Source organism: Antechinus flavipes, chromosome 3, assembly GCF_016432865.1.
Source record: "Antechinus flavipes isolate AdamAnt ecotype Samford, QLD, Australia chromosome 3, AdamAnt_v2, whole genome shotgun sequence".
NCBI classification, from domain to species: Eukaryota; Metazoa; Chordata; class Mammalia; order Dasyuromorphia; family Dasyuridae; genus Antechinus; species Antechinus flavipes.
This window is the reverse complement of record NC_067400.1, coordinates 376,531,628-376,675,806: the sequence shown is the minus strand read 5'-3', so window position 1 is coordinate 376,675,806 and position 144,179 is coordinate 376,531,628.

Sequence of the window (144,179 nt, the reverse complement as noted above, 5' to 3'; positions counted from 1 at the left end):
GGGCAATGCTGCTCTGCCCTGGGGAAGAAGCCTGAAGGCAACCCACTTCCCTTTGAAAGAAAGGGGATTGGTGCTTTATATTAATCAGGGACCAATTATTTATGATCTATGCTCTATACCTCCCCCCCCCAAAAAAAGGGATTTAATTGATTTCAGGATAATATAACCTGACCTTTTAAAAGCCATTCCCTCCACTTCCCCCCTTACCCCCGCCCCCTTCATCTTGCCCAACTTGTTTCACTCTCACCACATATGGTTTTGATAAGTCTTTTTGAAGAGGACCCGGCCAGCTTTCCACATACCCACACACCCTGAATTGCACCAAACATGCTGATGTGGGATGGGAGGGGACTTTTGAAATACACAAGACCAATCACGACATTTGCAGCAAATCCAAAAACAACCCTGAGAAGGACACTTTCACATCCAAATTTCAATGCTGTGTCGTGTCTCAAAGTTTCCCTTTTGGCTAAGTACTGGAAGTACTCCTGATGGCTAGGAGTGTTTCACACTGCCCTAATGTCTTCCCTCTATTAAATGTCCTCATTGTACTTCTGTAGGGCATACCGACCTTCTGTCCTTGAGAGGACTTCTCCGAGGCTTTAACATACACCAAAAGCAAGATTCTTTCTTTTTGGTACCATACCAAACCAAACATCAACCAACCAACAACAACAACAACAAAACCCTTACTGGGACCATCCATTAGTCCGCAGAAGACAGAATCACAAAGCCCTAATTCCAAGTATCAGTAAATGTAACAGCCATAGCTATGCCTTTATGGATAAAGTACAAATTATCAGAAGTCAAACTATAAATATGCTTTTTTGTTTGTTTGTTTAATGATTTCAGGAGGTTCTCCTTCCCACCCTTTCTCATCAATAACATTTATTAAGTACCTGTTACATGCCAGGAATTATGCTAAGTGCTGGGGATTTAAAAAAAGGACAAAAAATAACTCTTGCTCTCAAGGCACTCATTGCTCTAGTGGTGCTGGTGATTTATTATTATTTATTTTCATTGTGATGAGGGCCGTTCCAAGGAGCATGCACAGAGTCGCCCTTCCTGGTTTCAGCTGACCACATATGTTGGTTCAGCACATGGGCATGTGGAGGAGATGATGAAGTCCCAGGCTACTTCCAGCCATATTGTGGCTCAATATTGAAGGTTGTGGGCACTTTGAAATTACAAAGCAATATCTTATTGGCTGCTGAGCTGGTGACTCAGTTGACCTTTAGAAAGAAGAGATAGCTTCTAGCATTGTCTAGACTCTTTGTGAATGCACCACCTCTCCTGCTTGAAACATGAATTTAATTAGGTGAACTTTCCCCTTTACTGCCTCTTCTGTTTTGTTTCCTTTTCTGAGTAGGTGACAAAACATTGACCTAGAAGTGGACATGTCTAAACTGGGAGATGACTTTCTGAATTCCAGGAACCTTGGAGTCTTGGGTCTAATGAAGGACAGTGACTGGTGGCAAGGGAAGCATTTGTGTCAAAGAAGACAGGATTAACCTAAAACAGGCCTGATTAACCTGACAGATACTGGGAATTTTGGGACAGTGCAGAGTTAAGGTGAAATATAAAATATCTACCTATCAATCTCACAAACTCCTTTACACACCGATGAAATTTAAGTATCAGATTCCTTGGAGATTATAATGGTCGTTGTAAGTTAAGATGCTGAATCTTGCTTTACATTCTTCTTCAAATGTCTATTTGTGAGTCTTTTGTATTTTAACATTTCTTTTATGCATAGAAAATAAACACCTATCCTGTAGCTGATTTATATTGCATAATGTCCACTTTTTTACTTTCTCCTAGCTCTCTTTGGGGAGACAAACAGGAGCCAATGACCTATGCCTTAAACAACTTTCCCTCTGTAGTCAGGGTGGAGTTCTTACTAAACAAACCAGAGTATGAGAAAAGGAGTATATGACCTTCAGTGGGAGTCAAGATTCCCTCAGAACTGAAACCAGACTGGACCAAGACCATGGGTCTGGAACAAGGAGATATCAGGGAAAGGGAATGGGTGCAGTATTCCAAGTCCCTGGGGTCATTAATAGTTCTTTAATATTTGATTCTCCCTCTCTTCTCTCCTTTTCTTCTTCTCTTGTTCTCTCTTTCCCTCTATCCCTCTTCTTCTCTCCCTCCTTCCTTCCTTTCTTGCCCCCCCTCTCTGCCACTGTCTGTCTATCTTTTTCTCTCTTTCTCTGTCTCTCTCTGTTTTACTGTCTGTCTCTGTCTTTCTGTCTCCAATCTTGAACACTTCCTTATCCTACTGCCAGGGAGAGAGGGCTGCATAATTTATTTAAATTATTTTATAATTCTTGTTAGGTAGGAGAAGTTGATCCTGGAAGACAGTGGTTGAAATTTAAATCCATTTAAGTGAATAGGATACCTTTACAAACAAGACTTTCATCCCAGCAGTGCCCTTGAAATGCACCCTGGCAGGACCTCATTCTTTTGGAGGTGCCCCACCTCTGCCCCTCCAATTCTGCCCGTGGCACAGGGAGCAGTGGGAAGATTTCTGAACTGGCTAGTCTGGGTAACAGTAGGCTGCAATTCTCAACCTTTTTGGAGTTGCAAACACCCTGACATTTGATTTCCATGACACCCTCCCACTCCTCTTAAAAGTGCTGGGTGGCACTTTTAAAATTAAAGTGAATTAACACTAAGTTTGTTTTCAGAATTTGGGGCATCGTAAAATTGGGGCTGGAGCTCACTGCTCTAAGGAGTGTGTGAAGGTGGGAAGGGGAAGAGCTAATGAAGTGTATGACCAGTCAGGCAGTCTAACATGTAGTGTTACACTTTTCATTGTCTCTTTTTCATTCCCCAAACCTGGTTTTTGAGACATCCCCCACGGCTATACTTTCTGTGGCAGCTTGGCCTCCTAAGGGCTCTGGGGCTGTCGGGTTGAGCACAGCTGTTGAAAGCTGAATATTTAGAAGGAATGGAGGCAATATGGAAATAGCTGCTGGAAAAGGTTGTCATTCTGCATTCATGCTAGGCATGGGTGGACAAATGAAATGCAGAGAGGCCTGAGGCCTTAGCTATGGATGTCAATGGGACTTGTTGGGGGTTATCTTTATCGGGAGTGCAGAACAAATCCAAAATCAGCTCCTTGAGAAACTTCATACTGTTCAATGGAAAGTGGGATTAATGAATTGATTCCTAAAGATCATTGGAGATGTAACCAATCCTTGACAACATCCTTGGAATGTGATGAGATTTTCTAGTAAGGACAATGATAGTTTAATTGAATCTATATAAATGATAATGGTGATTCATTGAACTTACTTCATTGTAATACAAACCAAAAGTATATTTATTATAGCTGGAGTGTCATAGGATTTGTTCTCTCCTTTCTACTCCCCGGAAGGTGCTAAATTCACCTTCTTTGGGTATTTGTGTCACCCATTGAGTAGGGCAAAGTAAGAAAGGGTAAACTAACTCTGTAGACTCTCTGTTTTCAATCTAATAAATGTTATTACTTGATAGATACTTCCTCCCTTTTCTCCTTCCTTTCTTCATTTCCCCCTCCCTCTCCCTGTCTCTTCTCTTCTCTTCTTCTCTCTCTCTCTCCTCTCTCTCTCTCTCTCTCTCTCTCTCTCTCTCTCTCTCTCTCTTCTCTCTCTCTCTCTCTCTCTCTCTCTCCTACTGAATCTAGTTAAATAAAACATTGAGCTTATGTTGACTTTTTTTCCCTGATGTTAATTTTTTTCCCCAACTCTTTGGATCTGCATAGAAGCTTAATGAAGAGAGAGTTAAATAAACCAATACTTTTGGAAAAGAAGCTAGAGAGGCAGTGGAGTACAATGAATAAGCAAAAGACTGAGCTAGAAAACCTGTTTTTTAGTCACAGACTTGCCACTGACTGACTTGCTCTATGACTTTGGGCAAGTAATTGAACTTCTTAGGGCTAACCTTTCTCTGAAGATAATAATGACAAATCTGCTTACTGACAGAGCTATGAGTGGTAATGGAAATGAAAGTTCATTGTAAGGCACAAAGGGCTACAGAAATAAAATAAATGGAATGGTAATAGGAAATGAATTCTCAAGTCTTTGATCCCAGGATCACAAGATATGGGATTTGGAGTCAGAGAAATTGGGCTTGAAACCCAGCTCTGACATTTTATTGAATGACCTCAAGTAAATTCCTTAACCTTTCTACACCTGAGTTTTTCATCTGCAAAATGAGAAGGTTGGACTTCTATGGTCCCTTCTATCTTTAAATACATAATCTATGATTTCATCAGTTTGGGAAAGATACAATTCACTTGCAACCCATAGTCATAATGAGTTTCCTGCAGGTACTAAGAGATTCAGTGATTTGCTTATAGTTACATGGCCAGTTCCTGTTAGGAGTTGAACTTAAGATTTACTGATCCATAACCAGCAACTGTGGGTGCTATATAAAAGAAAGAAATAAAATAAAATATTAACATTCAAATAAAAGTAATTTCCTTATTCCTGGTCATCAATGGGCTAGCAAACCAATATAAGTACATAAATGAACTGGATTTTCTCCTGCTTTTGCTTGGGGTTGCTAACTCCACCCTAATGGGTAGAGAAATAGGAGAAAAATTCTCTTTGTTCTTCTTATGGGATCTTATGTACTCAAAATCTCTTGAGAGACTGTGTGAAAAGAGCCCAGTTGAGCTGGTTTGCTGTGCAGGTGACATAACTGTTCTATGTGTGGGTTCACTGACTCCTTCCTGACGCTCCTGTGGTGGGTGGCTGAGGCCTGGTGTGAGCCGGAGGGAAATCTGGAGTAGCCATGGGAATAGCATTGCTTCCTAGTCACAGACTTCTTTGCTACCCCCACCCAACTCACACACATGGTCTGCCTGGCAGAACTCCCGGGGGTGACCAGATGAGGCTGCTATTTTTACATAGCTTTGTTCTGATATTTTATTAGTTTCTGTGAGTTTTTTTTTTATGGTTTAATTAATGACACATTTGACTCTATTTGCTTCTTGAAGCCTGTTCAAGTGAAAGAGACATGTGAAGAATAACATATCCACATCCAAGGTATGATCACAGAATAAATAATAAAACTTATATTTTTAAACAAACATGCTGGGACTTAAATTAATGCTCATTTTTTCAAGGCTGTTGTTCCCTTAGGAAGTCATACAGTTATTCTATTGAAGTTGCCATTGTTCAAGACATTTTTCAACCTATTCTTTTGGGATTACCTTTAGAAGTAATGGAGTGGTCTTTTAATATCATTAGTGGTCTCTATCCTTTGCAGGTAGCTTTGATTTTTTGAAGTGGCACAAGATCAGTCAGAGCTAAATCTGGTGAATAAATTGAATAATGAATAATAATAAAAACTAGCATTTATGAGGTACTTTAGGCTTGGCAAAGCAATTTACTTGGATTATCTCATTTCATTCTTATAATAGCCCTGTGAGATAGATACTGTTATTTATCCCTATTTTACAGATAAGAAAACCGAGACTGAGAGGTTAATTGACTTGCCCACGGTCACACAGCTAGTTAGGGTCTGTGGTATAATTTGAGTTAGCATCTTCTTGATTTTAGGTCTGGAAGCTTATCTATCTAGTGGCTTGGGTAATAATAAGATTTTTGATCAAAAGTAATTTTCTACTGAAAGGACTCTAAGAACCAGAAGAATATAACCAAAAGAGATGCCAAATACAAGACAACAATGTAACTCTTTTGTTGTATAGGATTTAAGATTTGTGTAGGAAATGTCACAAAAATGTTAAGAACTCCTGAGCTAGAACCACGTCAAAATAGAATTGGTTGCTTCAGGAGATAGTGGGATCCTTTTGCTCAAGGATCTTCAAGCAAATTATAGATGGTTTTTGAAGGATATATTATGGAATGGATTCTTGTTCAGGAATGAGTTTGACTAAGAAGTCATCGTGGTCCCTTCCAGCTGTTACTCTGTGGTTCTTTTCTAATGAGATGTTTTATATCATTCAAAAACTCTTGATCTTCACATGACTTCATTCTCTTAAGTTCTTTTTTAACATGTCAGATGCCTTGCTGGAAGATTTAATAACTCTATATGAAATCTGATATTAATTCTTTGATGTAAATATCAATCATTTTTTATACCAACATGCAGGGCTATGAGTTGAAACATGTCCCACTATGATCAATCTTCATTTGCTTTCAGAAACAACAGAAGAAAACTGGTATTGTGACTTTATAGTCATGCTTGTAGAAGCATGAGCTTGTATACATTTAGAATCATAAAATATTAGGACTTAAAAAGGATTTTACGGCATTGAGTCCAATCCTTTCATTTTTTCAAATGAGGAAATTTAGGTTCAGAAATATCTGTGATTTGACCAAGGTCATATAGCTGATGAAGGTAGATTTAGAATTCATGGATCCTGACTCCTAATTAAGTGCTTTTCCCATGATATCATTCCACAATATGATGAAGACCATTTTAATTCCATGTCCTTAAAACCATCCAGATCCATTCCATGTGTAGCAGCACTTCACCAATTTCCCAGTGATGATGTCTTTAATCATTGTGAACACAGGGAGTATAAGCAAGTACCTTAGGGACAAGCAGAAGGAGTACCAGATTGGAAATCAGAACTGTATTCTAATTCTTGATTCTTGTCACTAACTGAATAAGACTTAGCAAGTAATTTGATTTGTGTTCCATGTCTCAGGACTCCTACCATGGGAATGGGCTTTCTATATTCACATTGAGATGTTTTACTGGACTGACTTCAGAGTGGCGAGGTGTTGAGTCTTCTCCATCTTTCCATCTATGTCTTGGTCTTTCTTCCTTTCTCCCTTCTTCCTTCTCTCTCCATCTCTCTCCCTTTTCCTTTTCCCTCTCTCTGTATCTCCCATGTTCTTTGTTACTCTGTCTTTTTTTCTGTGTTTTGTCTCTTTCCCCCTTCTTTCTGACTGTGTCTCTCTTGTGCTTTCTTACTATCATTTTCTAATTCTTGATCCCTTCCTCTGGCTTGTTATGCTCTAATCACAGAGTAGAATTCTGGGGAAATCTCTAAAATAAATTTGGGGTATGGCTCATGTCTAGGGGCTTTCCAAAATCCAGACAACAGTCACTTCTGGAAAAGTTATTTAAGAAGAATACTACTCCTAGAAACTATTCGTTTTCTCCTTCACCAACAAAAATGTTTAATACACAAAAGCCTACTAAGTACAAAATTAGCAAATATAAAAACATAAAATAAGAATTCATCACATTCATATTCTTCTTTAAGTAAAGACAACTTTAGAGGATGGAGGAACAGCTACTCCACTTTCATATTCACCTCAGATCTCTCTCAAGGTCTGGATCTCTGGCTGCCCAGCCAAAACTTTGGTTTTCTTTGGCTGATTTTGCTCTAGGCTGAGTTGGTAGTGAAATATGCTCCACAAGTTATACTATCACAGAAACCACCTCTTGCTGGGCAGTGGGTGAAGCAGAGAGAGAAAAAGAGAGAGAGAGAGAGAGAGAGAGCGAGCGAGCGCGCCAGAACCCTGGAACTCTTAAGCCTTGGGGCTCATAACAATGTTGGATAAGCCCATTTCTCCAGATTGTTGAACTCTGCTGTAGAACTATATGCACAAGAAGAAATCCAAAGGCAGAAGAGTATGAATAGGTTTACCGACTTGTCTTAAGTAACAATATATATCTGCTGCCAAATTCTTTTAGCTGCTATTGTTGTTGGGCAGAGGTGAAAGAAAAAGGAAGGTAAAGAGCTGAATGTGTCACAAAAAAGACAAAATTATTTCTCCTTACCTCCTTTCATATGTCACAAAATGGCTGGATTTTTCTGGACCCACAACAGCTAATTTTGATGTAACGCCATCCCCAACTCCCTGGCCCTTACGGCTAAGTGACACAGTAGATAGAACCTGGAATCAGGAATAACTGAGTTCCAATTTGACCTCAGATACTTAATAGCTATATACTGGAAAAATCACTTTACATCTGTTTGTCTCAGTTTTCTCAACTATAAAATAGGAATAAAAATAGTATCTACCTCTCGGGGTTGTTGTGAGGATCAAATGAAAGAGTAATTATAATGTACTTAACAAAGTGCCTAACACAAAGTAAATACTATATAAATGTTAGCTATTATCATTATTATTATTATATTCACCTCCACAAAAGGTAAGTCACTCTAGTAGGTGAGGGAATTTCCTTAGTATATATTCAATAATATTTATTAAATTTCTTATAATAAGCTTTTTTTTGCTCATAAAGCTATCTTTGCACCTTCAGTTTCCTCTTCTGTGAAATAGGAAGAAATAATAATAGTTATCCCTATCAAATTGTGAAGAAGAGAGAGAGAGAGAAAGTATTCGATTTGGAATAATACATAATATTTTGTCTGAGCAAATGAGCTTTGATAAAATAAAGCAAATTCTAACTCTAGATATTTAGTACAAGGTTAGTATTAACCACACTCTTCATTTTAACTGAAATTCTCATCTTTTGGAACCATGTTTTATTTCATGATACTTCTTATTTTTATTTTAATTTTGTTTTAGGCCTGGCAATTTGGAGCCTATGGTGAAAAAACATTACAAAATTTTTAAAATCTTGCTAATTTTTGTATAATAATAGTTAATGATTAGTGGCAAAGGTACCAACTTTGTACCTTGATATTATTTATTATATTTTGCCCCAATTACCTTTTTAGAATATAAGCATTAAAATGTTATCATATTTGCTGCTTTAATAAAGAGTTCTGTTTTGATGCTCAAAAACCAAAACCCAAAACAATATGAATTTGAAAATTCAAGTTTTTGAACAACACTAATTAAATGATTCTTTTTGTCCTTTAACTCATAGATCAAATGAAGATATGTTCACTGCTGATAATTGCCTAATTTCAGATAATGTGCCTAAGACAAAATAATTGCTTAAAGGCTTGACTTAAAATCTGAACTGTATAGATAAGTGACAGCAACTATTCAGGTCTATACCCTAAAAAGGTTGAAAAGATGTTTGAATTTTGTATTTACTACACAAATTTGATTATGGATACATTCAATTTCAGCAGCAGTCCCTTTAAAGTGGTTATTGAATAGTTATAAACTTTAACAACTTTATGTAATCTTTTAAAAAAAACTTGTAATTTTTACATAATAACAACTTAATTTATATAGTAGCATTAAATGATGATTTCATATAATATACAATAACCAAAATATCTTTATATAATTAATGAATATAGTCTTTTAAAAATATTTGATCTGGGTTGCCTAATAAAGTACAAATTATCAGATAGTATGCAAAAATAAATCTGTTCCACAAACTGGACTCCACCTGTTATTTTCAGTAATTCCCATACCACCTTAGAGACCTAAATCCTCGATGTGCTGAATCAACACCATTCTCTGTCCAACCTGCCCTTTGCTTGTGTTCTTTCTAGAGCATCTCAGCTGTTGCTGAGCTAGTGAAGCCCAGGGCACTATTCTTACAGTGATGTCTCCAAAAGACATTCACATCAAACTAGTTCTTGGTCCTTTGGGAAAATAAAATGATGTCAGTTTTCTCTTGAGTCTTGTTAATGACCTCTACAAGGAAACTGAGTATTAGAGACAAGAAACTGCTCTTATGTTGATATCTTCCCCTCAGGATTTAACTGGTCTGCTATTCTAGGAGGTATCTTTCTTCATATTGGTGTGAAAACAGGAAAAGTTTTTTTTTATTTTCTTTTGGAAAAATTCCATACCACAGTGTCCAGTGCCATTATTCATTTCTTTTAATACCCATGGCATTCAAGATGATATTTCACTGTTACTCTGTTTTTGAACCATACTGAATGACTCTCTAACCCTTTTTCTTATCCTATTTTCTCTCATCCAAATGCCTTTATTCCATGCTTAGAATGTATTTCTACTATCATTTTCAACACCATATCACCACCATCATCACTATCATCATCAAAAATTTATTAAATGCATATTATATGTCAGACACTGTGTTAAGCTCTGGGGATACAAGAAAAAAAAAAAAAAGGAGGCAAAAACATTGTCCCTCCCTTCAAGGACTTCACATTGTAATGGGGAATACTAAGTACAAGCAACTGTGCCCATGCAAAATATATTAAGGATAAATGGGAGGCTATCATGGAGGAAAAGATCCAGAGTTGGGGGCCAGTGGGGATGGGGAGAGGCCTCTTTATTCAAGGGAACCAGATTCTCTATACCCCCTTTTTTCCACTATTCCTCCCTACCCAGGTACTAGAGAATCTTTAAATTCCTTAGTAGGATAATAAAGGATTAAAATGCAGATCAGTCCTTTTCTGTTCCCCATCCAAAAAAGCGTATACAAGATTATTTATTCATGAGAATGAAAGAATCTTTTAAATATTTTAAACACAAATTAAAATTTTAAAAATGCATGAAAAGAGATTACAGTGTTTAAGCTAACCTTAACTTACATTTAGTCACAGGTATAAACCTGCTTTTGAGAATAAATTGTACCATTATATTTCTTTAAGACTATACAACCTAATGAAATGATTAATATGAATCTAGTGTTTTGTATATGTATTCAAGTTTCTGGTTTCGTCTCTCTGTTTGGCCTTAGTCCATTGCTTCTTTTTCCCTAGAAGTTATGCCAGCTCAGAAGTTTAAGAACTTGATAGAATGATGATCAGCATTGGTCCTGTACAGAGATAAAAATAGGAGATTTACATAGCATGATTTAGGGGGCTCTGAAAGGTTCTTTTGTCCATTGTTGGACTCTACTGATCATTACAATCATGGTGCTATTTGTAATTTTATCAGATCTATATTTATTCAATTATTCATTCATGAACTTTTGCTGAATGGTTACCTGGTGAGTTGACAGAGTTTCCTTGATAAGCTTAGAGGGTCCTATGGCTAGGCGCCTGACAGCTCCATAAGATATTGTCTTTGAATAAAATACTTATTTTAGCAAAATCCTCAGCAGCATGTAACAGCATGGCATTTTCATATGGATCTCTATTTGGGTTAAGGCACTGGAGATTTTTCTTATGATGTACATGCTATATAGTAGCATTAACACACATTGCCAACCCAAACTATCTATCATCTATCTTCTCTCTTTCTTTATACATACATACATATATACATACAAATATAAACATATATATGTACACACATATATTCACACATGAAAGATCTCTGATTCTGGAGTTCTGATCTCATTGAGACTCAAGTTCTTCCTCTGTAAGTTGGGTTTCCTTGCATTGCCTCGCTCAAGTGTTTTTTGAGAGGAAAACACTTGGTAAATCTTAAAATGAAATATAATTTTAAAAATCATTCTTATAATCACTTTCTTTGCTGAGGATATGAAGATGACTCAGATCTTTCTTTTAAAAAGGTTGTAACCTAATGGAAATGAAAGGTAGGTAAAGGCTGGCATATAAACTATGCTATGAACTAGAGTGAGCTAAATGCAAGGCACAGGTCTAGGGAATGTGCTGAGACATTTTTAGAGGAAGATATCACTTTCACCTTGCAGGACCAGATAGGAGGTGATGGTAGGCCTTAATAGGGAGACTGCTATTGAATTGGAACTTAAAGGAAAGGAAGGGTATCAATAAATGGAAATAATGAAAGGGGAAAGGGGAATATGTAACAACGATATATGGATGGGAGAGAATAAGACAAGAAAATCAGTTTGGATGGAAAATATATCATTGAGATATCTATCATATTAGATAAGTGGTATTAAAAAGGAAGGACAGAAAGGATAGCAGAATAGATTAAAAGAAAAGATTAGAAAAGGAGTCACCAAAGGGGAATGAAGTAATCTAGGATGATAGTTGCTGAGTTTTTTATGTATTTTCTATTACAAACTATACAAAATGATAAGGAGTTAATATCTTTTAATTATGAATAATATAATTTATAATTGTTAATTTGTTTTTCTGAAAATCATGCTTATATCCTTTTCATGTTTCTATACTATGATCCCTATAGACTATAAGGTCCTTGAAGGTATTAAAATGCATCTTTTATTTCCCTCAGTGGGCACTCATCATTATTGATGATGGCTGGACTTCCTGCTGGTCTGCCTGCCATTTTGGTGAGGGAAAGCATTTGTATAATTATCCCTATAGCATTGATGATGGGGTCCTAAATTACATTTTTGGTTCCTGAAAAAATCTACAGATTGTTAGGAAAGGAATTTTCTAAAGTACAACAAATAACAATTCTAGCAATTTGTGTAATCCAGAATACCTTTTTAAATACTTTTTATTTCCTAAATGATTTCATTAATTCACCCAGATTTCTTGAGCAACAAAGAGAAGCAAAGCACTGTCAGCTAAAAAGGTTAAGATTCCACAAAATGTTGAATCTGCATATAATACCATATCAGTCAAACTCACTTAAGGGAGTAATGGATAGAATTTTGGACCTGTATTTAGAAAAGTCTGAATTTGAATCCTGTTTCAGTCACTTACACAATCCTCTTTGAGAATGGATATGTGATTCTGTTCAAGTGACCTGACTTCTTTCAACCTCTTTTTCATCATCTGGATGATGGGACAATAACAGCACTTTACGAGGCTGCGAAGATCAAATAGAATGATTTATGATAAATGATAAATTGCTTTGTAAATGTGAAAGCATTGCATAAATGTTAGGTAGTCTCATTATTATTAGTTATATAACTTAAATTTGGTCTATATGAGTTAATGAGAAATGATAGTAAAGGACAAGTTAGAATTTATGACCTACCGCTGGATAGTATTTCTCTTTCCTTGAGTATGAATTCTAATGATACAACTTTTGTAGGATTACTTCTGACTTCTCCACCATGTCCTAGGAATCTCAAAATTGGCAAAATCTCATCATCCTGAAAGATCTATTCTGTTAGTCTTGGTATTTCCTGTCATCACCCTCTGTTCCCCCTGATTGGAGGGTGGAGCCATGAACTTTAAAACTTCCATTAAAGGAGGGAGTTCACTCATGAGCCTCCTAATTTCTCATCTAGCTGTCCAACTCTGGACAGCTCTGATTTCTCCAACATGACTTTGCAAAAAACAAACAAACAAAAAAAAAACCCCAAACTCCCCAAAAACTTTGCATCCCTCACTTTTCCCACTTTTTTGTGTATTGTTTTCCCTCATTAAGGTGTAGGTTTTTTGGGGCTAGGCAGTCTCTTTTTTCCTATTTTGTATCCTCAGAATTTATCATGATGTCTGATACATAGTAGGCATTTAATAAATGTTTATTTTCCATTGAATTTTGAATGTTGAATGTTGAAGGAAGATCCTTATCTGATTAGTATTACATTTTGTTAATTTTTGTTTCTTAGACTGCCTTTGCCAAAGAATTCAACTAGTGGCCAACCTATTGATGATGAATCTTTCTATTTACCTAAGCATTGTTCCCAGAGAGCAGATTTGATCTATTTTCAGGACCATATCCAGTAGCCTTTCTATTATATAGTAGAACTTGCCAAAGCTTATTTTCTGTTTGCATAGTCTCTGAGAATCCAGTCTCATTTCCAAACCATAGTGAGACATTGAGAGTGGCACTTGTAGGGATATAGTAGTTGCTAAAGAATTGAAAATGAAAATCATCCAGAGGGCAATAGAAAAGCCCATGATGAGTATGAGCAGGTTTTAACAAAGAAACCATGAGAAATTTTGAAGAACAAGAGTAAATGATAAAGAAAATGTATGATAGTAATTGTTATATACTGTTACCTTGAAACAGGATCTAATAAAAGCATTAAATGAGTAGCACCAGATAACTAGAAAATATACATTTATATGGACAATTGTGAACTTAGAAGGGGAAGCACAGTTGAAAGTTTTATTGTAAATTCCTTAAAAGTAAGGATTATTTCATTTTTTGTCTTTTGCATTGAAGTTACTTTGGTTTTTATTATTGCTGTTGTCATTATTACTTTTTTTATATCCCATGTGGACCAATGGGGAAATCAGAAATAGTAGTGAAGGGCAAAATGGACTCAAAACAAGAATAACTTCTTTGAGCTAATTCTCTATAGTATTTCTCTTTCCATAAGTGGAAATGTTCCTTATATAGACTTTATAGATGTGAATAACAGAAAGGGACTTAATATATTACCTGGCACATTGTACATACTTAATAAATGTTTACAGATTGAGGATTTTAAAAAAGCAAAGGATGGAAGTGATATTATTGTGGGAGTATTTTGCTGTCTGCCCATTCAGGTAGAGGATTCAGGATTTCCTAATAAAGATTACAAAACTGGCAGAGAAACTGTGTTATAGAGGTGAGGAACTTCAATCATATGGACATATGAAAGAATATTTGAAAAATTTGTAGATGTTATTACTAGCAATTACATCATCTAGAAGTTTAATGGTACCACAAGGGAAATTTCTACATTCAACATGTATAGTCACTGTTAAGAATGAATTATTTGGGGAAATGGAAGTGATAGGAAACTTGGGAGAAAAATGACTTTTTTTATCTTAGAGTTCAAGGTAACAAAGAAAAGATAGTCAACTGTATAAACTAGATTTTAGGAAAAATGGAATTAAAAAATCTCACAAGAAAGGAAAGTATAAGTCCATAACTAGAATATCTAAAAAGAATACTGTGTCAAGGGATTTATAGTTATCAAAATTGAAATTCTGACAACAGAATTTCTAACAATTCAATAATGACAATAGTCATAAATTAGATGAATGAGGAAGCTGTCTGAAGAAAGTAGAGTGGCTGCAAAGGTTTTATGGTCTCAGGTATTAAAAGGATAGTCACAAAAGATGAAAGAAGGGACACATAACTAAAGCTGAATTTTTTTTAAAAAAAAGAGAGCAGCAGTAAACTAAAAGAACATTCTCAGGGGACCTAAAAGTCCAGAATGGATTTGGGATAGGAAACATGTTGAGAACAATGCAAAGGGTTTCTGTTTAGAGAAAGAACAACAATTAAGGGATGGGCCTTTTGCTTGAAGCAGATGTTGTGTTAACAGGTGACAGAGAGAAAATAGAGCTTTCAATTCCTATTTTGCCCTCATCTCTTGGATCAAGGACAGTGATCATCTTAGAGTAGAACAAACACGATGAAAAGGCCATTGAAGTTCAAGGTGGGTGAGGTGATAAATAGTAAGAAAGCACAGTAGCTGTTTAAAATGAGTTCACTCTCTAAGCTTATACAAGTCACATCCTAGCCTAGCAAAAGAAACCAAAAGACATGATCATAAAACTGCTGTCTTTGAAAATTAGGAAGTTGCTAGAATATTAAGAATGGGGAAATATACTGACTGCTAAACATGGAAAAATAATCTCTAGAAACATAATTAATAGCAATACTTAGCAAAATTTTAGAAGAGATGATCAAAGAGAATGTGTACATTTAGATAAAAAAGTTTTAAATATTAGAAATCAATGTGGATTCATTAATAAGTAATCATTTCAAACAAAGAAAATTTATTTTTTCAATAGGATTGCTAGGCCTTTATATCAGAGAGATACAATATGAACCAGTTGTATCTGGATTGCTACAAAGTATTTGACAAGTGGGACACCAGATACATCATTTGACTGCTCTGTCTTCATCTTTAAAACAATGATGCTATATTATATAATCTTTAAGCTACATTTGAGCTGTAAAATTAGATTGCTTTCTATGAATTTGTGAAGTATTTCCTTGAGCTATTTCCACGACTTGCAAAAGAACTCAGAGGGGAGTACATATTCCAGAATTTTAGTAGTAATTCTCTGGGACTCTATTCCTAATACTATGACTGATGAGCCCCCATAAGTGTGCTTCCCTTTAACAAGTACCCAGTAGACATAAAGAATTTAAAGCACTAGCATTTCCTAAAATAGCACAGTAAAAACAGTAGTTACAAAACATTCTTCCATAAATCTGGTGTGTATTCCCTCATAAATATACCCATTGTCTATAAGAAAAGTAAGCACAAACTTTTAGTTAGTACACTAACAATGAGATTCAGAGTTAGGAAACTTATTTGGTGAAACAACTCATTCTTCTTTCTATAAGCCTTTTTGATATTTCCATTTCTTGTGATATTCTTACAATGCTTTCTGATTTTTTGTCTAGCATAGATGCTAGATGGTTTTTTTTTTTAAATTTAAATAAGGCCAGGTTGCTTTTCATAAAATATGGTATTTCTATTGGGTGAGCAATTTTGATAGACTTTCAGGGCTTTTTCTACTTCTTCAGGCTCAGATGTAGTCATAATCTGAGAGTATTGTGTTCTTTTAGAAGGAGCAGAAAACTTTAACCTAGAACTTAAACTCTTAATTTTTTTGTCCCAGACTCTTTTGGCAGTCTGTTAAAACTATGGATTCCTGAGAACAATGTTTATAAATATATAAAGGAATATATGATATGCAATATTTCAATTAGAAGATTGTCAAAATAAAGATGTGATTGTTTTCTTTTGCAGGTTCATTTAATTTCCTAAATAAAGAACCCCTTGTCTAGGACTATCAGAAATCTCTGCTCTCCCTACTTCTTTCTTTTCCCTTCTCTTTCACTATCTTCTCTTTTTAGTGTATGAACTCTTTGTTTATATTGAATTGTTTGTTTATAATCTCTGTATATTACAGGAGCTGTCTTGTTTACTTATATTTATATCTTCTTCATTTAATATATTGCCTGGTATGCAGTAAGAGTTTAATTAATGCTCTATCACTATGCCTAATGAAGAGCTTTCTCCACCAGTGCAGGTCAACATCTAATCTGACATCTATAGTTTATAAATACCTGGTACTGTGTGACTTGTTAGCATCCCATTGAAAGTAGGACTGGAATGTAGGGATTGCCATTGGAAAGGTAAGGGGAGAGGGTAAAGAGAGGACTCTTGGAGGGGCTGAGGAATGGGAATTGAAAAGTTTTCCTGACTCTTATACCAACTGCCTGTTATATCAAAAGATATTCTTAGTAAAATGGGGTTGGCAATTTGAAAACATTTGGGCCATTTCAGATGAGAAGCACCATAAGTAAGAAAGAAATTTTATTATCTAAATCCTTTATGTGACAGATGATGAAATGAAATTGTTTTATAAGGGCCCATTTGGCAATCTTTCATTGTTAATTTGTTTAAAGGAGCTTAAATTCTGATGGAAAAGCTACTGGTGTTAAGAGTTATCTGAGAAGCAGGAACACTGAAATTTGTTACCATTGTAGCCTGACTCCATGCAGGCAATCATGAAGAAAGCATCTCTTCCCTCTTGCCCTGACCTACAGAAATCTCTAAGCGTGAGAGTTAATTGAGTATCTGTACTGTTCAGTCTCCTAAACAGACACTGCCAACTGTGCCTAATTGAAGTGAATAATGTTCTCTGAGGAGAACCTATACAATTTTTCTCTTTGGAGTCTTTTACTGTACCGTTATCTTTGGCAAATGTTTTCATATCTGAATTGTCAAACTGAAAAGAAGTGCTGTTAAGGTGTCATTTACAGCCAAAGAATACAGAGCACAAGTAGACCCTTGGGGCTTGATGGAAACCATCATAGCTTGGAACATTTGTGCTATCCGGATTGTTATTGCACAGCCCAATTCTTGGGTAGGGAGAATATTTGATATTAGTGGATTATGTCTTCTCCTTTGAGAGGGTGTGTGCCCTCAGGGATATACATATCTGCCTCTGTCAGAGTTGGAAAATTTAGGACACCCAGAGACACAGTCAGATGGACAGTAAGTATATGGTACCCCAGATAGGAAAGGCCTATGTTGAGAAGTAAAAAATTGTATTTCTGTCTAAGCTTAGCCACTCGGGACACAATAATTTTCCTTTAGGGGGCTCCCACTTCTTCATCTGTAAAAAGAGATGTTTGGAATGTAAAAAGATGTTCCTTACCACCCTATCCCCACATAGACCCTATCCCCCAATGCTCTTACATTCTATTTTTATGGCTTATGTAGGTATAGACCCTTGAAATCTGGTTTATTAAAAATAAAATTCTTTGAAAGTCTATCATATGGAAGAGAAATTAAACTGAATAAAGACCAATAGGTTGAAATAGAAAAAAGGGCACATTCAGCTGTTATCCTAGGAAAAAAGAAAAACAACAATTAAAACAAAACAAAACAAAACAACAACCTGTTTCCTAACAGAGTTGTCCAGAAGTAGTGGGTTCTTCCTCACTGGAGTGGGGAGAGGGGTTAAATTCTCTTCAAACAGAGAGCAGATGACTATCACACACACACACACACACACACACACACACACATATATTGTAATGGGAAATTCTTTTCGGGGATCTGGGTTGGGACGGATGGCCTTTGAAATATCTTCCACCTCCGAAATTCTGTACTTTTTATTTCTTAATCATCAATCATGGTGATTATGGCCAGGATTTGTCTAGGTTTGATTTCTGCACTGGGAAGGACATAGGGCTTATTTTCTAACATTACAGTACTCACTTTAATCAGCGAGGCAGCCAGTTTGCTCAATGTTTAGTGCTGGGCTTGACGTTAGCAAGTCCTCAGTTTAAATTTGGCCTCAGAAACTTACTAGCTGTATAACTCTGAGCAAGTCATCTCTAACTCATTTTCCTTATGTGCAAAATGAAGATCATAACAGCACCAACTTCTAAGAGTTGCTGTGAAGTTTAGTAGCATATATACTCAGTACTAGAGTAAATCATTTAACATTTTTTAGCATATCATGCACCATTTTAAGTTTAAAAACTATAGGATCTGTATTGATTAATAAGTTTTTTCAAGGACCAAATATTGGTACTGGTCACTTCATAATGCTAGGAAGAATGTGTTTAATAAACTTTATGTTGCTAAAGACATGGGTATCATTATTGTTATTAATTATTATTATTAACTTTAAGACCTATTTTTCTTAAAGGCTCTGAGAAAGAAAAGATAGTATTAAGGGCTTGCTATATTTATGCTAATTATTTAGTCATTTTAATCATCTATTGCATCTTTTCACTTCCTACCTGTCTACAGTACTGCTCCTTCAGCAGCTTCTTTTTGGGTGTTGTCTTTCCCTATTAGATTGTAAGCTCTTTGAAGGCAGGAGTCTGCCTGGAGCATAGTACGTGACATAGCGAGACACAGGAAATGGGTAGAGAACTAGGTCCCAAGTTAGGAGGACTTGAGTTCAAATATGACCTCAGACACTTAATTGGTAGAATAACCCTAGTCACAACTCTGTTGACCTCAGTTTTGTCATTTGCAAAATGAGCTCCAGTATGTTTGCCAAGAAACCCCCAAATGGGGTCACAAAAAGTTGGACATAATAGAGCAAGGATAACAATAACAATAATATTTTTTGATTATGGACTATTTAAAAAGATATTTTATTACAATCTTAATCAACTACTTGTTCCTATATTATAACCCTATCATATGGCTACAGAATATATATATGTATATATATGTATGTGTATATACATATACATATATATTAAAAAACTTAAAGATTTAATTGAGATAGAAAAAAGTAATAATAATTGCACATTTCTATTTAAAATCTTTAAATATATTTATTCCTATTTTAGTTTCATAAGAACTCTTTGAAGTAGGTCCTATGGGTATTATCGTTTTCCCTTTACAAATGAGACCATATTTTTCTATTTATCTATCTAGCATTATCTAGCTATATGATATACTTTCTGCCTATATTATATACTTTATATAATATACTTTCTATATGTAGAAAGTAATAACAAAACCAATAATGGACATTTCTATTTTAGATTATATTTATTATATCTAATTATTTTTATATAGAAATATAGCTATACAATGCTACCTATGTTATAAATGGCTGATTTGTGTATATATATTACATGTACATAACTAGTATTTATATAGTGCTTTAAGGTTTGCAAATCACTTTACAAATATTATTTCATTTAATCAACACAGCAGCCTTTTGAGGTAGTTAGTTTCTATAATTACTCCTTTTAAAAGCTGAGCAACTGAGCAAGGCAGAGATTAAGTCATTTGTCCAGTACCCACAGCTAGTAAATCTTTTAAGGTAGAATTTGAACTCAGTCCTTTCTGAGTCCAACTCCAACATTCTATTGATTGCACTATTGGATAACTGATGTATGAAAAGTGGTACAGAGTAAACAGTCGATTCCCTATGGCCTAATCAATTGAAGGGGAGGGATGCTTTCTTAAAGAAATGGATGCACTTTGTGACTTATAAAGTACCTTCATGACAATTGCCTTGTTTGTGGGATACAAATTTATCAATATTATTGCTTGCTTTTAACAGAAGTCACCTAACCAGGATTCAAACACAGTTTTCTTGAGTAGCCAGCCCAGCCCTCTTTCCACTACACCACACTAACTCTATAGTAGGCTTTGAATCCTATGTGGTAAGCATCCTTTTTTGCTTTATGCTTAGTAAGATCCCATGAGATGAAATTGGAGGGAAACAAAAGAGGTCTTAACTCTAGGGAAAGGTTCTTGAGAGCTATTTATTCAATCTGTTGTTCCTTTCCCCAATCTCCCCAACTTGTACCTAAGCATAGTTTGAGCCTAACAGCTCACTTTTCCCCTTTCAATCCTTCTCTAATGACCAAGGCCTATTCATTTTCTCCATTCATTTTAAGTCCTAGTTTCATTTGCTTTTTTATGCTTCTAATCATCTATCCTATTATTATTATTTTTAACAAGAGAAGGGATATTTCTAAAAATTAAGACCCAGATCTAAATTCCCTTTTCTTTGATTCTTTTTGTATTTTTACACTACATTTTTGAGTTGTCCTTTTTTCCCCTCCCCTGAATCTAGTTTAGGAAATTTTGATAGAATATGTTTCTTAATCCTAACCTCCTCCCTCCTCCAGTTATTGCTTACCTGATTCTGTTTAAGTCCTTAACAGCATGTAAAAATCCTTTGTGAGAGATATCTGGAGTCAAAAGGAGCTCAAGCCCTCAGCCTACAGGCCATCAGCCTAGAGCTTCTTTCATCAATATGCCATTCCTAGGCGTGAAATGGGCTATTTAAGATTTTAAGAGCCAAATGTAAATGTGCTTAATGAGCCTCCAGGGAATTGTGGCAGGGCTGGGGAAAAAGGCTTTTAGCAGCAGATGCAGACAAAAGTATTGGATTACACTCTCCTGGGTCTCCCGAAAAGTCCCAGACAAAGAAAATGGAGATGGTGGCCCCTGACCAGGGAGGAGTCAAAGACCTAAAGCTTGACTGAGCAAGTAGAAGCTTTCTCCTTCTTTTCCTGTGCTGAGAATTCAGCCACACATGTTAAAGGGTACAAGGAATATTGCTGATTGGAAACTCTTTGTTCACCCTGTATATTTCAGAAAGGAGTTTTAGGAGAAAACAATAGAGGAAAGAGCTCGGTGGTAGTTTTAAGGTTCTTAGAATTTGTTTGTGTGCCATAGTCTGAAAGATTTGAATTCAAATCTGTCCTCAGACATTTCTGATCTGTAAGATCCTGGCAAATCACTCAATTCCTGTTTGTCTCAGTTTCCTCATTTGTAAAACAGGAGATGCTAATAGCACCTACCTCCCAGAGTTGTGATGAAAACTAAATGAGATAATAATTATAAATCATTTACCACAATGCCTGACACAAAATAACTGCTCTACAAATGTTAACTGTTAACATGTATAACATATATTGGATTGCTTGCCATCTAGGAGAGGGGATGGGAAAATCTGAAACACAAGGCTATGCAAAGGTCAATGTTGAAAAATTATCTGTACATATGTTTTGAACATAAAAAGCTTAAAAAACCCCCAAGTGTTAATTGTGATTTTTTTTTCTTCTCTCTTTGTTTCTATCTCTGTCTCTCTGTCTTTGTCTCTCTTTGTCTCTTTCTTCTTGCTGTCTCTCTCATCTATTTAACAATACTTTAAACTATCAAGATTCAAAGTCTGTGGGAAATCTCCTTTTGGCTCTGTCAAAAACAACATTCTTTGAATCTTTCCTAGTTAATGTAAAGGCTGCCTCAGACACCTCAGGGCATCAGAAAGCATTTGAACATCCAGATTTGCTATGCCATAGCTTCAGGGTTGAGTCTGGGAGATTTCCTGCTATTGACAACTGCTTTATACACAGGGGCTGGGTCATCCCTCTTTTCTATCGTGTGGAAAGTGGCATGTTTCTGAATTTTAACAAAGCTGATATTTGATCCTGTAACAGAAGTGAAAAATGACCACCCCTCCCTCCCTTAATAGCTTGAGGCAAATCAACAACTCTGGGCATCCCAATAACAGCTTAATTCCTGCATCAGGCAAGTTTCTGGTCCATATTGGAGAAGAAATTCCTGGGGAATCCTTCTACTATTTGTGGTCAATAAATTAAAATGTCCCCTTAACACTTTTGGCAAGAAGTCTCTTGAAGGACTCAGAGCAGTGGGAATGCAGCTTACTCTCATTTCCTTGTAGAGTCTTTTTACATCATGAAAGTTATTTGATATTTCCTACCCCACAGAGAAAATTGGTTCTCTAGGGAAAGTATTGGTCTAGCAGTCAGAAAACCTAGCTTCTACCAGCTGTATAATCTTGATTTAATCACTTACTTTCTTGATATTTTCCCATCTGTAAAATGGAGAAAATGGTTTTTTAGCATATCTACTTTATCTAAATGTTGTAAGAGTAAAAACTAGATAAGGCCTCAAACTAGCATTTCTAAGTACATATATTATAAAAATGTAATCTATCATTTCACATAGTAACTAAAATTTGAAATGTGGGAATGTTTTAGTTTTGGAGAAGGATTACAATGGAATGAGTAAGCCCATTGAGTATAGGATTGTCTCTCATTTTCGTTTTTTGTGTCACATGGCCAACTAAGTTCTAAGATTAGTTCTAAATGTTTATTGTATTCTTGTTCAGTGTATTTAAAGTTGTTAAGTATTCAGCAGGAGTAAGCAGGAGAAATAGTGCTGGGATAAATAGTAAAATTGTAATGCTCGAGAAACTGAGGCAGGATAGAGATTAGAGAGTTTTTAATATTTTATTTGAGAGGGAAAGATTGTGCTAGGGGCATGTTGCCTCCAGGGCTGATGTCTCAAGTACCAGCAGGGAATATGAGGGTCCCATGAAATACATATACACGTAGCTCCAAAGCTACAGGGATAGACTGAAGCAGGAGCGGAGTCAGAGTACTGAGAGCAAAACGGACCATCAATCCAGTTCTGATGGTGGGGGAAGCACTAGACATTTTGATAAGTTGAGATCAAGAAGAACAATGACAGAATGGGGAGAGGCACTGGACATTCTGATAAGTAGGGAAGTTCTGGGGTCATGATGTCTAAGATAGAAGGTCTTTCTCTTTATCTGGATTAAAAATTTACAGTTTATAATCTTAACATAGCCAGCCCTAAATTATATCAGTTCTAATGATTAGGAGGGAGGGATGTTACAACTAGGGAGACTGGGGCAGAACAATTCAAGGAACTGAGGCAAACTCAGGCAGGACAGTTTAGGGAAATAGAGACAGGACAATAAAAGGGAGCTGTGGCACAACACTATTTTGGTCAATTTCTTCCCTTTGACATCTTCTTGCCCCTGTCACCAGATACTAAATTATATCATTTAGTGATTATTTTCTTTCTGTCTCACTGACTTTCCCCACAAGAATCCCATATTCTAGATCTTACCTTTGCCTTCAAAGTTAAAAGTCCTTTTAAGGACCCAGTTACTCCTATGGCCAACATGGGAAGCTAATTATCATTAAGATAACTAATTGTTTGAAAAGCATTGGCACCTTAATAGTTCTTACCTTATCTTACCCTAACTATTTCTAGTACTTTAAATCCAAAGGAGTAACTGAGTATGAATTTCAAGGTAGTGCCATTATGGGAAGACATTTTGGGCTGTGAATCCAACAAAAACAGATTAAGACAATGTTTTTCTTCAAAATAGTCTAATTATCAAGAGAGTGATGGGAAAAATCAAGGGAGACAGATAAAAATTATATCAAAATTATAGCAGAAAAAGAATTGAGGCATGAAGATAGCTGCCAAGCTTGAGGGTCAGCCATCATTGTAATGATAACATTTAAATACAAATAACAGATAAAGCTACAGAAGCAAGAACTTGAATAGATGGGTCATCATTGGCAGGGCAAGCACTTTACTGGGGGCCATATTGTGAACAATGAGGAATGGGGGGGGAGGAGATCAATGCAAGGAAGAAAAGACCCAAAGAAATCTATTTTATGTAGTTTATAGAAAAAAAGGCTGAGAGGGACCTAATACTATTTTCAAGTGATAAAAGGGTGATTATATGGGGAATAACTGTTCCCCATATACATAACTAAGAACAAAATGAGAGGATGTAAATTTTAAATGTAGCAAGACGTAATGAGAAATAAGCAAAAACTGCTGACCGAAAAATCCTATGTTCTCATGTTCTCAAAGAAAATTGTAATCTCTACTTTGCAGGGTTCTTTAAAGGATAGATAGGATGAATGACCATCTACCTGTCTCTAACCATGTCTAATCTAACTCCTCTTTTTAACTTTCAATGTCCTCCATGATCTGGCTCCACACAACCTATCCTAAGTATTACTTGCTTACACTGGTCCTCAGGATATACCCTTGATTGTAGTCAGAGTAATCTTTTCAAGGTCCCACCAAAAGATCATGCTTATTGCAATCTTTGCTCATGTGGTTCTACTTTCCTGGAATACCATCTTCTCTGCTTTCTATCTATATAAATAAATCCCGCATATCCTAAGTCTAGTTTATCTCTGGTCTTCCATAACCGGGGCTCTAACTACAATCAGTCTTCATTTATATCCCTCTTCTCTGCACTCCTATTGCCCACACAGTCTATATCACACAATTTTGAAATTAATTAGGTATAGTGTTCCCTATTGAGAGTTCTTAGAATAATTATTATATATCCCATTCACATGGTGATTCAAATCTGCCTTATATTGTAATTTATAGTTTCATGAATTAATACAAAAAATTTATTAAACACTTGCTGAATGCAAAATATTGTCCTAAGTGCTAAGGATAGTAATGGAAAAGTGATACAGTCTTGTGTTTGAGGAGTTTATACATACAGGAGGATTGAATCGTAAGAGAGGTAGAAAGGATCAAGAGTTCTTAGGGGGACAATGGCAAATTTTTCACAGCCAACCCTGGGAGTCTAGAGTATATAGATCTTATATTATCAACTAGATAAGTGAGTGGCAAATAACAATGCAAGGACCAAATCTAGCCCACTGTCTGTTCTTATACAATGAGCTTGGAATAATTCTTATATACAACAATAAATTAAAAAGCATCTTAATCTCATGGACGGTACAAAAACAGGCAGAAGCTGGATTGTAGGTTACCAACCCTTTAACAAGATTAGAAACTCTTTGAGGGTGGACAATGTGAATGTATCTCTTACATTGTTTATTATATCACCATACACACAATAGGAAATCTATAAACATTTATTGAGTGACTTCATGGTTGTATTCCTGTGAAACGTGGACGCATACCAGCTTCATGCCAGGAAACTGAATTGCTTCTATTTGAATTGTCTTAGGAAGATTCTGAAGATCACCTGGCAGGAGAAGGTACCAGACACTGAAGGCCTTTCTTGAACTAAACTGCCAAGCAATCCAACTCTGCTGCAGAGAGCCTAACTCTGTTGGGCTGGACATGTGGTTCAAATGCCGGATGTATACTTGCCTAAAAGACTATTTCATGGAGAACTCACACAGTATAAGCACTCACAAGGTAGTCAGAAAAAAAGCAAGACAGGGACATTCTCAAGATCTCTTAACAAAGAACTTTAAAATTGATTGTGTGATATGGGAAACACTATTATGAGACTGCCCAACCCCCATCAGTGAAAGTGCTGTGCCCTATGAGCAAAACTGAATTGGATTAGCGCAGAAGAAACATGAAATGCACAAAGTGAGAGAATCTACCCCAAATGTTCATAGGGATTATCTGTGTCCAACCTGTGGCAGATCATTCTGAGCTCCTGTTCTTCTGATCAGTCACAGCTGGACAGACTAACCTGGTTCTAACAGTGATGTCATTTTGGTTCTCTTTGAGAATGAAGAATAACAATAAACCAAGAATAACAATCAACGAACCATTGACTGGCTGATACTTCTTTGCATAATTATTTAAATTTGTATATATGTGTATATATATGCACTTTATGGTAAATTCTTTGAAAATGGAGGATGTGATCTTATAATTTTCCTATCTAAATAGTGCCTACTCTAGTGCTGAGCACATCATAGGTGTTCAGGACAAGCTTGCAGATTGGCTGGAGCTTTCACATTTCTGTAGGCAGAAGGCTAAACTAAGATACTTCCTAAAGTGCTTTCCAGGTCCAATTATGTTTTCTTCATTTTAGATCTCTATATTTGAATTTTAATAGGATATGCTATCTTAAAATGAAATTTTCCTGCTACTTCCAGGAATTAATACCTCTTGAGTGGGCTTTGAGATAGATCTTTTGGATTGTAGGCCAAATGAGGAGAGGAACTGTATCTTAACTCATGTACCTAGTATGTTCCTTTGGTACCTAGTATTCCTATGCATGCAGTAGGTCAAAAATAATTCATCTGTATTTGTTGAATTGTTTTGATTTTGTAGCTTACCTTATTTTACAAAATGATGGGTAAAGCTATAGTGAGTCTCCTATTCAGATTAATAACCTGGAATGTCTCCATAATGTGTATATTACATCCACAAAAATAGTGACAGAAACTGGTACAAGCATTTTTGTTTCCTTAAAGCCCCAAAGGTTTTTGTTGTATATTACTTCTTGTCCTTATTAAATTTAAGACATCTTTTTGCATCATTGATGCTTTATGTCTTGCTGGCATAATTTTCAAATCAATCAGCTCCGCCTCTTTGCTTAATGAAGAGCAAAATTAAATAAATGCAGAAGAGGAGGTCAAAGTTTCCATGTCATGCTAGAATTTGAGGACAAAAGCTTTGAAAGTAAAAATATCTAGTGGAGCAAAATTTCAAGACACAAGTACTGTGTATTTTGTATTTTATTTTGTATTTTACGTAATTGTATTTTATGTTGGAATATTTGGTTTACCTACCATTTGTTATTTTCCTTACTTTCACCAGTTTTCTGGTAGTTTAATTGACTTTTATTCCTTAGTTTCAAATTTTTTAGATACTTAGAGACATCTGGTGAGTGAGTGTAAGTTTCTATCAAAATGGTTTGCTAGGAATTATAGATAAGTGCTCTCTTCAAATTTTATTTTTTTTCCTGGGGGCTTTTGTTATATTATTAAAAAAGTAAAATGTAAAAAAAAAAATTAATAAATGTTTAAGAGGTCACTAGTACTCATATTTAGAAGAAAATGGGGGCAAACTATCTTTCTTTTGTCAGCTTCATTGTGTATGGTTATATCATCAATAGTAGATATGTGTTGACTAGTATCCAACACACATTGCCTTTTTACTTCATATGTTTTCCTTGTTTTCACCTAAGTAGCTGCACTCATTTTATATTGGATAAAATTTTTTCTTGCAAAGTAAAAGCAAATTATGCTGAATTTGGAATTTCGAACCTGAGGGGAAAACATCTGAACACTGGGTGTTCATCTTTCTAACAAGCTTAGCAGATGGATGGGAAATGATGTTTGCTGTTTATTTCCTCAACATATCAATATGTGAGGATGTGGTGCAAAATATGGTTTTCCTGCAAATGAGCAAGCCCATGCCAAAACTGCACAATCAACATCATTTTAATTTTTTTACTCCAAAGAATATTTGAGTTTGAAGAACTAGTATTTATTCTACATCTACCTGATCCAACTTTGTTCATCCAAGTCTTGACCCCATTATCTTTAGGCAGAAAAGACATTACCATATTGGCCATTAGTTCTTTCACTTCAAGAATTATTGAAGGGGTGTTTGAATCTAAAAACACAGGGGATTGTAAAGTTGTAGGAGTTCATATATTTTGATGACAAAGTTGATCATTCAGGTCATTGGGAGATACAAGACCAAAAGATCAATTTTTTTTCCAAGCCATTTAACTGAATATTATAATGATCACCGACCTTTATTTTTCAGCTACAAAATGAGGCAACAAGTGCTTTGCTTAGTGATCTGTGTCTATGACTAGAGATTCTTTTTATGATTAATCATAGTGATGATATAACGATTCCCACTGGAACATCAACATCACAAGAGTGTCAGAGCAAAGTGGCAAACCAGGCAGTAAGAATCTTGAAAACTAATCACTTGTTTTGGAGAGTGGAAAAAAAAAAGACTTCTCTGGATTCCAAAAAATGTAGATAATGCTATGGAGTCTTCCAGGTTGATTGTAGATTTTCCAGATATAAAAGATCTGAGATTCTGTCAAGGTGATGACTCCTGATGTAGAAATTCCCTCTACTGACTCAAATAACAACCCATCTGATGAGATAAAGTCTATAGAGATTAGATAAGGTTTATAGAGATTAAATAACTTGTTCACTATTCTAGAAAAATGTCAAGCTGAGATTTAAATCCAAGATTCTTGACTACAAAATTGACACTCTACCCACAAATCCATATTGCCACTACTGACTTTCCATACATCCTAAAAATAAGAAAAGGTCCTTCCAGTAAGTTTAGGTTGTATGACATGTACATGTCATATGTTATATATATATGTGGTATATACCCAGGGTCCTGCTGGGCATTGTGGGCTCCAGATCTCTCCTCCAATAAATAAGAAGCTACACAGGTTTTCAAATCAAGTATATGGTTTTTCATGGAAAAACAGCAGCATATAATTCCACTGGAGTTGATTTCACTTTTGTTGTTCACTTTCTGCTCCCCCAATTTCCTGCAATTGAGCTTTCATTCCCATTTCATCATTGAAATGATTCTCTTTCAAATCTTTCTGGTTAAATCCAATTTGCTTTTTCTTCTCTTCTTGATCTATGCAGAACTATATATTGTAGATTATTGTTCAGTTGGTCAGTGTTCACTTCTTAATGATCTTGTGGATTGTAGCATGACAATGATGGCCATATGGCAAAGATATTGGAGTAATTTGCCATTTCTTAATTCAGTGGATTAAGGTAAACAGAGATTAAGTGACTTGCCCTTGTCACCAAGCTAATGTTTAAAACTGGATTTGAATTTAGGTGTTCCTGACTCTATACTCAGCACTAATGTACTGTACCCTAGCTGTCTCATATTGTAGATTAGTGCAGCTCAAAATTTTTCTACTCTGTGTTTTTCTAAATACCATGTATTTTTGTGGATATTCTACGATGGATTTAATTATTTCCCTTAATTCTATACCCCTCCTCTCAGTGTCCATTCCTTTCATCATTATTCTACATAGCCTTTTCTTCCTGAGTGTATCCTAGAGCTCAATCCAAGGCATCCTTCATCTAGCCATGTGAAAGGATAACTTTTTTTTTTTTGAGATAATATAATAATTTGTATCTAAATGTTACTTTATGGTTTTCAAAATGCTTTCTTCATAACAACTCTGTGAGGAATACTTATGTTATTATAATTTGAAGATGAAGAAACTGAAGAATAAAAAGGAATTATCATTGGCTTATCCATGGGTCATCCAGCTAGTAATTGTTGGAGTGAGACTAGAATCCATCATCTAAATCCTGGCTTTGCCAGTTACTGCCTCTATGACATTGAGTGGATTATTCAGTCTCTCTGGACATTGAGGGGGTGCTGTGTGTGTATGTGTGTGTGTGTTCACATATACAGATAAATATTTGTTGTCCTTTGTTCTTGAAGAGATCAAATGATATCACTATCCAGGGGTCAAGGTATAGTGTATCTGACTGTGGCTTCTCAGAACAATGTTGCCTCCTGTGAATTTTCTGTACAGTCTTTTAGACAAATTCTTGTTTTCTTCTTGTTCCAAAAATCTTAGTGTTGTTTTAAGCTATTTAAACATATAACTGAACTAAGACTTTTGGGACATGTATAAAACAAAGAAATTCGAATGGATTACTTTTAAGATCTCTTCTCTTGCTAATTCTATGTTCCTTTGATCCTATGACTGCTTTTGCAGGGTTCCTTCCATTCTACCATGCTGCCTTTAATTCTGGGAGGTCATGACCTGTGATATAATTGGCAAAGGGAATTGCTGGTGAATAAGCTTCCTCTGCCATATCAGCCCCCTAACTCTTCAATTTATGGTGTAAGAGAATTGCAAGGTTAAGTATTCTAGTCAGAGATACATAATCAATAAGTAGCAAAAGGGTAAACTTGAACTTGAGTCTTCCAAACTCAAAGTTACCTTTCATATTTGATAACAACAAATCAAAAAGGTTCATCCTAACTTTCCCTTACAACTAACTATACCTGTTCCTAGATTTCTGATTTTCACAGATAGGATACTATTATGCATTTGTGTAATGTTTTTAATGTTTCAAAGGATCATTCATTAGGGTATGGAGGCAGTTTAGTGGATAATTCATGGGCCTAAATCCAGGAAGATCTGAGAACCAGGAAGAATTTCACATTTATGATCTCACTTTTCCCTTGTTGCCAAATAACCTAAGAGTAAAGATTCTCCTTGTCTCCAAGATTTACTGCCTTTGAATTATTTTAAGCAATTCTTTTCTTCATTTCCTATATTCCATCCTCCATCTCTGAATTCTGTTCTATTGACCCTTTCTCTGCAATATATCTCAAATCACTCTATCATAAATGGCTGCCATCACTGTATTTTTCAGTCCCTTTCTTTTCAGTCTTCCAGCTATCTAGATTCAACCATTTCATTCTTGGATTACTTAATAATCAATCTGCTGCCTTCCTCATATCTAACTTAGGTTACTTCATTTCACTCTAAACATAACTGACTGGAATATTTTTATTTAAATATTTAATTATTTATTCACAATAGCTGAAAGATCTTCCCAAACTTAATATGTGAAGGTCTTGAAACAATAGTCATACAAGCCAGCACTGGGCCATACTTTTAAATCTTTGCAGTTTTTAGGCTGTGTGAGGACTTACTTGCTTTCTGTTGGCAAAACCTTCAAAAGACAGGATCATTTCTTTGCCATAATGAGGCTTTGGAATAGGACATTAGTGAAATCTACTCAGGAGAGAAATCTTGTACACAATGAATTATAATGCAAATAATGCACTGGTAAGGAACAAAGTGCTGTTCGAAATCCAAGAAAAGAAAAAAAAAATCTATCTGGTAAAGGTAAAAATTTATTGGATTCCTGGAGGAATCCATTGGATTCAATGGAAGAATTCATGGAGGAAGTGGCATCTGAACTGGACAGGGGAGAGATTAATGACTTTCCTTTCCAACATAAGAACAAATCCATAGTTTATGGATTCTGTGAAATCCTAACATAAATTATTTTAAAAGCATTCTTCACATACAGCTTGTGATGCTCATATTAAATTTCTGTCAAGTGGTATAGTTAATGTGATGTTAATATGAATTCATTATTGCTAACCTTTAATCTCTTTTAATAGTCAAGTAATATAGTTATAATTATTTGCATCTTTATTTAGAGTAATTTCTATGATCCATTAGGCAGCAGTTAGAAAATTCACAAGACTAAAAATTCTGGCTTCATCATTAAATTGTTATGTGAACTTGAGCAAGTCACTAACCTATTTGACTCAAAGTTTTCTCAACTCTTAACAGAAATCAAAAGGTCATAAAATTATTGAGTTCATCTAATCAAATTTCTAAACTGAAAGTTCTTAAACATTTTTGTGGCATGGATTGTCTTGGAAGGCTGGTGAAATCTATGGATTTTTTTTCAGAATAAATTTTTAAATGTATCAATCGAAAAACACAAGATTACAAAGAAAACAAAATATAATGAAATACAATTATTAAAATGTTTTAAACAATGAATTTATATCCCCTACTTTAAGAATTCTTGCTCTAATTTGGAACTATGCTCAAAGGGTGATAAAACTGTGCATGCCCTTTGATACAGCAATACCACTGCTAGGCCTTTATTCCAAAAATATCCAAAAAAAAAAAAGGAAAAAGGAGAATATTCACAATAGCTCTTTTTGTGGTGGTTAAGAATTGGACATCAAAGGGAGACCTGTCAATTGGGGAATAGCTAAACAAACTGTAATATCTGATTTTAATGGTATATAATTGTGCTGGGAGATGACAAGCAAGATCATTTCAGAAAAATCTGGAAAGACTTACATGAACTGATTTATAGCAAAGTGAATAGAACCAGGAGAACTTTCTACAGACCAACAGTAATATTTGTCAAGCTATTCTCAGTAATACAATGATCCAAAACAATCCCAAAGGACTGATGATGAAACATATTATCCATCTCCAGATAAAGAATATTTATTAATTGAATACAGACCACAGCATGCTGTATTTCACTTTTTTTCTTTTATTTATTTCTTCATGTACAAAATGATTAATATGGAAATGGTTTATGTAATTGCACATGTATAACCTATATGTGATTGCTTATCATCTCAGGGGTGAGAGGAAAGAAGAGAGGAAGTGAAGGACAGAATTTGGAACTCAAAACTTGAAATAAAAACTTAAAAAAAAAAAAAAGAATTCCTGCTCAGACAAAGCATGAATTCTACCTACAATGTGGTTGGTAAATATTAATTTAACCTCCACTTAAATTTAAGACATCTAGGGATAGGAAACTCATCATTTTCTTGTTCCATTTTTAGATAGTTCTAATTGTTTGGAAGTTTTTCCTTATGTTAAACCAAAATCTGCTTTGCTGTAACTTCTACTAATTAGTCTTTCCTCCTGGATAATCAGAACTTTTAATTCTGAGGTCTCAGTTTCTTCAACCCATCCTTATATAACATGTTTTCCAATTCCTGTACTATTGGTTTACCCTCCTCGAGAGGTGCTGCAGTTTGTCCAAATCCTTTCTAAAATATGTAGCCTATCATTAGATACCATATTCTAGATTTTTGTCTTGACAGGCATAGTATAGAAGGGCTATTACCTCTCTTACTTTGGAAATCATACTTCTATTACTGTACCCTAAGATTATATTAGGTTTTTTTTTTTTTTACTATAGTATATTAGTTATTCATATTGAATTCAACAATATCTCTAGATAATCTTCATATAAATGGTGTCTCCTCCAGCTTTGGAACCTTAATATGAGACTTTACGTTTATTCCTGACATTTCATTTTGTATATTTACTCTACTATTTTAGCTGATCAAGATCTTTTGTGTCCCAATTCTGTCATCTTGCAACATAGGTTACGTGAAAGGATGCAGAGTGGAGGAGGGTATTTTAGTAACTCTTTCCCAATTTCTTTGTTGTTCCTAGATATAGGCAACCAAAAACTGGACAAATTGTAAATGGATCAAGAGGATTGTTTAGTCATGAGTCATTCATATCACATATGTAAGTAAAAGAAGGCTTTGGTGAGAGGATAATCTCCAAAGTGGAAGTAGCTTTCTTAATATAGATACTTGTAGTGTCCAATAGAAATGTATTTGGTAGACTTGTGGTATGTGTGTATATGAATGCATGTATAATATAATCATATAATACATGAGAATATATATTGTTAGTATCTATTTCCTTGGAAACAATATATATGTTTCTGTTGTCCTTTGTTCCTGGAAAGCTTACAAATGACATCACTATATAATATATACCTATATGTATATGTGATATATATTTATATCTATTAGTAGATGTATAGGTATGTTTATATTAGTAAATCTAATGCATTTGGATATATACATATCTACATTAATAGCTCTATGTGCTTATAGAACTATACCTACATATAGATAAATATAAGTATGTATATAATATATATGTCATATATCTTTATTAGTGTAGATATATTAACATATGTACTATATATGTAAATAGCATTTATGTTATATAATATACATTATTATATTTTATATACATCTAGATTGATGTATATATCTATGTGTATATGTGTATATCTCTATGTAAACTATAATATATTTGTGTATCTGTATTAGTACGTGTGTGTGTGCGTGTGTGCGTGTGTGTGTATGAAATGATCACCTCCTGAGTTTTGTCAATTGACAGTGCAAAGGCACATATTAGAGATAGTAGAATGAAAACTTTTATTTCAAAGTAAAGTTATAATATTTGCTTGTAATTATTTTATTTAAAGTATATTTGCACAGATAGATCTTAATAAAAAAATATATTTTAAATTATCCCATTAATTAACACAAATGACCTATTTGACTCTTAAGAGAAATACTACTGAAGCTAGAGAATGATGATTAATATTAGTAGAGTAATCACATAACAAACTGCACTTTGCTGGTGTTGCTTTATCTCTTAAAACCTCAGCTGTCTTTTTAGATGAGGTCTGAGGCCATCAAGTTTCATCCCTTTATTTTACAGGGAAGTATACTGAGATTGAACAAGGTGAAATGCTTTATCCAAGGTCATATAGCTATTCATTTTCAGAATTGAGATTAGAAACCTTATTTTAGTGTTTTTGAAAAAATTAAAAGCAATATTGAAAAGATACAATAATATATATATTATGTGTGTGTGTGTGTGTGTGTGTGTGTGTGTGTGTGTGTGTGTGAGTAAGAGCCAGACATAGTGGATAGAGTGCTGAACCTGGAATCAGGAAGACCTGAGTTCAAATTCAGTCTCAGATATTTACTAGCTGTGTGACCTTGGTCAAATAACTTTCCTCATATGTAAAAATGAAGATAATAATAGCATTTACTTCAAAGAGATGTTGTGAGGATCACATGATATAATGTTTGTAAATACTTAGCACAGAGCCTGCCACTTGGCGAGTGTTAAATAAATGCTGGCTATAATTATATTTGTGATTATAATAATTAATTTCATAGGTATAGGGAAATACCAAAGTAGAAATTCTGAAGTAGATAAGTAGCTACTCTATAAATTTGGGTTATAGAAAGTGTTCCAAGGCACTGTGAATTTAAGGCACTTGGTCAGTGGTCAAAGAGAGGATGTTGCAGAGTTAGAATCTGAATCCAGGACTTTTTTTTTTAAATTTTTAATAGCTTTTCATTTATAAGATATATGCATGGGTAATTTTACAGCATTGACAATTGCCAAACTTTTTGTTCCAATTTTTCCCTTCCTTCCTCCCACCCCTTCTCCTAGATGGCAGGAAGACCAATACATGTAAACTATATTATAGTTTAAGTTAAATACCAAATAAGTATACATGTCCAAACCGTTAGTTTGCTGTACAAAAAGAATTGGACTCTGAAATATTATACAATTAGCCTGTGAAGGAAATAAAAAAAAGGAAGGCAGACAAAAATATAGGGATTGGGAATTCAATGTAATGGTTCTTAGCCAACTCCCAGAGTTCTTTTGCTGGGCGTAGCTGGTTCAGTTCATTACTGCTCCATTGGAACTGATTTGGTTCATCTTATTGCTGAAGATGGCCAGGTCCATCAGAATTGATCATCATATAGTATTGTTATTGAAGTATATAATGATCTCCTGGTCCTGCTCATTTCACTCAGCATCAGTTCATGTATGTCTCTCCAGGCCTTTCTAAAATCATCCTGTTGGTCATTTCTTACTGAACAATAATATTCCATAATATTTATATACCACAATTTATTCAACCATTCTCCAATTGATGGGCATCCAGTCAGTTTCCAATTTCTGGCCACTACAAAGAGGGCTGCCTCAAACATTTTGGCACATACAGGTCCCTTTCCCTTCTTTAAGATCTCTTTGGGATATAAACCCAATAGTAACACTGCTGGATCAAAGGGTGTGTACAGTTTGATAACTTTTTGAGCATAGTTCCAAATTGCTCTCCAGAATAAACCCAGGACTTCTTAACTCTCAACCTGGTACCTTATTTCATTTTACCATTGGTGCCTCTGTTTGATGCTTGCTTAGATAATTCACTTTTCTTTTTAAGGCAATTTATTTAAGGCACAGTGGCACCTCTGAGGCAGTAACCCTGCAAGGGCCTTTTGAAGAGCTGAACTAGAAACTCATTTAATAAAGGTGGCTTTGGAGGCCATCACATAAAACTTGAGCTATCTCATGGGATAGTTTCAAGTATAACATAAAGGGAAGTAGATATTTGTTGTCAGCTTGTAAATAACTAAACTTCCTTCTGTGGTATATTTCCAAGTAAACATCTTTCCAGATGACTTCTTTTGTCTTTTAAATTTGAGCTAAGTTGGAGGATTCTGGGAAGATGGCAGAGTAGGTCAGTAAATCTTGAGCTTTCCAGATTTCTCTTACAAATGAATAAATTTGTGCCTCAGGGAAAACATACACTCGTGAAAAGCAAAGAACACTTGGGGCAAAACAGGGATCACTCTGGCACAACCAAGAAGATCTGAAGAAATATCCAGGCCAGAGATTTACTGGTAGAAGTCCAAACACCTCCTGGACAGCTCTGCAGAAACACCAAATGGGGATGCCTGGGGCTAGCTAGGGGTTTGGCTAGAACCTTAGTAGGCATGACAGGAACATTCACGTACCAGACTATGTACAGAGTTGTAGGTCTGTGTTCCAGAAAACTGAGTGAACCTTGGCTAGTTAGGAATGAGACAAGGCCCTGGGCAAGAAGGAACCAGCACACCTGCTAGTGTAAAAGCAGTGCTGGCTGTAGGTACTTGCAGGGAGGGGGAACTCTTAGTTTGGGATTTCAGGTCAGAAGGGAGAGCTGAAGTGAAGCTAGAGGCACCATCCCTCTACCCCATGATGAGATGCTTATACTAATAGCTCTTATTTTAAAAAAAATGATCCCCAACTATGGAAACTTACTGTGGGAACAAGGAAGACTGGGGTTCATCTTCAGAGGAGGACACTGAAGTAAAAAAGCTTCTTCTACTCCAAAGAGTAACACAAAATGGCTCCCTGTTAACAGAGGATTTATAGAACTCAAAAAAGACTTTAAAAATCAAGTGAGAGAGATTTATATATATTATTTATATTTATATATATATTATATAAAAATAATATAAATATAAAGAATATAATTTCTTCTATCATTATATATTATATATTATATATATTCTTCTATCATTATATATGTTTCCTTGAAATGAAAATTTTTTGTTATGTATTTTGAATTCTCCCTGATGTTCTGCTGGACACATAACGATGTTTTGTTTTGTTTTATTTCCCTTTTCTATCCTTTTTATTATTTTGTATTTAGTTAAATAAGTTAAAAAAATAATTTGAGCTAATAAGAAAGAAATGTAACAAGGAAAAGGAAGAAATATTCAAGACTTACACAATACTTGGTTGTTAAGGAGAGTGATTTCTTTATATAATTTATCATAGTTGCCTTAGGGTTTAATTTAGAAGTGAATTTAACAAAGATAGTTATCCTTGGTCATTTTTTTTTGAGCCAGTTAGGTACAGGTAGATAAGTATTTTTTTACAGGGTATAAGGTCAATCACAGCAAGTTTTCATTTAAGATTTTTTTTTTATTTCTTTGGAAAAAAGAATCAAAGAAAGACAGACTATATATTCTTAAACATTTCTGTTAACTCAGATATATGAAAATGTTTCCCAAATGGGTTTTTCCTATGAGATCACTAAGGAATATGTCTAAGTCCCTTTGCCATATTTTAGGTGGTTAGAGAGAATTGCCAACAGTCAGTTCTTGCCAAGGAGAACCAAGCCAAAGTTAGAAATCAGTATGTCCAACCCTGACATTTTTTCTTTGTTTGCAAATCCTCTTATATTTTATAATTAATTATTTAAAAGGGATAGTATACATATATACTCCAGATTTTATCAGACTCCCAGTAGGGAAGTTATTTTCTTGTGTTTAGTAAATACAAATTGATAAAATTTATCCACCCATTGAAGAAGGATGACAAATAGACAATCCAATAAATTAAAAAAGAAAAAACAACAAAAAAACAACAACACATTTCTGCAGCTATCTATTCTCATCCTCACAACTACTAAACCATAGCATTAAGAGTTGTACATCTCAGATTTTCATGTACTATATAAGGAATAAGGGGGATTAAGAAGGTGCAATCAAGTTCTGGTTAGCCCAGACTTTATATATGTAGAGAAGAAACCTGGGCTGGAAGTAATGCAATTTTTAAATAAATGGGATATAGATTTTCAAGATATCTCAAGGAGAGGATGATGCCAATCAAGTAGAAAAATCATCCATAGTATGATTTATTTTCATAGTATGAAAGAAAAGAAGCCAAAGTGATTAAGAAGACACCAGCAATAATCTACTCATATAACCATTTCCATATCTATATAATCTTTGTGAAAATGAGCTATACATACATCAAGGGTAAAGATGATGAAAATATGAGACGAGAATAAATAGGCTTGTGAAAATGGTTTTCTATAAACAATGCCTTTAATGTTATATAACAGACAGAAGAATTTTAAGAATAAAGAATTTTGCTATGTTTATTGTGGATAAAAATAATTTTGATTAGGGAAAGCATAAGGAAGTAGTCATTCCTTTATGCCTTCAATAGTATCTCCCATGGATGTCTTCACAATATTTAAGGTTTCTTGATATATGTAAGCAGAAAGACATCTTTGTTCAAAAATTCTGTAGTTATCAAATCAGTATCAAATGAATCATAAAAAAAGATGTATGCTTGTTGAAAATACTCATCCCCCTCATTGATAATGTCTTTCATAGAGTCCAAATGGAAGAGGAATTTCTAGTGAATAGTGAAATCTTCTAGATATTTCCATTAGCAAGTAACAATGTTGATCACATAAAGCTGCAGAATACTATAGAGCATCCTAACTTATATCTAAGACCACTTAAAAGAATTCTGTTTAACAATCCATAGAGGAAAAAACAAATAGATAAAGAATGTCTACTCTGCAGATAATGATGTACAATTCAGAGGGCAGTCCATTAACTTAAACTATTAATTCATATGTTTTGGACTGGCCCATTGGCAGGACAGAATTTGTCAAAATATCAAACAATAATTAAGAACCTTTGAGAATATGTATGTAATGAAAATATTGAGGCTAATATAGGCTTATTTGCAAATTAGTAGAAGAGATATCCTATATATAAATTTTAATTCAGAGAATTATTTAGAATTCCATTTTTATTGAACTAAAAACAATAAATTCAAAGTGAAATAAATTTATATAACTTTTAATGTTGAATTTAAGAATTAAAATAAATTTTAAACACTTAAACTATGTAGTATATTACATAGAGTGCTGAATTAGGAGTCAGGAAGCTCATCTTTGGGAATTCAAATACAGCCTTAGAACTTAGTAACTGTGTGTCTCTGGGAAAGTCACATAACCCTGTTTGCCTCAGTTTCTTCATTTGTAAAATGAGCTGGAAAAGAAATGGCAAACCACTCCAGTGTTTTTGCCAAGAAAACCACAATAGAGTCACAAAGAGTTAGACACAACTGATCAACAAATGTAACTTTTAGTACTGACGTTAAAAGTTGAAATGAAACAAATATTTAAACTAAAATTATATTTTAACAACTTTAATTGTTTTCAACTTAATAAACATGTCTATTTTAAAGTAATTTTAGTGTTTGTTAATATTGCTAATGTTTTTTAAAAGTTTGAATGACAAGGTACTTACTACTTTAAGAATCAAATAGTTCCATTTTTGTATATGCATATTTGTTGGAAAGTTCAAGAGATTTTATTGCTAGAAACATAAATAAAAACCTTCATTGTATCACAGTTTCATCTATATCTTCCAACAGTCATCCTCTTTTTCTTTCTTTCTTTTTAAAGATCCTCCTTGAGCCTATATTACATTAAATGGGACAATTTTAAATGAATTGCCCTTTGTAATAGTAAATCTTTTTCATTTGCCATTCACAGGTATGTAGTAAATTCCTTTCTAATCCAATTTTAGATGACATTTCTGCCTTTTCAGTAGACTTCATAGTAATCAGAAACAAAACAAAACAAAACAAAACACCACTTCAATTACCTCAGCAGAACTCTATATAATGCAGAGAGAGCCTGAGGTGAGAAGCAAGAACACAAATAATTATTTTCATTACTTACCTGTTAAAACAGAGAATGAAAGTGAAATATAATGAATTTGTATTTGAAAGATCAAAGTTAAATTTACTTTTTGACAGACATTTAATAAAGCACGAGAAAATCATATGTGAAGAACATGAAAACTACATTGTAGTAAACATCAGCTGGCATTCCTTGCAGTTCTTGGTGGTCCAAGATCACTGTTTTATATTTCAAAGGATATGAATGAAGACAGGTTTACAATTGCTCTTGGGTTTCTTGCCTGAAAGAACCCTTTTACAATTCTGAAATGGGAGGATTTTATATTGATTGTTTAATAGCCATAGTCTTTCAAGAACCCAGCAATTTACATTTGCAGTCATATTTCCAATGGGAATAAACCAGCTTCTTCTAGCTCATAAATATATCATTCACTGTTGTCCATGTCAACTACCTATTTTTTAAAAAATGTTTACCTCTGGTTTCAACATTGTATCTGGCATTTCCAAACAATTTAGGGATATTTCTTTGTTTAATTAAAAGCATAGCTTTCTTTCTAAATTATGTGTCACTTTGTTGTGATTGTAATTTCTGGCAATTTTATGGTCCACAGAGAGGAAAAGCTTTGAAATAACTGTCCACTTTCCTTTGGCACAAACCAATTACCAGTATTCAAATATCTGACAAAAGCTGTAGTGACAGATACTAGAACAAAGCAGTTTCAAAATGTTATTTTAGAATTCTTAACCTTTCCTGTTTTCTCTAACTAGATGTTTTCAAGTACAGTATGTGATCACAAAAATAGCACCAACTATTTGATTTCAGCAGCATAATTTTTGTTCTCCAGATTTTCCTATATTCTTTTTCTTTAAGCAGTTTCCTGACTTAATTTTTAAAAATCCTTCTGATTTTAGTAATAGGTTTTTAGGTGTTAATAGTGGTTGCTGAGCTGGTAAAAATTGTCCCTTGCAGTAGAAGATGCAACTGGCTTTAAGTCATGAAAGTCTTTTTCTTTTTTTTTTTTCTTTCTTTTTTTTTTTTTTTTAAGGCTTTCATACACAAAGGTATATTTTTCTGCAACTTGAAATAATTGGGAAGGTGTTCCAAAGAGGTTTAATATTTACACATAAATAATACTCTTAGGTTGCTCTAGAAAAACAAGACATATTTCAATAGATATGTGATCTCATCAATGAGAGTGCTTCCTCCAAGGGGAGCATGACAAATCAATGCCTTCTCATTCTGCACAATTCTTGTTTATTTCCTCCAGTAAATCCTCCACAGAGGATTGACCCAGTATGCTAAAGGACTTCCCTTAGGTCAGTGTCTTTTTTTTTTTTTTTAAAGGGGAATGCTACTAATGAACCACTTATGTTATTTATTTATAATCTTTTGTTCTTGAACCATGATTGTCTTACCAATCCTGATCATAGATTTATTTTCTAGATCATATTCCTTTCTTTACCTTATGTGCAGGTCAACATTGGTCATATGTAGTAATCTACATATACTCATCATATATTTCTTCATTGTTTTTGAACCATCCTAGAGTTAGATTCTTTGTGGTGTGATATTCCATCATTTAAATTTTCATAGCATCTCTGAGAGAATATTTGTTTTTTATAAAGATGGCTTTTGGTGCCAGGGAGGAGATTGGATTTATTGAAAGTAGTCTATGTTATTTCTAATTAAAACTAGAACACTCTTTTCCTCCTTTTTAGTCCTGGACCCAACTTCTTATCCATCAACAATATCTTTCTGACATATATGTACTAATAATGTATAACCTCAATGAGCTGTGTATCTAACTATGTCATAGCTTTTACAACCTTCTTTATCAGTTTAATTTTTCCTGTGTACATTGTAAGACCTAACTCTTGAGTGAATAGGAAGTTCATTGAAGAGTGTCTGTAGTATTCTGGGATTTGGCGATCAGCACTATATATATATATATATAGATAGATAGATAGATATATACACACACACACATATGTTTGTTTGTTTGTTTTTTTACAAAAAAGGAACATATATTTATAAAGCAATTTTAATAACGAATTGAGAATTCATGTACTTAGCCCATCCTATTAGAATGTGGAATCCTGTCATTTATTCAGATTATGTATTTGCTTTCATTCTCCATTCCCAAAATGTTCATACTTAGAATTAAGTTTTTCAGAATTTAAGAAAGACAAGCAGACTAATCAAAATAAAATATGGGAAGAAATGATTGTATGTAAACCCAATAGAGAAAGATTTAGGTGTGGACTGGATCATGAGAGCTAATGGGATAGTGTGGGAAGAACACTGCCTCACACATAAAACAAAAGCAGCAGCAACAAAAAAACAAAAACAACACACACACAAATGAATTGAATATAGGGTTAAAAGTCACAGACAATCTGAAGTCATATCACTGCTTCTGATCAATATCTTGCCATTGAACCCAGATGACACTGGAGGAGAAAGTGATTTTGCTTAGCTCTCCCTCACTTAAATCTAATTCACTTCCATGTTGTAGCATCACTACCCTGATGTCATGATCCTCTTTGAGAATGAAGGACAAACAACAAAAACAGCAGCTTTACCTGACATGTATCAATACACCATTTTTTTATTGTGGGTTCTTCCTTTCATTAGTATAGGTCACAAACCTTCAATAATTTAGGTTACAGGGAGCTGATGTGATATCTTGATTAGATTGGGTCTTGGACTACACACTATCTACCATGCAGTTTTACCAGTCATGGACTGTTGACTTCACTAAGATTTAGAAAAAAAGTATAATTTTATGCAATCAAGGGATTGGTATCTCTGGAAAGATATAAAGAACTTTGGAAAATTCTACTGATTAGCTCTCTGGTCATATTTAACTCTTGGGGTCTAATTTTATGTCAAATGAGGAAAATTGACTCGATTACTTATATCTTTTTCTAGTCCACCCAGAAACTCTAAAAATAAAGACATGGGACATAGCCCATATATATATAGAGAGAGGCTAAATGGATTAGGTTTATTGAGCATATTGGAAGGATGAAGTATTGATAAGTATTTAACATCATTGAAAAGAATGAATTAGATTATTCTGTTACTACAAAAGATAAGCCATAATCTAACTAGAAAGCAAAGGGATTTAGATTAGAAATGAAAATTTATTGTAAAGGACATATAATTTGACTTTACTCATCAGAAAGACTCAGATGAAATTTATGTACAATTTGACTTTATTCATAAAGACTCAGATGAAATTTATTTTCAAGTATTTTATTTTTTCCAATAATATGTAAACATTTTTAACATCCATTTAAAAAAATTGAATTCCAAATTTTTTCCCACCTCTTGAGAAAGCAAACAATTTGATATGTTATACATGTACAATCATGCAAAACATTTCCATATTAGTCATGTTGTGAAAGAAAATAGAGACAAAACAGAGAAGAAAAACAAGATTAAAAAAAAAGTATACTTTGATCTGCATTCAGACTCTATTAGTTCTTTCTCAAGAAGTGGATGAGCATTTTTCATACTGTTATTCAGAATTATTTTGGATTATTTTATTACTGAGAATAACTAAGTTATTCACAGTGATTATCATATATTATTGTTATTACTGTGTATATTGTTCTCCGATTCTGCTTACTTCATTTTGTAAAATTTTTCAGGTTTTTCTGTAAGTTTCCCGATTATTGCTTTTTATATACAATAGTATTCTATCCCCAATCATACACTACAATGTCTTCAGGCATTCTCCAATTGATGTGCATCTCTTTGATTTTAATTCTTTGCCACCATAAAAAGAGCCAGTATAAATATTTGTACACATAGTCCTTTTTCTTTTTTTTTCTTTTTTTTATCATTGACTGATAAATTATTGAACTTTACTGGGACTTCAATAAAATGAAAGGATTGAATGAGATGATCTACAATGTCCCTTTCCCCTCTAAATTAGTTATTTTATCCCATTTGAAAAGTATTAACAAACTTTTTTTGTGTGAGATATTACTTTTTTTTGACAAGACTCTCTTTTTATACTGGAAAGAAATATTTGATGTATAAAAATAATCCTTTCTAGCTGGAACACAAGAACAATCTTATTTTCTCTAACTGCTAAAAAAGCATGGAGTTGAGACCCTTCACCAATCTGATTAATCTTTGATCTCCCTAAAATGAGGTGTTAAGGACAGCTCACAATATCCCAATTTTAGCTCGGCTGACTAGATTATTATTAAGATTATTGCCTTCTTATTTACAACATAAGACTGGATTAGCTCCACATTACATAACTTATATTGAGTTTACAATCCACAAAAATTCTCTGAATTCATATATGATAATCTGTGTGCAGTGGATAGAACCTTTTATTGGATTAATGCTTTTAAATTTAAAATATATAATAAATATATAAAATATATAATTAAATTGATTAAAGAAAATGCTTGGGCTTACAGGGAAAGCAATTACATTGAAATATATTATAAGAAATATTTTTTAAAACTAATTCACACTTCTCTTGAAATTTAACCATGGATATTTTGAGGATCCATGTATCCCACCCAGTTTATGAATCCCTCTGCCCATGGATATTATATCTATCATTAGCCTAGCAGATCTTTGATAATGTATCTGCTTTTACATAGTACATAATATTATGTATTTTCTTTATGAAGATGCTGCAGTAAAGATGCTAATGGAAAAATTATACTTTTATCCTTTCAGTTTGCTTTGAATAATTAGAATGCTTTTTTAGAACTAAGTCCTGGGAGTGTATTTGGCTCAGTCCCCTAATATGGATTAGACTACAGGTGAAATTCAGTGGTCAATTGTCTTTCGTGCCAAATAGCCTATCCACATGAAATAATTTCAAAAACACATCTGCTAAAATGAAGCTGCGTAACTTATCAATCAATTGTTGTGCAGGAGATGAGAACATCATTCTTAGGCATAGTAACCCAAATCATGACAAGAACTTATCACATACCCCAATTCAGAGCAACTGCTTCTGTCTCTTCCCTGAGAAGGAAACCTAAGTCTTTTTAAAGTATCTCCTATTAAGATTCAAGTATGGGGGCAAAAAATCTTTTCCTTAAAGAAAGCCACTCTGTCCTTTGAGTCAAGGTCCTTTCCATTATTTCAACCTAGGAATTTAGAAAAAAAAAAAAACACACACAAGGAGGAAGAATGCAAAAGAAAAATTCCTTTGTGCCTATTATGACCCTATCTAGTCTAATGCTAATAAAGGTGTTAAAATGTCAAGCTGTAGTCTCAATTGATAAGAGAATGGCTGAATGCTTTAAGATAAGGCCTATTAAGTGAGACAGATGCCAAGTTCAATCAATCTAGAAGTCTTAAGGACCTTGGCAAATGTCCTCTTAAATATTCTAATGTTATTTTCAGTCATTGCATCATCTGGCTTTGTTTAGAGGTAAATCCTTTCAGGGGTGTTATGTAGTCAAGGTAGCTTTGATTTATCTATATAACTTATTATGACTTCATCCAATGCCATTAAAAGCTTCCCGGGACACTAATATTTTAGAGTAGGGAAATGAATATGCACACAAATGAAAAGTTGATTTTTTTTTTAATCTTTAAGATGATATAAATAGAAGCAAGATTTAAAGTATTAAAAAGCAAGAGTATTTATATTAGCAGGTGGGTCCAGAGCTCCCCCTTTTAAATAGACTGATTGCATATTTTTTTTTTAAAAAAAATGATATCTGGATTTACTTGCAAGGATAGGAACCCTCTGGGGATAATAGCTTGTTCAGAACTTCAGTGAATCTGTGATCTCATCCTTCTGAATCCTTGTTCTACTGACACAGGTCACAATATAACTGTCTTCTCATTGTGTGTCTATAATCTCCAATAAATCCTTCATAGAAGATGTACCTACCTTGCTGGAGACCGTCCTTTGGATTTTGTAACATTCTATAGACACTATTGTAGAACTTATTGAGAAAGATGTAATCTCCATGTTACCTTGAATGGAATCTTGTGGAATTCATAGGCTGATGTTCCCATTTGGATATGATGAGAAATGTACAGATTACCAAAGTTGTCTTGAAGTGTAGGTAGAAGAGATGCAGCATGACTTCTAAGTTTTAGGTGGGAGAATAGGTGTGTTGTATTCTATTTTTTTTGAATGGTTGCCAAGAAAACTATTGTATTGTCAATCTGGAAATAGTAAGGTTGTTTGCTATTGCAACAATCCATGCTTGAAAGGAGACAACCTTATATCAGTTATGTAGGAGAATGCAAATAGCTCATATTTCTATATAATTTTAGGTTTGGAAAAAATGATTACTTCACAACAATCTTGTGATATGGGTGAAATTTTTATTGCCATTTGATTGATAACGAAATTGTAAGTCAGAGAAATTAAGCAACCTACCCAGGGTCCAGTCAATAAATTTCTAATGTGGGATTCAAATGTGAATCTTCTGACTGGGTCCAAGTTCTCTTTCTATTATGCTACAATGCCTCTGTGTAACAGAAGGAAGAAGATATTAGATTAGGCAACTAGAATTTCAAATACAATAATTTATTGAAGAATAGGTTCTATACAGTATAAGTTTATGGTATCATGATTAACACCTCTGGTGTGAGGACTTGCTGAGTCCTTTTCAGAGTTGCTCATCCATCTTAGGGATCCACCTTAAACCAATTCTCACCTGTGGCTCCAAGAAACTGTAGCTATACCCTGGTAAAATTATCTTGGCAGAAATTAAGAGTAACCCACAGGCTTTAAACCCTTCCATGAGGTAAGGGGGTATCTACTCCAAGCATTTGAAGACTATTTCCCTGTGAAATGGGCAGATGAGAACAATTTGTTTCAATGGCTACAAAGGCAATAGTAGAAGAAAGTGCTGTGGACAGCTTAGAGCTTGGTTAGACATTGAAGTTGTTGAAGTCATCTACTACATCCCAGACCATCACCAGTTATCTTGATTTTTGTCTTGCTACTAGACACTGATGAATTTGGAAGAGAGTGAAACTGATGACTTTGGTCCTCTTGGAAAATGAAAGATGAACAGCATGATACTGGAGTGTTAGTGTAAGTATACTACCTGAATAGAGGGAATAAGTTCATATTTTCTCAGTATGTCTTTCCATCTACTATTGTATTATTCATTTTATCTTTTGTGTCTTACTTTTATTTTTAAAAATTGAATCTTTTCTCTCTCATCCAGCAATGAAATGGTAAGAGCTCACCAAGGATTAGAACAGGAGATTGAGAGTTAAATATGACTGTCTTTCTTCTTTGTCTTTTATGTCTAGCACTTAATGTAGTGCCTAGCCACATAGTAAGCACTTAATAAATGTTGTTTTCATTCATTTCTGGGAGTCAGGAAAATCTCAGTTCAAATGTAGCCTCAAATACTTCCTAGCCATGTGATCCTGGGACTATTAATCTCTGACTGTCTCAGTTTCTTTAACTATAAAATGAGGATTAATAAAAACATCTGCTTCCTAGGGTTGTTTTAAGGATCAAATGAAATAATATTTGTAGAGTACTTCAGTTCAGTGCCTGTCACAGAGGAGATACTTAATAAATACTTTTCCCCTTATTCTTATTTAATTAATTCTTAGGTTGGTGAAACATCTTAAAATTTCTTTTCACATTGAAAAGAATGAATGTCTATGAGATTTCATAGACTGAATAGTTGGATGAACAGTTACTCCCAAGACAGTTTCTGGGTAGTCACATCCCAGAAATGTGACAATAGAATTATCTTTCAACTTTATCCCAGACAAAAGCTATATAGACCTCCATGATGTAGCATGTTTACTACTTCTAATTATCCCAGAAAGAATGACAATACCCTATGACTGAAGTCCCATGCTGAGCAGAGTAGTGGATACTGGCATTATTTCATGTTTTATATTTGAGTTTGGAACTAAATGAAAAAGATTGGGAAACTTTACATGATATTAAATATATCACCAATAATATAAAGTGATGACTTCTTAATGGGCTGTTTCTAATAATGAGAGCTTTACATTTGTGGAGCAAAGGCAATATAAAATGTGTTTTAGGACAGAGATATTTCAAAAGGCCCCTCCCTACAAGGATTCTCAAAGGCCAGGGGGGATGGATGTTAAGTGTGCATTTGGAATGTCCTTGGTTACAAAGCCCAACACAGTTCCTAATCTGCATGGTCTTCACATATACCTGGCTGTAGCCCAGCTGTCAGGCAGCACAAAGACATCCTCCAGGCCTGGGCTTGCTGGAACAGGAGCAGCCAGCTCCCTCTGCAACAAGGAGGGTTTTAATCCAAAAAGTAATTAGAAAAAGTCTTTGCAGCAATAGAAAAAGTTAACTCAGGAAAGGGAAAGTTGGCAGTCAAGATTGACTGAGCTGTTAACCACCTGAAATGATTCTTTCCAGGCTTGGCTTTACAAGCACCATAGTAGAGGCAAAAAGAGAAAAGAAAGCAAAAATGGCCTTGACTTTCAATACTTTCAAAGTAGAGGACATGGGCCACATATAGAATGAGAAGGCTAATTCTTTGAAAACTTTATCTCTTCCTTATAGGAGTGTTGTCTACCTTTGCACAAGCATGTGGTGGGACTAGGTTCCAGTGGCTGAAAGTTCTCTCAGTTTTAGCATTTTGTTCCTTATCTAGGGTAGTCCAAAGTTTGGGAACATTTAAAAATAATTTTCAATAAATAAATGCTATTTAAGAACAAGAACAAGAACAATATCTGTTTCCCCAAATCTCTAAATCTCAATATACTGATTATACCCAGGACTAAATTTTGATCACTGGATATCACAGAGTCATAGAAACAAAGCCAAAGAGGTTTTTGGAAGAATTAAAGATGGGTGTATGCAGAACCCTTAAAAAACAAAACAAAACAAAACAAAACCCTTTGTGTTATCATGATATTTAGGGCATTTATTTTAAAAATTGAAAGCTATATCTGCAGTAGAGGAAAAAGAAGTGTCAAGTAACTGGCAGGGAATTGTCTAGTCAGAGTGTAGGGATGAAGCACCTAGAAACCTAAATAAAGATGTTGAGACATGAGCTGGTCTCTGGTTAGCTGATTTGTGATTAGCTAGTGGATGGCTGCATGTATGGTGCTCTCTCTAGGTTATGCTGGAAAAACACAAAGTCTAATCTTCTTCCAACCCCACTTTGCTTAAACATGTACCAATTATGACTTCCTTTTCAATTGTACCCCACAAGATGTATTTGCTCCATTGTTTGTGCATAACGTATAATAGTTATTTCAGTATCATCCTCATTCAGTTCAACCCAACTCAACAAATATCAATTGATATTTACTGTGGGTATCAGTCCCTATGGAGGATGCAAAAGATGAATGACAGAGTTCCTGCCTCATTTTGCTTGTAATTTAGAAAGTACATGTAGACAACTAACTCTGATAAAAGATCCAAGTAATTCTTATACAAGACAGAATGGGACAAAAATTTTTAAGGATGGTACCAAAAAATGTTCTATAGAAGCATAGAGTACAAGAAATAATTTTTATCTTTGAAGAAAAGTAGCATTTAAGATAGCCCTTAAAGAATGGAAAAGATTATAATAGGGAGAGATAGAAAGAAAGGTCATTTTCAATGAATCACCTTGAAAAAAAGGTCTGAATGTGAAGTATATTTGGAGAATATGAATTAGTCCAATTTGACTAGAATATACAATGCATAAAGGATGGTGGACAGATAGATTGGAACTAGAGTATGGAGGATCAAATGATATTTTAAAGAATTTAGAATTTATGTTGGTAATAGAAAGTTATTGAAGGCATTTATATTTCATTTTGTTATTTGTTGTTGTTGTTGTTGTTAAGTATTTAACATGATTTGGACTGTCCTTTGGAATATCATTTTAAGAGAAGTGTAGGAGGAATTAGAAGAAAGAAAACAGGAGATATAAAGAAGAATTTAGGCAGATTTCCTGGATCACAATTCCTGAAATTCACAGAGTTAGATTTCACATTTCTTTGCTCAGAGGGAAAACTAAATTCTTGTTTACACAGAGATGTTGTACAGGACTTAGTGCATTAGCAGTGAAACTAGAGAAAAGGAAATGAGAAATATTACAAAGACAGAATGGATAGACTTGATCACTAGGGCAAAGAACAGGTTCTGTTTGAATGATCAAAAGAAGAATCACAGAGTTCCAGAATGCAGGGATAGAAAAGTTCCAAATGATGACAAACTCTATAATATGGCTATGTGGTAGTTTGTTAAAATGGAATGTTGATGAATACCATGAAGTAGAGGTTGTAAAATTATGAGGTAGATATGTTTGAATATTTATTAATTAGATGTTGAAGTCACCCAAAAGGATGGCAGGGGCGATGACTCAGATGACTATGAAGATCAATGAGAAGGTGGAAAAAAGGATAATCATAAAATCTCAGAGCTGGAGTAGACTAGAAAGGCCATCAAAGCCAACCTTTATCTGTATAGAAATCTTTTCTGCAACATCCTCAACAAGTAATCACCTGTCTTTTGACTGAAGAGCTCCAATAACAAGGAAGTTGATGTACCCCAAATAGCTCATTCTGTTTTTGGATAACTCCAATTATTGAAAGATTTTTTTCCCCCTTTCTTTCAATAAGGCTAAATCTGTCTCTTAGCAGCTTTCTCTCATTATCTCTAATAATCTGTTTCTTAGCAGCTTTCACTCATTATCTCTAGTTCTGCCCTCTGGGATCAAGGAGACAAGTTTAAACTCTCCTCACTTTACTGTTGTTGCTCGGTCATTTTCAGTCTTGTCTGATTCCATGACTCCATTTGGGGCTTTCTTAGCAAATATACTGGAATGCTTGCCGTTTTCTTCTTGAGTTCATTTTATTAATGAGGAAACTAAGCCAAACAGGATTAAGGGACTTGCCAAGGGTCAAATAGCTAGTAAGTGTCTGAGGCCAGATTTGAACTCAGGAAGATGTCTTTCTACCTCTAGGTCTGGTATTTTATCCACTGAAACACCCTAACAATACTCCAAATATTTGAAAACATCTGTCCTGTTTTCAAATATTTTCTTCTATAAACTACACATTCTCTTTTTTTTTTCAACTGTTCTTCCTATGACATTCTAGGGGTACCTTCCTTCCTCCTCTGAATATGATCCAACTTCTCATTTGCTTCCTAAAATGTGATATCTAAACCAAACTTTATATTCACATTGTAGTCTATTCAGGGCAAATTTTGGTGAAGCTATTACCTTGTAGAGAATGAGCTTCTCTAAATGCAGCCTAAAGTTCTGCTGGGTTTGTTGACTGTCATATTGTAGCCAGGCTGGGCTTTCAGTCTGTAAAAGGCCCTGAGATCTTTCTCAAATCAACTGATGTCTTTCCATGGCTTTTTTGTCTTTTACTGATGAAGTTGTTCTTTCAAATATTACAATAATCAATTGGTTCTATTTGTTCTAGCTGGTTAAGATTTTTTTGGATTCTGATTCTATCATCCAATATGTTAGTTATCCTTCTTTGCAAATTTGACAAACACACCAACTATAACTTCCTAAAAGTCATTAATAAAAATAAGGCCAAGAATTGGTCTCCAGGGAACTTGACTAAAGATTTTCCTCCAGGTCTACAATAAGTACTCTTTGGTATTGGTCGTTGAAGGAGTTCTGAATCTAGCTTACTCTATTATTACCACGTTGGCCTCTCTCCATTTTATTCACATGAGATCATCAAATGAAGTACTAAAATTTAAATATGCGATAGCTATAGCATTTTCTTATTTTACCAGTGTAGTAAGCTTGCCCATAAAGGGAAACAAAAGTAGTCTAGTCTGGCCCATGATAGAGGTTGTGGACTAGTATCAATGGCTTCCCTTTTTGAATGTTCACTTATCATCCATTTAACGAATTCTGGAATTTTGCCAGGAATACAAGTTAAGCTTACTGGCCTCAAGTTTGGAGACTCTTCCCTTTCCTTTATTTTGAAAATTGGAACAAGAGTCCTGATACTATTTCTCTTCATTCTTCAGAATCTTTCAGATTTCACAGAAAGTGAATTAGCAATTATAAGTACCTGATTTTGTTTTGTTTTGTTTTGTTTTTCACTATATTGGGAAGCAATTTGTCGGAATTCAAATATCAGCTCCAATGGCTCACATCTTTACTCATTTTACCAACTTAAAAATTAATGCCACTTTGTAATTTTTCCTAAATTGGAATTGTTCTACCTTTAAGATCTTGAACTCTGAAATTTTCTCTGATTGCAAGTTTTTGCTTTCATTAAGGGCAGCAAGGAGATCCAGTGGTCAGAGTACCAGGCCTGGAATCAAAAAGACTCATCTATATGAGTTCAAATCCAGCCTCAGATATTACCTAGCTATGTGACCTTGGGCAAATCATTTGACTCTGTTTATCTCAGTTTCCCCATCCATAAAATAAGTTGGGGAAGGCAGTGGCAGACCACTCCAGATTCTTTATAAAAAAAACCTGAAGGGTCATGAAGAATTGAACATGAGTGACTCTCACATTGTTACTGTTAAAGAAACTGCTTGTTTTTTTTACTCCATGACCAAATCTGTGCATTTCACCTCTACAAGAGTTTTCATATCTTTTACTTTTTCTTTATTCCTACCACTATTATCTTAAGTTTGGTTCTCTGCTTCTTTCTTAATGTTCAACTTGTCCCCTTCTTGGAAAAGTCTCATACATTTTACTTAATTCAATTCAATCATGCTTCTTTTTAGGACATTGATAGATGATAGTGAAAAAGGATGGGAAGAGGTTGTTATAAGAGAAACCACTAGGAAAGTCCTATGAACAATCACTTATCACTCCCCTCTTAGTTCTGAAACCAAATAAAATCTACTTTTTCTAGGAAAAGCTTCAACCCAAAGAGTTCAGTTCCTCTTCAGTTAGTAAGGTATCAACTCTAATGTTCTGCCACTTGCAGAAAAACCTTACAAGATGTCAATGTTTAGCCAGAGATTCAGTGATAGTAGGTGATTCAACTCAATGATCAAGCTATTTTTCCTGACCTTGGTCCTTACTGGAAATCTGGACAGGGGATAATCTCTATGTCCAGAGTCCTGTCTTCACTCCTCAATTTTCCCATCTCCTTTCCTGTATTTCAATTAGTCATGTCTCTATCACCTTTCAGATTTTCAGGTGAGAAGGGAAGGCAATTTATTTTTATAGAGGTGAAGTCCATTTTTTTCAGTTCAAAATGACTAGAAAGTAAGAATACTCAGAATTCCTTTAGCTGAGTGTTATTTCCTCAAGTTGAGCTCATCCTTTCTTTTAAATTGCTCAACCTTTAGTTTTCCCCCATCATTATCTTGCTCCAGAGTTTGGTGTTTGAGGCCCAGTTGGGTTCCATGCTTAATCAGGCTAAGTAAGTAAATGAAATGGGCTTCAACAGAGAAATTGTTAAAAGAGGGTAATCAAATAAAATTCTGGAAGGAGTACTGGATAGTTAGGAATAAACCCTTGGCTATAGTCTATTCCCTTTTTACCAATGGCCTTTAACAGAAAAATGCCTTTTATCAGAGAAAATTGAGAAAGAGATATGGTGTCACCTTGTTGTTTAGTCATATTCAATTCTTTGTGACCCCATTTGGGGTTTTCCTGGCAAGGATACTGGAATGATTTGCCATTTCCTTTTCCAGATCATTTTACATATGAGGAAACTGAGGCAAACAGGGTTAAGTCCAGTGTCCAGTTAATTCTAATAACAAGTGTCTGAGGTCAGATTTGAACTCAAGAAGAACAACCTTCCTGACTCCACGATACTATTTAGCTGCCTTATGTTATTATCTTCAGGGAAAGCTATTCTCTTAAGGTGAGCAGTATTCAAAGAAAAAGCAAGAATATAATGATGATGATGATGATGATGTAGCAACAATATTATTTAATGTTTATATAGCACATTAGATGAAACTATTCGAAGTACTGAATCATCCCTGAGAGCTATGGTTCTGACCAAGGCATTTTTAATTCATTAGGATATAAGGTTCTGGTTCATTTAAAAATTAGTAACAATATTTCACTATAATTTATTTTTTTAAATCCTATATATTTTATTTATAGGGCAATTAGGTAGCACAGTGGATAGAATGCCAAAATTCATTTCCCTAAATTCAAATCTGGCTTCAGACCCTTAACTATATCTGGGTAAATCTCTTAGCCTTGTTTGCCTCAGTTTCCTCATCTGTAAAATGAGCTGGAAAAAGAAATGACAAACCATTCTGGTATTGTTTCCAAGAAAATCCCTAATAGGGTCATGAGCAGTCAGACATGACTGAAAAAGATTGAAAATTTTATTTTATTAATTTGAATACATTATTTTGAGGAGTCCATAAGTTTCATCAACTAGCCAAAGGAATCAATGACACAAAAAAAATTAAGAATTACTATTATTTGAAATTATTATGAGAATAGGAAAGAGATAGAAAGAGAGAGGAGGAGTCTGCCTTTACTAGATAAGTGTGTGTGAAAAGAATAGATGCAGAAAGTTGAGAGAGACCAATGGGGGTTGGGAGAGCTGTGAGTGTGAAATAGAGTAATAGCTTGATTTTATGATATTTCTGTTCTTAAGTCAATGTTGTCTGTATTTAACTGTAAGTTGCTAGAGGACCTTTAAAAATAATTTTGTATAGTTCCCAATAGCATTCTACTTAAAAACATACACAATCTCATTTTTTTTTTCTATATATCCCTCTTATGTGGCTCATCAGTAGCTGTTCTGTAATTTAGAAGGCTTATAAAGAACAGATGAAGACTTGTGAACTTGGGTTGATTGCTTTTAAACATCACAAAAATATATAGAAAACCTTTTTTGGCTTTTAGCTAAATATGCGTTATGTCTATCTTGTTAAGATCCATTTTATTATATGCCTATTTCATTATTTTAGAATGTGATTATTCCTAGGATCAAAATATTTTATGTGGGAAGGTACCAAAGGGACATACTAATTTAACAGAAGAGCAATCTTGAGGGTCAAGGAGGTTTTGGTGACTTGTCTAAAATTGTGAACATTAGTGTCAAAGAACTATGTCAATTTCCTTTTTATTTCTTGCTAAGTTACAGAAAAATATCTTTAAAGTCTTCAAATAGAAAGATCATGATAAATCTCTTTTCCCATTTCAGTCTTGAATGTGATATATAACTTATTTATGAGCCATTTTAGAGATAAGTCAAAAATGATTTTATACTAGCAAAAGTATATTCTGAAAATGAGAATTTTTACCATCTATATAATTAAAAATTTCAAGCAAGATTAAGACAATATTTGTTTGATTTAACAGAATGAATTGCAGTTATTATTCTCCTTTATTCAACTATTCTTAGCAGTGAACATTATACTTTAAGACTGTTCATGGAAGGCAGGTGTCATAGTCCAGGTCTCTGTCTTAGTCATCTATGTAGCACAGGGTTTAAGACATTGAACTTGGAGTCAGGAAGACCTGTCTTTGAATACTATCTCAGACACTGAACAAATCACTTAACTTTTCTTAGTTTCTGTTTCTTCATCTGTAAAATGGGGATACTAGTAGCACTTACCTTGCAGAGTGTTGTGAGGATAAAGTGCTTTGCATACCTCAAAAAGCTATATGAACATCATTATCATCATCAACTGTATGTTATTACTATGCCATGGAACCATATTATATTCCAGAGGCTAATAATGCTTTCTTTACATAGTAGAGTTATCAGTGAATATACTAGAGGAAAAGAATAATGAAGACATGGGTAAAAAGAGTACTGAACCAAATCTTAAAATATTTGGATTTAAGTCCTGATTTACTCAATAGCTGTGTAACCTATGAAAGGATGGGGCCAATTTGTCTTATTACCATAATATACAATAGAAATATAGGCTATAATCATTGATTAAGAACTATGTTAAATTAAAAAAAGATAATTCTGTAATTTTAAATGTTCTAGTTTGATATAATATCTACTAATGGGAAAGAGGCACAATAAAGAAGAGGGCTGCTCTGATTTGCCATCCTCCTCACAAGCCTCAATAATAGAATTAAAGTTCTAATAACTTTAGGGACATTTTTGAAAACTTTTATTGTTTAGAAAACTCCCAATGGATGTTTAAAAGTTGAAGTGTTCCAATGATCAGTGCTAAAGTTGTGCTAAAGCCTAAAGATTTCATCTAAAATAGAATAAAACACACACACACACACACACACACACACAATCTCTGGATTATGGGTTCTTAAATTTCTTGGTTTACTTTTGCAAACAAAATAATACTGCTGGTTAAAGACAATGCCATACCAATACCATTATCTTCCCTTCCCACCCCCTGGCCATTTCCCCTTAGTGTGCTGAGATGGAATTTTAATGATCTTTCTTATTGTTTTGAAAAACAAATCTATTGTAATTATTTCTCAAATGAAACAACCCTGACATGTGGTCTAAGTCACTCTAATGACCCTTTCCCTCCTTTGCTTTTATTTACTATGAATTTTTTTTCCTATTTGGATACTATTTGGGAATAGAATTGGAAAAATCGATGAAAAATCAGTAAATAAAATAACTGGACGTTTTAAATATATACAGATAGTTGATGTAGTATATACATCATACTGTATGTGTATGTACCTTTGACTGGATTTTCCCTTTTCTTTATCTGACTGGTTAGGGATGAGCAGATATAGCCTTTGATCCTTCCTGATCCTTTGATGCACCTTCTCCAGTTCTTAGCAATGCTAATGTTATGTTTCTGTGATTTAGAAACTACTGTGAAAATAAAAGCAGCATCAGCAGAGCATATTTACAAGTAATTCTATGCAAGTTTTAGTTTCTGCATTTTTAATTTGACATTTCTTTAAAAAGGAAGCTTCTTAAGAGTAGAAAGTACTCACCTCTGCCTCTGCACGCCTGTTGAGTGGAAGTTACATTGTTGCTGGTTCTATTTTTGCTTCTTGGTTCTTACCTGCAATACATCAGTTTCCTATAATATTACCAAATAGGAAAAAATTCATCCTTTGTACAAAAGCTTTCAGTGCTTGTAACAAAGTTCATTTTTAATCTTAAAGCTATCGTGTATATTCTCCTTCATCTAGTAAAGCAATCTACCCATATCTACTCCTGTGAAAAAGAGAACAAAGTTAATTTCACTCTCAACTCTTCTGACAATTTTAAAGTAATATAAATGTAACCTTGCTTACTGTGGTTGTTCAAAAATAATGCTTGGCAACCAATCTATCACAGGTAACAAGAATGTCTTTAAATGTCGTAGTTTCATTTATCTGTGAAGCAGCGGTTACTAAGTCATATTGTAAACTTCAAATTTCATTCAATCCATTCTCTCAATTTAATTGTTATTCTGACTTGTTATTGAACAAGTATTAGGGTTGGTTACTTTGATGTTGGATTCTATAGTTTCTCTCACTGCTTCCCTAGAATTCCATCTCTGCTCACTAAGGGGAAATGGCCAGGGGGAGGGAAGATAAGATAAAGGTATTTGATATGGCATTGTCTTTAACCAGCAGTATCATTTTATTTGCAAAAGTAAACCAAGAACTTTAAAAACCCATAGTCCAGAGTTTTTCTGTGTGTATGTTTTTTTTAAATTTTAGATGAAATCTTTAGTATCCTAGTATTGAGAAGACAGTTCTCAATCAGGTAAGAATTGATTATTTTCTATATTGATCCTACTCTTCTGTTCACTGTCAACTAAATCTCTCTCCTCTCACTAAATCTTGGGAATTAACAGCCAGGTAATCACCCTTGAACTACATGTATGTTTTACTGTGGCTTTATAGAAAATTGAGTGGTATACTTGGGAAGTGAGTTTACTTGTGTAATTACTTTGTATAATTTTTCCTCATTTAAATCCAATTCATTCCCAGGTCACCACATAACCCTGTGATTGGTCCTTTAAAAATAGAGGAGGAACAACAAACAGCAACATCTCCCTACCCAAGACATTATATGGTTCATCACATGTACCTTTGCAGCCTCCATTGTCTGTTCTTTCCTGATTGTAGGTAAAGAAATTTTAGAAATAGAATGATCCCATGAGCTTTGAAAGGTCCAGATGTCCATGATGAAGGTCCATGGCAGAGATGGCTGTAGCCACCACAACCAGCTGAGAAACCAGCATAGCATCAAAATTATGTGTGACCTTGCTGACACTGAAAAAACTAGTAAGTTGCAAGAAAAAGAGCAACATGTCCACTGGCTCTGCCTCATTTGGAGGTGAACTTGATTAGAAGAACTTTCATAGTAGTTATCTTAAATTGGAGCTTACTCTCCCCAGGGGCTGAAGTCCTGGTAAGGAGAGTATAATATAGTTTTTGATCGATGTTGAATTGTTTATTTTGTTCTTTGCATTACTTTGACTCCTTGAATTGCCTTAACCTTTTGGCTCCTCGCCCCCTTTTAAAATTAAATTTCAAGAATTTCTGCTATTTTTTTTGGGGGGGTCATATTTCTTTTTGTTGTTGTTGTTGCCTTTAAATAGGTGAAAATCCTGCTATTCAGGATTTTCACTGTCTATGTTAGCTAGTTGTTGATGTCAGTCATCTAATCAATAAACTTTTATTAACCAACTACTATGTGCCATGAACTGATCTAAATGCTAAAAATATAGAAAAAGGCAAAAAAAAAAAAAATCTCTTCCCTCCAGGAGCTCACTGCCTAATGGAGGAGACAACATGTAAACAATTATGTTCTAATGAGATAAATAAAGGAAAAATTGGAGCTCATTGACAAAAAAAGAAGGCATAGTAAAGGGCACTGAGAAAGGCTTTTACTTAGGATTAGATTTTAGTGGGACTTGAAAGAAGCCAAGCAGCAGAGATAAGAGACAGAATTCCAGGTAATGCAAACAGCTAACAAAAATGTCCAGTGGCAGGAGATAATAGTTTTTCCATAAGGAACCGTAAGGAGGCCAATGTCACTGGGTGAAAGAGGAAAAGATTGTGAAGGAAGTGCTAAGAAGATTGGAAAGGTAAGAGTAATATTTTCTTCCAATATCTTTTCCCAGATCTTCAGTTGTTTTCATAAGTTGTTTCTACCATGTTAATATTTGATGCCTGACCTTATATATGGGAAGAGTTGCAGTATATACTATGGAGCATTTGTTCTGGAATGCTTTTTATATTCTCTGTTATATTATGGGAGGATGCGTTTATTGTAGACAAAGCATATATTGGCTTTTAAAAATTATTCTATTTTGATATAGGTGAATTATTAGTTATATTAATGCCATCAAACTAAAAAAAAGGCTTTTAAAAATTCCATTCTAAGTGCATTTTTCTCTTCTTTAATACCTCTGAGGCATAAGCATTTTATTTGCCACTCATTTAATTATTAGGTGACATTTCTGGAGTTTATATTAAATTATATTAATGCTTTTTTGTTTTCTGCAGCTTTTCTGCAGAGACTTGTCATGTCTCAATGCCCATGCTTATTTCATTTAACTTGCCCTTACAAATAAAGGTATTTCTTGTGATTGACTTGCCTATAAAGATATTGCTAACAAAAATCATTATGAAGCCTTTATCTATAAGAGGAAATATCTATTTCCAATTTTGTAATTTTGTACATAATATGTGTTCACATCTTCAGTACATTTCATAGGCTTTTGTAGTTTGTCAGTCTTGTGAGTCAGTATTATCTGCATCAAAACTTTTTCAGCGGGTGCTTTATTATTATTTTTCTTGTATTCCAATGAATATTGGCTTCCTGTGGTCCAGAATAGGAAGGAACATCATTTGTTTCTGTGTCAAGCTGCTTATCATGAATAAATAAATCCAAACTGCAATCTCATGCTATTCCATCTATTTCTTAGATTAATAAAAAAGTTACAGCATGATGACCATGGTATAAACACAATCAGTGGTGGTTTCACATACCACATGGCCTGTTTGAAAGTACCTTCAAGGCCTTCACAACTACTGCAGTGATCTCAGGGTATAGAGAATCCTTATCATACCACATCCCTCTGTGTGCTCTACTTATCAATTGCTCCTTCTTCCCTCTATCAACTTGGATTATGTGTTATGGTTGAGGGGATAATTGTTCAGGAGGAAGAAATGATGGCAATTGAAGAAGAGTTTGAGATGTAAGCTCTTCTTCAATAGACTCGCCAGAAGTATTTTTGGGATGCCATGTATCTCATCTATTGTCACATGATTTTAATTTCTTCTATTAGGCCTCTATATTTTAAAATCTTTTAACAATCTGTGGTTCAGTATGGGAACACTATTAAGAACATTATTTTTAAAACTGTTGTGGACCAAAGGTTTTTTAGGTGTTTGTGGGCCACCATTCTACTGACATGAGCTCACATGTCAACTGGATGGAAGTTGTGAACTGATCCATGAAATATCCCATTTGGCCTGCTGAGGTATGAGATTTGCTAAGGATCATATGGCCTTTTCTTTCTTTCTTTCTTTCTTTTTTCAATTATTAAGGTCTGTCATTTTTTAAAATAGCTTTTTATTTACAAAATATATGCATGGGTAATTTCTCAGCATTGACAGTTGCAAGACCTTTTGTTCCAACTTTTTTCCTTCTTCCCCTTACCCCCTCCCCCAGATGGCAGGTTGACCAATACATGTTAAATATGTTAAAGTATAAGTTAAATAAAATATATGTATACATGTCCATATAATTATTTTGCTGTACAAAAAGAATCAGACTTTGAAATAGTGTATAATTAGCCTGTGAAGGAAACAAAAAATGCAGGTGGTCAAAAATAGAGGGATTGGGAATTCTATGTAATGATTCATAATCATCTCTCAGAGTTTTTTCGCTGGGTGTAGCTGGTTCAACTCATTATTGCTCTATTGGAACTGATTTGGTTCATCTCATTGTTGAAGAGACTCACGTCCTTCAGAATTGATCATCATATAGTATTGTTGTTGAAGTATATAATGATCTCCTGGTATTGCTCATTTCACTCAGCATCAGTTCATGCAAATCCCTCCAGGCCTCTCTGAAATCATTCTGCTAGTTATTTCTTACAGAACAATAATATTCCATAACATTCATATACCATAATTTATTCAGCCATTCTCCAATTGATGGGCATCCACTCAGTTTCCGGCCACTACAAAGAGTGGCCTTTTCTATAATCAAAACATAGGTGGTAGAGTTCCAGGTTAAAAAAAAAATGAGAAGGCACTGATATGTTCTGTTCAGTTGGTTAAAATATATAAATAATAAAATTAATCATGGAATTCATTGATTCTATCAGCATAGTGTGGTGGAGAGAATACAGACTTGGAAATCAGGACAATGGGTCATATTTTCCCTTCAGGCACTAACTAGATTGGATACAATAATTGGCATCTCTATGTCTTAATTTCCTCATCTGGAAATGAAAGACTTGGAGGAGATGATCTCTAAAGTCTCTTCAAGCTCTAAATAGTAATGATTCTAAGTATTTGCTCAGTGCATACTCTGTGCAAAATGCTGAACTAGGCACCAAAAGGGTTACAAAAAGAATACCAAGACAGAGATACTGTCATCTAAGAGCTTAAGATTTAATTGGAAACAGAGCACACACACACACACACACACACACACACACACACATACACACAAAGCAGTTAAGTAGCATTTCTAGGCAATATAGGATTAAGTACCAGAATGAGTGGTACAGATGATATGTGCTATATATAGACATCAAGATGAGGGAGAGACACTAATGTGGGTTGGAGTAGCTAGGGATAGACAGCCTTGTGGAGGAGGTGGGATTTGAGCTGGGCTCTAAATCAAGGGGAAAATTCAGATAAGTATAGTGGAAAGGGAAGGGCATTCTAGGTGGGGAATAGTCTCTGCGTGTGGCAAAATGGAGAGTTGGGGATAAATGTGTTTTATTTGGAATACAGTGAAAAGATTATTTTGACAAAAGGTTTTTTTTTTTTTTTTTTTTTTTTAAATAATAATAGGTGATTAGGCTTAAGAGGATAGGGTCAGAATTTGAAAGACCCTGAAATCCAAGTCCTGGAGTTTAGACTTTATCCTGTAAGGAATGAGGAGCCATTAAAGGTTCTGAAGTATGATAGAAATAATGTTTTATGGCTACATTCTATAAGATGGATTATCACATGGGGAGATGAGAAAGACTAATTGACTTGTAGTCAGCATAGATACAAGCCTTGTGTAAAAGGATCAGTTGACTTAAAGAAAAGAAAAACAAGAGATCAATACCAAATCTTGGGGAAATTCCTTGGGGATGGAAAAAAGAAGTTGTAATGGGAAGAAAATGTGTCAAATGAAAGGTTTCACAAAGCAAGGGAGTAGTGGATTACACACCTATGTTAGCAAACCTTATATGGAGCAAACTATCTTAGGGCCAAAGCCTAATTCACTCTAAATCTAGTTAGCCATCTGACAAATGCATGCAATTTGTCACATTAAGGACTGTATGAAGGATTCAATATATTTGACTTCCATTGTTGAGAAAGTACTCAAAACATACTGTGGGTAGTAGAGGGTTAGTAATTTTATATGTTAAATTTGAATTTTCTTGATTTCCTCAATATTTGAATCCTTTTCTCCTAGATTCTCTCCAGTGTTTCTGATGGAGTACAGAAGCACCAAACCCCCAAATATAGCAGGGTTCTAGGACTCTGCCCATATGGGCCATCAAATGATGGGGCATGGTGATTGAACCCAAAAATATATTGAGGTTTTGATTATTGTTGTGAGATATTAAAAAAAAATAGGATTAAACCATCTTCAAATAAAAAGACAAAGATTTTATTATGCTATTGATAGTAGACTAAATTCCAAAAGGGAGTTTAGTGATTAACAAGGGGAAAGACTCAGGGTAAATTCCCTAGTGGAACTTGCAATTAATGAGGGGGAAGATGCCATAAAGCAGGCTAAATTCCTAATGAACTAACCATTGTGACAATTAGCTAGTTCCCAAAAGGAGTTTGTGATTAAAAGGGGAAAGATGCTCTAGCAAGATTCCATTTGGCATGCCAAGTTCCTAAAGAACTTGCCATTATGATACTTAGTAAGTGGACTAACCCTTAAAAGGAATTAGCAAAGAAATGAGAGATTATGTCATTGACTTGCAGGCTAGGTTCTAAAAAAGGAGTGAATGGGATAAATTGGGTGAAGATCTCTCATAAGAATATCTATATTCTAATATATCCTATATCTATACCCTAATTATAACTTATAGTCAAAAGCTGCAGGTAAACATAATTTTTTTCCTCTGACTTTTATGCAACAATTAGCATTAACTTGGAAATATGGTAAAGGGTTTATCATTGGCTAGTATTCTTTGTCTCTGGGTAGTTCTGAGTAGATTTCTTCTTCTAGAATGGGAGCCTGTGCTCCCCCAGCCAATGGGAGAAAAAGTCAGAAGAGGGTGGGGCTTCTGCCTTAGGGTCTATATAATCTTGTATTTGCACTTTGTGCTTTGTACTATTCTAGGAAGGATACCTTGTCTGTTGGGAGTTGCCCTTTCTGTGGAGATCACAATAAATCATTTTTGCTTTTTATCTAGAGAGTCTCTAATTTTAATGTAGGTAAGGGTCACTGTCCCACATAGGAGTAAGTGAAGAAGTGGGATGTCAGTAGGTTTTTTTATAGGAGAAAAAGAAAAATAACTTCGGGGGTTGACATCTATAGGTTGACCTTCTGATTGTTAGATTGTAAACTGTGATATCATGGTAATTTTGACAAAGCAAACAAGGGCTTACTTCAACAAAAATCCTTTTAAGGACAACAAAAAGGGTTTACTTAAGGACAAGATAATTCCAATTCTCCTTCCTGATTGCCTCAGGGATTAGCTTGATTGATCCACTGTATAGAGTAATTAAGGCCCTCTCCTGTTAACTCCTTCCCTATGGCTCACCTTGCTACCAAGTACCTAGAGACTTATTCATCCCACTAGTCCCATAATTTAGACCCCAGTTTCTTAAACTGTAGGTCATGACCCCACATGGGGTCTCACAACTGAATGTGGGAGTTATGAAATTATGACATATATGTCAGTATATGTTTGATCTGTATACCAATTTTATGTATTTATAGAACCAGAAATGTCTCAGGTGAAAAGGAGTTGTGAGTGGAAAAAGTTTAAGAGGCTTGATTTAGACCATTACTTTTTGACATTTGATCAGAGGTTTCACTCTGGAAGAGATTTTTATATAATCTTACTTCCTAATTCTGGAGATGAAGAAACTGAAACCTAAATTGGCTTCTCCAAGACTTACAGATAGTGAGTGGCAGAGCTGAAATTTAAACCCAGGTCCTCTTCCCTTGAATCTAGTAGTTTTGTTTTTATATTTCACTGCTTTCCACTATGCGTTAGCAACTAACTTCAGGGAAAACTTAGGGAGAGAGGAAAAAAGAGATATTCAAGGATTAGTACAGTGATGTGGATTTGGGAATTGTAGGGTTTCAAATATATATTTGGTGATGGAGGCTATAAAAAGCTATACATTATTTGAAAAAGATTAATTAGTCTATTGTAAATTTATTAAGTGTTGTATATTAAGGAGAGATCATGCAATACTGTAGTTTTAAAATTTGTTTTTAAAGATCTTTATTGTTTTGAGCTTTTTTTTTTTTAAACACCTCCTAACCTATCTCTTCTCAATACTACATGGAGATTATTATTATAGAGCTCTACATCCTTTCAAACCTAGATGAAACACTAGAAGGGTTGGCCATTTCTTTCACCAACTCATTTTACAGATGAGGAAACAGACAACAAGATTAAACAATTGCCCACATGGTCACATAGCTATTAACTGTCTGAGGCTGCATTTGAATTCATATCTTACGGACTCCAGGATTCTATCCACTTTGCCATCTAGTCTGCCCTATGCTTTGAAATGCTACTTCTTCTATATGAGATCATCTTGAGGCAACATGGGGTAGAAGAAAGCATCAGATTTTGAGTCAGAGGAACAGCTTCAATTGTGACTGTTATTTATAAATTGTGTGACCTTAGGTAAATTATTTTCCCTCCTGGAGTTGGTCACTATTTGTTTATCTGTATAATTTAGGGTTGGACTAGGGTTATTTCTAAGATCCCTTTCAGGGAAATACCATAATCCCTGATTTCTATGGTTAGCAGTGACTTTTCTTGTTATACTCTACTGAACTTTAAATTTCAAACATTTCTCCACCGCTTATAGAGGGATGTCTATTTATGCTTTTGTTATACCTAGGCTAGATTTTAAGGTCCTGCAGAACAGGGATCAGTTCTTATCAACCTTTATATCCCTCCCAGTTCCTAGCACAATTTGCTCTGCACATAATAAATGCTTAATAAATGTTTTCTCCCATGAAAGATAGACTGTTAATCATTATATAGTATTGATCATGGTATAGCAATAATGTGAGTTACAGTTTTGAGATAATAGGATCCTTAGGGTGAAGATTGAGGAAAGGGTAATAAAGAGTAAAAAAATTATAAACATTTGTCTAAATTGAAGCATAGTGCATATATTAGCATATTTGCTAACAAACAAATTTAAAAATAATTAGTAAATGTTAATCAACAACTAAATTGAATAATTTATTTTAAAAAATTCAAAATAACCAGAAGTTTAGTTTAACTAGATAATTTTTGTCTTGTCATCTTTTCTTCCCCCAATCTGTCTCTCATGAATTTTATATCTGAACTCTGATGTTTGTATTTAGTTAAAAAATTTTTTATATTTGCATTTATTTCCCTCCTTTCACCCTTCTTCCAGGTTTTTGAAATGACACATAGGACCAATCAATATTTAATTTTTTTCAAATAAATGAGCATTTTGATGTTTGCTTCAAAACACAATACTTAGGTACTACTGGAGTTAGTAGTTCTCAGATAATTCCTTAAATGGTTTTTTTTCTGGATTGTAATGTGTCTATACCTTTAAAAAGAAGTAGAAAATAAATTTTATTTATGAAGGTGAAAGCTAAATATGTTCATTTAAACATGAAAAAATAAAATTTGAAATTCAATATGAGTGCAAAACTTTTAACCTGATTTATATGCCCAAGTCTTTTATTTACTTATTTATTTATTTTTTGGAAATTTTTTTTAACTTCAAAAATCAGTTCAAGTATCACTTTCTACATGAAGCCTTTCATGATCCTCAGCTGTTAATACTTTCTAAACTGTTATGTATTTGATTTATAAATATTATGAAATACTTATATATTTTGTGTACGAGTTAGAATGTAAGCTTTTTGAAGGCAGAGACTGTTTCAGTTAGGTCTTTATTTCTCTAACACAGTTCCTATCACATAGTAGATACTTAATAAATGCATCTTTTCTTCCCCGCTTCTGGATACCATTCTGTCTTCAACATCTACTTCATGCCGATAACAGGACAATAGCACATTTATTTACTTTTCATATAAAACACCAACATACCACTTTGACAACATCTAAACATTAAGAACAGATTCTTGAGAGAGTAGAAAATAAGCTCATAAGTAAAACAACTTTTAGCCCCCAAAGTGGTTGCTATCTGTCTTGGATTGGAAATTAAAGGCTCAGGAAAATATTTCTGAATTACATGAATTGCTGGTATGGGTCCCTCCCTCCCTCCCCTTTTTTGTCAATACAAGATATTTAAAGATTCGGTGATTTTTATTTCTTTGGCAAATTCTGGTATGGAAAAACCCTTCATCAACAAAGATCATAAAGGCCCTAGATTCCCACTTTAAATTACTCTGTAACCAAATAAAGTTACCAAGAAGTCTTAAGGAATTTTCTAAGTGACATGAAATCTAAGTGATTTTTCTGGGGGTCCCATCACTTTTAAGTATTAGAAGCAGTCATGAAAATAACTCCAAAAAGATATGTTCAAGGAAGTTATGAAAGAATGAAGGCAAAACCATGAGATAATCCTATTGGTACAATATCAGATTATACTAAAATTTAAAAGTGGAAATGCTTATAGAAAACCAAGGACAACAAATAAGTGCTGATTTCTTTGGTCTTTAATTGTCTTATGGGGAAAGTCTGGAGGATAAGGGAAGTGAATAGAATTGCAGTTTTGAATGGGTAGGATGATGATAACTGGCAAGAGAGAAAATGGGTCATTCTCTTTTTTTATTTTGTTACTATTTACTCTACCAAGAGAAGAATTTGGGGACTCAAGGGAACAGAACAACAAAGGCAACTTGGGAATTCAGACAAATAAGGAGATAGTAAGAGAGCATTTATTTGCCCTTGATGAATTCCTCATTTAGCCATGGGTACCTGGGAGCATTTAAATAACAGCAGCAGAAATAGGAAGATTAGAGAATGGGGAATCTTACTTTTAGCTCGATTAGGAAGGATTGGGAATTCTATTGTAGAGTGAATTTGTTGAGTTTGAGGTGATTGCATGATACCCAAATGGAGACATCTGGTGCAGAATTTGAGAGCTATGACTGAAACTCAGCAGAGATCAGGACTAGAGATTTCCAAGTGATCTACCTAAAGATTATAGTTGAGAATATGGAAATTAGCTGTAATGTTCTTAATTTGGTTTTCTGGAGATCTTAGGGGCAGCCTTTTTTTTCAGTTCATAATCACCACTAGAATAGCCAGGTGTTAAAGTCCAAATCCTTTATTATCTCTTTCAAAGTCCTGTCTCCTTTCCTGGGGCCCAGTTAGCTTTCTTAAAGGCCTTCTGGAATCTTGGTTTCAGTGGAGAAACTAAGGAGGAGAACCTGCCACCAAGGTGGTTGAGATGGGATGAATGAATCAGAGTCCAAGGGCTTGTGCTTCAGCCTCCAGTCCGATTGTCTTCTCTAGCTGTCTCTGTGAATGAACCTGACTGAGGCTCCTAGATTATATGCTCTACACTGAGTATAAACCAATCATTATATCATTAGGAAACCATTATTTGTTGTAAGATTAAATCAATCATACTGAACTTAGAGAACTATTAAGCACCATGCTAAACTAGATAACCATTGTCTCATCAATTCCACTGAATTAAAATCTTGTAAGAATCCTTGTTTCTGGTTCAGAGTTCTGGCCCATAACAGTAAGATCTCCCAAGAAAAGCATATAAAAAAATGAAGAACAGAGAACCAAGGTTTGAATCTTGGGCAACATTGGTTTTGACTAGAGGGAAAAAAAAAAGGCATGGAAAGAAGAGTAGAAGAAATAGGATTGAAAAGAATAGAGCAAAAAAGATTACATGATGGTAGATATTTGTTGGTTCAGTATTCTGCCCTCATCAGTCCACATTTGATCAGTTCTAGACAAAATAGTTTAGGATGGACAATCTGGAAAGTATTCCCAAAGGAAGACAACTGGAAGAGTGAAAATCATCTAGTCCACGATGTGCAAAGATTGGTTTAAGAAGCTTGGTCTTTTAGTTTGGAAAAGAGAAAAATCAGAAAATGGGGAATAAAGGATAGCTGTTGGCTGAAGATGTTGTCTTTGGGTCCTTGTGGAAAAGCAGTTAGATTTTTCCTTCCTGGAACTAAAAAGAAGAATAAAAAATAAATGGAAGTTCTAAAAAAGCAAATATAAGCTTGATATCAGGAAAAACAATTACAAGTAAATTTCCTATTGAGTAAAGTATTCAAGAGCTGAATATTGGGTCATAGAATGGTAATGGGTTTTCACCCAGTGGAGATTTTTAAGCAGTTTGTTAGTTGTGTTATTGTGGAGATTCATTTTTGGGTCATGGTCTATTTGATCACTAAGGGCCCTATCAAATCTGAAATCCTCTAATTCTGTGATGTTCCATCCCAGGAGTAAGCATCCATCTTAACGCCTGTTTCTGTATGATCTGTGAGTGAAAATTGTTTTTGTCATAGTTTTTCCCAATTATAGCCTGTGGGTCAAATATATTCTACCATCTGTTTTTACATTCCCTGCAAGGTAAGAATAGTTCTGACATTTTTTGGTCCATGGGCTGTAGTTTGCCAGCCCCTATTCTATCCACTGAACTAAGGGGCCTATTGTTAGTGCCATTGCTAAGTCACATAATTTCCAACCCACAGGGTCAAGATGGTACAGTGTTTTCAACCTAACGAGATCATGTGGAAAACAGTTAGCATCACATCTAACCTCCATCATTTGGTTATAGGGTAATTTAAAGTGGGAATCTAGGCCTTATGTGTATGACTTAATTATCCCTGCTTCCAGAAATGAGAAACATTGGTGTTATGCAGCAGTAAGGTGACTCCCAAGGCAGCCACGTGGTGAAGTGGATAGAGTATCAGGCCTGGAGTTGGTAAGACCTGAGTTCAAATATGACCTTAGACACGTACTAGCTGTGTGACCCTGGGCTAGTCACTAAACTCTGTTTGCCTTAGTTTCCTTATCTGTAAAATGAACTGGGGAAGGAAATGGCAAACCACTCTAGTATCTTTGACCAAAAAAAACATTAAATGGGACTAGGAAAAGTTGGATGCAGCTCATGAATGAACAACAAAAGACAACAATGAAACAATTCAACCACATATTTGTCCCATTCACCTGTAGTACTGAAAATGGGAATACACATGAAATAAGATAAATGCCTTAATTTTATGTCTCCTGTTTTTTCACTGCCAGCTATCAAATCCATTATTTTAATAGCTTTCCAAGAGCCTCAAGATTAGCCTTTGGTATACCATAGTCAATCTCAACAGAAAAGCTTTGTTTGTGTTTCTGAGAACACAGTCTCAGTAGGGTGCTGGGCAATTAAGTTCCAAAAACAGTGGGGTTCTTAGAAGAGAATTGGAGCTTATCATGGCTGCTTGCAGATGTGACCAATCATTTTTTTTTTTTTTTTTTGATAGAGGAGGGAAAGGTGATTGTTTTTAGCTCATTTAAATGCAATTAAATAAGATGTTTGGTAGGATGGATTTTTATGCATTTCTACACACACACACATACACACACACATATACATGCATTTTAGATTACAAAAACTTAGCTAAAGGCCTATTTCTATAGTAAATAGACCACAAAATAATTTTATATACCATGAGAACTATCAATTTGGGAAATATACTGTGGCTTAAATGACAGGGAAATAAATGTTTGAATCCTTTAACCACTGATCTTTCTTTGCCTGTTGTTTATTATATATATTCATTCTACCACATCAGCAGTAATTCAAACATGAGTTCAAAGTAAAATAGTAAATTCTGTCTTATAATCACAATGCTATTAATCTGATCATAGTTATCTAAGGGATAAACTACAGAAAATGGAAATTTTTAGTCATGTGAATTTATTTTATTTCATATTTAAGTTTTACCCTTATTGCTTTCAATTTTCTTTGAATTATATTTTCCATTTATTTATATTAAGATGTATTCTATAATGAAACAGGAAAGCCAAACTACTTTTATCTTAGTACTGACCAATATAAAATGCATTCATGCTTTCAAGCAACCTATTTCATGGGATATGGTTTGTAAAAATATATATGTGTAAGAAAATAAATTGGCAAAGGTCAAATGTTCTAGAAACTGAGCATAGCCACTAATTGAGGAATGGCTATATAAATTGTGGCATATGAATGGAATGGAGTACTGTGATGTAAGAATTGTGCAAATAAATAATTTCAAAAATATGTGGAAAACTTATATGAACTGTTGCGAAGTGAAGTGAGCAGAAACAGAGGAACATTTCATACTAAAATATAAATATTGTAAAAATAACAATTTTAAGGACATTTATAAATAGATGAATGAAATAAACAGAACTTAGAAAAAATTAATCAAATAACAGTATCATAAAGACAAGCAACTTTGAAAGCTGTAAGAACTATAATCAAAATAATGGTCATTCATAATTCTAAAAAAACTGATGATGAGACTTACTATCCATCCCTGAAAGGTGAGAAATTTAGAGTGCATAATGAGGTATATGTTTTCTTTATAATGAGGGAAATTTGTTTTGCTTGGCTATGAAGGAAACTTGTTTTCCTGTTATAAAAAAGAAATCTGTTTTTCTCTACCTTTCCTTTTTTAATGCATAGAAAGGGTTGACAGGGAAAGAAAATAGATTTCTGTTCATTTTAAAAATAGAGAAAATGGGAGAATGCTACAGATATGAAATATTATAAGTGCTTTCAGATAAAATCATTGTATTATTAGTTTAATATAATTCTTGCTTCTTTAGAAAATACTTCTCACAAAAAGCAAGAGAAATGTAAAACAAAGCCATTGAAAGTGACCAAAATAAAGGCCAAATGTTAAGATTTGAAATCTACTCTGCAGAAGAGGTCAATGAATCTGTGTTGATGCTTATGAAGTGCTTTATATATACTATCTCATGAGTTTCACAACAGTATCTGGAGATAAAATGTTACCTTTCATTATCATCACAATCCCTATTTTATAGATGATAAAATGGGCTCAGTATTTAAACATTTTGCCTATTGACATATAAACAGTTAGTGTCAAAAGCAAGATTTGAACCTACATTATTATGACTCCAAATCTCAGCTCTCCCTCACTTAAATCCAATACACTTGCATAACATGGCATCCCCTCCCTGATGTATTGGTCCTCTTTGAGATAAACAACAAAGAAGACCACAGTACCTGAAATAAGAATGCTCTTACTATGGATTGTACTTGGGTTAGTAATCATTATTAACCTTTCACAAGTGAAATTTCTCATTTCTCAAACTTTCTGCATCCATGTATAGAATGATTTTGCTTATAAATACCTATTTGTGTCTAAGGGTAGCCATCTCTAAGGTTGAGGTTGGAGGAGAGAGAAATAAAAAGGAAAACTTTATTATATATTTAAAAGGAATAATAATTTTTACATAATAGACTTGCAGTTTGATGTGTGACCACCTTAAAAAGATATATTATGTAAATACTTGTCTTATTTCATAAATCAAAAATAAAATAAAATTTAAAAATATATCAAAGAATTTTCTACTTTGATTATTGAATACTTGTAATAAAGTTTTACTTTATTTGACCTTTGAAGCAGTATCATCATCATTATAGTATTTACATAATGCTCCCCACTACTTCACTCTCAGAGACAAGGAAGTTTTATTATGAGCTCCCTCTAAAAAGTGAGGTCAAATAAATGAGCAAATAAATAATTCCAAAAATATGTGGAAAATGAACTGATGCAGAGTGAAGTGGGCATTTTCAACTGTCTTTTAGCTCCAGGCCTTCCAACTCAGCAATGAATTATATAGTGCTTTTCAAAGCATTTAAAAATATTATCTCATTTTATTCTCACAACTATTTTAATCCTCTTTTTTTTCAGATGAGAATGTTGAAACAGATAGTGATTATATGACTTGTTTAAGGCCACATAACTAATAAGTTATTTATAATAATAATAACAACATATTATTATAATTATATAATACATTATGCTTATATAATACATATTTTGAATAATATATTAATATATCAAATCCTGAGTTCAGGATTTGAACTCAGGACTTCCTGACTCAAGGCCCAGCCCTCTACCTACTATGTAGATAGTAGCATGCCTCAAAGGAAGATGCATAAATCTAATTATTCATATATACTATAGATATTGGGATTTCATTTAAAATATTTTTGAAATAATAAATAAGTAGTCTGATATATTGTATATCAGTTATCACATCAAACAGGAAATGAACATTATTGGACAATGTGAGAAATACTGAAAATTTAGGTTTCCGCAGAATGTTGTAAGCTTCAAAACAAAGTAAGATAATAAGTGCCATTGACCAATGGGTTTTCAGATTATGAAAAATTAAGGAAGATTAGGTTTCCATAGAAGAATTAACTTTCAACCTCTTATGTGGCCCTAAACAAGTCATGTAACCACTATACGTTTCAATATTCTCATCTGAAAAAAAGAGGATTAAAATAGTTGTGAGAATAAAATGAGATATTTTAAAATGCTTTGAAAAGTACAGATGGATTCAGCCAATCAGAAAGTCTTGTGGTTTTGAGAAAAAAATTAAAGTGATCCACTTGATCTGGCTCAAACTGGTCAGGGTCAATGACTTGACGACCAAATCCCTATTTCGTTTGATTAACAGACTATTTGAATATTAAACAATACATCCGTATAGGAGGGAGTTTTCTTTCATTTTTGAATATAGGACATGTGACGAGGGAGGGGCAACTTGCTTATATATATTTAGGACATATCAGTGGACATATTAGAACGATTGTAACCTAGCAGGGAATGGATCAATCTGTTCTCTGAAGGGGAGGAACTGTGCTGAGCAAACAAATATAAAGTTTCTCTGGCTTTTGTGCTCAGTGCTCCCTCTTTTTGAAGAGGAGCAGAGCCCACATCTGGCCAGAAATGTTAAAATGATTCGCTAAGAATCTTCTTTAATAAATTTTCCTCGATATCTGATTTTCAGTGTCAAATGTGTTTCTAACAAACAACATGTAGCAAATATCTCTGTAGCATCCAAGATGAAGAGGAATTCTCTGGTTGACAGGGAGATTCACTAGATGCTCCTGTTTGTGGATAACATTATTCCCCAGAACACTATAGAATCTTCTGGGTGGGCTTCATAGCCACTAAAAAGATTTTGGCCTAACAATCCACATCAGAAAATAAAAGGAAATAAAGAATACTTATTGTCTAGGTTACATTCTCTAAGGTGAGGGTCCTTGCCATGGAATCATGGTATGTAGCTGGAACAAAATCTAACATCTTGGCTAGACTACTTTTTCCTTAAAAGGTAAATGAAATAATTCTTGAGATTTAATTGTTTCAGGGGACTAAGGCTTAGGCTCTTGATGTAGCTTTGTGCAGGCCTCAGTACAAAAAAACAGCACATGAATAATAAGCATCTCTCCCCTCGGGCTTCTGAAAGGCAGATCAATGTGGCCAACAAAGAGGCAGAGAAGGCAAGCCCGAACAAATCAATATTATATCCTTGTAGAATATTCTTTCTTTGCCATAGTTAAATAATCTTCCTTTTGTTAACTGTTAGTTTTTTTTTTTTCCCTGAGTCTCTCATTTCCTTCCAGTCTTGAACCACAAGTACCAGACTGACTCGAGGGTCTGAGTTTTTTGTTCTGTTTTGTTTTTCTGTCTTTCTTTCTATACTCAAAGCTTAAACCCAATGTCTGACTTGTAGTTAGTGCTTAACAAATGTTGAATTGATTAACTAACTGAATTAAGTCTACCCCAAAACAACACTGATGGTCACTCTTTTCTTTGGGTGGTTGTGACATATGTTCTATCTTAGTTCTCTTATCTGATCACTTGTCAGTCTTAATGGCTAGGTCATCATCCACATTCCACAACTCTAACTGAAGCTACACTTCTTGTCCATTTGTGGACAGCCCCTTTCCCCCTATGCCTTCTTTCAAGTTCTGTACATTCTCTTAGTGACTATATCAGATCCCATGGCTTTGATTTTTATCTCTGTGAAGATGACCTTCAGATCATAGTCTCCTGAATACCAGTCCCATATCAAACTTCTTGTTGAACATTGAACTGGATATTCCTTATACATCTCAAATTAAGAACAAAATTTAGTATCTTCTTATTCCCTCATTCATCATTCATTTGAACTTTCCTATATATAATCAAACAAAAAGAATTCCTAAATTGGCCACATACAGTGACTGTATCTCATTCTATATTTTGAATCTATTACTTCTCTGTCACAAGTTTTGTAGTCTATCGGTTCTGTCTAAACTCAAGATCTCACCACCCTTGGAAAAGTTTATATAGCAACTAAGTCACCATATTGACCAGAAAAAAACAGATATTTTCTGATGCCCTCTTTAATCTAGCTTGTTCTTCCTTTGGAAGATTTGAAATGTAGTGAATATCCATATTCAGCTCTTGCATTTTTTCCCCCTGCAAGTCTTTTCTAGCCTGTAGTTTTCTTGAATGAGCTAACTAGTGGGAATTGAGGACATATAAAAAGAAACTCAATAATAATACTTTTTTTTTGTCTGCCCTTTTCCATGTGAAGTAGGGATAGAAATATACCCATCTTTCAGGAGTGTTTCTTAGATTAAGTGTATCCCCCTTAGCACCTAGTACAGTACTAAGTATACAATAAATACTTGTCCATTGATTATTTTGGTAAAGTGCTCCATAATTGTGAAGTTCTATCCAAGTGAAGTATTTTTATTAGGATAAAGCACAATAGGGTATCTTGACAGTCCTCAGGGTTTCTCACTTCTCAGGCTAAAATAAGGTGTCAGAGTTGGTGCATATATCAGGCTCTTGTCAGGGCCTCCATCATGTCTTCCCTCAAGTTATTGATTTTCCTTCTCATATGTAATCTATTGACCATTTAGTCCATTGACAATTGCCTCTCTCTCTCTTGTCTGGTCTTTAGTCTGTATTACTTTTGAACTTCAAATATTAAATCCTTCTTTGTAGAAGGACTGTATGCAGATCTTTTAAAAAATGAAAGTCAAAAGATATATTTTAAGGATAACTCATTAGAAAACTATTAGAGAAAAGGAATTTTAGAGATAACTCTTTCTAATCTTTTTCCTTTTCACTTCTCTCCATTTTACAGATGATTCATGCTGAGAAAGGAGAATCCTTCCCCTCTGAGCTCACATTTTTCTCACTTGATGGTGGTCCTTAGCAATCCCAACTTTGATCATCCTGGCCCTGGGAGAATGGGTCTCAGAGGATAGAAGAGAGTGCATTATGATTGGGGCAAATTGTTACCTATTCCCCTGTTCCATTCTTTATTGTACCCCCATACACTGTACTCTTTTCCTTTGTAGAATGAAAAAGATGCTTTTTCTACCTGACTTCATCCCTCTTTGCAATTATTTTACTTGACACATTTCTCATAAAGGGCATGAAAATAGACCTAAAGATGTGTATTTTAGGCTTATGTCCAAATCACTTATTTGGTTTGGAGATCTATTAATGCACTTGCCTTGTTAAGAACACTATAAAATGACTCATAGGGTGGTATGCTGTTAAAAGCCCTACTCATGCTAATTAGCTACTTTTATTTTATTTATCAACATGGTTCAGAACCAGGGCAAGAGTCAATTCATTTGGAAATGTTTGTGCTTTTCCTCTTGAATTGTTAAAATTTCATCCACTTGCACAAAATGTAACTCAGAGATCCAAACTTTTCTCCTTTTCTCTCATTATCTTAAAGGCCTTTCTTTTCCTTTCCTCACCCCCCTCTTCATAATTCCTTTTTATTTCAATAGATTCTCATAACTTTTTACACCTGTCATGAGTGAAACTTTAAAGGAAAAATATCACGTCCACATCTTGGGGATTAACACAATGCCAACCTCAATTTTAGATACATGTCCTTCCATCTCATAGTTATAGAACCTATGTCAAGATTAGTCTTATGAGTCTATAGAATAAATAAATGCCTACCTACTTGGTGCATTTTGAAGAATGTTATGGTTTTTTTTTTAACTGCTTCTTTCAGAATTATTGAAATTCCTACTATTACTCATTCTTTTTGATTAATTTGGTGAAATAATTATTAAGTATATTATTTAGGAGAGAAAATTGACTAGAATTATCAGCCACTTAATATCTTACTGTGAATTCATTTATGGAATTAGTCATTAATGAAATAGGCAGCCCTGAGTTTACTTCAGGGGGCAGTTGAAATAACCCCACTTTGAAGGTATTCATTTTGGTGTTAAAGTTCTAATAAAGGAAAAAATCAATGATGTTAAAACAAAGAGAAGACAATGACATGGAGTTAAGGATGCAGAAAAACTAATACTGTCAATAAACTATCATCTGCTTTTTTAATTCTGCTGAGGCCTAAATGTAAATTCAACTAATAACAATTTTCCTGATTTGTGTAAGATTTTACAAAGTATTATTTTCTCATACTCTGTGAAGTAGATCATAGAAGTATTCTCTCCAATTAGACTGATGGAAAAATGAAGATGCAATGAGGTTAAGCGACTTGCTTTTAAATACCTTGTAGGGTAAGTAGGAGAGATGAGACTTGAATGCTGGCATTTTTACTCACAAATCTTTCTATATTGCAATTTTACTTTTTGATAGGACCACACTTTTTTATCTCTTTTCTTAAACCTATTCTTCAATCTTTGATAAGTCCAACAAGCATTTATTAAGTGTCCTTAATGAAAAGGGGGAAAAACAGCCATTAAAATGATGCTGAATTATTATACTATATAAAAATTAAGGGTCTTTATTATAAGAAAAGGTGCCTGGCTTTTTATAGAGGATGCCCTCAAGGTACTGTTGCTTAATTGCTCCATTGTTGTAGAAAGGCAACTTTGTCTCCTGAAGGCTTAATGCTTGCTCCATACCTATGCCAGGTAAATGATCCCACTAGTTTGAAAAATTATATTTCATATTAAACATTTCATATTTATTTCATATTAAACAATACTTAGGGTAACATTAAAAAAATTACCTACACCAAATTATCTCTTTTAAATTGTATTTTAAGTGTTTTTCATAATTCATATGGGTCTGTTATCTACTTTGATATTTTAAAATCATAATCACTCAAAATAATTTACTATCATTATTAGCATAGAAAAAGACAAGTGAATGAAATAATTGAAGAAAGCTCACTACTACATATATATTGTGTATATATTGAACATGGGAGTGAACTGGTTCCAGAGTTAAGGAAGAGTAGACTGGATTACACTGTGCTTTTAGTAACTACAAGATTCTCCCTGAAACAAAAGACAATCTATTTAAACAGTATTCTTCATGTGTTGATGCATGGATGTATACTATATTATGTATACTATATTCTGTAAATATGATTTGTAACCATTACTATATCAATGATTTCTTACTTCATTGCTGTGGGAACTCCCACTAATGCATAGCACACTGTCTTTAAATTAGTAGTCTGAAAGAGTTAATGGAAGCTTGGAAAGGAGTATCCTCGATTGGGTTTGATTCCAAATTCAATAGCATAACTATGATGCCATGTTGCCTCTTTAGGACTTGAAGGAAAAAACAAACAAACTTTCTCAAGTGCTTAAGAAACTAAAGAATTAAGTATGAAGCAAGTTTCATTTGTAAACATTAAAGAACAACACCGGGTGATTAGTTGGGAGTTGAAACTGTTGTGTAGCCTGAAGCTTCTGACAGTACAAAAATTCAGTATGGAAATAAAATTAGAGCAGACTTTCCCCCCAAATATTAGTGCTACTCCCTGGATTATGACAGATAAAAAATAATTTACACAGTATAATGGATAAAGCTTACTAATGGTTATTCTTTTGGAAGTGCAAAATACAAAAGGCTCTAGGTTAAAACAATGACAATGAATCATTTATGAGGTATTATCTACAGAGATGGATGGAATCCATCTGGTATAGTTAGAAAGTTTGTTGTTGATATGGCTTCATCTGATTTTTGTTTATAGTATTTGGAAAGAAAGAAGGGTTAGGAAAGATACCAAGGATTTTTCAACTAGCAGGTAACCAAATTTAGGACTTTTCTAAACAATTATCTAAGGCCCAATGGAAATCTGAGAAATGCTGAGGCATCTTGTAGGAATAGCAAATGATGAAGCCCCAAATGGTGACAACATGTAGGGATTAGCAGCTCCAACCCATAGTGTAGGGGCTCCAGGAACTATTTTTAACTCTTCATTTAGTCTAGCAGAAAGCTGTGTGCTATCTTGTCCTCTGATGAATGTAGCAGACTTACAGTATGGAAATTCTGGAAGAAGAAAACATTTGTTTTACAAAGGTTGGAACCTTGTTGGAGCCAATGGTGAAAACCGCTTGCTGCCATGTTAGAGTAGTCTAGCTGAACATGTGATGTTATTCCCAGTGCTCCTCTGAGTGGGGAGGATGGACAATGCACTGTGCCCTTCAGTTTTCACCTGAGAAAAGCTGTGCAATTAGAGAGTGAGCCAGGCACAAATAAAAATGCTATGGGGGATGGAAGTAGTGCTAGTTAGGGAACAGGTGTTAGGGAACAGTGCTATCTTTTCTTATAATAAACTGGGAACTTGTATCCCAGAGATGGGTAGACTTAGGTATTATGATGCCCATTTCAAGTATTTGAAGGGCTGTGATATGGCAGAGGGTTGAGACAGTTTCTGGATTGTGCTAAATGGCAAAACAAAATAATGGGGAGAGGTAGAAAAGATTTCTGCTCTGTGAGGAAGAAAAGGAATATAATTGAAAGAGCCATGGCCTGAGAATCAGGAAGAACTTTACTTCCTGGTAAGTAATAAATGACCATTCATGTTGAATTAAGGAAGAGTGATTCAATCTCTTGTGGTTTGGGAATAACTTGGTTGACTTAAGATGGGCATCCATCTCTATATGTTAGGGAATACTTATTGAGGATTTAAGATACTGTCCCACCCCTTCATCCCTCCCTCATATTTTCTGGAGGTAGAGTTCTGAATGGATCTGGATTTCAGGATGGAAAAATTAGTATCTAATATACCTACCCTCTCCTCTACCACTCTACCCCCTTCAATTTCCAAAATGGCAGTCTTGGGGTAGAATCTCATGAGAATTACATATCTTATAATGTACTCAAATGAATATGAGAGTTCCTTGGCTCCAAAATTCCAGAATCCAGTATTCCTGTCAGTTGATCAATAAGCATTAAGTGCTAGTTTCCAGTGAGAGAAAAGAAGCTTCCTTGGGCAGTAATTGAATTAGGAGAATCCTCACTAGAATACACTTGTCCCTTTTATCCAAATTTGATAGCTAAAGACTAAAGCCAGTGATAAATCAGAACAAAAACTTTTACTTCTGTTATCATGAGTGATTTGAATAATGAATATCTAGAATTTATGTATTGTTGGTGGAGTTGTGGACTGATCCAGTTATTTTGGGGACTACTTTGTTATAGCAATATTGGATAATGAGCAGCAGTGAATGACTTAGATATTTTGAGCAGTACTATGATATAAAAAAATTCTAAAGGACTAAAATGTCCCGAGAAAGAATTGATGAAGTCTGAATATAGACTATAGCATACTTATTCTTTCTTTATATATAATATAAAATATAAATTATGTATAATTTATAGAGTAATTTATATTTTCTGTCCTATTCCATATACGTGTTATTACCTTAAATGTTTGTATAAGGAGCTGGAAATCTTTATATATTTCTGCAGACTGAGAGTTGACTTGTGTTAGAAGATTTCCCAAAGTGAACTTTGGATGCAAAACAAACCAAAGAGATATAGTTTTGGATTGCCCCCTCCAAGATTGAATATGGTAATTTTAGAAGTTGGAGGTCTGTGTCGGGGATTACACAAGCATATCAGATCTAATTCAGAGGGACTGAGTTTTTTTGGTTTTGATTTCATCATTAATTAGGTGCATAGTAATTGTTATATTTTACTATCAAGATGCCTCCATTGCCTTATGGACTTAGTGTCAGGAAAACCTCTGGTTGAATTTGACTAAGATATTTCTAATTAGCTTTGTGAGTCTGAGCAAATAGCCTTACACCAGTCTCAAAAACTACTGAATATAGTAGTCTGGATTTTTTCAGACAGAAAATCACTGTATTAGTAAGAACAGGGCTATCCCTAGACAATTGTAAATTAGGTGAAATCTATTTTAGGTATTCTTCCTCATCTCCATAAAATAGTGTTTGATTCTTCCTCTATTGGCACCTAGCTTTGGTATATAATGCCTTCCCATCTACTTTAAGTTATCCACTTTGTCCCATAAACAAAAATCTTCCTGGGCTAGTGCTTCTTCCAATTAAACTTACCTGTCTTATGTCTCATTTTGCTGCTCTCATAGATGTCCCATAGCTATGCTTAGCTGGTCATCTAAGTGAGGATCCAGATAGAGTAAGCTGAATTATTTTAATAGGAAATAATGGCTTAAAGTGTTATGTTTACCTAGAGAATTAGTTTTTAGCATTCATTAACTCTCATCTGGAAAATGGGGACAGTTGAGGGCTAGATAAGGTGATGTCTAACAGGCTTAACATCCTACAGTTATCTAATAGGGAAAATTGTAATATTAGTCACTTTTTGAGGAGAAGAGAGACATTTTTATCTCACCACCTAGGTCTGACTATCTAATCTATCTAATGATAAGGCTGAACCTGGATAACAACGATTTTTTTTTTTATTTTAATGAGCCTTTGAGAAAATGGAAACATCTATTATTGAAATTGAGGTTTCCCACTTATACCATTTAAAAGCCCAGGAAAGAGCTCACATCCTAGGAGCTGAAAATATTGAGGCAGCTTCATAAAAATAATTACGCCCCTCTGATGGAATCCATTGGCTTTTCAGTAGAGGAAAATCAGACATTGGCTTCATATGGATATGAATAGATATTGACATCTTCGGGGAGTGTAATCTACTCTAGTAAACTCTGAAATTCCACTTATGGTGATACATGTGGTTTGCTTCAAGCTTCTGCAATTTGGAAAGTTAGAAGCTATATTCCTTGGAATTACTGAGAAGTATGTGTGTGTGTGTTTGTGGGAGGATAGTTTTGCCTTCTAATTACTTTGGGATCAACTTTAAAATTATACTGTAACATGTCAGAACTAGAAAGCATCTCAAAGATCTTCTGATTCAATCACCTCATTCGACAGAGCAAAAAACCAAGACTCACAAAGGGGAAATGATTTGTGTCAGATTTCATAGTAGTAAATGGAAGTTTGGAACTAGAATTCAAGTCTCTTAACTCACAATACTGTGAGTACTCATTTGACTGGCTTGTACTGTCTCCCAGAGTCTCTTTGTTTAAAGCCCTTGAAGAGAAGGGGAAGGCTCTGAACACCTATGATTTGAGGTCTGTCTTGTTCAAAAAAGATCTACCCAATATCTCATCGATCTCTAGTAAGTATTCAAATGCAAATAAGTTCTTTGAGAGAACAATTGTTTCATCAATCTTTTTTTTTCATATAAACATCACAGAAATTTATTTGTTAGGTTAACTAGTCAGTCATCAAGCAAGGGGAATGCAGTATAAGAAAGGTAAGAGAGAAAATGTGGAAACTTGGAACCAAAGAAGAGTGGAAGAATCCTGGAAAGTCAGTTGAGGAAAAGCTTTCCTAGGTTTACTTGCCTCTAAGAAGTCAAGCATATAAAAGGTTTCCAAACTCAGTGGGCTCCCATATTTAACATGTATTGGACTACTTGCCACCTAGGGGAGGGTGTAGGGGAAAGAGGGGAATTGGAACACAAGGTTTTGCAAGGGCTAATGTTGAAGAATTGCCCATGCATATGTTTTGAAACATAAAAAGCTTTAATAAAGAAAAAAAACTCAGTGGGCTCAACAATTATAAGATAAATGGGGAAGGGAACCATCTACAAGTTAATTCTTATAGAAAAATATTGATTCTAAAAATAATAGCCAATTTTTATAGTACTTTACAAATATTCTCTCATTTTATCCTCATAATAATTCTGTTTGGTGTGCACTAATTGTTATTTCCATTTTATAGATGAAAAAACCTAGGAAGAAGGAATTTAACTGAATAGCCCAGGATTACATAGCTAGTAAGTCTGAATTTTGATTTGATCCCAGATCTTTCTTACTCTAATCTGACCCTAGGTCCATTATATCCACTGAACCACCTACTACTCTATTCTATATTTTAAAGTTGGTTCTGGCTTTAATACCACCTATGCAGCTTAATAGGACACTCCTATAATTCTTGTGGCTGTTGTTTGAAGTTAATCTTTCTTAGGTTTGCCAGGTACAGTCTGGTTCCTAGTTCTGGCGAAGCCTTTTAATGAAGGATTCATAACTCTAGAATCCTCCCTGGAACTTGGGCTAGTATACTTAGTGGGCCTTGATTAGTCAAATCCCACAAAAAAGAAGAATAACAGAGAAGCATGGATTTGGAGAAGGAAGTTGGCAAGAAAAAAAAGAAGGGGAAGACCAGAAAACACCACTGATCAAAAAATATGAATACAGTGCCCAAAGAAACAGCCAACTTGTAGAAGAAAAAAGAGAAAAATAGGTGAGAGATTTAATTGCAATTCTTTCTCAGAGGACCCGTTGGGGAAGGGTCTTTGGATACAATCCCTTGAGTCTTTATCTTTTTTTCCCCCCTTTTGTGAGGCAGTTGGGATTAAGTGACTTGCCAGGGTCATATAACCAGGAAGTATTAAGTGTCTGAGATCAGATTTGAACTCAGGTACTCCTGACTCCAGGGCCAATGCACTATCCACTGCATCATCTAACTGACCCCAAGCTTTTCATTTTCAAACTTCAGAGAATAGTTCAGCTACTGAAGAAAGGCTGTTTCAGAAGGACAATAGAACTCAGATGTGAGGGACTGATATAAAGGTAGAGAACAAATCCTCTTACAGGAATCAATAAGAGTATCTCTGCAGCAGTGGCCTGTTTGGCCATCCCTAAACCCTTCTTAAGGAAACTGTCTTCACTAAGGCACGGGATCCTAAAAGTGGAGAGAACCATACACCAGGTAGCAAGGGCTAGGAAAGAAGCATAATAATTTTGAGTTTTCTGTAATGAATTGGTTATATACATTCTTAGAAAGGATATCATAAACAAATCAGCAAAGTGATTTGTTTGAACATATAAAAGTTGACTTAGAGAAATGAGCAAGCATTATCTGTTTAGTAGATAAATGATTCTCAAAAAAGAAAATGGATTCAAAATTTCCTGGGAACATAAAGAATATTCAAAAATATAGGTAACAGACAGAATAGTTTGGATGGAGTATCTATAGAATATTACCCAAAAGAAGTTCCAAGTTTAATTCACTAAGCGATATTATAATCAAATTTTAGAATTAGAGCATCAAAGAACAAATCTTCTTTCAATAAGGAAAAATGAAACTCTTCATATCCCAAGGAGAAACTTGTCAGGATAGCATAGTATTCCTCTGTGGTTATAGGAAGTCATAGAAAAAATATGTAATACAGTGTTCTAAAAATAAAGGACATATGTTAACATCCCTAAATATCTTATCTTGAAAATCTTAATATATATATTATATACATATACATATACACATATATGTATATATTAAAGATAGTAGAAAATGAGTAAAAGAAATAACAATCATACTTCCAAAGAATCGCAAAGGAAGCAGAGTATTCAATTGTCTTTTATTAACTAAATTAAAAAAGTTAATATAATTGTATATAGTAACTAGGACAAAGAAAATGTTTATTTTAATATTTTGCACATTGACAAGGACTAGTAGTAGAGACATGAATGTGTGTAAAGTATTTGTTTGATTTTCCTTTAAAAAAAAATACATTAAGTGATAGTGGGAAGGCAGCAAGAACATTAGTAATCTAAAGAAACTAAGGAATAAAAAAGTATAATGGGAGGAACCAGTAGGAGAACAAGTATAAGAAATGAATTAATATATCAGGACAAAAAAACTTCCTTTCATTGATTAGTATTGATTGAAATTTTAAATAAAATTATTACAAGGAGAATAGAGAAATTTATATATAAAATGATATAGTATGACTGAATTGGATTCATCCACATCTTTCAAGGATGGTTCAGTATGAAGAAAACAGTAAATGTCTCCAATAATATATGCAGCAAAAATAAAAAAAAATTGTTTTAATAAATGAAGGGAAAAAATTCCATGATAAAAAGGAATGTCTTCTAGGCATGGAAGACATCCAATCAGTTCCAAGTCTGTGAGGAGGCCAGTGTCCCTGCATCATAGAGTCCTTAGTGGAGAGCAAAGTTAAGAAGCTAAGAAATGTAGTAAAGACTCAGGTTTTGAAGGGTTTTAAACAACTAATAGAAGATTTAATAATTTTAGTCTTGGACATGCTAAAGAGTCACTGGTATTAATTGGATTAATATGTCACAAGTACTCTGAAAAGATTAGTTTGAAAGTTTATCAAAGCTTTGGAGTGAATGGAAAACTTGATGCAGAAAGACCAATAATTAAGCTATTGCCATTGTCCAAGCATAAGGTGATGAGAATATTTGCCAATGTGCTGGTGTTGGCAGAGAGAGAAGGGCAAACATGAGAGATAGTGCAAAGGTAAAATCAACAGGGCTTGGCAGTTAATAAAGTAAGAGATAAAGAATCAAGGAATTCATCTAGATTTTGAACCCACAAGATTGGGAGGATAGAGGCTGACAGGAAAAAAAAATAATATTCAGTTTTAGATATGTTAAATTTAAGATACTTAAGGGCAGGAAGATTCATTAATTTGAACTCATATCTGGTCTCAGGCACTTTGTACCTAAATAATGAGCTAGAGAAGGAAATGGCAAACCACTCCATTATCTGTGTCAACAAAACTTAAAATGGGATCATAGAGAGATAGACATGACAGAAGCAACTGAACAACAACAACAAAAAGAAATTACAAATGTGAAGAATCCAAAGTTAATGTGGAAAGATGTGTATTGTGGGATGAAATAAGCCTAAGCAGAGGAACAATATGCACATACAAGATCAATAATTTCAAAACAGAGCAATAGAAAAATCAGAGGATGCCTGGGAAAAAAAGATAATGAAATAAATATTCTCCCACCTAGTAGAGAGATGGAAGAAGTAAAAAACACAGTTGTATATGCATTGTCAGATAAAATTTCTCTTTAGGGAATTTTTGCTTTTGTTAGAGTAGAGGTGCGAATGTGAAGGGAGTGTTTGATCAATGACTGTGATAGAAAAACAACTGTTATCAATAAGTTGAGTTTAAATTATGTTTTTTTTAAAGAAATAAGAAATTAAAAAAAAAAAAGAAATAGAAGGAAACACAGGACTGGAAATAAGCAATAAATGCTTCCCCTTGCCTCACTGTTTTATTAAGGGTTGGCAATGGAAATCAACCAAGGGTCAATTTTTTTTGACTATCTAAACTGCTCAAAGCAGTTTCTTGGTTGCTTTGGAAACAAGTGTTTTTCTGAAATTTGTCATATGTTTTCAGTGGATTTGGTATCTCCTTGGATTTTTCAAGTTCCCTACAGCCAAAATCATTATAAAAAACAGATTTACCTGCCAACTGCAACCACTTGTCTGAGTCCATAGAAGGTCAGAAGGAGAATTTGAACCCAAGTCTGGGTGTGACTGAGTTTACAACAAAAAGCCAGCCTTCCTGTTGTTACCACAGCCACAGCTACTACCTCTCATCTGCTCTGCCTTTTCCTCATTGAGCATCATGATTTTATGCTTGTTGTATTGGCAGCATCAACCTGGACACTGTCATTTTAGATAGCTGAAAACTTTCCTTTTTCAATGGTGACATGGCAAAAAGAACTTTTCAAAATATAATATTTACAAGGACATTTTGTTAGTTAGCATGCTCTTGCTAAAAGGTTTTAGAAAGGATGAGCTATATTTTTGACAATGTTAGAGAATAATAATATTTTAAAAACTACTCTTAGATATGGGTTCTGGGATTCTTAAAGAAGGGAGGATAGGAACCATCAGTCAATTAGCACATATTAAATGCCTACTATGTGCCAGCCATTGTACTAAGCCCTGAACTGAATTTGTGATTTCTTTCCTGTGAGAAACTCCAGGATCAGGAAAATCATTCTACCTACTTTCTCTTCATTCACAGTCCCAGGGCATTGAGAGAAACTTACTTGTTCAGAGTCACATAGCTAGTGTATGTTGGTAGTGGGACTTAATCCTAGAACCTAGAGAGGCTTGCTTACTATTCATCACACCATTCCATCTATCAAAAAAACAAAACCACATCACTTGAAAAGTGGAACAGGAAGCACCAGGATCTGACCATGTGAATCACTACTGGGTCATGTATCTATGAAGAGGTTCAGTTAGAAAGTCTCCTAACCATTGCCTTTAAAGAAACCAGAATCAGTGAGTTTTCTTAGGTAGAGCAGTAGTGGTAGATATTCAATTCTTACTGATTTTTGTGTCCAATTGAAAATAAGCATATAAGGGCAGACTTGAGAGAAGGGGGAATCAATTATATTAGGCAATTCATAGAAGCACAGAATGTTAGAACTCAAAAAGATTTATTTAGCCTGCTTATTTTACAGATGAGGAAACAGACCTAGAGAGTGAGGAACAGATTTGTTCAAAGTTATAAGCATGTCCTGGTTTAGAACTCTTACATTTTTTTCTTTTCTTTTTTTTTAAATTTTAAATTTTTATTTTTATTTATTTTTAAATAAAGCTTTTGATTTTCAAAACATATGCATACATAATTTGATATTGACCCTTGCATAGCCTTGTGTTTCAGATTTTTTCCTCCTTTCCCTCACCTCTTCCCCTTGATGGCAAGCAATTCAATATATGTTAAACATGTTGAAATATATGTTAAATCCAATATGTATAAACTTATTTATGTAATTCTCTTGCTGCACAAGAGAAATAAGATCAAAAAAAGAAAGCAAATGAGAAAGAAAACAAAATACAGGTGAACAACAACAAAAAGGAGTAAGAATGTTTTGTTGTGATATACATTCAGTTATCACAGTCTAATCTCTGGGTGTAGATGGCTCTTTTTGTCACAAGATCATTGGAACTGGCATCAGTCATCTCATTGTTGGAAAGAGTCACATTCATCAGAATTGATTGTCATATAATATTGATGTTGCCATGTATAATGATATTCTGGTTCTGCTTATTTCACTCAACATCAGTTCATGTAAGTCTCTCCAAGCCTCTCTGTATTCATCCTGCTGGTCATTTCTTACAGAACAATAATATTCCATAACATTCATATACCACAATTTATTGAGCCATTCTCCAATTAATGGGCATCCACTCAGTTTCCAGTTTCTAGCCACTACAAACAGGGCTGCCACAAACATTCTTGCACATACATCTCCCTTTCCCTTCTTTAAGATCTCTTTGGGATGTAAGCCCAATAGAAACACTGCTGGATCAAAGGGTATGCACAGTTTGATAACTTTTTGAGCATAGTTCCAAATTGCTCCCCAGAATGATTGGATGTATTCACAATTCCACCAACAATGTATCAGTGTCCTAGTTTTCCCACATCCCCTCTAACATTCGTCCTTGTCTTTTCCTGTCATCTTAGCCAATCTGAGAGATGTGTATTAGTGTCTCAGAATTGTCTTAATTTGCATTTCTCTGATCAATAGTGATTTAGAACATCTTTTCATATGGTTAGGAATAATTTAAATTTCTTCATCTGAAAATTGTCTTAGAACTCTTTAGTTTCACTTATTAGCCTGGGAGATTTCAACCACATCCCTTTTTTCATCTCTCCTATTTGAATGTAAACTTTAGTTCAGGGATAGTAACTTATTCAGAGGATCATAAGGTCACAGAATATGAAAGTGAAGGAAATCTCAGACATCAGTGACTTGTCCTCAGTCACATAGATCTTGACAGGATAGGAGTTAAACCTGCTTCTTTTGCTCTGAGATATTGCTCTTTCTACTATGACAAGTTTCAGAAAAAGGATAGAACCTCAGAATTAAATGGGACTTCAGAACTCGTCTGGTTCAAATCCTATCTAAAAAGTACAAAGTTACAGGAAACATAATGAATGTTTTAAAGCTGGTACAATATTTTATGTTTATATCTTCATTTAGTCTTCAACACAATCCAGAGAGGGGAGTGCTATTATTGTCTCCACTTCAGAAATGAGAAAATTAGGGCAGCTAGGTGATGCAGTAGATAGAGCACCAGCCCTAAAGTCAGGAAGACCTGAGTTCAAATTTGGCCTCAGACATTTAATATTTCCTAGCTGTGTGATCCTGGGCAAGTCACTTAACCCCAATTATCTCAGGGAAAAAAAAGAAAGAGAAAAACTGATGTGGAGAGAGGATGACACTACAAGGACTAGGTGTATCAAATAGAACAGTTTTTTCCCCAGCACTTGAAACTCATAAAACTTAGTTATTTCTGTTTCATAGCTCTTTATATTTGCCATCAATGTTCCTTAGCCTTCTAAATACTTTTCAAATAAGAAAAGAAATTACATATGTGTTTCTACTTTATAAAGAGCAGATAAGACAAATGGCAAATTTGTCAAGTCCAGGACCACAAGTGCCTGGGACCAGATTTGAACTTGTCTTCCTGACTTCAGGTGCAGCACTCTATCCACTGTACCAATTACATGCCTGAGAGGTTACTTATATCCCTGAGAGGTTGTTAGCTAGATCACTTTCAGTGATAGAGACTACACAACCTTATGAAGTAGCCCATTTAATTAGCTAGTAGGGAGTTCTTCCTTATACTGAATTAAAATCTGCTTTCCTGTAACTTCTACTCATTGATTCTCATTCTCTTCTTTAGATCAAAATGGAACACATTTAATCCATCCTCTTTGTAACAAATCTTCCAAGAGGTAGAGATAGTAATCATGTTCCTTTTAAATCCTGTCATCTTAAATATTTCTTAGATGATATGGTTTTTTAGTTTCCTCATCTGAATGATTTTTCTCTTGACAGGTTTTTTCCCTTTTGGACAGTTAGCCAATGACCCTAGTATAATTTGGAGCCCAGACTAAGTCATAAAGTTTACATTGATCATTCATGCATTCATTAAACATTTATTAGACACCTAATGTATGTATAGGAACTGGGAAATAAACAAGGACAATTAAGATATAGTTTTTTCCTTCCCTTGGAGATTTCAAACTGCTCAGAAGAGAAAAGAAAGAAACACAAATACATTATCAATCAAAATGTGATGTGTCCAAGGGGAACACCACATATTATGAAAATAGATGTGTGTGTGTGTGTGTGTGTGTGTGTGTGTGTGTGTGTGTGTGAGAGAGAGAGAGAGAGAGACAGACAGACAGAAAGACAGAAAGAGAAAGAGAGAAAGACAGAGACAGAGAGAGACAGAGACAGAGAGAGAGAGAGAGAGAGAGAGAGAGAGAGAGAGAGAGAGAGAGAGAGAGAGAGAGAGAGAGAGAAAATTTTGGCATGGGAGACACTGTCATAAGACTGCCCAGCATGGTATGTCCTCCTGAGAGAAGGTGCTGTGTTCTATGAATAAAGCAGATTTGAATTAGCTCAGAAGAAATGCAAGATACACAAAATTAGAGAATCCACCCCAAATATTCATAGCGACTATTTGTGTCTGACCTGTGGCAGAATATTCTGAGCTTGTATTGGTCTGATCAGCCACAGGCGAAGGATACACTGCCTTGACACTCTCACATAGTGATTTTTTGGTGCTCTTCAAGAAGGAAGGACAATAACCAACCAACGGTTTAGAATATAAAATAATCATTACTTTTCCCCTCTTTGACATATGTATATGTCATGTGAATGGAAAATGGATGCAAAATGTGTTTCACCCATGGAAAATATTCTGACAAATTGATTTGTAGGGAAGAATGTTAGCAATAATAATAATGATAGAATTTATAGTGTTTTAAAATTTGCAAAGCATATCATATATTTATCCTTACAATAGGTCCAAGAGGTAGGTATTATTGTAATTGTTTCCATTTTGCAAATATGAAAACAAAGCCAAAAAGTTTAAGTGACTTTCTCAGGGTCACATAAGCAAACTTTCTGAGGCTGTTTCTGAATTCAGATCATCCTAATTCTAGCTTATTGTATCACCTAGCTATAGCAGCAGCAAGTATTTGTAATCTGCTTTGGAATCCTTAAAATCTATATAAATGTTTCTACTGCTAATTGCAGTGATGATGATGATGATGATGATGATGATGAATGTAGCCACTGCCTTATTAAATCCTGAATCATCTAGGAACCTGGGGTCTTAAGAAATTCCTACAAATTGCCCCAGATCTCCAAGCAATAGGGTTATTTACACTTTGAGCAAAGGTTTCTAGGAGATTAGCAAAGTTAGTGTTTATATACAACGTCCACTTCAGCTGAATCTTCCAAGTTTAGACAAATTGCTTATTTGCTGCAGGGGAATTGTCATTCCTATGATTGAAGTGTAAATATATATGCAAAAGTCTGATGTAAAATATTGCTCCAATCAGCATGCTTCTTCTAGAGTCTTGTGACTAGAAAATTTTATTATTTTTGGAATTAACAACAAGTAAAGGGGGCTAAGTTTTTTGTTTGTCACTCTCCAAATCTTAGTTATACCTAAGGGTATGATTTCTATGTTGCTTTTTCTCATTTAATGAAACCTGAAGTAAGTGGCTTAGTTCAATCTTCAGGTGTGGCCTTCCCATCTTAAATCTGTAATTTGTTGCCTCTCTTTGGATAGTACTTTTTAAGTTTTGTACACATGACTATCCTAAGAATTGCTTTTTTTTTTTTTTTATGTCCTCCTGAGGTATTTTTGCCTTGAAAGGTATGCCCTTGAAAGACAGAGTCCCTGCAGACTGTGGTTTTATAAAGGTGTTTATCAGTTCATAATAGAGATAAGATTTGGAGTGTGCTACAAAGACCAGCCCCAAGCTGCTGACAGACATTTCCTTAGCTTATGTAATCAATGAACAGCCTGTGTATTAGCAAACTGATTGAAAAAGGCTCTGTATCTCACACTACAAACTATTTGGCTTGGGAACCATCAGGCGTTAAGTTGTTACCATGTTAGAGTGTGATTGAAGCACAGCAAAAAGGCAAATTTGGGAAATCCCTGAAAAGATGATTCCTCATCTGATCTGATGACGATGCAGTAAATTGTGAGTTGCAGAGTATAGATGCCATTTCAAGCTAAGTATATGCAATTTAAATTAAAGATGCTCAGATGTTCGCTGGCTGCCACGGCATGTTGGCAACCGCCTGTGTTTGAACTAGAGCAGATCATTCAAATGGCTTGTTATCCACTTACACTCTAATCATCTATGAGGTGGCTCCTTTTGGGATAGATAGACTAGGAAGGCTCTTAGTGGGGACTGGAGAGCTTCTGAATGTCTAAGAGAAGGGGAAAGGGAGCCATACTCGATGATGACATAGCTTAGGTTCCCACGTTTCTTCTCTTCTCCTGGGCTTCTTCAGCTGGCTACCCCCTTCACCAGGAAAGTCTGGTTTCTCCCATCAGATCTTTATACTAATAAATGGCAGCTAAGTCTTCTATATAATGGACAGAATGAGTGGCCTGGGGCAATTGTCCCACTATCTTGCTTTGGATCGACTAAAACAGGCTGGCAAACTCTGGTCCACAGGCTTACTCACCTGCTTTTGCATAACCCCCCTGGCTAAGAATGGTTTTTATATTTTTAGAGAAAGTTTTTTTAAATCATATTTAAAAATATATTAAAAAAACATTCTTAATTATGTAAAAACATTCTTAGCTCACATGGGCTATATAAAAACAGGCAGGCAGGATTCAATCCTTTGGCCTTTATTAACTCCTGGACTAGAATGTTGATTACCAAAATGGTTGGCCCATTTTGAGTTGTGAGAATACCTTTACTAGTGAGAAAGGAAGTTTATAGGAAAAGTTTCACATTCAAAACTCCTATAAACCTATCAATCCAGAGTGACTTCTTGGTATATTTACATGATCATTTGATTTTAGAAATAGAGATAGACAATGTTATCAATAGAATTTATATTGTGCTTTAAGGTTTATATAATACATATATCATCTCATTTTATTCTCATAACAGCTCTGAGGGTAAATGTTATTCCCATTTTATAGATGTAGAAATTAAGAGTGAAAGAAGACTTGTTTAAATTCACACAGTTAGGGAGTAACTGAAATGAATTCAAACTCAGTCTTTCTTATTCCAACTCCAGTGCACCAAAGAGGTGAAGAAAATAGGCTTCTTACAGGGCCTAAAAGTCTTAGAATAGACATGACTTGGGGTCAGATACTTTGCTTAAATCTAGGGCTCAAACTGGAGAACTGATGGATTACTGGTTCTTGTTGGTATATGTTGAGTGGTGAGGAAAGGGTAAGAGAAGGGGAAAGGGAGCCATACTCAATGATGACATAGATTAGGCTCCCAAGTTTCTTCTTTCCTCCTGGCTTTCTTCAGCTGGCTACCATCTTCACCAGGAAAGTCTGGTTTCTCCCATCAGGTCTTTATACTAACAAATGGCTTCTAAGTCTTCTATACATAGAATGAGAGGTATATGTTGAGTGGTGAGGAAAGGTAAGAGAAGGCATAATTCTGGTTTGGTTTTAATATTTGAGGCTTGTTATTTTTTTGTCTTTAGAAAAGAGAACTTTCTCAAAGGATCTCTTCAAACCTTCCTCATTTTGTTGAGGAGTTTGTGAGGTGTACAGTAGACTTTCTGTTCTGGGAAGTAATCAATCTAATGTGCTTCAATTTGACAGTTTTACTTGCTGCCATTCCATTATTCTCTTGATGTCAACTTATCCGCAAGGTGAAATTCTTCAATAAAGTATTTCCATAAAGCTTTTTTGATCTAGCATTCTGTGATAGAAATGAGGATATCACAAAGTGAACATGTTCTCTAGTTATATTGAGGTGGAAGTGACTTTGGGAGACTATTCAAAATGAGGAAAAATTTATGGGAAATTGTAAAGAAGGTACATTTTCTACAGGAAAAAAGGATATATTTCACAATTAATTATGCCTCTTGTGCAGGGACCACTGTTGGAATTGTGGACAATTTTTTTCCAAGCTCATTCTGTCCTCTTCCCATTTCCCTCATATAGAATTTTGTAGGTATGTTAACATTAATAGGATGCCTGGTTCATAGGAAAGATAGGAATAGGAGGGAGGCAATACCCCTCAGAACTTTTCTGTTTGGGAAGGGCTGTGGCAGAGAAGGGCCTTCCTCACTAATGAGAAACTTGAGTAAATTGCTTTTCTTTTTTTTCTTAAGTAGTGTAGTAAGTAGTGCCATGGATAGAGTGTTGGACATAAAGATTTGGATTTAACTTCTTCAGATATTTACTTGCTGTAAGAATTTAAGCTCTCTAAACTTCAGAGGGTTGGACTTGACTTTTAAAGTCTCTTTCAGATCCAAATCTATGATCTTTTCCACTGCTTTTCTTCCTCTTCATTTGGGACTGGCTAAGCTTTTGTTTAAAGCTAGAATTGTTGGAGCTATCACTGCTAATTTTACCAATCGGGACATGTTTACAAAGGTGAAGACAAAAATCTCTAAGGAGGGCACATGTAGCCATCACGTTTTATTCCTTATTTTCCCAGGTGTCTAGAAAGATCTTCTAGACAAATATCAGTCTATACCAGTTGGGTACAGTAATATTAAAATGGCAGTGAAAGTAGATGATCCAAGGACTCTTAGATAGTAGCAACCTGGAATGGGGTGAGGGAGGGTTATGTGCTATCTTTAAAGATACAGACATAGTGATAAGGACAGGATTACTACAGAAAGTATGCCCATCTCATGTCAGTGATCTGGGGGAGGAAATATCCATGCCATGTTGTGTTCTGAAGGAAGAGCTCCCATTTCCCCATGTTTATGACATCTTTGCAACTTTTTTCTCTTCACAGTGAAATTTCCACATGTCCTCCTGTTCTGTGAGATGCCCTTAAGGTATAGTTAAATTGAATGATTCTCTTTTTAGAAATCATCTGTTCACCAATAACCAAGTCAGGGTACTGGAAGAGAAAGTGCATGGAAATATATTAGCACACCAGGATCTTCCTTGGTGACAAATGATGAGTCAATATTATTAAAAAAATTAAAATAATATATTATTTATAAAGATCTTATAAATAATCTGTTATTTATTCCTTTAACATCATACTTTCAAAAGGACTAACATTTATACCTAATCCTTATCTTCTATTTCCCTGATGTACTAGAATTTGTAGAATCTTTTAAAAAAAGGCTTGGCTAAAAACTAGTTTTTATACTTTGCTTAAATACAGTTTTCTGCAGTCACAGATACCAGGTCATCTCTGACAAATGGTGGGTAACATAGTTTTTCTCTAGGTCATTGGTTCAAACATGAAGTAGATACATTTCATCAACATAATCATTTTTACAATCATCCAACTCTTCCCTCCCCTCATTCCATCATTATTGACTTATAGGATAAAAGATGGTATGACCCAAGGAGAAAGAAATGGGGTTAGCTTAGGCAATAACATTTTACCCCCCTTCCCCCCCCCCCCCGGAAATTGGCAAAGAGAAACAATAACTGAGTTAAGTGGATGATTAAAGAACCATGTCTTGCCTCTTCCTTAGGGCCTGAAATCCCAAATATTAGTCATATATTAAGAGAATCTAACCGAAGAAGATAGTAGGGAGGGGAGCTAACTAAAACTCCTGGCCAGGGAGTAGCATAGTTAGAGGTCAAGTCAGGATTCATGGACCTGCAAAGACACACTTAGTACTGAATCAATAGAACCAGCCAACAATGAACAAATGGAAGCATACAGGATGAGAATCAAAATCAAGGTAAATCTGCATAATGGGAATGGAGGGGCACAGCTGTGTAATGTCTCCTTATAGGTGTCTTTGGAGAGAGGTACCTTTTGACTTGTCAGGGCAATGAGTCTGCTATTCTCTTTTTAGGAGGATCTCAAGCTGCGAAAGTATCATAAAGCCTGGGACTGGAAAGAAAGAGCATTGGGAAGTATACTTTTCCAGAAAAGGAATGAGAAATATATTCTAAAATAATCTTCTACATTAAGTTCAAAAGTAGTCATCTGGGCTCCAACAAAGTAAGAATAAGAAAGTAATAATAATGTCTTGAAAAAGACAATGAAAGAAATGTTGATTGACATGTTCCAAGAGCTGTTCTCCTTGGAAAAAGATCCCATGGCTCTGGTTGTGGAGCCAAAGGCCAATTACAACATGTTTTGTGGTAACAGACTTAGACAATAGCAGACTATAATACAATATTGAGAATTTTCACAATCTAGGGAAGATGGCCTGATCTTTTTAGGATACTTATTTCCAAAAGATTTTTTCTCTGACACTCTAGTTTTTTTTTTTTTTTTTTTTTTTAGCACAGTTATCTTTGATGGCCTTTAAAGGCTTTTAAAATCTTATGTTTTACCATTATTGGCGGATAAGAGAACTAGCTCTTGAAGCAATGTTTATTTAGGGATTGAGATTCTTGCTTAATAGATTTTTTCAAAACATTTCAGACACTTATACAGTAAAAGAACTTTGGTCTTTAAAATTTTTCTATTCCCTTGTTCTATTTTACTTCCAAAGAGCTAACTGGTTTACAAATATTTAAAACCTCGTCCATATTTGACTTCAGGTACAGAAGAAATATGAGTGTCTCTTTGTCTCAGGTATTCTTTTCTCTACATACTTTTGTGCCTGAGTGGAGGGAGTAAGAGAATAGTAGGTTACTTTCAGCAACTAGCAATTTCTTAACATAGTTTTTTTTTTATTAAAACTTTTTATTTTCAAAACACATGGTTGGATGATTTTTCAACATTGGCCCTTGCATAGCCTTGTGTTCCAATTTTCCTCTCTTTCCCCCCACCCTGTCCCCTAGATGGTAAGCAATCCAATATATGTTATACATGTTAAATCCAATATGTGGAAAATATTTATACAAGATTCTTGTTGCACAAGAAAAGTCAGATCAAAAAGGAAAGAAAACGAGTAAGAAAACAAAATGTAATCAAACAACAACAAAAAGAGTGAGAATGTTATGTTGTGATCTACTAAATTACCATAGTCCTCTCTTTGGGTGTAGATGGCTCTCTTCATTACAAGATCACAGGAACTGCCTTCAATCATCTCATTTTTGGAAAGAGTCATGTCCATCAGAATTTATCATCTTATAATCTTGATGTTGCCATATACAATGATCTCCTGGTTCTGCTCATTTAACTTAGCATTAGTTCATATAGGTCCCAGGATCTCTGCTGATTATTTATTATAGAACAATAATATTCCATAATATTCATATACCATAACTTATTCAGCCTTTCTCCAGCTGATGGGCATCCACTCAGCTTAACATACATCTTAAGGTGTTCATGACTTCCCTGGCTGAGTATAAAAGGCAGTTTAAGCAATCCAACTTTCCTGGGTATCTGGAGATTCTTTTATTTTTTCCTCAATTCTACGTAGAACTCTCCCAAAGGGCCCAGAATGGTTGTGTGTCTGGTTACCACTTTACCATGTGGACATTCCTGAGGTCTGCTCATTCCTCACTGCCTCTAAACGTCTTGGGAGAAAGCATGATATGGTTTTTGCTTTAGATCTTCCTGGATATTTATTTGAAGTAGGGATGCAAAGAGTTGGAAGACCTATTCCAATTCTGTGCTTCCTTCAATTCTATGTTTATCTGAACTCACAGTTTGCTCCAAAACCTTAATTCTTATTGTAGTTGTGAAGTTGAAGCTGGGTAAATAAGAGACTGAGGGGCAAAGATATTTTAAAATTTGTTTTGCATAACTCCACTAGAGGATCAGAATACCTTGGTGAGCACTGCTAGTAATAAAACCAATTTTATGTATTTTTTCTGGCAGTGTTATAGAGAGAATGAAGTGCTACAGGGTATGGAGGCAAAACAACGTACAGACGGCTGTTTGTGTCGCAATTCCCTGGGATTTTCCTGCTACAAACAGCTGAAATGAGCAGTGGATGATTTCATTGGTCCTTCAGGAGAAAAAAGTAGGAATGGTACTGGTGTATCTTGGGCTGCCATGGATTATTTTTGTGCATGAGAATGTAGCAACAGTGAATAGGGGCATAGTAAGACTGAGTAAGACTGGGATAAATACAACAATTGCTATATTTGTAGTACTTTGTTGCAGATCTTGGACCCTTTTGTGTCATTGCCTGAAGAGGAGGGTGTTACCCCATAGCCCTAGCTAATGGTGTTCCAGTACTGTATCTGTGAGCACTAGAATTGGAAGAATAAGTTACAAAGAATGCTATGGCCAGATTGAGCCCAGAAAGACCCACTGATTTCTTGCCCCTTGAGAAGGAGTGCTTAGTGGTAGAGAATGGACAGAGAACATTCTCTTTTCTAGAGATCACTGGATATTTCACCCTTTATGAAAAATTCAACAATCTATAAGTTATTCAGATTTATCATGTGTAACAAGCCCTTTCAAATCAATTTGAATAGTCTTTTCTTAAGAAGGCTTCCTGGTCTTTTTTAACCTTTCTGTTCCTTTTCCAGTGTTCCTAATTAACCATAAAGTGTTGTTGTCCTAAGATTCCAAGGCAGGTTACAATCCTTGTTCCACCTTTATGCCTTTTTTTGGGGGGGAGAGAAAGGCAGAGGCCAATATACCTAGAACAGCTGATTATATTTCAAAATAGAATGGACTGGCAAATAATAATGTTGTATTTCCTAGACATAAATTAGCCCTCAATAAGAAAGGCGTTGATGAAAATTTTGCTAGCCTGTTAAAGCTGGAAATCACTTGTGAGGCTGCTATGAAATGTGGAAAGTGCTTTCAGTTTTCCCCCCCAACCTAGAAATTGACACATGAACCCATTTAAAGTCATTAGTATATCACAGACATGTTCTTTTTTCCCCCCAAGTGTTTTAAACTGTGATAGTGTTTGGGTGGAAGAAGTGGGAATTTGACTCACAGTTTAGCAGTCATCTCATTAGAACATGCATGTTGCTCTGATTTGCCTTTGCCAATTGTTTGCTGTCCCAGACTTCCTTCTTTGTCCTGAACTACAACTGACAGCCAGTGACTCTTTCATGGATTGTTGCTAAGAAGATAAAGCAAGCTTCCTTGTTCTAGAGATGTGTCAACCAATATTTGGGAAAAATAGTTGGTTCTTTCTTGAATCCATCCCCAATATTGACTCTGGAGCTAAGGAGATCATTCTTAAATTCATAAGGCTTTGGGCAGGAGGGAGGGGAAATAGAGAATTTTGTTAAGAAGGCAATTTAATTGGAAAACCATATCCAAATCTTGGTGGAAGTGTGCTTTGTAGAATGTTGGGGAATTGTGAAGGGACATTGCATGATAAGTTACATAGAAGGGACTCTTCTATGGTTCTCTTCAAATGAACAGTTAATATGTGTCTAGGATTTTCATTGAACTAAGGGGATGCTTGGAAATGGACACATTAAAAAAAGAAAAGAGGCAACACCTGTTCTTCAAGAAATTTTTTATTCAGTTTGAATAAGATATATTAGAGTCATCAAACTATAGCTTAAGGATCAAATATGGCCCAAAATAATTTTGTATGGCCGAGGAGCTAAGAATGGTCTTTATATTTTAACATATCACCCAATTTTATTTCAAAATGTCAAAATTTTCTTAGCTCACTGGTCATATAGGAAATAGGTGGTTGATGTGGCTCATAGAGCAATGATTTGCTGATAGATGCATGGTCAGGTAGTGCTGTATCATATCTTCTGTTGGGGTTTTGAGAATTTCTAGTTCTCACTAGTGGTTAGTGTGCATGAGATTTTATAATAGATTTCCTGGAAGAAACAACATTTAAAATAAATAAAATTGAATCCCTTCCTCTGTAGAATTTACAATGCACAATCTGTTGGGAATGTGGAATAAGAACTGATCAAGAAGAGATGATTTTTTTTTTTTTTTTTTTGCTGAGAGGATCAGCAAATATGCATTTTATAGAGCATACTCTAGCCAACTTAGGTCTCCTATTCATCCTCATCTTCATTCCGCTCCAGGTGCATTTTTTGGATTTCACTCCACCTTCATAAAATCACCACTAGGAAACTTATCATCATCAAATTTGCTTCAAATCTACACTGGTATCTACACTTCATTTGAACTCCTGGTGTTTTTTCCCCTAGTGTTGAAAGATTGAAGGGTAGAACAAAATCTCCTTCCCAAACCTCCTATAAACTCGGAAATCCGGCAAAGTTTTCACTTTCCATGAGCTGCACTCTTTAAATTATACCCTGCCATCATCATATCCCCAGATTGCTTACGTTTTAACCCTTATTATTTTTAAGGTAGTCCCTTCTTTAGCTTTCTTTTGTGTATTAGTTTTCCCCATTAGAGGGTAAGCTACTTGAGGACAGGGGTTTTCTTTTGTTTTTTTATTTACATCCCCAATGCTTATGGCCTTATTCTTCTAAGAAAAAGCATGAATCTCTGAGTTGTCCATCCTCTCATACTATGCATGTGTATGTATACATACATACATACATACATATATACATGTATTATACTGATAGAATAATTTGATATACTTTAGTCAATTGAATGTCATGGCATGAAAAAAAAACACGTATCATTCATTCATTTTGTCGAACTGGTATATATCACTAGACCATTTTTCCCCCTCCTCCATATTGTTAAGTATTTTGTTGAGGCTCATTAACACCAGTACATTTTTTGCAAATATCCTGAATGTGACTATGATAGTCTTACTTGTGATAAATACCCTTCTCTGAAGAAGATGAAAACTTTTCAAAACTGTATTTAGAAGTTCTGAGCTTTTTTAGTCTATGGAATCCATTGTTTTATAAAAGTGTTGTAGGTCCTTTGGTACAAAAACTCACCTTGCAAACTAGAAACTTTTGAAATCTAATCTAAGGTAAGCACAGATTTAATCTAAGTACAATCTACTGCATACATTTGGTTTGTTTGTAGAAGGAAGGAATAAGCAGCAGGCATTTTAGAATCAGATACCTTGGGTCTTTGTTTTGTTCTTTATTAGCTGTGTGACACTGGACATATTGCTTCATTTTTCTGGGCTGAAATTTTCTCCTCTTTAAAATGAGGTAATTATAGCAGATGCCTATTAATTTCCTTCTAGTTCTTACATTCTGAGATTCTTTTGGTAAGTAATAAGAGCCACTGAAGATTTCCAAGGAGGGAATGATAGGATTACATTCTTCTTTAGGGAGATCAGTCTGACAGAAAAATGTGTAGGATAAGGAGGAAAGACTGAACATAGAGAGATTAGTTAGAAAGTTAATGTAATAGTTCACATGGAAATTAATGAGGGCCATAAGGAAGCTGGTGACTTTGGCAATGGAAAGAAGAGACATAAAGGAAGAGTTTCCTTCTCAAAAGGAAATGGAGATTAGCATGAATCTCTGGTGTTGCTGTTTGGTTTGCTTTTATATCTTTAATAAAAAAAAATCTCTGTTTTCAGCAAGAAAACCTTCAGAATCTATTCTGTCTATGACCTTTAAAGGATAAATCTATTTGATATTGCAGTAATCAGTGGCCTAGTTTTCTATCAATTCAAATGGTTAATAAAAGTCCCTTCCTTGTTTGGGATTAAAATGAATAAGTAAACCCACATTAATCTAGTCTTCTATTTTTTTTTTTTGGTAGGGGGGCAAAGCAGGAGGGAGTAGAAGAGTAAATAACACTCTTTCCATAAGAAGTATTCTTTGTTCCTCCTCAAGATTTCCACTTTTTTCCTATTAATGCCTTCACTTCCATTGGTAGGTTTGTTCAGGGAGTTCATACCCACTCTTCAGGCTCTGCTGATAATTTGATCATTCTAGGAGCACTGCCAGCCAACCATGTGGTTATTGCTGACAATGCTAAGTGTTCTGGAGACTGGGTGGCTGGTAGTGTCATTGGACTTATTTGAAGAGTTTAAGAGACTGGTGTCTGCCAGTTAACTTTGATGAATAAATGAATGATGAATAAAAAGAGCATTTATTAAGTGTTAACTATTTGCCAAGCATGTGCTAAATGCTGATTGTTAAAGAAATAAAAATCCAACAGTGCCTCTCTCAAGGAACTCACATTCTAATTGAGGAAGAATACATATGTAAGAGAGCTCGGATGTAGGGCAAATGGAAAGGTCCATTGGTACTTAGAATGAAGTGGTAAGGCAAATAGTAATATGTCTTCATAGTGTCTTTTCCATTGATAGATCCATATCTATTTGTAATATTGGACCACTGAGTTGGCCAAGGACTCTGATAATAAGAACTTTATTTTCTGGATCTTAAATACTGTTAGGAATGGGGGTGGAAGAGAAATTGCCATATGTATAGGGGCAAGAGCTATGTCCTTCTCTATCAGGATTGTCCTTGTGCAGGACTGCTTTAAAGGTCTATAGCCTCGTAAGGAGGACTGGCATTCCTAGGGCTCTTGAATTCAGGGGAGTCTCCATCATTGATGCATAAATTCTGGAGTATTTCTGGTCCTGTGCCTGTCTGTGTAACTACCTCCTCTCTCTATATCTTCAGGACTTCTCTTTTCCTTCTAGATTCTATGCAGTTAATCTTTTAGCTGAATATGTCACTTGAGAGAAGCTAATTGGTGCAGTGAATAGAGTGCCAGGCCTGAAGTCAGAAAAGTCATCTTCCTGCATTCAAATCCAGCTTTAAACATTTACTATCTGCATGACTCTGGGCAAGTCACTTAACCCTGCTTGCCTTAGTTTCCTCGTGTGTAAAATGAATTGGAGAAGGAAATGGCAAATCACTTCAGTATCTTTGCCAAAGAAACTCCAAATGGAGAGGTTAGACAAGACTGAAATGATTGAAAAACAACAACAAATGCTTCTTGAGGATTCCTTGATTCTATACTTGTATTCCTACTGTCTATCATGATAATTGGTGATCAATCTATTTACCTGGAGATAGTTTCTCCTAAGAACTGATAAATCTTGTTTACTAGGTTTCACATTATTTGTTTTCATACTTTATCTTCCTAAATTATATCCTCTTCGCTGGCACTGATTTTGTATTAAACTTATATAGTATGATCTTCAAGAAGGAAAACAAGAGTGAAAGGATACCATTCATTATTCCTTTTTTGAATCAATTCAATATACAATTATTAGCTACTTAATTTGTTCAAGATGCTCTGCTAAGTTGGAGAGCTATAAAGAAACAAAGAAGACCTTGTCCTCCAAGAGGCTACAGTCTATTGAAGAAATCTCTTATAAGTACAGAGGTATTTTCATACTCCTCTGCTTTAAAACTCTTCAAATTAGGTATTTTATGTATTTCAAGGAGGAAAAATGCTTCAGCACTTGCCGCTTGCTTCCATTCCTAGCACTCGGTTGTTGTCTTGAGTGAGCAGTAGATGTGAGGTTTGCCAGATGTGGAGTAGGTGGAGAATTTAAAGGTCATTGTTCTTCTGAGACAGTGAGTTGTGTCAGGAAGAGAGGAGCCCAGCCAAGCTAGGTTTCTCAGAAGCTGGAAGCTCTGCTATCCTAAATATTTTGAGCATATCTTAGCCCTACCAATATCTAAATTATTTCATCAATAGAGCCAAATATTTAATCATTTAAATTTGGGAATAGAACAGATTATATAGACACAAGAAGGATAGTACCAACTTATCCCTCTGGGAAATTAATTGGTGAGGTATGGTTAGACCTGGGAATGTATGCCTTATGGGGAAAATTCATTTGGTATTCATCATTTTCTCCACTGGTGGTACCTTTTGAAACCAATTAATGACCAGTACTACAACACCATTGTATAATACAAGGTATTTTGAGGAGGGAGTAAACATTTACAGCTTAGTGGGGAAGTGATGAGGAAAGGGTTGAATCAAGAAAGACTTCATGGAAGCTCTAGCTAAAGTGAAGGAAGACAAAGATTGTGAATGATAGAGGAGAGAGTATATTACAGGTATGGAGGATACCTTGTGTGAATGGCCAGAAGTGAGAGATTAAATATTTCATCTGGGGAATAGCTAATAGCTTAGTATGGCTAGAACATGGATTGTGCTCTTCCCAGGATTTTTAGTTCTTGACTTAGTACATGATTTTACTGTTTCTTTGGAAAGTGGGGTCTTATTGTCATTGTGTGATGATGTTTAATAGTGTAATTATCAGGTCCGTGGTCTGTGATTAGGGTTAGTTTATGGGTTGTTGTTGGAGATATATAACTGCATTTTTATCTTGAGTATAGGCAGGAGTAGAGTTAGAGTACTGGGTGAAAAAGAAAACTCATTTTGGTAAAGAGGGTCTGTAGACTTTAAAAAGTAGATAAATATATTTTAATATAATTGATTTCCTTTGTTATCCCTTTCATTTTATCTTATCTTAAAAAAAAAACATTATTTTGAGGAGTTCATAGATTTTATCAGACTATCAAAGAGATTCAAGACACATAAAAAGATTAACATTAGTTCTAGACTCAGTTACTACTTCTACTTTAGTTGCAACCGCTGTAAATGCTTCCGCTTTCTTTAGTTATAAAAGGTCACTTTAGTTAGGGCCATCAACATATACTGTATAAATTGCTGACTGTGACTAGCACAGACTGCTACTATCCTTCCCGAATATGGTGGGCAGCATGTTGTCATCATTATGCTTATGATGTCAATGTGAAAATATCTGACAGATGCCCATTTATCTCTTGACCTACTGGGATTTTGACACTACAGGCAGTTTAACCTGCAAGTAAGTAGCCTTACTTAGCCCTGACAACAATAATCACAGAATTGGTTGGCAATGTAGTGTTTAGGGAATGGCTACAGTCATTACTTAGCCTTAATCACTGAGTGGGTGCTCTCACTCAGCTTGAGACCTCTTAAAGACTTTGGCTTGAAGAGACCAAGGTCTCCCAGTGCATCCAGGGCCATCTCCAGTCATCTTGATCCTTCTCTTGCCACTGGACTCAGATGGCTTTGGAGGGGAAAGTGAGCCTGGTGACTTCACATAGCTCTCCCTCACTTAAATCCAATTCACTTGTATATTATGGCATTACCTCCTTGAGTTATGGTCATCTTCTGAGAATAAAGGACAGACAATAGCAAGCATTGTGCATTAGTACAATGGAATATGTCATAAAGAATAATGAATGTGAAGAATTTGCTGAAGTGTGAGAAGGCTTGTTGAATTAATGAAAAATGAAGAAAGGAGAATCAGGAAAACATTAAACCCAATTGCATTTATATATATGTTTAATATATAAAATACATATATATAACTTTAACATTGCATTATCTTATTTGATCCTCCATGTCTGCAGTAGTATAAGTGAGAACAAACACTATAGAATTGCCAAACTGATTAATTCTAATGACTTAATCTTTGTTCCAGGGAATAGATAATGAAGAGTTCTTTCCTCTTGTTGGGAGAGAATTGGAGGTCTGTAGATAAGGAACACTGGATAAATTGCCAGGCAAAGTCAGAACACTGGATAAATTGCCAGGCAAAGTCACTTTGGTCTTGTTACAAGGAAATGATAAGAAGATTAATGTTATATAAAAAAGCAAAGTTATCCATAAAACTTAAAAAATCTTCAATAATTAGAATCAGCTTCTATGCAAAGGGGCAGCTAGGTAATGATGCGGTGAATAGAGTTATTAGGCTTGAAGTCAGGAGAGCCTGAGCTCAAATCTGACCGTAGACACTAGCTATATGAACAGGGGCAAGTCACTTAATCCTGTTTGCCTTGGTTTCCTTATCTGTAGCATGAACTGGAGAAATAAAAGGTAAACTATTTCAGTATCTTTGCCAAGAAAACTTCAAATGGGTCACAAAGAATTGGATAAAGCTAAAGAACAACAAATTTATGTATTTTTTTTTTTTTTTGGTAAAAGATTATTGAAAATGGGAAGAAACTTCAAGAATTATCCAGCCTAATCCCTTTATTTTAGAGATGAGATAATGGAGGTTTGCAGAGAGGAAGTAAATTTTTCAATATCATTCTGAGTGTTCAACAGAGAACCAGAATTTGAGTCCTAGTCTTCTGAGTAAATCTATTACATTATTTTTTTTTCTTAATATATGGTTAAGAAAAGTAGGTTAAGTGGGAACCAAGGGGACAGATCACCACATTTAACATTATATTCTATTTTAAACAGTCTGCCTTGTCTACCTTGTGTAGGACTTCATTGCTTTTTTTTTTCTTTATAGAGATTTTCTATCTGCCCTTTCTAGATGAAACTTGGTGGAAATGTACTCTGACAAGTGGTATTTGGTAGCATGATAAGTAGTGATAGTATGTCTCCTTGGGCTTTTACTCCCTATGAGTGAAAATTCATTTCTTAAGGTAGTTCAGAAAATTCTGGTTCTTCTCCTTTTGAATTTAAGGTTTTTTTTTTTTTTTTTTTTTTAAGATTTAAGGTTTTCTGTTTTGAAGGGACAAATATATAGTGAGCTACACTTGCCTTACTACCCAGAATCCTGCAGATCAAAGCTTTCTTTCCAGCTCCTAAGATTTGATGATTATCTTCTGGGAGAGAGACTCTGGAAAGCTGACTCTGGGCTAGGATGTGAATTGAGTTCCTGAGATTTATAATAATCAAAATATTAATGAAGTAGTCGATACAAATGCTGTTTGTGTAGAATGCCTAAGTAACCGGTTGTGTAATATATCAGGAAGGGATCCAGAGATGAGCAGAGAGGTACAGCATAATAAATCAGGTCATTTGCTTTGCAATAATGGAATGATAATTGTGATAATTTCAGAAGTCACTATCATCCTGCAGCGTGAAAGAATCCTTTTGCTGGCTTCCCATTGTTTAAATATTTATGGGCTGCCTGTATGAGATACTTCCTGCTGAGAGAACCATTTCACAGAGCTTTGGTTGGCCCAAGAACTCCTATTTTTTTTTTTTTTTTTACTTCAACCAGGGGAGCTTCAACAGGGATGCTGGGCCCTTTCTGGATTAAGGAGGAGAATGTGTTGACCAAACAGCCAGACATGCAAGGAGAGAAAGATCCTTACTAATTACTGAAGTCATTTAGTCTCTTCCAAATGGCTGCTGTTTATAACAGCTGTGAGAGTTTTATAGACACTCACCTCTGTGCTCTCACATTGAGTGACAGGCCAAAGGCATAAGTATGTTGTCTTGTAAAACTTAGTTATGCTATAGAAATACACACATAGTTAATGACTACTGAGAAGATAATCCACAGTTGCTGTGGCCCTCCCTAGTCATTTTTTCCCTTGGTATGAGTGAATGGGATTGTTTTAATTGGGTTATCTAAATTTGGCTTGTCATACCCCCTATCATCTCATATCCCAGGACTTAAGTCCACCTGTTGCCATCATCTATGAAACAGCACAGTAGGAGGTAGACAACAAATGCTTGTAGATTCTTTGTGTAAAAAAAAAAAAAAGAAAGAAAAGGAACTCAGTAAATTGATTTCTTGAAAATTATGCTTTGTTCTGTACAATAAGGGTTCATGAGTTTTTCATAACAGGACATTCTAGAGTTAAAAGCCATTGTGAAAAAGCAGAGAGCAAGTGATAGCGATATTGTTCAAAGACAATGAGCAATAAAGAGAAGCAAGATGCTGTGGCATCCGAAGGTTAGAACTTATTAGGACTTGGCAGCCTAGTAGTGTTTATACTTAAGTGTGAGGAGTAATTCCTGAGTAAACTAACTTAAGGGGAAATAACAAGAGAAGCAGAGAGCCAACTACATTCTTCCAGGAACTTCATGGCTATTGTTTTATTAATCCCTGTAATTTTCCTGGAGGCTAGGGGAGGCTAAGTTTATGATTCTGATTTTAAGGTGGAAAAAACAGAGGCCTGAGAAAATTAGGTGAGATCCTCAAAGTCATGTAGAAGATTAGAGTTACAGGATTATCCCCCCATATCTTTTTACACCTTACAGAAGGTCTCTAATCAACTTCATTTCCTGCTTGAAAGAGTTAATGGACTCTAATGGATGGTAGATTTGAAGGTGATTATGCATATAAATTCTCTGATTAAAAAAAAGTTTTTTAATGTGACTGATTACTTATTTACATATTGTTAGGCTTAGATGAATGATGGGTTCCCATAAAAGTGAGCCGTGTGCCTGAGCAAGTTAATGTTTTTGAATTGTGATAGAATAGGCTATCAGGTACTACTTAAATAGATGACTTTTATTGAGTTAGTGCAAGTGCAGTTGTCCAGAGAGCCTGTGTGGTCCAAGACCCTGCTAATGACAGTGATGGCTTGTCTATGTGGGCAGGTGTGATGGAGAGGGCTGAGATGTGATTAATAGCTGTCATTCTGTAAACCTGCTTATTAATCACTTCTGGGGAGGGGGAATCATGTTGCTCACTGCATAGCAGACTCAAAGGAAAATGAGTACAGAACTAGTAAGAGAGTATCTCATTGCCCTTGACAAATTCATCACCAAACCCAGAGAAACTACATTCCAGGTCACTGAAAGAACTATTGATATAATTTTTCTCTGAGCCACCTTCAGTGATCTTTGAATGTCTGAGAAGAACGGGAAAAGTTTTATTAGAAAGGTACAAATATCTTTTAGCAAAGGAAGTAATTTTTGTCTTTATTTTTTTAGTGTCTAGCAGGGTCCCTGTCATGTATAAGTATTTAATGAATGTTTGTTGAATTGAAATGAATGTTAGTTGATTTTTAAGTAGAGGATTAATGTGCAGATATTTGTATAAAAAGATTTCAGACAAGAGAATGAAGGGAGCAGGAGAGTAGAGTCCAGAGCACTTTTTAGGAAGTTATTGGCAGATTGACCATGTAAGTTAATGAAAGTCTATAATAGGATGGTTATAGTAAAAAGAGAGAAGAGGTTGGTTCTAAAGGGTTTTGCAGAGGTTGAGTGACTTGGTAGTTGATTGGATTAGGTGAACTGAAGGAAAGGAAATAGTCAAAGGTAGCACAAAGTTTTGTATATGGAAGACTGGGTGACTGTTATTATGCCATGAACCTGAGTTATAAAGCCAGAAAGTACAGAACATTTCAAAAGAAAGATACAAAATTCAATTAAAGACATTTTTTGAGGCACTGATTTGACATTCAGGAAAACACACACATGCAACACACACACATACACACATATGCATACATACATACATATGTGTATGTGTGTGTATGTGTGTATATATATATATTTGCAGGCAATAGGAGATATGGTTCTGGAGACAGATGAAGACTGGATATAGATATTTTAGAGTCACATGCATAGAAGTGGTACTGACAATTGTAGGGATGGATGAGATTATTAATGGATAGAATGTAAATAGAGAAAAGAAGAAACTCAAGAACTAATCGACTTTAAGTTGCTAGGAAGTAGAGAAGTAGCAAGAAAAAGAGAAAGAGAAGGGTTAGAGAATTTAGGAAGAGAAACAGGAGAGGGGGGTGTTTGTTGAAAGAGGAGAGATGCAAAAGGAAAATAGGTTAGCAATTATGTACTATATCACCACGGGCAACTAGAAGGTGCAGTGGAGAGATCACAGCTTTAAAGTCAGTAGGACCTGAGTTCAAATGAGACATCACATACTTGACACTTACTATATGACCCTGGGCAAACATTGTTCTCTAAAATAAAAAAACAAAACCCTGCCTTAACTGACATGTAATAAGTGCTTAATAAAATACTTATGGACCAACTGAATGACACAATTTAGTGCTTTAGGTTAATGGTATCAAAAATAGAAATCCAAGAAGGCAGCATGTTGACTGAGAAGACTAAATAGTAACACTATTCTATATTGTATTTTGATATATTTTGTTAAACAATTCTCAATCATATTTTAATTTGATTTTGGCCACACTTAGAAGTTTAGCAGGCTGATAGCAGGTTATAGACCATGAGTTTGATACCTCTGCTCTAGGCAACTCTGACTATAAGTGGTAATGAAATTATCAAGTTGCCTTGGAGGAGGGAATTTTCTCATCAAAGAGTCCCAAATACCAATCAAATGCAACTCAAATCTGGTCCCCTACTTCTTATCCCCCTCCATATATAATATCCAAAGGTACAGATGTTCTTGCTGAAGCAAGTCCTAATTCCCTCTATGTCCCTTTAAATTCTATTAGAGGTTTGGGTTGACTAAAGCCATCATCACATTGCCATTTTCTTATCTTTTCCTCTAATTCGATAACATTTTATTTTTTCCAATTACATATAGTTTTCAACATTCACTTTTATAAGATTTTTTGAGTTCCTACTTTTTTCTCCTTCCTTTTCATCCTTCTCCCAAGACTCTCTAAGATGGTAAGCAATCTGACATATGTGTATAATCATATTAAACATATTTCCACAGTAGTCATGTTGTCCCTTGCCATTTTTTAACCTAAGCCTGAGAGCTACAAACATGAGTTGCTTTATCCATCCATTCCAAAAATGAAGTTCCCAGGATCTCTTCTGGACTAATTTGTCTTCTTTTTTATTTATTAAGTACAAGCTCACTGGTTTGCTTTTGAAAATAATAACTCTATCAAATTTCTTTCACTTAGGAAAATGTGGCTTATTTGATTATTGATTGAAACTTGGCCTTATAATCCCTCATAACTTCTCCCTCTTCTCCCTTCTTTAGGAGAGTGATTATCTCAAATGTCAAAGGGTACAACTTTCCAGATAAAGGTAGTCTATAATCAAGTTCCAGATTCCCTTGAAATCACTTACCTATCACTACCTTACATTCCCCGTTATGTGTCCAACCTGTGCATTGGATTCAACATACTTCCAAAAGGATTAATGAAGCTCCAAAATCCACTTCTAAAGAGATGCAGTGTAACAAGGACCAAATAAGAGATAAGCTGACAAAAGTTGATGTGGAACCACAAAGGCAGTTATAGAACATTAATTTGTTTTTTGATTATTCTTTATCTTCTCCACAAGTCATCCATTGGTCTCATGACCAATAAGATAATAATTTAATTATTGGGAAAAACTTTCTTCTGGACATTGTGACAAATGTGGTAGGGCTTTAGTGATCTGAATAGCAGATCATGAATGATTTTGAAAAATCTTATATAAAAATTGTATAAATGCTGTTCTTAATATAGGACAAATCACATTACTTGTCCAATTTCAGTAGAACATATATTTTAAGTTGTTTTTCTAGTAGTGATGGACTTGTAAGCCATCCACACAGTTGGAGCCGTCACATCTGTTTCCAGTCTCTGCACAGATGCTGAAGGAACTCAAGCTCCACACCTACAGCTACACCACAAGGCAATTTCCTCTTCCAAGCATAAGCAGTTATATGACAACTACTACTTAGCCCAGAAGAAAACATCTTCCTGTTCTCATTATAGAATTTGGTTCCTCGACTATTGGAGAGTCATTTTTCAGAATTATGCCTCAGAAAAGGAACATTCTAGGAATCTCATGTTTGAATGCATTCATGACTGCAACATGCAGTCATGAAATGTTCTTTCCTTTGCATTATGAATCTGGATGATTTTTTTTTTGCAATAATATTCTGTTCCCTTTTCTAGGAGTCTCAGGTCTTGTCTTTAAAATATGTGGGAAAGTAGAATTCCTTTGCAGTCCTAAGCTAGTAAAGCTAACCCAGGCCAGTGGCAATTGATGGATGTTCATCTCAGATATCCCATAGACCAGTGGATGAGAATATTTCTCATAGGAAAACAGATCAGGAAAAATTGGGTAAATTCAAATGCTCAGCTCCAGTGATGATCAATGATATACATCTGCAATCTTGCTAGCCTAGGTTAAAATACAATTTGTAGCAAAGGAACAGAGTTTAAATAACTGAACTTTTAAGATATCAAACTACAACTTTGACCTCATTGATACTATGCCCTTTACTAGAGTAAAGAAAATTTGTGGGTTCATTGGATCACAAATTTAGAACTAGAAGAAACATCCAAGATTCAACCCCTCAGATGAGGAAATTGAGGACCGTGATGATTTGGCCAAAGTCACTCATGTAATGAGTACCAGAACCTGGATTTAGCCACAAATCATCTGACTCCAAACCCATTGCTCTTTGTCATATAACATACTACTAGTTAATGGGGATGATGGAGGGAAGAAGGAATGAAAAAAGAGAGAAAAAAATCTAAAAAAAAGGGTCAAAGACCTAAAGTTCAAAGAAGAAATTCATCATAGATTGAGTCTTTAGACATTTATTGGTTAAATTATATTTCAATGCTTTTTCACCTATTAGTATGTAATTATTTGCTGTATATTCCATCTGGTGTTCCCCAGTAAAATACAATGACTTCAGGTTTTTTTTTTTTGTGTTATTGTTAACAGTATTATTATTATTACTACTTTAAAGTGTGGTAGTCTCTATTGTTTTACAATGTTTTATTTATTATAATAAGCATTCTTTTTGTTTTTGTGCCCTGGAGCAATTTTGCAGGAAGCAAAATTTCTAAAAATTGAAAGGGAATTAGCAAATAAATTAATAAATGTTTCCTGAGGTGTGGGTTCCATTTGCTTCATGCCATATGGGCTCTTGCTGGTTGAGGCTTTTACCAGTTGCAGTTTCTTTAAAACAGGTTTTTCAGTATATTCCTAGCATGTTGGTTTCAGGAGAAAATACTAAGCAACAACAACAAAAATAGTCTTTAGGGAAACAATTTTGTTATCATTTTAGATATTTCCCAGGATGATTCTTAATGCATACTTACATACATATATGCATATACATATGTGTGTGTGTTTATGTTAGAGAGATTCCCTGTTTGGATGTGTTCTACTTCTGAATCTGATCAGATTCCTGGAAAGTTAGTAGAGGGGGCCTGGACTTAGATGGACCATTTACAGGGAGGATTTAGGGCTGGAAACCGCTTCCCCATGCAGCCTGAGAATATTTTCATGGTACTAACCCCGTAAATAGATTTTTCAGGGATTCCTTTCTCAGAAAAGTATGAAAAATAGAGTTATTTTATGAGTCACCAGGTAAAAGCTCAGATGCTTTTCTATACTATCTCTTCTCTAAGGTTTAGTTTGAGGGGAGGGTTAAAGGAAATAACAAACAGTAATGTATTTTTCTAACTGAAATTTTGGGGCTCATTTTTTTCTGAATTTTGGAAATGTTTTCAGTTTTATTCTCATTAAAGATTTCTACTCTTTCAGGCCTTTTTATTCTATAACCAACCAGCAGAATGGCTTGGGGCAGGGGCTGTTTTCCATTTTTATCTTTGCATCCTGGGAACCTTGAGAAGTACCTGGAACTAGAGAGCTAAACTTGAAGTCTATACCAGTTTGAAACCCATCTCAGACACTTACCAGCTCTGTGACTCTCAGCAATACAGTTAACTTTTCTTGGGCTCATTTTCCTCATCCATAAACTGAGGAAGTTGAGCTTAATGATTTTTAAGATACTTTCTAGTTCTTTAATATATCTATGATATAAAGATCCTGTAAGAAATAAAGGAGGCAGGTTTAAATGTTAAAGCATCACCAAAAAGAAAGGAAGAGAAAGCTAAATAAGAGGACTGAAGCAGCATGGTACAGTGAAAGATCAATAAACTTGGAATCAGTAGTCAAGTGAACAAGCATTTATTAAGTACCTACTATGTGTCAAACAACTGTGCTAAGTGCTGGGGATACAAAGAAAAGTAAAAGATAGCTTCTTCTCTGAAGGAGTTAAAAAAAAAAAAAAAGCTTGGAACACCCTGTATTTTTGTGAACGTCAGTCAATTTAACCTCTGTGAGCTTTAGTTTCATCACCAGCAAAATGGGAACAATGATACTGGCATTAACAACCTCATGGGATTGAGATAAAATGCTTAGTAATCATTAAAATACTTGAGAACTATGAACTATTATTATTTCTCATGGCCTTTTTGAAAATGGATCTATTTTGAATGGCATTGGTTTTAAATGATCACTACTTTATTTTCTGATACTCTGATATACTCTGATGATGAAACATATTTGAAATTTGGATGGGTACAAAAAGAACAAAAAAGAATTTCTCCATGCTTTATTTGTTTCTTTCTAGTTCAATGAGATTTTTTTACTTTAATATAAAAATTAGGGAGTTTAGAAATTGCTGCTGTCATCTATAAAATGTCAGCACATAGGTCAAATGGATGATTAAAAAAGGAGTTACAATGAAAATCTTTGTAACTCTTATAGCAAAAAGAATTGTTTCCCCAAATATACCTATTGTGGTAATTGTGTTTGCTGCCTTACCATTTGACCTAAGAAGTATTTTCTGTAGTTTTGTGGCTCTCCAGTAAGTGTTGTACTTTCTGTCCAGGAGAGAAGTGGTCAGGACAATACTATTCATTTCCTTTCTACTTTCCAGGGAAAGGCAACAAATAGGACACCTGTTGTCACCCTGAGTGCTGGGGGACCAATCACTCCTTGACACTAGTCAATGACCCCGCAGAGTGCTAAAATAAATGCTTCAGTCTATATTGGTGCTTGGGAATGGCATTAGGCAGCTGCGTGAGGTAATTAGCACCATTAAGGCAACTTCGAAGGGCCTCTTGTCAAAATAAGGAACATCCATGGGAGAGCATTACTCTCAGAGGACCAAAGGAAAATGATCAGAAAGGAGACTCGCTCTTCCAACGGGTGCTACTGCCAGCGTGTAAAAATAGACACTCTTGGAGAATCTATAACTGCTTGGGGTCACAAATTACTCAATGATTTTAGCATCAGCATAAGCCTTCAGTTCACTGATGAGGCTTTGAAAAGTTGGGGCTAAAAGGTAGGCCGCATTCCGGTGAAGTATTATCCCTGAATCACCCTCTCACTCAGCTTCTGCTAATTTAGCTCCCCCAGCTCAGTAAGTTATGCATGATTTCTCTATTTGGTTTTTAAATATATGCCAGTTCTCTGAATTCTGAAAAGTGCCTGAAGGAGCATTGAATATTCTTTTGACTGGAGTATTATTCTTTCATGACAATCCGGATAAGATTATCTTGAATACGGGAGGGGGGAAAAGAAGATAAAAAAGTGTTTCTTTTTTGTGGGTTATGTTCAAGATCTGTAATTAAAAATGCTGGCATAGTCCACAAATGACTCAATAGTCATGTTTTATTGCACTTTAATTGGCATGACAATCAATTGTTGGGATGATAATAATGAGTTTTTTTGTTGAAGTTCTTTAACTTCTGGAAGAAATTTCTTTGATGGCAGAATATAGAGCAGGGGATTGATTTAAGCTCTATGGAGCTCAGGCAGGTGTTGGTAGATTACCCTCACAGCCTTGTCAATACATCTCTGTTCTGACCTGTAACATCCTTGCTATTCAAGTCCCTGGCTTCCCTTGAGTAGTCCCTGCCAGCTGCAATAAATTTGGTTCTGGTTTTATGACATGGATAAATACCCAGAAGAGGTTCTAACTAATTCCACTTGTGCCCCAAGACTGATGGGCACCATATTCTCTAGAGGTGAGGTGCTTGTGAATGAATTGACTATGCTGTCTCAGCATCCCTGGAAGAGAAGCTGGTTTTACTCACTTATTTATTTAAACCAACCCACCCACTTAGAGAGGATTACCAGCTGTAGGATGCAGGCGGGAAGGAGTTTGAGAGAGGGAAGTGGTGTTTCGTAATGAAAGCATTTCTGGGAAATGTTAAAAAAAAAAAAAAAAAAAAAAAAAAGCATGTTGGTAATGAAATAAAAAGCAGCATTTTTTCCCCCCTTATTTCTTCACTTGTTAATAAAAACTTCTAGTTCTCAAGGACCTGAACCAAAAGGTTTATACTAAGGACCAGTCAATCAGTAAGCATGTATTTAAGTGCCAACTATGTTCCAGTTATTCTGTTAGGTGCCAGGATTACAAAGACAAGATTAAACAGCATCTGGCCTCTAGGAGTTTATATTCTAGCAGAGGAAATAATAGATACGTGTATGTTTGCTCAAGATATGTACAAAATAAACACATAAGCAGAAAATAATTTTTGGGCTGTGTATGAGAGAATCATTCAGTAAAACACAAATAGCTCCAGAAGGAGGATCTGCTAAGCCTATAATGGGGAATTCCTTCCTGGACATGATTTAAAAAGAGTAAAAGCTAGATTAGAAGTGGAAGGGACCTCCAAAGTCATCTGGTTTACTTACATCATTTTGCTGATGAGGAAATTGAGGTCCGAGACAGGAAGTTTGACATTACCTAAGGTCAAACATGCCGTTGAGTGACAGAGAAAGGATTTAAAACAATGCCCCTCGGACTTCAAGTCCAGGGCTTTTCCCCACTAAACCAGGCTGCATTTTTAACCTTAGAGAGCAATTGGCTCAGGCCCCTAATTTAGCAAATGAGAAAACAGGTCCAGAAAAAGTAAATCATTTGCTCTACATCCATAGTAGCTAACCTGTGTGCTTTGAACATAATAGACATTTGATAAATATTTGTTGAACCCAATTCTTAGTCTCAGGCCAATTTTTTTCTCTCTCTACTGTAGCATCTCATTGCCTCTAGCTGTGAACAAGGACTTATGGGAATGAAGCACAGGGTAGTCAAGAGGGAAGCACCAGTAGGACAGCAAAAGGTATCCCAGTGGAGGCAGAAGGGTACCCAAGCTAACTTCAGCCTTTCCTTAGTTTTACTTAAGGCTAGCCTTGTTATTGGTTCCTGTGGCAGGTTTTAAATGTCAGAATGGAAGGTAAAAGGTAAGAATAGGAGACTAAATGTTAGCATGGGATAAGGGACCCCAGGTTATTGGCGCAGTAAACTCTCCCAGGTATGGCCTGACTTTCTACTAAAACATTTATTATCTATTCGATTGTTTTTGGGGAGTTGGGGGAGGTAGGTTTAAACTATGGGCAGAGAGAGAGTAATCAAAGGTCTGTTTCTAGTGGGAACAGAGTTTCAGTGACAGCTACTCTTGGACTCTGGGGACAGGATGGGGTAGTGATGGGGACGAGAGGAGGGGAAGAAAATGTAATCAGCTTGTGCCTGTTAATAAGGTTCTGTTAGGCCCCAAGAGTAAGACTGGAAAGGTCAGCCATCTTGTCATTATCAGAAAGAAAGTGAAATTGGAGCTTAATAACATGAGCATTCAAAAGACATCAGGAGACTGAACAATGTCATTAGAACAGGTAAGAAGGGGGCCTGTGAAAGGGGCACTTTTTAAAAGCTGATGGTATACTGAGCCTAATAGATTTAATGGGCATGGTAAATAGGGTGAGACAAGGCCTATTATACAATGCTCAGCCAACAGTGTCTCACAAATAATGATGGATTAAGAAAAGAGAGATGAAGAATGGGAAGGAAGAAATGCAGCTGAAATTACAGGGATATTTCTTTAACCAATTCTATGAGGGAAGGCATTGACTGGCCCTTCTAAAAGTAATTCATGATGAATACAGCCATCAGTCAGTTGGGACTAGAGTGTTGTACATGGGATGTAATAAATCATAGTGCTGGAAGAAAATTTGAGAGCTTGTGTAGTCCATGCTCCTTCCTTTAGTCAGAATTGTGTTTAACTCTCACAGAAACACACACACACACACACACACACACACACACACACACACACATACACACACACATTCACATCCCTTTACCCCCTATTTCCCTACATCCACACCCACACATATCCATAGCCACACACAAATGCAGACCAAATGAAAAAAGCACTGGTTCTTATACTTGCTACCTCTGTAGCACAATTTATACAAATTAAACACAAAAAATATTGTATAATTTTATGGGACAGAACAAAGAAAGTCACTTAGTAAAATACAAAAACTTCCAGGACTGGGGATCAGCTAAGCCTATAATGGGGATTCCTTCCTGGAGATGATTAGAAAAGAGTAATAACCAGATTAGAAATAGATTTGAAGCCAATTGTTCTTTTTTATTGTACAAAAAATGACAAAAATGAGACTCAGAGACAGGAAGTGGCCCTGCCTAAGGTCAAACTTTCCAGTCACTATAATATCAGGGACTTCATTTTCTTCTTTTATACTTAAAAGGAGATTGGACTAGATAGTTCCTGAGGTCCTTCCAACTCTTGACCTATTTTAATAAAATTAATAATAATAACTAACATTTATGTAACACCTCTCTGTTCCAGGCATTATAAAAAGTACTTTACAATTTTCATAACATTTGATCATTACAACAAACCTAGGAGAAAGATATCATTATCTCCATTTTATAGATGAAGAAACTGAAGTAAACACAGGATAAATCACTAGACCAGGGATATATAACTGTGCAGTATCTGAGGCTGAATTTGAACTCAGGTTATCCTAATGCTAGGTTTAGTAGTCTATTCCCTGTATCACCTAACCACCTAGGTATTGTTTTCCTGGGAAAACCAATCTAATTAATTAAAAATCTTCATTTTATCTTGAAACAATCTTATGCTTCTCAGATCATAAGATGCGGAAGTCCTTCTCCATAAGATTCTAGAGTATAATCTGGATTTTTCTTTGCTATATTAAAAAGCCTGTTCATGGTAGAAGAGAACAGCTACCCCCTATGATTTATACCATATTTCTTTATGTTCTTTATGGCTGTTCCAAGAGCTACCTCCTGACTTTTCAGAAGTAGGCTTTTTTTGAGAGATGGCCTGCGATAGTGGGAAGACCAACAGAACAAGGATCAGGAGATAAGAGTATGAGTTCTGATCCTGCCATTTACTTTGCTATGTGACTTTGAACAACTCCCCTTTGGATCTTAGATTACTTTATCTGTAAGATGGGAATAATAATATTTGTCCTATCAGTCACACAGAATTGTTGTGAGGATCAAATGTTTAAAAAATACTTTGCAAAATATAAATTATTGCCATTTGAAGTTGTCTAAGAAATATTTGCATTTTCTTTTTGTTCCTTTATCAGCTCACTCAAAACTTTCTGCTGCTGCTGACAAATGTATTCAAAACAGATGACCACACCCAAGGCATGCTCAATTCAAACTTAGGACATTTTGTTTTACTTTGACACAATTTCCAGAAAGGCATTACATTATAAAATTGGAGACTGTGCCTTTTCTTCTCTGGTACTAATGAACCACACTTCACTGTCTGTCAGGCATGGTAAGCAGTTGAAAGTGTCAAGATATTTGGATATACCACTTTCTCAGAGCTAAGGTCTAAAAAACAGGCTGTACCCAGGGGTACTAAAACAATTATTTGTACTCTGGATGATCTCACCATCTGGCAAAATGTATTTCTCTGACTAGCATGAGGGGTTCACTGAGGGGGCTTCACCTATTTAGGAACTCGAGAACCAGAAGTAGGTGATCCATTGCACTCACAATCCCTATTTCTTGAAACAGCTAAATGAACTGAACCAGGTACTGTACCTGTCACTAACTCTGGTTCTGGTTGTGTCTAAGATAAGCAGCTTGGAGACTGTTCCCCCAGGATCCAGAGATGCCTGCATTGTCTACACATGAGCTTGCTGTGGGAACAGCTAAGAATGATTATGTCATGGTCCAGTCTATTTATATATATATATAAAGCACAGCCTCTGCTCTAGCAAGGTAACTCCTCCCTCTCAGGATGACTTCCACTTGCAAGCATTTTCCTCACTTGGAAATTAATTACATTTTTTTGGATTCCTTATACCTCATGGAAAATATTGAAACCATTCATTGTGATCTCCTTTTCACTTAATTTCTCACTTCACAATATTTCAGCATGATATTCTATTTTCTGGTCCTCTGTTGTAGTCTCAGAGGATGTGATGGGGTCTTCCTTGTCAACTTCTCTTTACTTGTGCTCTTGATTCCCTTCTACCCATCTGTTCTAGCACCTTGCCCCCTAAATTATCCACTCTTGCCGTACTTTCCTTTTTCTGATTGAATTTTGTTTTTAGTGAAAGAATAAGCATTTGTTTTTCTCTTCTTCCCACCTATCTCTCAATGAAAAAGAAAAACAAAACTCTTGTGACATCTTATTCTCTAAATATATTGATTCTTTTGTAGCTATCTCTAAATATATTCTGGTATCTTCCTTCCTTAAACAAACAAACTCTACCATTCCCCTTAAACTATTCTCCTTTATTTTGCCTCTTTTTTCACAACCAAATTCTTAAAAAAAAAAAAAAAAAAAAAAGCTGTTTTCATTGTGTATGTGTGTGTGTGTGTGTGTGTGTGTGTGTGTGTGTATGCTTTTTCACCTCCCACTCTCTCTCAATCCTTTACAATCTAGTTTCTAGTCCTACCACTTGATAGAAAATGCTCTCTCTAAAGCCAACAATAATGTCTTTACATAAATCCATTTCATCTTTCTTGACCTTCATGGCATTTGACACTGTTGATCAGTTCCTCATTTGGAGTAATCTTTTATCTGTGAGATTTGGATCACTGTTCTGTTCTATTTGTTGGACTCATTTCTCTCTTCTTTGCAGAAATGTCATCATGAGTCTCATTATGTGCAAGTGTACCCCAAGGCTCTGTCATGGACCTTGTGCTCTTCTCCACCTACATTTTTCCCTTAGTGATTTCACCCAGTTCCTAAGTTCCATTCTGTTCTCTCTAAGTGCCTGCTGAATATTTCCACCTTGCTGTCCCTTAGATGTCAAACTCATCATGTCCAAAACCAGAGCTCATTATCTTTTCCCCTAAACCTACTCCTTTTTCTAACTTATCCATTGAGAGTTGAGAGTTGAGAGTTTTACCATTCTTCCAGTAACTAAGATACATACCTGCAGAAGCATCACTTTACTCTCACTCAATCCTCATATAGAATCAATTATCAAATTTTGTCAGTTCTTTGTTCACATCACAACTACTATTATGCAGGAACTTATGAATTTATACCTTGGTTATTGCCTCTTAATTCTCTATACATGATATCCAGTTGCTTCCTTCTCCAAACCATTTACTATGGATCTGTCAAATTTATATTCTTAAAGCCCATTTTTTACTCTGCTATGCCTCTGATCAAGATGTTTTAGTTACTTCCATGATAAAAAATACAAATTCTTCTTTGAGGATAGGAACTGTTTTACTTGTATGTCAGGACCTAAAGATCTAATGCCTAGGCACTTAATTCTTATTAATTAATGGACTTATTAAGATGTGTATTCAATTTGCTACTTTTATGGGGGAAAAAACAAAAACAAACATTACCTCTCCCTCCCCCCCTCCAAATCCAATGGTAAGAAGTTCACCAAATACTCCAAGAGAAGTTTTATTAGAAGGAAAATGGGAAATTTCTTCAATCTTTCAGAAGAACACATTTTGGTAAAGGATTAGAGGAAAAGTAGAGACATTCTACACACGAATGCTCTTTTGTTATTGTGGCTACTTTTCACAATCTTGCTTATTTCACAGTCAGTTAAGACATATTATAGAATCCTGTGTCACAGTCAGTTAGAGTAACATCAGAATTATTCCCCTCCACATACTGGGCAAGAGCTGATCTCTATGCTTGCTGATGGCCTTTTGGGGGGCTTTCACCCATACTTCAAGATATCCTCATAATATTTTTGTGTGAAACATTTTTATACTCACATACTTTGCTATTACTTCCTTTGAGGGCTAACTCTAGAAATTAATATTTTTTTCAAATAACAGATAATTAAAAATATGATTTTTTTTCTTTTTCCCTATTTCATTTTGGGAGTATCTTTTTGAATTTTAACCTTCAAGATTATAAAAAACAAATATCTATTGTGTGACCCCTGGCAAATCACTTAATCCCAAATGCCTTGCAAAAAAAATTTCTATAAAAACAAATATTTATTAAACATCTACAATATGCCAGGTAAAATGCTAGGTACTGGAAATTAAAAGATAAATAAAATATTCCCTACCTTCAGGAAATTTACATTCTAGTGTATGCATTGGGGAGGGGAATGCAACATGCAAACAGAAAAATAGATATGATTCAAATGTCTTTCCTTTCCCTAATATTCTTCTCGTACCCTGTTAAATTCTTTCTTCCTATCAAAACATCACTAAGTTAGGAAACTTACTAGATAAATCATAAATGAACTCACAAAATAATCAATTGATATGTTCCTTCCAGAAGCAATAGTTATACTAAATTGATTACTATTCCTAGAATAATAGGTAGGAAGTGCAGGGGAGAAATGGAGGGCAAGACTGCAGGGAGCATATGTTACAAAGCCTATCATTTGATAGGGTCTAGAGTCACCTTTAAAGAATCAGACATGATAAACAATTGAATAACAACAACATAGAGTGTGTTATGTGTGTTTGTGTCTGCTGTTTCATTATTCAGGCATGATTTTTTGCTTGAGTTCCAAGAGCTAATTGAACTGAGTCAGTCATAGTCTCAGGAGATCCAGAGGTCTGGAAGGACAACAGTAAGGCTGATAGCAAAGTAATAGTTTGGGATAGACAGTTGTATGGGATGTATAGGGAAAAAAGAATTGAAATCTCAAGAGAAGTATTCTAAACTCATACTTGCTGTTACTCTACATCACCTTTAGTCTTCTCATTTTAATTCTTTCTCTCCTCTGAAATTCTATAATACTTATTGTGTAAATTAGGGGCTCTTAATCTTTTTTGTTTCATGGTCCCCTTTAACAAGCTGATAAACATCAAAATGATTCATTTAAATGCACAAAATGAAACCTATATAATATTATATAGGAAATCAAAGATTAGTGGAAATTTTTAAAAATATTGTTTTTCCATCTAAATTCACAGATGGTCAAAACCATTCGTTCGTGAGTAATAAGATATCTGTTTACCTTTTAGAGTATATATACTACCTTTCTATACATAAACTAGCATATAAAATACTATTTAAAATTATATGTAACTTTTAAATAGAATTTTATTTTTCTAAATACATGCAAAGATCGTTTTTAATATTCACACATAAAAACTTGTGTTCCAATTTTTTTCTCCTCTTCTTCCCTCCCCCTTCCCTAGATAGCAAGCAATCTAATATAGGTTAAACATTTTCAGTTCTTCTAAACATATTTCCATATTCATCATGCTGAACAAAAAAAAAATCATATCAAAAGGGAAAAAAAAACATAAAGGAAAAAATACAAGCAAACAACATCAAAAAAGGTGAAAATACTATGCTGTGATCCATATTCAGTCTCTATTGTTCTCTCTCTGAATGTGGATGGCACCTTCCATTACAAGTCTTTTGGAATGGCCTTGAATCACCTCATTTTTGAAAAAGAGCCAAGTCCATCATAGCTGATCATCACATAATCTTGTTGCTCTCATACTGTCTTTCAAACTAGTTTTTAAGTCCCTGGAGAGCAGGGCAAGTCTCATACCTTTATCTTGCCTACAAAGTATATAACACATAATGGCTGTGTGCTATTTGTTGATGATGGAGAATTGGAAAGAAAATAAGGCTGTTTCCTCATCTGTAAAATAAGGGAGTTGGACTAGATTAGGGCTTCTTATCCTAGGGCCTCTGTATCTTTCACAGGTCTGTTGATGATGTTCAGGAGGAGATTTGTGAATTTAAAAAATGATAACTGTAATATAATTGATTTCCTTTGTAATTCTCTATATTGTATTTTCTGCCTTTAAGAAATATTATTTTGGGTAGTTCTTAGGTTTTCCCATACTGCCAAAGGGGACCATGTCACAAAATAGTTCAGAACGCCAACCCACTTCTTTTACAGATGTAACTAAGACTCAGTAACTTGTTAATAAACATCTACTTACAATATGCATTTAGACCCTTTGAAATCATATCTTTCAACAGAACTATTCTGCCCTCATTTATTCAATTCAAATCAAATATTTGTTAAACACCTACCATGTGCCAGGAAGTAGAAATACCAAAGGAAAAGCAGGATTGTCCCTACCTTCAAAGAATTTACACTTCTTGAAAGAAACAACATATATACAAATATAGAAAACAAAGAAATGTCTTTACAGAAGGAGAGGAAAATGAACAAAATCTCTATTTTAAAAATGTATTAGAGACAAATGGAGGAAAATATTGACTTAGAAAAAGAACTGATGAATAGGAGTATGTATAGAAGTATACTTACATGTGTCTAATGGTAGCCATTTCTAGAGCAGAGAATGGAGAGGGAAGGGAAAAAAGAAATTTATATGATAATTAATATATTTAAAAGGAATAGCAAGTTGTAAATAATATATTTTGTTTTGGTGCAATCATTTTTTAAAAAAATATGTATACTATGTTATAGAAATGCTTTGTTTTAATCCATAAATTAAAAAATAAAGTAAATAAATGTAAAAAAAAAAAAAAGACCTCTGGACCTAGAGGATATCTGAGGGCTCTTCAGGCTATTTTCCTAAAATCCTGTGACTTCTAAAGGGTTGTTCCAGTTCCTTCTGTGAGCAGTTTCTTTCTTAGTGACTCATCAAAGCCCCAGTCCCTTTGAGACTGAGTGCTAGCATGCTGCTTTGTTGCCTCTTGGAGAAGGCATCATAGAGCTTCATTTTTTTCTGCCCTCCATGGAACTGGTCAGTTTTTAATTCCTACCAACTACAAAATAAATTCTACTTTAGCCAATACAGGGATAAAATCCCAACCTGGATTGCCTTCAACAACATCTTAGAGGTGAAAGTTGGCCAGTTGCTTATTTTATTGCTAGAGCATTAATGACAACATATACTATTTTTGGTTAAAATGAAAAGTTATGCTTTATGATTTTCTGAGTCTGATTCTTTCACCCCATAGTTAGGATTTGGATGGGACCACTTTATAATTTAAAGTTCTTCTGTTTCATTAAAATTAAAGCATACAAAAGACCAGAGAACAGATTAGACTTTTTTCCCTGAGTGACCTTTAGGCACCCATTTTAATACTTTTCTTCTACAAATAAATTGAGTGGCTAAATTCCTGACCTGAAAGCATGAAGACTTGGACAGAGTAGTCACAGTCAAGTCAATTAGTCAATAAACAATTTTAAGTGCCTATGAAGTACTATGCTAAGTATTACTAGAGAGTAGAGAGCTGTGATTAACTAGAGAGGCCAAAGGTGACAGAAGAAAAGGTGGGGCTGGGCATGAAGCTGGCCTTGAAATTCTGGGCTTCAGTGGATTATGTTGATCTGGACTGGAATTAATATGATAAACCCAATACAGGGGAAGTCAGTTTGCTTAAAGAGAGAGGGAAGATTTGGCTCAGTATGGAAATAGTCATCTCAGATCATCAAAGCCACCTCTTTGGTCAGAGTGGGATTCGCAGATTAGTAAACCCTGCACTTCCAACTTTGGCAAGACAACGAGTCTAAACAAACAAATAAATCAACAAATAAAAAACACTTAAATAAGGAAAAGAAAGAAAGGGGACAGAAAAAAGCCTCTTTTCCCTTCATATGTAGGCAAAATCAAGTTGAGTGACTCCTGGACCACTTGGTGAATAGAATTCATTGTATACATGTCATTCTACAACTTGATTAAAAGAGCTCCAATTACTTTAAGAATATTGTTATTCAACGATACTGTTTGAGGATGTATCCTGATGGAAGTGGATCTCTTCGATAAAGAGAGCTTTAATTGATAAAAGATGGACAGAAGCAGCTACACCCAAAGAAAGAACACTGGGAAATGAATATAAACTGTTTGCATTTTTGTTTTTCTTCCCGGGTTATTTATACCTTCTGAATCCAATTCTCCCTGTGCAACAAGAGAATTGTTCGGTTCTGCACACGTATATTGTATCTAGGATATACTGTAACCCATTCAACATGTAAAGGACTGCTTGCCATCTAGGGGAGGGGATGGAGGGAGGGAGGGGAAAAATCGGAGCAGAAGTGAATGCAAGGGATAATGCTGTAAAAAATTACCCTGGCATGGGTTCTATCAATAAAAAGTTATTTAATAATAATAAAAATAAGAATATTGTTATTTTCATTCTTTTTCTTTGAGGGAGGTTGAGAAAGAGAGCCTACTGTAGATCTTTGGAGATCACGAATCTAAGAGGAACTTATTGGGAGCCATCAGGAACTTTGTGACAGTATTGAGATTAGCCCTATCTACGGTCATGATATACCGAATATTCTCTTATCTGCTAAACTTGGTTGGATTTGGTTAGTACTTGGACAGGAAATAAGCACTCCAAAGTACCACATGACTCTGCACATGTGTAGGTGGATGGATGGGGTGGGAGCTGGGAGCTGGAAGTTGTCCCTCTAGCCTAGGAATAGTAGATGGCCTTTCTGGAGAACTGCGGCTGCTACAGCTTTTAGGGAACACTTCTTTAAGCCCTTGTTGGTACTGTGGTTGGGATCACAATCTACCTGTCCCTTTTAGAAGTATGAAATTAAAAGGAGAAAACATAGGTATAGTTATATAAATGCTTATGAGGACTGATGAAAATTTGATCAATAGTTAATGAATAATAATAATAATAATGTTATTATAATATTACATTATAATAATGTTATAATAACACATTTATGCATACCAATAAAAGCTATCTAAGAACTGAAATACTAAGAATAAAGCAAACCATTTCTTTTGTGTCCATCTTTCAGAAGCCAGTAAACTTAACTGATTTATACAAGAGAAAAACAATGACATTTATAAAGTATGACAAAGTTTGTGAAGCATTTAACCTATATTATCATATTTGATCTTTACAGCAAACCTGTGAACTATTATTATTAGTGCTCCCATTTTCAGAAAAGAAAAATGAGGTTTCTACTAAGTATTTTTAGTGACATTTGAAATCAGATCCATTAGATTGTGAACTCATTTAAGCTAAGAGACTGCTTTTGCCTGTCTTTGTATTTCTTACAATGCCTGCCACATAGTAAATATGTAATAAAAACTTGCTTAACTTGCTTTTCTTCCTTTTTTCCTCCCTCCTCCCTCCCTCCCTACCCCTTTCTTCTTCTCTCCCTCCTTTCCTTCCCTCCCTCCTTTCCTTCCTTCCTATTTGCTTTAGTGGAGGGAGAAGGGAGAAACCTTCAAAATTACAGATCTTTGAAGTATTTTAGAAAAAGAATGTGGTGTCATGAAGAAACCACTTGGGAATTAGGGAGTTCTTTGCCTCATCTCTGTTACTAATTTACTGAGTCATATTGGACAGATAACTACATCTCTGTACCTTATTTTCCTTATCTGCAAAATAAGGAGATTAAATTTAATCTTTAAAATCTAGCTCTAACCTACCATTTTAGTTCTTTGAAATATTCATCTTCTGTCTTCATTCCCAGCCCCTCCCTTATATGGTTCAGTATTTGGAGTAAGTCTCATTCAAGTCCAGTTCAAGTCAAGACTGTGTGATCCAAGACAATGCATTTAATCTTTCAACATCCCTGACAATTCCCTGTGAGTGTAAGTTGTTGTTCTACTTTCACAGAACAAGTGTTTGACCTCTCCCTACACCATAGAAATCATAGTTCTATTTAGTAGCATGAGATCTTTTGAATATTAGTATTATTTAGAGAAACAGGTGAATTCAAGTTCCTTGCTAACAGGTCTCATCTTCCATAGAAACATTCTATCTGCAGGTTGTTACCTTGTCTGTCCTGGCATCCTGCCTTTGATGGCAGCAGGACAGAGAATGAGGTAACAGCTAAGAATTGGGTGCCAACATGTTATGTGGGGAAATATAGTTTTCTACAGAAGAAATTTCTAGGAATGATTGAATGGAGGAAAAATAAAACACAACCTAATAACAATAAGAGAGAAGTCTGTAGTTCACCTTGAAAAGATTCATGATACTGGCAGCCAACTAAAAGTCTTTACTGTCAACATAACTCTAAATAATCAGGGTTGCTTAAAAGGATATCTTAAAACAGTAGTTCTAAAATTTTTTTTGGATCATGGACTCCATTGGCAGTCCCATAAAACTTATGGTCCCCTTTTTAGAATAGCGTTTTAAATTCATAAAAATAGACACATCATATTATATTGAAAAATCAATCATATGGAAATAAAGATATATTCCCCCCATATATCCAAGTTAACAGACTCCTTAAAATCTGTCCATAAATACAATGGTTATGTAGAGTCTGGTAAAGAATGCTTGTCTTTTTAAATAGTATTTTATTTTTCTTTCTCTAAAAAAAATTTTAAATAACTTTTTATTTTCAAAATACAAAACCTTGTGTACCAAATTTTCCCTTCCCCTAGATGTAAATAGTCCAATATAGTTAAACCTGTGCAATTCTTCTAAACATATTTCTATGTTTATCATGCTACACTAGAAAAATCAGATCAAAAAGGGAAAAAATGAGAAAAAAAGTAAGCCAACAACAACAAAAAAGGTGAAAGTACTATGTTGTGATCCACATTCAGTCCCCAGAGTCCTCTCACTAGATGCAGATGGCTTTCTCCATCACAAGTCTACTCTAATTGGTCTGAATCACCTCATTGTTAAAAAGGGCCTACTTCAACCCAATTGATCATAACATAATCTTGTTGCTGTGTACAATGCTCTCTTGAAGAACCCCTGTCTTAAGAAAATGCAGGATTTTATGGAGTAGGGAATGAGAACGTGGAAATAACTTGAAACAAATGGAACTTTTGCAACTTTCAGAAGCTGTTGTTTTTAGGAGATATGGAAAAAAAGTTTCTAGAGATATCTGAGCATAAAGAGATTAATTGCTATAGACAGGAGAAATGAAGAAAGCCCATGCAGGCCATCTCATCAATCCACTTGGGACTGTTGTTGAATTGTTTATTTTCAAATCCACTTTGAAATGACTTGCAGAGTAGAGTACCATCCACTAGGGAGAACTTTCTGCAATCTAGTATGCCTGGCATCTAGGAATTTCCTCTCACTATAACATTTAGCTGAAAATTTCCTTTATTTAGTGTACTTCCTGACTACTGGAAGCATATCTGCTCCTTTCTTGATGTTTATCTGGGGAATTCTAATTACTTAACCTATTGGAGGGAGAGCAGATTGTAGGGATTCAGAAGTTCAGTTTCTTTTCATTGTTCAGTTCCTGACCTTTTCATGCTTTGGATTCCTCTTTTGTAAGAATGGGAGACAGAGAAGTCTCTGCAGGGCAAAGAACATGTCTATTTAAATCTCTTGGTAAAAAGCCAATCATTGTGCCATATGCAATGCACAGCAACCTTGGTATTATCATAACTGGCAGACAGCTGTGAGGTAAGGGCAGGAATACAGGTTGTCCAGATAGATGACATGGGATCAATTCCTGGCTTTCATTTCTCCAATTATATAATGAAGGGGTTACATTAGGCAATCCCTAAAATCTCTCGCTGTACTATATTATTTACAAAAGACCAGAATTCAGTTTATAGCAGATACATTCTGGATTCTATTTCTTCTTTTTTCATATAGAATTTTATTTTTCCAAACACCTTTGCAAAACTTTATGTTTCAAATTTTTCTCCCCCCTCTCTCTTCCTTCCTTCTCCCCAAGACAGCCAACAATACAATGTAAGTGCAATTCTTCTAAATATATTTCCACATTTGTCATGCTGTGCAAGAAAAATCAGATAGAAAGAGGAAAAAAAAAACAAAAGAAAGAAATAAAAGCAAACAAGAAGAAGATGAAAATACCAAGCTTTGATTTATATCCAGTCTCCATAGCTCTTTCTCGGGATGTGGATAGTACTTTTGAACTCCGTTTCAAATATACTTAGCTACTGAAGTACCAAAAAGAGAGTATTAATTAGGGACCTGATTTCAAACTTCTTTACTTTTTACTGGTTGTGTGACCTTGAGTAAATCAATTTTCTTCTGTAGAAATGAGGAAGACAATAGCCACATACCACCTGAGATAGTATGGTTTGCTGGTTAGAAATTGGCTTCTAATTCATGAAGATCTGGGAAAAGTCTAATTTCTGACACATAATAATTGTACTGGGCTTGTCACTTACAAACTTCTAGTGCTCTAGGCAATGTTCTAAGGTTATAAATTGCAAAGTTCCTCCTGCCTTGGTAGAGGAACTACTCACATGGGATTTGTCTATTCCACTGAAATTATAGGTCCAGTTCCTATTCTTATCCCAATAATAACTGTAATACCTATCTCATGGGTTCATTGTGATGAAAACTCTCTGCAGACTTTAAAAACACTATTTTAATGTGAGTTGTTATTATTCATCAGAGAAGAATTTGAGTCAGATTTTAAAAGACCTAAAGGTTTAAAAGGGATTTTGAGTTCCTGCCTGGAAAAAAAAGTACAATTTAAAAATAAGTTTTCATGTATTTAATATTTTTGCTTTTCACATATTCTTTTTCTATTAACCTTTTGTGTATCATAATAAATTTTTTTGGGATGAATTTTGTCTATTTCAACATCCATTTTTACTGATTTATAGATTTGGAAGACACCTGAGATAACATTTTGACCAACATTTAGATAATATTGATTTTTACAGATGAGGAACCTGAGACCCAGAGAGCAATGGCTTGTTCAACACCACAGGGTCAATGAATGATATGGCTTGAAAACAGACATTCTGATTCTCAGGCAGATTATAGATTTAAAACTGGAAGAGACTTTACAAGTCATTTAGTCATCATATTATTGATGAAGAAACTAAGTGTCATAGAGGTTACACTACTTTCCTGTGGGTACATAGGTAGGAAGTAGCAAAGCTGGGATTTGAACCCCTGTCCTTTGATTCCAAATTCAACATTCTCTTTATGGTACCTTCCTCTCCTCCAACTCGTTCCACCACATCTTTACTATTTTTGCTATTGTGCTAGCAAAACATGGGCATAGAGTTCTAAGCCTGATCTCACCATCCTTATTCTTTCTATCTCTGATTTTGTCTCATTTTGCATTGCAGGAAAATATTCACTCTAGCATCACAACACAAACTCCTCTCCTGTTGATTCCCCCTTCATTATCTCCTGGCATCAGGACTTGTCAAGTTTTCCCCTCCCACTGCTACATAGCCTTTTGCCTTATTTCCCCAAGGTATAATAACTTGAAGTTTTCTAAGTTAAATTTCACTTTACTTCCTGTCCTTGTTTTTCAAGGTCCTTGTGCATCAAACAGTTAGGAACAAACATCATCGTAATTACAATAGCAGGCCTGATTTAACTGATAGTATACAAAACAACCTGTAATATTTACAGTCTCTCATAGGTGACCTCCTTATTCAAGCTTTCCTCCCCAAGAAGTCAATGACTGGATTTTTTTTTTGGGGGGCCAGAGGTTTGCACATTTTTATTCCAAGCTTGTATTGGAACACGCAGAGTCTGTGGAGGAATTTGTGGTATCTTGGATTGCTGTGATGGTCCCTTCTTCTATCTCTCCCTTACTTTTCACGCCCTTCTTAAGAAGTGCCATTTTCCTTAGCTATAAGTAGATTCTGAAGATAGTGTTAATACTGCTTCTCTGTGATTGGGGAGAGTATTTAAGCATCAAAGCGCTCCTGCTGCCCTGGGAAAAAGAGAAAAGTCAATTTTTCAGGTTTATCTATTGGATCATATGACCCTATCAGATTAAGGAAGGGAAGCTCTGCTAAATGTCTCAATGGCCCCTAGATAGTGTGGGTGGAGCTGAAAATAACCTAAGCCACTCTTTTCCAAGTATAATTTAGGCTTATCCATGTTGGCCCTGGATGACCCTGTGCACCTAGCCTAACCCACCACAGCTCTAATGAGTCACTAAAGTCTCTTACAATGAATTTTTAGACAGCCAGAGGGGTGACTGGGATGGACTAGTCCCATAGTCACATTTTTTCTTTTCTTTTTGAAAACAACATTCTCTCCTTCCGTGAATTTCTTTCCTGCTAGGGGAGCTTGAGAAAATTTATTTTCTTGGTCCTTCTCTTTATTTCTAATAAAAAACAACAACAACAAACAAAAACAAACTTAGAGTTGAGATCCAGACTCAGACAACATCTTAGTCCAATTATAGAATATTATTATATTGCCTTTGATTGTTTCTACTATGTTCATTGAAGACTTGATTTTTACCACTGCATTTTATTCAGGGCAATGAAGTAAGTATCAAATTTTCAGTTTCCTAAGGAGAGCTTCTATTAGCATTTTATGAATTATTATAGTAGAGATTTTAAAGGATGTCATCAGAAAGAATGAATGCACAAGGTAGATGGGACAGCTGTTGTACTCCATTGCTGTCAATGTAAAGAATACCAAAAAGGTTTCCAGTCCTAGATGGACCTTCTATGGAGGACATACAATGAAATTTAGGCAAATATCACAAGTGATGACATAGTCACATCACAGATCTTTAAAGATTGTAAAGGTGGGTAATCTACAGCAGATAAAATACACTGTCCTGATCTCCCTCCATTAATTCCAGTAGTGATTTCTAGTTGTTAACTGATGTCTCTACTCATCCAAGTTCCCTGATCATGGGAGTTTTCTGATCACCAGAGTTAGGAAGTGATCAATACACCTGGAGTCATTCACACACATTCTTTGAATCTAAGTACCTTATCTCCTCAGGGACATGGGTGGTGCAGTGGAGAAGAGTGTCAGGTCTGAACTTATGAAGACTCATTTTCCTGAGTTCTAATTTGGTTTCAGATACTTACTAATTTTGTGACCTTGGGCAAGTCACTTAATCTTGTTTGCCTTAGTTTCTTCATCTGTAAAATGAACTGGAGAAGGAAATGGTAAACCACTCGAGTATCCAAAAAAGGAACACCTGGACATGACTGAAACAATTGACCAACAACAGAACCTTTCCTCCCTCCTTTCTTCTTACTTTCATCCTTTTGGCTGGAAGAAAAAGAATCAGAAATTCAGTGTATAACTTTAAGAGCTGCTGTCATTTGCTTTATAATATTCCCAACTATACTCAAAGATAAATTCTACATGATATGGATAATGCTTAAAATTTTTGCACTCTTTTGACTTTGTGAGTGATGAATTTACTGAGGGAAATAAATGGATGCTTTCTCTATTTTATCTATCTTATCTGTTGGACTTTTATGCAGCTGCTCAGTTATTGTTTCTTTTCTAAACACACACACACACACACACACACACACACACTAAAGCAGTAAAGTTATTTTAGCTTCAATAATGAAATCAAACATTTTTATTTATTGCTTTCTTGAGGCTTCTACCAAAATGTTCGTTTTTATTTCTTGGAAAAGAAATTAGGCCTGAATGCCCATCTGGTCTACTTAGGATCTGATTTCAGTAAGATTTGAAATACTTACATAAGAGGAAAGATCTAGATAGACAGAGAGGACGATAGAAATTTTGAGACCATTGACTTCCTGTCTGACTGGCGCTAGTACATTAGCCCTTATCAAAGTTGGAAGAGCCCAGTACAACACAGCCATTGTAGCTTTTGGATCAATACCTGGCAAACAGCCTGAAGGTCAGATAAAGTACTTAGGCAGGCAGTTTGCCAGGCTAAAGAGATGTCAAGAAAATCAATTAAACTCTAAAGAGAGAGTAGCGAGCTAACTAAAAACCCCATCTTGAAAGGCTCTCTATATTTCAAAGGCAGCTTATTAGTGCTCACTATATCTTTATCTCTCTAATAAAATTACTTTTGGTAAGCAATTAAAACTATATTTAAGGCACCTGAGGTCAACACAAAAATGATTGTAAACACCTGTACAATATCAGATTAGAAATGACTACAATAGATGAAGATTTAATCAGCCTCTTTTCAGGGTATAATATTACATAATTTTTGATTAATTTGTTCTTTTTCATATTGATTACATTATATGCATTGGGTCTGCCAAAGATACCCTCACAATTGAGCAGTAATGGAAAGCATGGACTTCTGAGTTTGGCTAGTGATGCCAGGTAGTTTACTTAGTAAATTACAGCTGTCTCAAGTCAATAACTAAAAGGAAAAAATCAGGACTGATTGCTTTTATGTATTTTTTCCATTGCCCAACTAAAGGAAGAAAGAAACATAATGTTTACTGCATAGGAGGCATAAGTATTTTTGCTTTGTGTTTACTAGCAAAATATTTTTGTTATTTATATATCCCCTTCCCTGTCCCAGAGATCTTGTGGACATATTTTGGTATTATAAATAACATGATGATACTGTATTTATACTATGTCTCGTGATATTTCTGGGAATGTTATATAAGTCTTACACATAATTTGTATTTACAGTATGCATTTCTCTTCTTTTGGAAGATTTGTTTAGCTTGGAAAAGGAAATAACATCTTAGTAATTTGTTGATTTTCAATTAAGAATTTATCAGAAATTTAGAGATATTCAGTTTTTATTTTATTTTATTTTATTTTTTAAAACATATCAAGAATTAGGAAAAGAAGCAGGCAGGAGTGATAGAGATCACAAGGAAAAACCTTGTGATCTGCCTTGGTGCTGCATTGAATTAATATCTACAAATTAAAAAAAAGTTTATTACCTGGGCTAGTCATTTAATTTCTTGAGCTTCAGTTTCCTTAATTATAAAATGAAAGATTTGGACTAAATCATGGGTTCTCAGCCTTTTTTGGGGGGTGAGGTATATGTCATGTTTTCCTTTGCAGTCTGGTGAAGCTATGTAGTACATGGATAGAGTGCTGAACTAGAAGTCAGAAAATCCTGAGTTTAAATGTGAATACGAATTATATTTACTAATTGTATGCTCTTGAGCAAGTCACTTAACTCTGCCTCAGTTTCCTCATCTGTAAAATGAGTAGGAGAAGGAAATGGCAAACCACTGCAATATCTTTGCCAAAACCCCCCCAAATTGAGTCATTACTGAATCAGACATTACTGAAACTATTGAACAACAGTAAAGAAACCTATGGACCCTTTCTCAGTTGTTTGTTTGCTTTCAATTCAAAGTTGAATGAAATGCTAAATTCAATTAGTTAAAATAAAGACATAATTTTTTCCCATTCAGATTCACAAATCTCCACACTGAAATCTAGCTATAGACTGTGGACCCCAAGTTAGGGACTTCTGGGCCATTTGATTTGTGAGATCTAGGCTAGTTCTAGCTCTGTGATATAGTCAATGATCCTAAGGCCTATGGCAGGTTTGACAGGTCCTTTATGGGACATTTCAGAAGGACACAGACCAGAATAAGATAGAATAAGAAGACAGGGAGAGGTCATAAGATGCATCAGGGGAGATAGTACTCACACAGTGAGATATATTCAAGAATCAAGTATTTATATTTTCCTTGCCCATCTATCATAGAAAAACAAAATTGCAGGGTTATCTTAACAACAGACACTCAAATGTCAAGGGCTATTATTTGGGATTTTTAAGGTTTTTAGGGAACTGAATATTACTGAATCTGTAATAATCTAGTTGGCTTCCTCTTCTCAAATCCTTTTTACTCTAAAAGATATATGTAGCATACCTCATCTCCATCTCCTTGGAAGCTTTGGCCTCTCCCATATTGAGAGACCAATCTTAGCTTTAGATAAGGAGGGAGGAAGAAAAGGAGCCTCTGGAAAAAGTAAAACAGATTTCTGGCTCAAATTCAGGTAAGTTCTGTTGCTCCCCTTCCCCCCCTTTTTAATTAAATAAAAAAACATATTTATCAATCGTGTGACCTTAATCTTATAGCACTTAACTGCTGTGAATTTCCCAAGGGTTCCTAAGTTTAGATAATTGATTTATTTACTAATTCAACAAACACTTATTAAATGACTGCAACGCTTTGGACATTATACTACTGGGGTAATTAATGATGAAAAATTATGTAGTTTCTGCCCTCAAAAAACTTATAATATAGTTGGGGGAAGGAAGAAATACAACATATATACAAATAACTAAAATGCAAGTTTGAATAAAATTCCATCTCTATTTCTCATGTTGTAAATACCCTTTACCTCTGTGACCTTTCCTTATGACAGGTTCCTCCTAGAACCTGCCATTTAAGTAGACACCCAGACCAATAGTTTCTTTTTCTCTCAAGATCTGCATCCATGATTCTTTGACTTTTTTTTTTTTAACCATTCCTCTCCCTACTCCAGATATGTTCATCCCTCCCACTTTTCAGCTTCCTTTTATGTAGTGTCTTGTCCCACTAGAATGTAAATTCCTTGAGGTAAAGGACTATCTTTTCCTACTTGTACTAGCATTCCTAATGCTTAGCACAGTATTTGGCACTTTAAGATTTAGCAAAATCTTAATAAATGCTTATTGACGTGACAATGTCATACAGTAACATGAAAGATTAAAAATTATCATGCTGAAGACTCATTAAGTGTGTTCTCCTTGGAATCAGAAACAGAATTTGGACAAATAATGTAGAAGCTGATGGAGATGATAAAAGAATATTCTCATGATTAGAACTAAACACCAACCTCAAGAAATTATAAATTTCCTATTAGTGGGATCTTCAATTGGGGACTAGGTGATCTCTTGGTGTGCTGTCATAAAAGCATTTCATACCTCAGCTTAGAAGATCCCTGAGGTCTATAGCAGCTCTGAGAAACTTTGAGAAAGTATTTTTTAACTGAGGATATTAGAGAAGTTTTAATGGAGCAGGTAGAACTCGATCTAAGGCTTGAGGAAAGGATAAATTCATAGGGCCCAAAGGGACTTCAGAGGACCACTTATACAACTCCCTTTATTTAAAATTGTTTTCACAAATGGAATTGCTAATCACTATTTTGGAGTTTTCAACCTTTTTTTTTTTTTTTCTGGAGGTGATCTGTGAATTCTTTGAATTGGTTTTTCATTCTCCACATTCAGAAGTTTAGAGCAGTTCTCTTCAATTAATTCCTTATTTATGATGGTAAGGCATTTTATCCTCTTATGTTCTTTTGTATACTATGCATGTGTCTTGATACATATGGTCTTGATGAATAGTATGTTTTGCTTGCTTAGCATATTTTCTTTTCTTTTTTTTTTTTTTTTTGCTTCTATTCTCACTTCTCTATTTGCATTCCTAATCTATTGTTCTGTATTTTTTTCTTTGGTGAAGTTTGCATTGCATATTTCAGTTTTCCTATTTTCCCATTAATTTTGCTGTGCAGGTTATAAATTCTGCTGTCATAATTCTTGTTTCTTCTTTGAAATACTCAAGAACAAAGTATTGTGGTCCCATATTCTCCTCACATGCCACAGAATCTTTTATCTCATGATGAGATCATTTTCCTTTCTTTTACCATATTTAATCATCAAAACCTCTACTCCTTTACTAGTTTGGGAGCCCATTTTTCTTCTTTTATTACTTTTATTCCTAATAATTTATCAGTTTATATTCAAGCTTCTTTCTGAAATCTTTAATAATTTTGGTCCTTTTCCTTTTTCTCCCCTCATTTTTTTTTCTGTCACCCATTTTCTATCTCCTCTCTCATTATGTTTTCCTTGGGGAATAAATTTCAAAATATCTCAACCTTCTCCCATACTAGGAAATTTACAGTTTGTCAGTCCATATCTTTGTTCCAAATGACTTTTGAGTAATCAAAACTGGTACAGCTTGGAAGTTTTGCTCTTTCTCTAACACTTAGGGGAGTATTGTACAACTTTCTTATATCATATGGTATCCTGTCCTAGTATCCTATCCCTTTCACTCTATTCCTTAGTTCTTTAGTCTAACACTGACAATTTGGAACTCTGCAGCAATAATACTATGGGGTTGTGGCTCCAGCAGGGTTTTATTCCTGAAGAGCTGTGGCAATTCTATCTGTCTCTGTCATAGGCAAGGTAAATTTCTATATCCTATAACTAGATTCTCCACAGCACTAGAAAGAGGGAAGGATAATGTGCTATGGGGATAGATTTTATTAGAAGCCTATATCCTGTCCTTGGTTCTGGTTGTGCAGTTTAATTGCAGGCAGCATGGGGCACAGAAGAGATGTGCTGAGTGAGCTCAGGTCAGTTAGTGTCAGTTAATGGATTTTGGTTTTTATTTTTTAACTTTTTTTTTAATATTCTGAGTGTTCTAGACTATGGATATAGCTGACTCTGGTTTATTTTTGACACATAATTTCTATTTTAGAGAAATTTGAGATGTCATGGGGAATCAGTGAAAATGTCTAGTCTTCTATCTTGTTGTTCATGTACCCTGGAACCTAACATTATTATTTTTTTTCAGTCATCAATCATTTATTTTTTCTTCATTCCACCTCAGAATTAGAGGAGGATTTGTTTTTTTTTTTACCTATAATAGTAAATAAGATTACAAAGCAATTTTAGGAGGGATTAAAAATCCTGCTTAGAAGTAGGACAACTTGAATTTTAGTTAGGCTAGTATTCTTTGTTTAGCATCTTAGGCTATAGATGTATTTATGTTCTATAATGATCTTTTTTACTTACAATGCTATTTATCCTACATATAATTCTTTTTTGCATTATTTTTTCCTACTTTACTTTGATTCCTTTAATTTCTTAATAAAATAATTCTTTAAAGCCTTAAAAGCCTTTTTTTTTCCAAGAGGAAAGGGATAGCTATTTCCATACTTAATATAGCTGGGAGAAGGTAGAGACAGGAAAGGTTAGTGCACCCTTAGCTGCTAGCTGTTGTGAAATTCCCTGTGATAGTTAGGGGCTCTGAGGAACTTGATTAAAATGTTTTGAGAAGTGTATTTCATTAAATTTGGTTTCCTTTACAATCATATGTACTTTAATTTGTGCACTTAGAAACATGATGAGGAAAGAGTTCACCAGACTGTTAAAGGAACATTCAACATCAAAGTGATTAAGAATCTTTATCCAAGATCAACTGAACAACTAGTGAAGATTGTGGAAACTGTTCCAGGAATTAAATGGAAATTAGTTAGGATAAAATTGAATCATCTTGCTTAAATGATTAAGAAGAAATTAGCCTAAATTGTTTTATTTCATTTAAATCATGACTATCTTATGTTAAGGTATAGTGAATTGGACATAAACCTTCATCTATTAAAGAACTATATGTGTCAGATCTCTTTTCTGAATTATTTCTATTTCTTTTTTAATGCTTAAACTTTAGTTGGCATTACATGTCAGGCAGTCAATATCACCAAGCTGCCCAAATGGATCCTCCAGTTACTTCAGAAATTGGTGGAAGTAACTGGCAGACTTTTTTTTGAGATGCTTAAGTCATACCTTAAAATTGGAAATGGAAAATGTAATGTTCATTTTTTAAAAAGTGAAAAGACTGACTTTGGAAATTATAGATAGATCCTTGTAACTTTATAACTTTGATACTTAGGAAGATATTCTAACAAGTCACTGGGCAATCAATTTGCCAAGATCTAGGGGGAATATAAGGTCCCAAATAATTTTAAGAATGACTTTGAAGAGTTGAGTCAAAATCAATCCAATTTATTTCCACAAATGAGTGATAGAGTCAGGGAAAAGCAATAGTCATTTATCTGTATGTGACTAAGACTTGATTCCTTCTCAAGTTATATTTGGTGTTGATTGATATAAAGACAGCAATTTCAGGCCATTTCTGCCTGTAGACCTAAAGCTATAAGTCTATCAGGCAGTCACTTCTGACACATATTTAATATCCTTGCTACTGACTATACTTGTAGTCAGCTCATACTCTATTTTCTACCTTTCCTTTCCATGGCAAGAAGATTACTGGGACACAAAACCTCAAAAAACTATAGTAGATACATAGACAACCAATCAACAAGCACTTAAAAAGCACCTATAACATCAAATCAACAAATATTTACCATGTATGAGGTAATTAGGTGGTGTAGAGTACAGGGTGTGGAATCAGAAAGCCTTCAGTTCAAATTTAGCCTCAGAAATTTATTCATTCTATAACTCTAAAAAAAGTCACTTTCCCTCAGTTTCTTCATCTATAAAAAGAGGATAATAATGATACCTACTTCCCATGGTTATTAGGGTCAAATGAGATAATATAGGCAAAGTGTTTAGTTGACTGCCTGACATATAATAAGTGTTATATAAATATCAGATATTTATTATTATTATCATTAACAATATCATTATAATTATTACTCATTGTACTAAGGGGTGGTGACTCAAAGAAAGGTGAAAGTTGTTCTTGCCTTCAAGGAGCTCACATTAAATTGGGGAGGCCATATGCGAAGAGCTATGCACTTATAAGATACACATACATATGTGTCTTGATATGTGTATATATAACTATACACGCGTATAATTCAGTTTGTGTATATGTGTGTATATTATATGTAGAGAGTATATATGTGGTTGTATGTCTATGTATATATGTGTATATACATATACACAATACATACACATGTATATTTTAGTGTATGTGTATATATGGAGAGAGAGTATATATGTTTGTGTGTTTTTATATGTCTCTGTGTGTTTGTATGTGTATGTATATACACATAAAAATATATATGTATATATATATTTATACACATACACCTATATATACATATATTTTAGTATGTATGTATGTATGGAGAGAAAGTATATATGTGTTTGTCTCTGTATATGTGCATACTTACATATGTGTATGTGTATATTTATATGTGTGTTATGTGTATATTGTGTATGTGTATACCTATATACACATGCATATTTTAGTCTATGTGTGTATGTACAGATATGGACAATGTACATGTGTTTGTGCGTCTATATATATGTGTGTATACATCTATATACACATGTATATTTTGGTCTATGTGTATAATATGGAGAGAAAATGTATATATGTTTGTATGTCTCTCTTTAAATATATGGAGGAGAGAGGGGAAGAGAGAGGAGGGGGAGGGAGGGAAAGGAGAAAGGAAGGGAAAGAGGGAAGGAAAGGAGGAGGGAGAAAAAGACAGATACACAGAGACAGAAAGACATAGAGACAGAATCTTTGTAGAAGGTGGGATTTGAGCTGAGACCTGAAGGAAGCCAGGAAAATCAGATGGATGTAAGAGAGTAGAGTCCAGGTATGAGGGACAGAGAGTGAAATGATCTGGACAGAGAGAAGGAGCATCCTGTGAGAGGAATACAAGGAGACCAGGGTCACTGGAATGTCAAGTACATAAACAAGAATAAGGTATAAAGAAGCCTGGAAAGGCAGGGAGAGGCCTGCTTATGAAGGGCTTTAGAACCAAACAGACTATTTTACATTTCATCTTGGAAGTGACAGAGAGCTTAAAGAATAGGGGGACACAGTCAGACCTATACTTTTAGAAGATCAGTAAAACTAAGTGAGAGAGAGGGGAGTGAGGAGAGATTAATCAGATGGTTCTTGAAATAGCCCAGTCTTGAGGTCATGAAGGCTGCACCAAGGTTGTATCAGAGCAGTGAAAGGGACATATGTGAGATGAAGGAGCTTGGTGACCAATCAGAGATGGGGGTGAGACAGAGTGAGGAGGGTGTTTGCACCCAGGTCATTGGAAGAAGATTATATATAGCTCTTCATAAGAAAGAAGTTCAGAAGAGAAGAGGGAGCATGAAGAAAGATGATGACCTCATTTTTTGGATATGTTGAGTTCAAAATGTTTATAGAACATCCTGTTCAAGAGCTCCAATAGATGGTGGGAGATAGGAGGCTAGAAGAGAGCAAAAAGCTTAGTGCTGGGTGAGTTGTTCTGAGCATCGTCTCACAGATGTGACAGGTGAGTGTGAGGGGGCCGATGAGGTCACCGACCAAAATACAACAGGGGTGAAAAGAAGATGTGCCAGGACAGAGGTCTGGTTGGATCCCACAACAGAGAGTGAGAAGGGTGACCAGGCAGGCGTCAGCCAGCAGAGGAGAGTGTTCCAGTAACTTAGAGGGATGAAAGAGAAGAGCGGGATGGACAGAATCACAGCCTCCAGCAGGAAGGATGAAGCTTCCACCAGATCCAGGAATTTTGAGTCATTGTTAATTTTGATGAAGTTTCAGCTGAATGCTGAAGTTGGAGACCAGACAATATATTAAGGAAACATTTATAATTATATGTTATATATATTTTATGCATATATGTACACATACATACATAAAATATAATTGATTTTTTTTTAGAAGAGAGAAGAAATAAACTGATTGAGGAAGGAGAGAGGATGTAGAAAGTAGAACTTAAGAGAAAATGGAAAATGAGTGGACGCCATCAACTGGGGAATGGCTGAACAAGCTGTAGTACATGAATGTGATGGAATATTATTGTTCTCTAAAAATAATGAACAAGCTGATTTTAGAAAGACCTGGAAAGATTGACGTGAACTGATGCTGAATGAAACAAACAGAATCAGAATTGTATGCAACAACAGTCAGCAAGGATGTGTGATGATCGACTATGAAAGGCTTGGTTCTTCTCAGTGCTTCAATGATCCAAAACAATTCCAATAGACTTTGGACAGAAAATGCCATCTGCATCAAGAAAAAAAAAACTGAGAAGACAATGTAAATCAACACATTGTTCACTTCTTTTTTTAATCTCATGGTTTTTCCCTTTTGCTCTGATTTTTCTTTTCCCAATTGCTTCATAAAACTATTTATATTAAAAAAATAAACTTACAATAAAAAAAAGGAAAAAAAAACAATCTTAGAGGAAATTAGGGATTTGAATAGATGGAGAGGAGACTGGACTGCTCCATGATTGGGTTTAGTCAATGCCAATATGTGGCAAGAGCAGGTAAAATGTCATCTGTGAGAAAGAATAAGAAGTCCAATTTGATTCAATCAAAATATGTTTGAAAAGAAATAATGTGTAATAAAACTGAAAAGGGAGATTGAGTCCAGGTTGTAAAGAACTCTAAATACCAAAGAGGAGAGTTTTTATTTGATACCAGAGATAGAGAACCATCAAAATTATGGAATAGGGGAATTACATGGTCAGACTAATGCATCTTAAGGTCTACTTCATCTTAAGAACTTTTCTCATTCCTCTCTCTTACTCAAATGATGATTTGAATTATGAATAATTGTGTTTATTCAGGTAGAGCTGGCAACACTTAGAAAATGGGAAATGGATTTAAAGGGCTCTTGAAATAAAATGAGAGAAAAAGTGGAGTAAAACACGTATGATATTTGAGAAAACTAGCACTTTTAGGGGTTAGGTATAAATTATACCGATCCATGCTAAGCACCAAGAATGCAGTAGCATGCCTGAATGTGAGTCAACAGAGTGGTGTTGTTATTAAAAGTGCTAACATGATACTAGGATGTATTAATAGAAGTATGACATACAAGAGCCATGAAGTAATCTTCCCACTTCAACTTGGAGTTGGTTAAGCTCTAGTTGGAATACTATGCAAATTCTTTTGTTTCATATTTGCAAGAAGGTAGTAGAGAAATTTGGAAAGGTCTAGAAGAACAAAATTGGTCAGTGTAGTAAAATATGCCATCTTTGCAGAAGTTTTATAATGTGCAAGAGATGTGAGTTCTAGTCCTAACTATGCTACTAACAACCTATGATAGAGACACAGGTACCTCTAACTACCTAACTTAATTTAGGTAAGTTACTTAAAGATCAGCATTTGTAAAATCATACGGTGGGATAAGATGACTTTGGTCTCTTTCACCTTTAATAATCTATGACATTATATTGTTAAGAGAAGAGAAACTTTTTTTCATGTTATTTTTATTTTTTTCTCAATTACTTGTAAACAAACCTTTTTTAACATTCACTTCTAAAAATTTTGAGTTTCAGATTCCCTTCCTCCCCCATCTCTCTACCCCTCCTTAAAAAGGCAAACAATTCTATATGGATTAAGAATGTGTACAAAACATTTACATATTAGCCATGTTGCAAAGGAACAGACCAAATATCCCCCCAAGGTTAACAAAGAAAGTAAAAAAATATATGCTTGAAGAAGAAAAACTAGTGTGGTATAATGGAAAATGCAGTGGGTGAAAAGCCTGAAATCATGGGTTCTCATTTTAGTTTGGCCATTGTTTGCTCATGGACTAATGGGCAAGTCACTTAACTTGGTTTATTTGTGTGGGAAAGGAAGGACTTAGATTGGATTTTCTTTTAGGTCCTCTCAGTTCTGGTATTTCATAAGGCTACATTCTTTAGTGCTTTTAAACTTTAGCAATACACATTTAATTTCTTAGTAGGATCAAATTAAATTGCTGCTAGGGAGCTAGGTGGTTCAGTAGGTAACTAACCAACTCGGGATCTGGAGACACAAAGATCTCAGTTCACATGTGATCTCAGCTATTTCCTAATTATGTTACCTTATACAAATCACTTTGTCTTCAATTTTTTCAACTGCTGTTCAACTATTATCAATGGGGATAATAGTACCCATAGGTTGTTGTCCTCACAATATCAAAATTAGGTAATATTTGTGAAGTGCTTAGCACAAGTGCCTGACAAGTGGAAATTGAATGTATAAATTATCTCAAATATATTATCTTTTATTGTTTGGTCATTTAGTTATGTCTGGCTCTTTATAACCCCATGGATCTTAACATACCAGTTCTTTCTAAGCCCCTTCACAAAGTCTGTGCAAGTTCATGTTCATTGTTTCCATGACATTACCTGTCCAACTCCTCTTCTACTGTCCCCTTTTCCTTTTCCTTTCAATCTTTCCCAATGAATCCTTATTATTGTGTATATTATTATTGTTTAAGATTCAGCTTCAGTATTTGGTCTTCCAGTGAATGAATAGCCTTTATTAGTTTCTTTAGGAACTGATTTGACTTCCAAAACTTTCAAAAATCTTCTCTAACACCATGATTCAGACTTTCCTTGTAGTCCCACTTTTACAACTATACATTACTACTAGAAAAACCATAGCTTTGACTATATGAACCTTTGTTGGCAAGATGATATCTCTGCTTTTTAGCATGTTGTCCAGATTTGCTAAGCTCCTTACAAGAAACAAGTATCTTTTAATTTTGTGGCTGCAGTCACCATCTGCAGTGATCTTTGAGCCCAATAATATAAAATCATTGCTCCCTTTCTTCTTCTATTTCCCAGGAAGTAAAGGCACCAGTTACCATGATCTTAGTATCTTAGGTTTTTTTTTTTTTTTTTAATGTTAATTCAAGCCAGATTTTATACTTCCCTCTTTTACCCTCATAAGAATCTTCTTACTTCCTCTCACATTCTGCCATGAGAGTGTTATCATTTGCATAGCTGAAGTTGTTGATATGTCTCCTAGCAATCTTAATTCCAGTTTTTGATTTATTCAGCCTGGTGTTTTTCATATTGTATTCTGCATATAGGTTAAGTACATAAGGAGACAACATACCTTGTTATACTGCTTTTTCCAATCTTAAACCAATCACTTGTTAGACATTCAGTTCTAACTACTTCTCAGTCCATATTTAGGTTCCTCAAGAGACAAGATAATTTAGTACTCTTATCTCTGAGCAATGGTCACATTTTGTCATAATCCTCACAGTGAAAGGCTTTAATGTAGTCAGTGAAGCAGAAGTCGATGTTTTTCTGCAACTCCCTTACTTCCTCCATAATTCAGAAAATGTTGGCAATTTGGTCTCTGGTTTTGCTGCCTCTTCAAAAACCAGCCTGCATTTCTGGTAATTCTCAGTTCACATACTGCTAAAGTTTAGCTTGTAGAATATTAAGTATAATCTTGCTGTTGTGTGAAATAAGTGCATATGAATAGTCCTTGACATTGTCCTTTAGGATTAGGAATTAAATTAATCTTTTCTGATCAGCAGTCACTATTGAATTTTTCCAAAATTTTTTGGCATGTAGAAAAGTGTTTAGGATT